Raw genomic sequence first — 134498 nt, forward strand, 5'->3', positions numbered from 1 at the left:
ATGCTAGGCCCAACAATGAACGCAAAAGTAGCCTTCGAACTATCCGAGCGCCTCCCCCACCTTGCCCTCCGCATGAAAGAGCACTGCGCGCGTGCAATGCTCTACGCGTCACGAATGGAGCAGCTGGGCCTCAAAGTCATCTACCCAGGCCTAGCCACTCACCCTCACCACCACCTCCTCCGCTCCCTCGCCAATCCCGGCTACGGCTTCGGCGGCATGCTCTGCCTCGACATGGGCGACGAAGAGCGCGCCAACCGCTTGCTTTACCATTTGCAGAACACCACTCAGTTCGGCCTTATCGCCGTCTCTCTCGGCTACTACGAAACCCTAATGTCATGCTCTGGAAGCAGCACGGCGAGTAAGCTCAGTGAGGAGGAGAAGCATTTCGCCGGAATCTCTCCTGGTCTTGTGCGGATGTCGGTGGGGTATAGTGGGTCGGTGGAGCAGCGGTGGGCGCAGTTTGAGAAGGCACTCGCTGCTTGCGCCAAGGATGATGCGGCAACCAATTGATGTTAGGGAGGAAAAAATTATCTGAAAAGTTTGCATTAGGTTGGCTAGGGCTTTGCTTGAGATGGCTTTTTTATTTCTTTCTAAAATAGAGTTTTAGTATAATTTTTTTTTATTAAAATTCCGTTTTAGAAAGCAAAAAAAAAATGCCGTCTTAAACGAAGTCTAAGACTTCGTTTTGGGACGACTTTTTCGTTGCTTTTTAAAGCATTTTTTTAATTTTCATATTAAAAAGTTATTTTAAAGAGCAGCAAAAAATTGTCCCAAATGAATCCTAAGTTGGAAACTTTTGAAATGTTTTATGTATGGGTGATATAATGTTTTTCTTGATGTTGGTACAGTATGGGCTTTTGCTAGTGGGTTCAGTATGGGCTTTCAAAGTGCATTAATTTCTCCAAAATGAGATATGCCACAGTGCACAGTGTAAGAAACTATGAAAATATTTAAAAAATCCTATAAAGTATATTGATTTTTCAAGAAATTGTAAATATATGAAAATAAATATATTCACCTATAGCTTGTATAAAATGTACTATCTAATCACATAAAATAGTAAAAGTATAATTTTATCCTTGGGTTCGAGCGATGAAGATGATTGATAACTTAAACCAATAATTCACTTCATGTTAGCTAATTAGAAGTTAATTTTTATAAAATTAATCGATTTGAATAATATTCATTTTAATTTAGTCCTCGAGCATCTTTGGGCTTAGATTTTTTTAAAGTTTTAATGTACATTAATACACCCCACACTATCTCTTAGATACCTCAGGTACGAAACACACACAAAGCAAATTCCGCCCTCACCCTAACTCCATCTACCTTCATTATCAAGAAACCCCCAACCTCGACCTTCAAACTTTAGTTCTATGCCCTAAATAAAAAAATAATGAAAAAAAAAATCTTTAAAATTTCTCCTGCATACATATCTTTAATGATTTGAATATAAGCATTATTCAAATAAAAAAATAATGGAAAAAAAAATCTTTAAAATTTTAATTTATTTCACAACAATTCAAGCACCAAAAATTATAATTTGAATTTCTTTAATAAAAACTAAATAAAAATGATTTCAAATACCTTAAAATTATTTTATAATACATTTAACAGTCACTTAAATTTGATGAAAAATTCATAAATACCTCAATAACTAAAATGGTTAATATATTCTCCTCCTCGCACCGCCTGGGGTTCCTTGGTAGGCTTACTTACCCAGCCAGATCATGATTAGGAGGACAAAACAATCACACTTATAAATCTTATTTTAAGTATTAACACGTATAAGTAAATAAATAAAAAATGAGCCGAACTAAATAAGAAAATTGATTTAAACCACCACAAAAAAATCAAAATAATATTGTTGCGGACTAGAATATACCCGGCGATAGAATTAGAAAATTTTCGTCTCAGCATTGTGCAAATATTCAGTGCACAAACACAAGATGAAAGAACACTATGATTTTTACGTGGAAAACCCTGGAGGGGGAAAACCACGGGGCCACACCCAGTTAAAAGAATTTCAATAATGTTTTGCTTGTGGTACAAGAGACTGACTTCGATGTAAGAAGGCACAACAATTCAAGCACCGAAAATTATAATTTGATTTTTTTTAATAAAAACTAAATAAAAATGATTTCAAATACCTTAGAATTATTTTATAATACATTTAACAGTCACTTAAATTTGATGAAAAATTCATAAATACCTCAATAACTAAAAAGGTTAATATATTCTCCTCCTCGCACCGCCTGTAGGCTTACTTACCCAGCCAGATCATGATTAAGCGGACAAAATAATCACACTTATTGATGCGTCATGGAGTATTCGCGGCAGTAGAGAAATATAAAGTTTAACGCCTTAGCTTTGTACGAAAATCCAGCACGCAATTAGATAAGAGAGAGGGCATGTGTAACATTTATAAGACACCAAGATTTTTACATGGAAAACCCCCGAAAAGAGGAAAAAATCATAGGGCCTGGCCTTGTATGAATGAATCCAGTATTATTGTAATTGATTACATAGGAGGTCCTTCCTCAGGGGAAGGCCTTAACTTGATGTACATCTTATAGAGTACATTACATGGTAAGAATAGATAACATCATTGTTGATGTGTTTGTTTGGTCTGAAAGACCATAGTCAGTAGTGGACAACATAATTCGGAAAGATCGTAGTCGACGAGCGACAGAGGTCAGAAGGACTGCAGTCGGTGGGCAACATAAGTCAGAAGGATCGTAGTCGGCAGACGACGGAGGTCGAAAGTACTGTAGTTGACGAGCGACGTAAGTTAGAAGGACCATAGTTGGCTGGCGACGAAGGCCAGAATGATGGCGTCAGGTAGAAATCCATCAACGGACAGAAATCTAGCATCAGATATATATCCGGCAAAAGTCTGACACCATGCAGAAGTCCGGCGTCGAGTAGAAACTTAGCGATGAGTGGACTTCCGGCGTTGGGTAGAAGTCCGACGGCAGTTAGCGGCCGGGGAGAACTCCGGCGTTGGATATATGGTATTATGGCAAAATTCCAGAGTCACTTGGAAATCAGATAGAACTCTGGCGTCACTTGGAGGTCAAGCTGAATTCTGGCGTCACATGGAGGTCGGGCGGAATTCCGGCGTCACTTGGAGTTCAGGTGGAACTTCAACATCACTTGAAGGTCGTGCGGAATTTTGGCATCACTTGGAAGTCAGGCAGAATTTTGGTGTCACTTGGAAGTCGGATGGAATTCCGGCGTCATTTGAAAGTCGAGCGGAATTCCGGCAGTGGTCGAGGAGGAGTTTCTTCCTTCCAATTCTTCTCTTCTCCTCCTCTTCCTTCCTTCTTGCTTGGGTCACCTCTTAAGATCAATGAGGGGTCTATTTATAGTTTTCTGATAGTGGTATGACCTGTAAATAGGAGGAGGATCAAGGGCAAAGGTGGAGTGGAATGGATGGACGGCCAATATTGAATCTCTTGATTGTGGATCGTTCATCAGACATTTGAAGGTCTTAATGATATCGAAATTCGGTGATCTTGGGCTCGTTGGATTCATCTCGTCGAGCGCTCGATTCGATTATAAACATGTCATATTTGGAAACTGTTTGTAATCCAAATTATGGATTGAACCTTCCGAATGTGCTTCGGGTTTTCGATTTGGACCCATTTGGGTTCGGATCGAGTTGAATTTGGTGTCATCGGGTTTGTATTTTCGAGATGATTAGTTCGACTGTAAGTTTGTTGAAATCGGAGTTCAGATGATCCCATATTTAATTTTTAAAGTTTCCAACTTGATTTTTGCCTCGAGATTTATGCTCGATCAAGATAATTTTTTGATGACATATCAATATATATGATTTTTTTATTTGATTTTCCTATACCAGTGCCAATTAATGATCCCTTATTAATACGTCAAAATTAAAATTGATATTATAAAACCTTTTATATATTACTGCATTGTAAAATATTTACAATGATAAAGTGAGATAGAGAGTTTAATATCTTAACATTTTAATGAAAACTCAACACTTCCAAAGATTAAAGGGAGAGACACAAATTTTTATGAGAAAAAATAAGAGAAAAACCATAGTATTCGACCAAGTTGAAATGATTTCACAACTCTTTGTCATCAGTTACAAATCCCCTTGAATGTCGGGCATAATTCCAGCGGCGGTGGTCGAGGAGGAGTTTCTTTCCTCCTATACTTCTCTTCTTCTTCTTCTTCTCTTCTTGCTTGAGCCCCCCTCACAAGAGAAATGAGAGGTCTATTTATAGATTTTTGGAGTGGCATGTCCTGCAAATATGTGAGAGATCAGGGGCGAATCGGGAGTGGTTTGAATGGACGGCCGATATTGGATCTCTTGATCATGGAACGTTTGTCAGATATTTGAAGATCTTAATGATGTCAAAATTTGACGATCTTGGGCTCGTTAGATTTGTCTCGTCTAGCCGCTCGATTCGACTATAAGCACGTCCTTTTTGAAAACCGTTTGGTAACTCAAATTGTGGTTGGAACTTAATTTCTAACAGTACTTTAGGTCCTTGATTTGGACTCATTTGAGCTCAGATTGAGTCGAATTTGGTGTCATTGGGTTCGTATTTTTGAGACGCTCAGTTTGCATGTAAGTTTGCTGATATCGGAGTTCAGATGATCCCAAATTTAATTTTTGAAGTTTCCGACTTGATTTTGCCTCGAGATTCGCGCCCGGTCAAGATAATTAACTGATAACATATCACTTATAAATCTTATTTAAAGTATTAACACGTATAAGTAAATAAATAAAAAATGAGCCGAACTAAATAAGAAAATTGATTTAAGCGACTACAAAAAAATCAAAATTGTATATAATACTATATTATATTATTAATTATATAATTACAGGGGCGCGGAACCACCTAAATTTCTTAGGGACAAATTTATTTTAAGGCATTTAGTCAGGCGGTATTCAAAAATAGGGTGCGACAGTACCCTGCGGGGGTTTTCGGGAGCAACGCCCCCGGAACAAAATTTTGGTTTGAATGATTATTTTTGGAATTCAATTGATGAAATTCTCTTTACTATTTGTAGGTGGCAAATTACCTAAAGACCATAGTATTTTCAATTTGTTACGGAGGGCAATTGCCAAAAATCTTTGCTAATAAGGATTGAAAAAAAATAGATCAAAGGAATAAATTACCTAAAAAAACTATAATATAATAATAATTAATAATAATCTCTTTATTTTTAGGCCTCCTCGTTCCTAAACTAAAAAAAGAACCGAAAACAGAATCACGGTTGAGTTTAATTTTATCGGGTCGGTTTGACGTCAAATTGAACCGTCCCCATCCTTATAAATAAAGAGAGCACACAATTCTAACAAGCAATCTTCATTTTGGTCCCCAGTCTACAGATACTTTAGGCTCTCAGTCTCGAGAAAATAAATAAAATAAAAAACTGAACGGTACGATCTGAAGTTTGGGTCCTCCGCAGAACTGTAGGCTGGTCCTTCACTATTTTTCTTCTTCCAAGGCTATAATGCGAGGCATTCGAAATCAATTAATTTACATCCGAATCGTCTTTCAGACTAGTTTAGAAGTCATGGGGGATGGGCACATGGCGACTACGTGTTTCAAGAGCCATCTTTCCTCTTGTTGCCCATGAGGTCATGATTGCCATCTTCTTGCTTTTGACAGTGCTGTTATTTTTTTTTTATCTGGTTATATTATTTTAAGAAATTATAATGATAAAAATAACATTTGCACACCACACAGCTCATCTTATTTGTTGATTGGGAGTTTAGGCTATTAATTAAGAGGTTTTAAATTTGAATCTTATTTATATGAATCTGTCTTAATTAACTTAATTGTAACAAAAAAAAAAGGCACACGCACAAGCAAAGCTCACGTTATATGCATGATAAGTGTAAGAAATTAATGATTGTTTTGTGAAAGAAATGGAGTTCATCATATTGTTTTTTGCGAATGTTAGGGGCCTCAAATGTGAGCCACCAAGGGGGAATTGCTTTGCATCTACCAATGAGCTGCATGCCCGAGCTCAATACAGTTCATCTTAGGGTTTTTTTCTGAGATAATTTTAAATTCTTTTTAAAATATTTTTTTAGTATAAATATTTTTTGAACTTGGAATTTTTATTTTGAAAAGTTGTTTTAGAAAAACAAAAAGAAAGTTGTTCAAAATAAAGCCTTAGTATCTTCTTCACCTCTTTTGTCCGACAGAGTCGCTGAAATTTCTTTCAGCTCCTCAGTGCAACGGAGTAGTTGAAATCCCTTTTACCACTTTGATGCAACGGAGTAGTTAAAATTCCTTTCATGTCCTCAGTGCGGCTGAGTTGCCAAAATCCCTTTCACCCCTTCGATGCGGTAGAGTAGCAGAAATCACTTTCACCTCCTTGATGCGGTGGAGTAGCCTACGACCTTTGACACCATAGGTTTCTTGACAAAGCTTCCCTTAAGACAAACACAAATACACCCAGAAGAACTCAGGTGCAAGTTGACAGGAACAACCATTTGAAAATCTCTCTCACACTCCCTTCAATACATAAGGCTCTTCTCCTTCTCACACAACCTCATCCTTTCTCGCCTTTGCTCAATGCTCTATCTTCTTACACTCTCACAAAAAGAAACAAACCTCTGACTTCTTAAAAACTCCTCCAAAGTCATAACAAGTGTATATAGAGTACATAAAAAAAATTATAACCTTTTAATTCTCTTTTGTTTGTATAGTACAATGGACATATCATATAACACGATTAGTTCATTCTCACTTGTATGATCAATGATTGTCCAGTACAATTAGTTTAATCGATTGCAGTTCATGCAAGATAAATCCTGAGATCATTAATTATCATCCAAAAGGTCGCTATGTCAATCGTCTATTATGATCTTGATCATACTGTATGATCATCAATCTTAATTAATCCTAATTTGATTACTTAATTTAAATTAGGCAATTTTTCAAAACTTTAAACAATACGAACAAATTCATATACTACGATTAGAACAAAGTTGTAAAATTTAAATTATTATCAAATTTAAATGATGGTAAGGTTACAAGATATATCAAATTATCGTCTTGTACGATATGGTGGTCGTACAATACGATTAGTTATAACCAATTATAAATTTATCTCATTTAATTAAATATTTTTACATTGTTTTAAAAATCAGATCGGGCTAATCGGTTAGTCCCGTTCAAACTTGAATCAAAATATAACTAGTTCGATCCTCATGAAAAGTCGATTCAACATCAAACCGGTGGGAGCCCGTTTAAATCGCAGGTTCAACTACTTACTTGTTGAACTAATCCCGATTTTAAGAAGAAGTCGGTTCAATGCATAATCTATTTAAATAATTTAATTTTATATAAATTATTTTATTAAATATTAAATTAATTTAAATACAACACAATTTAGTTAATAATATCCAAATTTTAAATTATTATGTATTAAGCATTAACCAATCATACGACATTGTTCCACCACCCTATGTAGGCTCTTTACTCATGTAAATAAGGAAAGCTATATAAACAACATAAGAAAAACATCCTAAGTGACGTGAGAACAAATAACAAGTTGAAATTTCTATAATGTGTGCATGGTGGATTACTTTCAAGAGAATTTTTTTGGAAACAAATTGTTTACAATATTCATTAAAATTTGATATTTAAAATATAAATATAAATTATATATAAATATATAACATAAATTAATAATAATTGATATTAAATTTATAAATTTATATGTGAATTATATTTATATTAAATGCTCAAAATAAAATTAAAAAATTGTTTTTAAATTTAAAATTATAGAAAATATTATTTTTATTTTTTTAGTAATAAATTTATAATTTTTGCATGATAATTATACCATCATTAGTCTTTTAGAAAATATTTAAATTTAAATTATATGCATAAAATAGTTTATGATTTATATGTATAAATTATACAAATATTTAACATAGATTAGTAATAATTTATATATAAATTAAATAGTTACATGTAAATTAAATTTAGATTAAATAAAATTAAAAAAATTGAAAAATATTTAAATTTAAAATTATGTAAAAATATTATGCATGAATTTTCTTTTATTTTTAATCACATTTATGTGGATTATATCTTTATAAATATATATAGGCATGGGATTTTTCTTTATTTTTATATTTATTAATTATAAAACTTAAAGTTTTGAACTCCGAATTGCAACAAAAAACACTGTTGTTCATGTTCAATACTAATGGACAGTAACTTCATTCGTATTGCAAGAGAGAATTCACTAAGGGTAAAGGCTCTATTTATGGCCACACAAACACAGGAGAATAGCGAGTATGTTCTTCTGAGCTGTCACTGTATCTAACTCTTTGCCGTTGAAAATTAAAATAAACATTGGAGAGGCTGATAGGAACTCATTACAAATGGCAATTATTACAAACCTATCCATAAAATTGACAGAAATCTACCTTGATAGTTGATAGCTTTAATGAACTGACAGCATTATTTCTTCATACATTCCTTTTGGCAGGTATACTGTACCCCTATCCACACGATCATGAGATCATCATAAGGTAAGAGATATTATGAGGAAGTGAATTGAATATGTTATCAGCATTTTATTTTATTTATTTTTTTAAATTCTATCCATTCATAGCTATCATTTATCCCCATTGTGTAAATTTCTATTGCTCATAGTGGTTTGAGTAACCTTCTATCACTCAGTGTTTATCACGACAATGATCGACTGATATAAGCTATCAGACATGAGCCAGGCTAATAGTGAGTTTAGTAGATTATGCACCAAGTCGTTTAACGGCGTTAGGCTTAGAGGATACTTTGGCCTGAGTGACTATGAATTGTGATGAACGCTTAGGGATCAATTTTAGAATATAGCGTGAACTTGAGGTCAAGCAATGAATCCTACCAAGGGGTCATTATGTGTGATAAATGCTTTCAATAAAGGCTAAATAGCTATTATGGTCCTTTCTCTATAACCTAATTGAGCAAGATTTGTAGCTAGTTAGTAGGGTGGTTTTCATTAAGATTTTTCTATATGTAAAGTGTTTGGTGGAATGATGTAGCTGATTTCCAACCATAAGAGGCTACACATGTTGTAATTAGTTAACAAGAAAGATAATAATAACAATTTCCTCAAAACTAACTATTCTTCATATGGTCAACTCACTGTAGTGATTGCTGGAAAATACGTTAGAGTTTTTTTAACTCTCTCATCTCTTGAACCTTTCTCATATAGAAATGATCATATGCTTTTCATAGATTTCTTGAGTGGTGCATTTTAGCCATTTTTGCCAAAATACTAAATTGAATGTTCGTATTAATCTACTTAATTATAGACCATTTATTAAGCATTTCAATACCTTAAAGATATCTAAATTGAATGATCTTTGAACTCATTAGATTTGTCTCATCTATAAGCTCGGTTTGACTATAAGCTTGTAAAATTTGAAAATCGATTGTTCCTTTAATTAATGTCTCGAAGTTTCTAAATATATTTCAAGTGTTTGATTTAGGTTTATTTATACTCAGATCTAATTATACTCAGATCGGATTGCTTATTGTTTTGATGAGTTTGTTACATCAAGACATTCATTTCAACAATAAATTTGGTTGAAATTGGCGTACGGATGACCTTGAATTTAATTCTGTTAAATTTCCATTCAAATATTACCTTAATAGTTAATTTATATTGATTAAGTGAATTATATGTAAATGTATCACCTATAATTTATTGCTCTTCGAATGAGCACACTTAGGATAGGCAGAGTAAATGTGAGTAGTCCAATCCGAGTCACAACTCAAATTTGGGTGGCTAAACTTAGGACCAAATTTTGGATTATGCTTCTCCTTATGCAATGCTTACATCATAATTCTAGCAAGCCAAGGCCTTCAAAAGAAAAAAAAAATCCAAGACAAATATTTATTTTGATACTTTAGCTTAATTCAAAAAGACTTTGCAAGACATTGTGGTCACCGTGCGCTTGAATTTTTACATTATATGGTAAGTATCCTTAAAAGCAAATGATTAGGTGGGTCAATTACATGTGGTTGGGTCTTTCTAGTTCTTGTGGTGGGGGATCCTCTATGTTGCAACTTGGGTTCTCATCACCCATATGCAATAAGTAGAGAAGCTTTATCTCCTTGTCAGAATAATTGATACAGATTTCAGTATCTCATATTGCACTGTCATGGATCCCCTTTACCCTTTACATTCAATTCTCTGACAAAAAAATAATTGTGCGCCCAGGCTGCAAACTAAATTTAGCCACTTTAGTCGCAGAAATCTCCCTTGATTCCAGCTTACTATTTTTTTTGATAACGGGTATCCATCAGCTGCCGCCCCAAAACGTTTGGCGGCGTGACTAATTATCGACTGACCTAAAAGAGGCACCCACCCCGAAAACCTCTTGACCCGCACTTAATTGGACCCGCCTTAAGAAGCGCTGCCGCTCAAGGGAAATCGAGCACGGATTGGGGGTTCCCAACCGTACTCGCCCACCAATCAAACTAAGCATCGGTGAGTGATTCAAGCTTACTTAACATGTCCTGTATGAATTAAAGAAGCATAACAGTCCTTGGATTCCATTCTGAAGCAAAAGTTGGGGACAGAGGAATGTAGCAGTACTGACTATTGAAGCGATAGTAGTAGGAAAACAGCCTTTTTTCCATTGAATTGAAATGGAATAAAATGTAGTACAAAAGTTACCAAAAGTGAATAAAGCTCCATAAGCATCAAAATTGGTTCCTTTGAGTGAGAATCCTATTGCTTAATTTACACAATCACACAATCAGTTTCTTAACAAAAGAATGGTTCAGGTAGGAAGTTAGTAAGTATAAGAAATCAAAAGCTTAAAGCTGTGAGAAGCATCTCCGATGGTATGCTCCTTGCCTCTTCTGCTGTCTTATTTCCTCTTTCCACACTTTGCCAATTTCCCCTGCAACTCTTACTGCATCAAAAGATGCACCTAGAAGCCCCTTCTTTGTGAAGCCAACAGCGTAGAACCCTGATTCTCCTTTCCAACTGTTGGGAAATGGCTTCTTTGGGAATCCATCGTTTGCGAAGAAATCACTCCCCTGTAAATTTAAATCATGAAACAGCTCAGTCCAATGATTTGTTAGCGCACGGTAACTCAATAAGAGGGCAAATTATTAGGTGCGGACATCAGCCATAGAGAATCATCCGGATTTCTCTCTGTCTATAGTAAAAGTACAGTCAAAACGTAGTTGCTACAATAACTGCGCTTTTTCTGTAGACAGAGAAATTTGGATATATCTCTCGGTCCGGTTTCTGAACCTAATAGTTTTCCTAATAAGAGCAAGAACATGAAGATTTTAACTTTTTAACATTAAGAAAGTTTACCTGCAGCCATGAAGGAACATTGCTGTTGTATCCAGTGGCGAAGATAACGGAGTCGATATCAAGTATCGTGCCATCAACAAGCTGAACTTTTCCAGGCAAAAACCTCCTCACCCCAGGAACAATCTTTATTTCACCTGCCTTGATCTTTCCGAGTGCACCAATGTCCAAAACTGGCGTTTTTCCATGAGTGTTTTTGAGCTCCAAGGGACCAGTACATGGCCTCTTCAAGCCATATTTCTCTACGTTACCAAGAACTAGATATGATAAGATCAACACAATTCTGTCAACCAGCCACAGAGGTAGCCATTTCATCAAATAAACCGCCACCTCAAAAGTTGATCTCCCAAATATCTCACATGGTAAAACATGAACCTGCAAAATGAAGAAAGCAAGAAACTCCTTCAGAAAAAACACTTTTTTGCTGGAAAAAACACTTCTTTCATGGTGTGCTAGTAGTAATTTTTTGATGAATTGCAAGGCAGACCCTTTTATTTTACAAGAGAATCTTCAGGAAAAATATTTTTCTTGCAAAAAATAGTGATAAATTGCCTTGCAAGGTCAAGAATATCTCTCGTATCTTAAAAGTGAATTTATGTAGTTTTTCTCTTCAATATGCTCAACATGCAAGACAAATCTTAATACTTCACCAAAAAAAACTTTCTTTTTTAAATTTACAAAACAACAACCATAAAATATAAAAAAAATTAATGAAAATTCTAAATTATGGAATCTAATGATCACTCACCGAGTCACGAACCACCATCGACGGGAATGCATTGTGGTCACAGAGGTCTAAAGAAACCTCCATGCCGGAATTTCCGCATCCAACAACAAGCACGCGCTTTCCGGCATACTCCTTCCCTGACTTATAATCACAAACATGCGAAACTCCATCACCGAACTCCAAAATCCCTTCTATTTCTGGAATCATCCTCTCTGCATTCTCACCGGTAGCCGCCACCAGCCACCGCCCCATATACTCCACCTCGCCATTCACACAAGTGGTTCTCACTCGCCACAAACCGCAGGCTTCGTCGTACCTGGAAGACTTAACATTTTCATTAAACCGCGGGCGGATACCGAATTGCTTGGCGTAGGATTCCAAGTATTCGATGAACTGTTTCTTGTTGGGGTACTCTGGGTAGTCTTTGGGGAAGGGGAAGAGTGGGAGCTCGCAGAATTTTTTTGGGAGGTGAAGTTTCAGGCGGTCGTAGGTGCGGCGTTGCCATAAGGAGGCAATGCAGTCAGCGCGTTCGAGGATGACAAAGGGAACGCCTTGGTCTTTAAGGCAGGCGGCAGTGGCAAGGCCCGATGGGCCGGCGCCGACGATGATGGGTCCGTTGACCAAAACGCAGCGGCGGGAGAAGAAGGTGGAGCTGTTGGTGGATCGAGGCATGGTGGGAGTGGAGGATATGGGGGAGGAGCAGCGTGGAAGAGAGATACAAAGGTAGAAAGAGACGGGGAAGAACGGATTAAGAGGAATTTGCGGTGCTTGGTGTATAGTTGGGGAAGGAAGGGAGGTTGAAAGCCAGGGCTAAATAGGCGGGAGTTGCATGTGATCGGTTTGGAAGGTGGCGCATCTGGGTCCTCAAATGATAAGCCTCACATAACTCGGCGCCACCTCCCTTATATATATATATATATATATTTGGTCCTGAAATATTCGCGGCGGTAGAGAAATATAAAGTTTAACTTCTTAGCTTTGTACGAAGATCCAACAAACAAAGATAGAGAGAGAGAGGGTGTAACATTTATGATACACAAAAATTTTTACGTGAAAAACCTCTATAAATGGGAAAAAATCACGGGGCATAGCCCAGTTTGAATGAATCCACTAATATTGCAGTTGATTACAAATGAGGCCCTTCCTTGGGGGAATGCCTTAGCTTGATGTACATCTTATAGAGTACTTTACATGATAATACAAAGAATCACTGCTGATGTGTTTGTTTGATCTGAAGGACTGTAGTTGGTGGGCGACGTAAGTCAAAAGGAACGTAGTCGGCGGGCGATGGAGACCAGAAGGACTGTAGTCGGTGGGCGATGTAAGTCAGAGGGACCGTAGTCGGCGGGCGACAGAGGTCGAAAGGACTGTAGTCAGTGGGCGACGTAAGTTAGAGGAACCGTACTCGGCAGGCGACGGAGGCCAGTCGGAAGGACTGTAATCGGATGGAGACGTAAGTCAGAGGGACCGTAGTCGGTGGGCAACGGAGGTCAGAAGATGGCGTCAGGTTGAAATCCAGCTATGGACAGAATCCAGCATCGGATATAGATGTCCGACGAAAGTCCAACAACAGGCAGAAGTCCGTCGGGTAGAAACTTGGCGACGAGCAGAGGTCCGACGTTAGGTAGAAGTCCGATGTCAGTTGGCGACCGATGAGAACTCTGGCGTTAGATGGTATTCGGGCAGAACTCCGGAGTCACTTGAAGTTCGGGTGAAACTTCGGCATCACTTGGAGGTCGGGTGGAATTACAGTGTCACGTGGAGGTCGGGCGAAATTCCAGCATCACTTGGAGTTCGGGTGGAACTTCAACATCACTTAAAGGTCGTGCGGAATTTCGGCATCACATGGAAATCAGGCGGAATTCTTGATGTCACTTGGAAGTCGGATGGAATTCCGGCGTCATTTGAAAGTCGGGCGGAATTCCGGCGGTGGTCGAGGAGGAGTTTCTTCCTTCTAATTCTTCTCTTCTCCTCCTATTCCTTCCTTCTTGCTTGGGTCCCCTCTTAAGAGAAATGAGGAGTCTATTTATAGTTTTATGATAGTGGCATGATCCGTAAATAGGAGGAGGATCAAGGGCAAAGGTGGAGTGGAATGGATGGATGGCCGATATTGAATCTCTTGATTGTGGACCATTCATCAGACATTTGAAGGTCTTAATGATATCGAAATTCGGCGATCTTGGGCTCTTTGGATTCGTCTCGTCGAGCTGCTCGATTCGACTATAAACATGTCATATTTGGAAACTGTTTGTAATCCAAATTATGGATTGAACCTTCCGAATGTGCTTCGGGTTTTCGATTTGGACCCATTTGGGTTCGGATCGAGTTGAATTTGGTGTCATCGGGTTTGTATTTTCGAGATGATTAGTTCGACTGTAAGTTTGTTGAAAACGGAGTTCAAATGACCCCAGATTTAATTTTTAAAGTTTCCAACTTGATTTTTAACTCGAGATTTGTGCCCGATCAAGATAATTTTTTGATGACATATCAATATATATGATTTTTTTTATTTGATTTTCCTATACCAGTGCCAATTAATGATCCTATATTAATACGTCAAAATTAAGATTGATATTATAAAACCTTTTATATATTACTATGGTGTAAAATATTTACAATGATAAAGTGAGAGAGAGAGTTTAATATCTTAACATTTTAATGAAAACTCAACACTTCCAAAGAATAAAGGCAGAGAGACATATATTTTTATGAGAAAAACGACCAAGTTGAAAAGATTTCAGAACTCTTTGTCATCAGTTACAAATCCCCTTTCTCACAATTAAAATTATATTGATATAATATAGTATATGTAGAATGTACATGATAAATTTCAAGGTAGAAATTGAAAGAGCACTACGACAAAAAAATTGTCTTCAAAAGATTGTTTGCTGTTTATTTGAACAAACTTCTTTGAGGAGGGATAATCATAGACAAAGAAGTCCAACTTAAATATTAATGGTGATGTTGACAGTAATAATTAGTATTGATGACATGCATCAACTTTATGGATGACGATGTGTATTCTTAGTGATAGCAGGTGATGAAATCAACAAGTGTCGATGTAGCTAGACATTATTGGCTAGATGGTTATGATTCAACGACGGTGGTCAAATGATATGATCATATTTGGGTGATTAGGATCTTAGCCAGGTGATGATAATCAGAGGACAATAATAGGGTTATGGTGGTAGGAGAATAGTAGTTAGACGATGCTTAGAGGACCGCAGTATGTTGACGGTGGTTGGAGGACTAAAATCAAGCGACAATGGTTGGAAGATGTTATGGGAAATGGTAGTCGAATGATCATAATCAAGCAACAATAGTGGAAAGGATGTAGCTAAAAAATAAGTAATTATGAGGACTGTAGTCAAACAGTGGTGGTTTAAGGACTATAGTTAGACGATGACAGTGAGAAAATTATAATCAATCAACAAAAGGCTGGAGGATTGTGTAATAACCCTTGCTATAACAATGAGCTTTCTTGTTATGATTTAGATAAATACTAGGTAAGGTTTGTGAGCCTAATACATCTTTATTAAATCTTTGTGCATTGTCTTAATTTATTTTATATTAAGACCTTTATAGAAAGTTATAAATCAAATTTAGAAGCTTAAAACTAAGTTAAGAAATTTATTGCTTTGCAGTACTGTGGTATTGGGGAAAGTGGCAATGTGGTACAAAACTCTCTATTTTAGTATTAGAAAATCATACTTGAGAGTATCTTGGTGTTGAAGGGAGGAACATTGTGGTGCTGAACTCTCTGGGTATGAACAAATTAAGAATCAGCTTGGAGCACAACTACACTGTAAAGTGCAGCGCTATGACGTTGTAGGGTACTTTTGTAACATTAAGGATTTTTTTCATTAGAAAATTCCATAATTAAAATTTTTCTTAGGAGCTTCACAGCACTATGAATGTTAGAGTTGTGGCACTACGTCAATTTCAGTTTTGTTATAAATATCTTAAAACATCAAACAAAAACCAATTTTCATTTTCTAAGCTAAAGAGAGTAAACAGAAGAAGGGAGAAAAGAGGAGAAATAGGAGAGAGAAAGATAAACAGCTTGAGTTTGGAGGTCGTGGAGTCTAATTCGTTTGTCGGGTCAATTGAGAAAATTTTTCATCTTAAGATAAGTTATCGATGCCCTACTTTAGATTTCAATTTCGACGTTTGTGTGAGTATTTTGGGGTTATATTTGATTTTGGTTGGTTTAAATGAGATTTTACTAAGACATAGAAAGTTTAATCATCATGTAACCTTTGGTATGCTGTACAAATAGAATATCATGATCATATTGACAAGAAAAATATAAATTTTCTTTGGGTGGTTTGGTTTGTTTATTTTCATATGTTATCATTTATGATAATTATTATAACTCAATATATGCTTCAAAATGATATTGTGAATGTTCCTCATTGATACGTCATGCGAAAATTAACTTGATCGGGCACGAATCTCGAGGCAAAAATCAAGTTGGAAACTTCAAAAATTAAATCCGGGAGCACCTGAACTCCGATTTCAGCGAGCTTACAGTCAAACTGAGCGTGTTAAACTAAACATTTCTCTACCGTCGCGAATATTCCAGGACGCAACACTCATAAATAATTTTTTTGATTTATCACTACTATTATGTGTACAAGTTTTTCCAAATGTGCGCTATTGATATAATCATATACGTGCAAATTTCATGTATTAATGTATTAAGTTAAATGTGGCTTATCCTCAAATGATAAGCCTCACATGACTCGGAGCCACCTCCCTTAAATAAGCCTGATTATTATTATTATTATTATTTGGAAAATTTTGGTATGTCATTTTATTAATAAAAAATATAATACAAACATAGAAATACTGAGAAAGCAAAAAAAAAAAGAAGAAGAAAAAGATACATAACAACAAATCAAATAATAAAAAGAGAAAAAATTAAAATCAAATCACGAAAAGAAGCATAATCAAAATGAATCTGCACTGAACTCAGATAGTCGAAGAGAAAATCAGAGAATACTTACACTAGGTATTCTGGTTGCCCGAATACCTTCCAAGAGGATTCGTAGTCAGGCTATCATCATCATTCAGACAACACAAGCATCACTAGTATTCATATCATATTTACGCAATCAATAAGTATTCTTTTCAAAAACTTGTAAATTTTCTAAGATATTTTCTAAATATAACATATTCTTGACATTAGGAAGTACTCGCTATTATATAAAATTGCAAGCATTTCAAAATAATTTAATTAATTATCTTCGTTGAATTTCTCTAAACATTCATGTAAAATTCAACAATTCATACTTCAAAAAAATATGGGCAAATATTTAATAATTTTATGATAACATCTCTAATTTTTTTCATTATAACAATTTGAAAACTTGTAAAAATTTAATTTGTTTTCCGACTATTCTTTTTCATATTACCAAATAAATAGTCCAGTCAACGATAATAACTAATAATCTTATTATTATGTCAAGTGGTAAGACTTTAATTCTTATATGCCATGAATATGACCCAAATAAAACCACAATAATTTTATGATTATCGACCTCTGTACTCCATCATTTATAATGATTAGCATAATGATTAGTACAAAAGCTGAAGATATCCAATTATGCTTACAACAACAACAATATCAACAACAATTCTTTGTCCTATTATATGGAGAAATTATTCTGTGCGGACACCGGATAGTCCGGAGACCAACTAGAACCTGCCACCTCATGCACCCAGTACCGGGCGGTACCGAGCACCGGTACGGAGCAAAAAAGTGACGTAGCACATTCTAGTTGGTCTCCGAATGACGTCCGGTTTCCGCACATAATAATTTTTCCACTGTGGGGTCCGCTAAATGAAACCTTTTTCTCGATTGTGTTCTCTTAAGAGTCAAATTCTCATTTAAATCTAATAAAAAAAATGTCATTTCTAATATTTTATGACCAAGTCTTTTTAGGTCTACACACCTCAACCTTTCTTAACATAAGTCAAATCTAGTATATCTATTTTTCTAATCTAGTCATTAGAAGGCCGCCATTTTATGTGACCAAACCAACTAAGGCGACTCTCTAATCTTATCTTCCATTGGAGCTACTCAAACCTTTTCAAGTATATGTTCATTTCAATTATGCTTACTGCAATTAAATTTATATATATTGCCTAGCTAATTAAACATTACTTTCATATAAATTTTAACATACAAGATAAATAATAGCAACATGAGTTTTTATTCAGATTATTAACAAGTAGTTAGCATTAAGAGAATTTCTAATTATTAATGACCTAGAGATTCTATAAAAAATAATATTAATTAGGCTTATTTAGATTCCAATTCATTTTTTTTAAACAAAACCAAAATTTATTAGATAAAAAGCCAGATACAACAAACGACCAAAGATCAAAACGGTCAGTGAAGAAAAAAATACAACCATAGAACACAATTCACTAAAGGGTAAAAAGTCATTAGACTCAGACCCCTACCTGGTTGCCAGACATGGGCCATCCAAGGAGGACAAAGAATCCAAAAAACATACAACCAGCAAAACCTCCACCAAGGTTGCCCAGCAAGCCCAGGCCATCCAAAGCGCATGTAGGATACCTGCTTCATCATTGTTTGGACCCCAAATCTGTGTCGCACTAAAAGCAATTCCAAAATATCCAACAATTAAAGCCAAAACCAATTAAAGAGCAAAAGGAACCATCATTATTTTTTGACTTTACGATGTCTAGACTTATCATTCTTTTTAAGAAAATCATCATCTGCAATTAGAATAGCACCCATAGTTAACTCTTTCGGCTCTTCCCCACCATCTGAATAAAAACATTCTTTAAGATCCAGTCAATCACATTGATCCAAAACACTACCACCTGCAAGATGGGCCAACAAGCCAGTACTAGAGACAACCGTTAATGAAACATCCACCAATTGCCCCCTAACACCATCAGACTCCACCTAATACACACATCATAAGAAGTAACCAACCTCTTCGAAAAACTATTGCCCCTTGACTCAATACCCGTAAGAGAGTCTTCCCCAGAATCAGACAGAGGAATCACAACCTCATTAACGTCATCAATAGGAACATGAATGTCACTCGGACAACCAACCCAATTACTTAAGCAATTATGAGGTGCATCAGTCTCGCCAGCCTTAGGATCAGGCATCACAATCTCGTTACCCAACAAAGGAGAAACCAAAACCAACACAACATTATAATCCACCTTCTTCTCTAAATCAATGGCCTCAACAGACACAACATTATCCAACTCTACAGCTAAATCCTGCACACCAGAGTCCTCACAAACAGTGCCAACATGGGGCACAACCACAGGATAAGACAGAACCTCTGCAGGGCAAGGAAGTACATGAACAACTTCCCCACCCTCACACAACATAGTATCAACTTTAATAGTAGGTGTAGGCAAAGCAAACGAGTCAAGGTCAGGATGCAAAATTCGACAATCAGTATTCGAATGAACCAAAGAATAGCAGTGTGTACAATACTCAGGGAAATCTTTAATAACCACATACTGCACATATCCTATGTTATCCGACCCAATCCAAATTTTATCAGGATATTGTTTGATCACATCTAGTTCAACCAAAACCCGAGCAACAACCGGACGCGAACCAGAAGAAGTCGCATTATCAATCTTTAAGGGTTTACAAAAAATGGAGCCTAAGTTATGAATAATACGCGGAGCAAACATATGGGGCCGAAGATTAGGAAAAGATAACCAAATAGGGATAACATGTGATTCAATCTTGATGTTTAAAGTATGAGTCAATTCAATCAATTTTATATAGCAATTACTCACAAAATAAGATCTATGAGCAAAAACCCTACATTAATCCAAATCGTTAAAGAGTTTAATCAACACATTCCGATGGTTAAGAACAGTAATAGAACAATCACCATTAAGCTTTAGGTTGAAAAAAAAAAATTCATAATAGCATCAAGCGATGACCTTCGACCAGAGAATTTTCCAACTATTGTAAAAAAATATTAGCCAAGCACAACTAAATCAACATGATATGTAATAAATAGAATAAATGGCCACATCAACAAAAATGGAAAACACCCTTTACTATAAAAAATGATAATACTTTCGCTTTTGAATTAGAGTTTTGAGATGCCATAATCTCTTCCAAATACAAGGGTAGCTAGCCAATTGGGAGACAATCATGTACACATGGCACGAGTACCGCAACACTCAAGCAAATCATGCGAAAAATAGAATTAGGCTCCACTTCATTATGGTGGAAAAATCAAGGCAAAAGATGATTACAAATTATTTTGCTTGAAAGTGTGTTGATTGGTCTTTCTAAACAAAGTGGAAGACAATCTTATCTTTCTATGAATTTGTTTGGAGGGCATCTTCACTCAAATGGCAATCATTAAATTTATGAGCAAAAGTTTGAGACCTATGCAACACCCCGTGCAATTATCACAACACTCCATCTAACTTTTGGACCATCAACCCAAAAAAAAAAAAAAAACTGAAAAAAAAGTCTTCCCATGGCACAAAGAAATGAATTTTCATGTAGGGTTGAGATTGTAAAACACTCATATAATAAAGTACACAAAACAAAAAGCAACTCATGAAGAATAACCAACATCTAATTTTTCCCAAAAATATATATTCATGGATCAAAACATTCAAAAGAGTGCAAAATTATTGCCAAAATGACCATCTTGTTGCAAGAAATCCAACAAAATAAAAATAATATTGAATTTGAACTTGTGCAAGGCAACCACCCAACCTAGCCAATGTGTAGGCCAAATGGGGCCCAACTAGATTGGTCAGCTTGATCAACAATTCCTCTTCGATAACACAACTTGCAAGTAAAAGTCAGAAAATAAGAGTGAACTTTGCCACGATGGCAGTCACCATATAGGGTATGTCCTAGGATGCCACCAAACCAGTCATTACCTCTTTTTACTATAAGCAAGATTCTAGAGCTATCAGATCACACCAATGCATGCTCGTTATTGTGAAAATCATCTGATAACTCTCCAACTTTATATAACAATTGAAACCTCAATAGACATTTGTTTCGTAAGCAATTTACAATAAATGTTTGTTCCTGAAATTGTAAACATTAAAATAGCAATGTATCATCACCATTTCAAGTAATGTCAAATTTAAAATATAAATCTTTTAAGAAATTCCCTTATTAAAATCTACAAATATACCTCAAATGTTTCTCTGCACAAAAAGACTCTTTCAGATTTGCTTTTTTAAATCAATTTATGTTACATATAGCATACAAACAGTAGACTTTTATAGAAAATTTAAAAATCTGCATCTCCATCTGTTCAATAACTTTATGAAATGAACAAAACACAATCCAGGATCATTTGGTTGTTTGCTGCTAATAAATGTATCGATAAAAATAATAAATGTATTAGAAACCATATGCCTAAAGCGAGTTAACAAAGAAAAATTAATCCTACAGCTACATCATTCCATGGCATAGTCCGTAACTTTCAGTATATTCCAAAAACACATTCAAGAACTTGCATAAGTCTAAATTGAACAGAATAGACAAATATTTCTGTAAGAATTTAAGAAAATAAACTTTACAAGATGAATCGAACAAGGAACTAAAAATAATTAAGAAACTCAAAAGAATTAAAAAAAAAAAAATAAACTCAAAAGATCTGAAAGAAGCGAATCGAACCGCACCATCACCTTCATAAATGAAACCGGAGAAGAGGAAAATAATAGAAAAGTTGCATTTGGTTGCAGAAGATGATGATGTGTTAGTCGGCACGTATCGCTCAAGAAAATAAGAAACCAAAAAGAAATTTATGAATCTACAGTAGAGAAGATGAAATGAGATTCGTGGAGAGGCACGACACAACTTTACAAATTGCTAAGGAAAATGAGAAGTCCTAGGATTTCGCAATCAGCGAAAGAGATAACCTTAGGGAGAAACTGACAGAGAGGAGAGTTTGCGGGGTTGCCAAATAATTTTGAGGGACGAAACAAATCAGTGCGCGCGAAGTAGAGATGTAGAGTCGTGGTCGTGGTCGCGGTCGAGCGATTGGAGCCTGGAGGTCGTTGCTAAAGAGAAAAAACTAGGGCAAGTAGAGAAATGCCGAAATGGAGAGCATTAGATCGCAAAAGTTGAGTATACATGTTCTTCTAACGTGTAGTTTTAATTAAACAAATAATCAATTTTAAAATAATTTATATTGTAAATAATTTAATTATTAGATATCTTTTCTTAAAAATGTGAATATTAATTTCAATTTATCATTTTATTTATTAAATTTAATTTTGAAAATATCCATATAACCAGAATTTGTATCGAGGGCGCTACCCCGGAAACCCCTACGGGGGTGTGCACCTTAACCCCGCGACCTGACAGGAAAGGCGAACCTTGCCAGGGGGTGTTGCCCCCTTGGACCTCCAGCATATATGTGAAGCGTAGGACGGTCAATAATATGAACAAATATGAGTCAAGCCAAATTCAAGGCAACTACAACATATATTTTATAGAAATTGAATGATTAATCAATTAAATCATTTTTTTTGCAAACAAATCATCCCTACTTCAACCTAAATTTTGTTTACAAATAATTATCATTATATATAATGTTAATGATTTTTTTAAAATGCATTATGTACAATAGTAAAATAATAATAATAATAATAATAATAATAATAATAATAATAATAATAATGCAAACCTACAGATACGGTTTGATCGGACTCAGACGCCAGTTTCGCATAGGAGTGAGGGCGAGATCTTCGGTCGTGCTTTGATGCTGGAGTGGGGGCGATATCTTTGACCAAAGTGAGCTTATTGGTGGCTTAAGGGAGTGTCTCAATCGAGAAAGGGTGGAGAAGACGGCTGTGTCTATCTGTAGGGAGAGAGAGGAGGATGCAAGTAAATAAAATGGAAGGCTGGGGATGGCTAAATTTAGGGCAGTTTTCGGTAGCTTTCCAACGATTCTGACTGCCAAAAAAACTTTACTTATCACCGATGGTTTTAACCTCCGGTAACATGCCAGTAAGAAATAATACCGGCAGACTAACCTATAGTTATTTAACCACTGCTAATTCTGGCGGCGGTAAATTAAATAATCACAGGTTAAACTGCCCAAATTTTATTAGATAAAAAGTCAGATACAACAAACAACCAAAGAACATACATGCTAGTGAAGAAAAAAATATAGCCATAGAACACAATTCTCTAAAGGGTCAAAAGTCATTAGACTCAGACCGCCACCTGGTTCTCAGGCATGGGCCATCCAAGGAGGACAAAGCATCAAAAAAATGACAACTAGCAAAACCTCCACCAAGGTTGCCCAGCAAGCCCAGGCCATCCAAGGCGCATGCAGGATACATGCTTCATCATTGTTTGGACCCCAAATCTGTGTCGCACTGAAAGCAATTCCAAAATATCAAACAATTAAAGCCAAAACCAATTAAAGACCAAAAGGAACCATCATTACTTTTTGACTTTATGATGTCTTGACTTATCATTCTTTTTAAGAAAACAATCATCTGTAATTAGAATAACACCCATAGTTAACTCATTCGACTCTTCCCCACCATATGAATAAAAACCTTCTTTAAGATCCAACCAATCACATTGATCCAAAACGCTACCACCTGCAAGATGGGCCAACAAGGCAGTACTAGAGACAACAGTCAACGAAACATCCACCAAATGTCCCCTAACACCATTAGACTCCACCTAATACACACATCATTAGAAGTAACCAACCCCTTCGAAAAACTATCGCCCCCTGACTCAATACCCGTAAGAGAGTCTTCCCCAGAATCAGACAGGGGAATCACATCCTCATTAACGTCATCAATAGGAACAAGAATGTCACTCGGACAACTAACCCGATTAATTAAGCAATTCTGAGGTTCATCAGACTCGCCAACCATAGGATCGGGCGTCACAATCTCGTTACCCAACAAAGGATAAACTGAAACCAACGCAATATTATAATCCACCTTCATCTCTAAATCAATGGCCTCAACAGACACAACATTATCCAACTCTACAGTTAAATCCTGCACACCAGAGTCCTCACAAACAATGCCAATAGGGGGGCACAACCACATAATCAGACAGAACCTCCACAGGGCCAGGAAGTACACGAACAACTTCCCCACCCTCACACGACATATTATTAGCTTTAATTGTAGCGTAGGCAAAGCAGACGAATCAATGTCAGAATGCAAAATCCGACAATCAGCATTCGAATGAACCAAAGAATAGTAGCGTGTACAATACTGAGGGAAATCTTCAATAACTAAAGACTGCACATATCCTATGTTATCCGACAATCCAAATTTTATCAGGATATTATTTGATCACATCTAGTTCAACCAAAACCTGAGCAACAGATGGACGCGAATCAGAAGAAGTCGCATTATCAATCTTTAAGGGTTTACAAAAAAATGGAGCCTAATCTATGAATAATACGCGGAGCAAACATATGACACCGAAGATTAGGAAAAGATAACCAAATAAGGATAATAGGTAATTCAACCTTAATGTCCAAAGTATGAGTCCATTAATCAATTTTATATAACAATTACTCACAAAATAAGACATATGAGCAAAAACCCTACTGTAATCCAAATCGTTAAACAGTTTAATTAACACATTCCGATGCTTAAGAACAGTAACAGAATAATCACCATTAAGCTTTAGGTTGAAAAAAAAAATCATAATAGCATCAAGCGATGACCTTTGACCAGGGAATTTTCCAACTAGAGCGAATTCCAGAACAACAAGAGACAAGATTTCCGCTTCCGAAATCTACAAGGCCGGCATACCCCGATGAGAAGAAACTTTAAGGTCGGGAAAAGAGACGGAAGAAGGTGACACACCAGATAAAGCATCTTTAAAAGAGAGAGAGGATGATCCATCTAAAAAACCAGAATCCCTAAAACGAGGAGGCGCCATAAAAACAAAACAGACCGCAAACTACAGCAAAAATGAAAAAGAAGAGAAGAATGAACTTCCCTGAAGCGCACGAGGAGCATTGGCCAACGAAAAAGGCGGAGAGAGCGCCGTAAGGGGCGGCTAGGGTGAAGCCCTAGCACAACCCAGAGAAAACAAGAGAGAAACCATCGATAGATTCAAATTCCGGCTTGATTTTGGAAGAAAGAAATAACTTGATTTTATATTAGAGAAGTTAGAAAATATATGTCATTATGAAGCTCTCTAAGCATCCTACCTGACTTATGAGTTAAATCTCTCTTAGAATTCCTTCGTCTTCCTTATGCTCTTCTGATTTTCACTTCCTCTACTTGGCCAAATCAAAAACTACAACAGTCAACTACATCATTGGAAATCAAATAATAGAATGGGAAGAAGGGGTGTGGTGCGGTGTTTAGTTCTTAGGAATGCTTTGGTGTTAAATAAAATTAGCCAGGTGTTAATTAAATGGCTAGGTGTTAACCTCAATTAGCTTAGGAAATAATTTTATTAAATAAATTAGCTTTGTTTCAAGAAAATAGATAAATTTATAGTTAAGGAAAAAAGTTAGTATAAATATATCCTAACTAAAAAGTTATCAGTATAAATCTCAAAGCTCTTAGATTTAGTTTAAGATGAATATGACATCGACATAATGTACTTATCTTAAAGAAATTTGTTGGTGAAGCTCGTTATGTTTAAAATTTTAATCAGGATATACATCCTAATAGGATTTTTTTTTTCATTTTTTTGTTGGGATAATTTTTCATGAACACTTGAATGATTAGATAAATATTCATTCCATTAAAACTTGTGAAATGAATTTCATGAAGAAATATAATAATACTTAATCATAAATTGAACATAAAAAAAAACCATCAATCTTCAAATCTTACATAAAATACATAACATCTTCTATTAAAATTCCTTTAGAATCATCATTTATGTTATTTTAAAACTAATTCTCTACCCATTTATAAAACAAGATTTTCTCTATGAACTTAACCAGAGATAAAAAACAAGCATTCACGAGTTTCATAAATTCATATCAGAGTGAAGTTTTGTTTGTTATTTATATACATGAAGAGATAAGGTTGAGTGGTATGGTGATATGTTACTCTCTTTCCTTAACCAAGCTCCATAGAGAAGTGGTTTTTCTCAAGGTGTGAAAATTGTCCAAGATATCTATATATATGTTGAATACAAATAGGAAAGGATTAAATCATAAATAAAAGGGATCTTAACTTGCCTGATCAATTGTAATTATGGATAGAGAAGAAGTTAATTTATTCTTGAATTAACGAGATATTTGAAATTGGATCAAATTGATACTTGATTGATTGTAGCTAGGTTTAAATTTAGCATAGATAATTTCCTTTTTCTCCTAAGTGGGCACACTTAGGGGTGTCAATTTCGGGTCACGATCGGGTTCGGGTCGAATTCGGAAATGACCCGGGTTCAAACAGGTTGACCCTAACCCAACTCGGGTAGGTAAACGTGTCGAATATCCGAACTCAGACCCGACCCGACAGGTTGCCGGGTTGACCTGACCCAATGTAATATCAGTTTTTGCTCCAGGTTCGTCCGGACGAAGTCGGATCGTCCGGGACGATCGGTACAGGTTGTGCAGAGAAAATCATGTTTGGTTGTATGGTTCGTCTGGACGAAATCAGGATCGTCTGGACGAAAAAATCGGGTCGGGTCAAACCCGAAATTTCTGGGGCGGGTTCGAGTCGGGTTTTCGTGTCGTGTCAAATATTGACACCCCTAGGCACACTATCATGTGAACCTAACAATTCTATTCAAGCGTCTCTAGACACCATTAAGTGACCCTTCAATAGCAATAATGTAAGGTAGAGTCACTCTAAAAATTCTTATGAGAGTTTGTTGATGCATGAGCCCTAAAAGGGAGTAGATATGGTCTTTGCTTAGTCTAAGGCTCTGCTTGAGACAATTTTATTACTATTTTTTAAATCAACTTTTTTGTGCAAAAAATTTTAAGAGCGAGGATCATCAATAAATAAGCTTTGAAAGTCGTTTAGTGATGAATGTAATTCTCACTAAAAATTATTAAGAGGGTTCATCCAAATAAGAATGCTACTAATTAAGAAAAAAATATCATTAAAGACCGAGGAACATATATATAAAGACCGAGGAATAATTGCATCAATGATATAGTCATGCTCTTTGAATGAATATTATTAATGTAAATATATTTCTCTTTGATTTATTTCTTAATTATTAGATATATATGATGATTCCACATATGATTGGGCGGAAATAATGTCAATAAGGTGAGCATAAAGTTCAACAAGTCTTAATTAGAAACCTACAAGAGAACTTAATACACATTAAATGAGAATATATATGGGGCCATGTCACTAATCATATCGTCCTAATTATATAACTTTAATTATTCATCTACTCATTCCAAAACCAAATATTTCATTCCATATAATCTTGATGATGTAGACTTTATTATTGCATGTGTGAAGGTCATCCTCCAAAGGAATCAACACATATTTGCCGTAATTCGAACTATAAATAGGTTATGGTAATTTGAACTATAAATAGGTTTCTCTTTTACCTGTAGAACCCACTTACTAAGTCGGTATCACAGGTTACTATTCTCTAAGAAAGAGATAAGACGAGTTGCTCCTATTTCCATTTAATTAGCTCTCTTCAACCTGAACTGTACATTTTTTTTTGGGTAAAGAACTGTACACTTTTGATAGCCAAAAATAATCGTCCACCTAAGAATATCTGAGGTTGCCTGATTTCTGACCACCAGTGAGTAATAATTTTAACGTGAAAATATTAAATTTCTAAGCAAGGATGAACTGACTCAATATAATTTTTTTTTTTAAGAAAACATTAATCTTATCAAATAAAAACTTGATTATAGGATGTTTGATTTAAAATAAAATAGATGTAAAATATTTCAAATATAAAAATTTATAAAATATTAATATTTGATTTGAAATAAAATAAATACTGTGTAAATTTTTTGGATCATTTGAAATTCATCCTCTAGTTCAATTTTGATGATTTTCAAATACATCATAAATTTATCTTATTATAATTGTACCCCCCGGATTGTCGCCCCTCACCAACCGCGCTTGCCTCTATCACCACCAATGACCACCTCTGCAGGCCACCCATTATTGTCTGCTATCACCGTTAGTCACTGCCACCGATTATATTTGTCAATCTTGGCCGCCAACCACCTTCCTCTTTAGACTTTTCACGGCATTTATTTTATTTCAAGCAAAAAAAAAAAAAAAACTTATACATTAATTTATTTTACACTCATTCACATAATCCTATATAACTAAATAAAAGATTTTTTGAAAAAAACCTCAGAAATTTGCATAGCCATTGAATTGATAGATTAAATTCCTCATGCCAAAAGTGGAAGGAATGACTGAAATTAGAGTTAGACGGTGCAATTATTCTTTGAATGTACCTTTGTAAGTGAGGTGAGTACTGGAGAGGCATGTGCTTGAATTATTTTCCTTACATTCTCTCGTTTTCTGATCTAAATGAAGAGAGATGATACAGCCCTTCGACATTAACAGGCTTATTTATGTGTGTTGGAAGGACGAAGACGTCAGCTGCCTCTCAGCTCAAATCTCAATGGGCCATGCCTATATATATACTCTGCACATAATAATTTCTCATCAAAAGAAGTCTAAGAATATATTTTTTACAGCTTTATTCATGGTTTACTTTTTCAGATGGGCAAATCACAACCCAAAATCTGTTTGGCTACTACTCTCTATAAATTTTTATATTAGAAAGCTACTTTTTATAAGTGATTTCCAAAAAAAAATCTCATAACAGCTTCGTAATCACCTTTATAAGAAGCTATAAACATCTCAAACAAAGAATGAAAAGTACTAATGATTTCAAGGTTATTAATAGTTGAACCTGATTGCTTGAGCTTCACCAGTCATTTCGATAAGCAAGACAAGCATAGGAAGAGGAGTGATCATAGAGATGAGAAAGTAAAGTCATTTGTATTAAGTTTTACTGTAGCATAATTAGATGTATATAAACACAGGTGCAAGTGGAAAATATAATGACTAAAATATCCTAGATAGTTGCATAAAGTAAAAAAGGATTGCTTGAGTGCAGAGGAAGTATGTGGCGGTAAGTTCTATCGACCAATAGAGCATAGGTCGATGATCGGTCAACTAGAATGCAGTGGTAGTGGAGCTGAAATACTCTTTGCACCGTCCCTCAAGTTGATGGGTGGAATGACCATTAACTTGCTGCGAAGACTATCAAGTCTTGTTGGGAAGTGACTTTGTAAATATGTCTGCAACTTGATCCACTATGGAGATGTGATGAATGACAACTGTGAGTCACCTGGAGGAGTAGTGGACAAGGAGAGCTCCTTAATGGGATCAATAGTTTGGTTTACCTCTTCATGACAGAGAAGCGAGTATAAGTCATCCAAGCTAATTGGGTGAAGCGAGGTCCTGATGGTTGTTTTAAAGACTGATAAGAGGGAGGAAAACCATTTAGGATATAAAGCAGGGTGTCTTCGTTGTCTACGGAGCCTCTGGCAATAGAGATATTATCCACAAGGCTTTTAACTGAAGCAAGTTAGTCATTCATGTAATTATTTTGCATGGAGAGAGAGGGGAGTTCATTCTTAAGTTGGATAACTCATGAATTGTTTGTAGAGAAAAATCTGAGTCTGAGAGTTTTAATTAATTCCAAATCGACGCAAAGGTGTTGAGGTTTAGTATGGAAGAAAAGGTGGAGAAGAGTGCAACATAGAGGTTTTGATCTACTAAGGTCCAAGAAGAAAATTAGGGGTTGAGGGAAACCTGGCTAGTGGTAGTAAGAAGGTGTTTGGGAGGGAAAGGTTGGCTTCCTTTGAGATAGCTGGAGAAGTGATTAGTGGGGATGAGCTCCTGAATAGTAGATTGCCATGTGGGATAATTCTCAGGGAGGAATTGAATGTTGATAACCTTCATGATGTTGGAGAGAAGAAACTTAAGAGTGGGGAGAATTTAAGACATCAATTGCCGCTGGTGGATCTGACGTTAGAGCCTTAGGTGTGGATGGCGCGGACATAGATGAATCTCCCATTGGTGTTGAAGGAAAGTGTTGTTACGCACATAGCTCTAATATCATGTTGAACCCAATTGATCGAGCTTTACCAGTCATTCCAATAAACAAGACAAGCAGTTGAAGAATAGTAATCATAGAGAGGAGAAGGTAAGTCGTTTGTATTGAATTTTACTATAGCACAATAAGATGTAAATATACGTAGGTGCAAGTGGAAAATGCAATGAAAAAAATACCCTAGCTAATTACATAAAGTAAAAAAGGTTGCTAGAGTGCAGAGGAAGTGGCAGCAAGCTCTGTCAAGCAGCATAACAGAGGTCAGTGATCGATTGCTAGAATATAGTGGTAGTGAAGCTGAAATACTCTTATCATTATTGTGGTTGTTTATTGGCCTCCTACCACCAAAGTAAGTGGACACCCTTTCTAATGCAACAAGCTTTAGTCTCTAATTAACTAATGACTTACTAATTAAGTTCAAGAAGAGATCTGAAGAACATATGATGAAAATATGGGAAGAATGAACTCCTTGGATCCCTCCTTATAAGAGGGACAAAAAGCCTATAAACAGTTCATTTTATAAATTATTATAATGTGAATAATTTTGAATAAATCTTAGTCTATTCAATGCATATTGTAAAGTTCAAGATTAATTAGTTGCATTCAAAGAAAAGATTACTGATTATGAAAAAGATTATCTGAGCCCTGAAAAAAATGCGTGAATGAATGGTAATACAATTTTACTCTACTCAGTTAAATACTTGCCAATAAAAGTATAATTAATTATCATTTACTATATAAAACTGTAAAGCTTAATTACTTCTTACATGACCATAAATTTACTTTAAGGAAATAAATGATGCTCCTATAATCATATTTAACATCAATAAATGATCCGATCAGACAATCCGATTCGGACTTAACTTTAAAAATCTATTTTCAAATTAACATATTTAATAAGCAAGTCTGGTTCGGGTCTAAATTGGGGTCAAATTTAGATTGACCCAAAAACCATTTAATGATCCTATATTGATTTTGATAGTGATTCATTTATTATTATTTTCCTTAAATTCTCTTGCCTGTTGGTATATGCACTTTTTTATTTTGATCAATTAATATAAATTCTATCGTTGTTAAGATGCAAATTTTTTTTTTTTAAATCAAAATGGGTTATCAGGTCGGGTTCGGGCCATCAAGTTAGGATCATTTAGGTTGCTAGACATATTTATTAAAAGATTGATTAGCTTCACAATTCTATAAATTAGTTCAACTATATATATGATATTTCTTCCCCAATTAGTACGTATTATGCTTTTATATTAGAAATAAAACTATCATACATACAATCTATTTTCTTTAATCAATTCATATGTAGTTCATAAATTAAGCCATCGCTTGGAATGACTTTCTTACTGCTTCTTAAAGCAGCTTTCTAGTATAAAAAAAAAAGTAATCCCAAACGAAACCTAAGTGATGAATTGGTGGATGTATAAAATTATGAATTTTAATCATAATTTCATGCAAACTAAATTTATTTAGTTTTTTTTTCCCTTAAAGAACTAAAGGAGTCCTTTAATTCTGCATGACTTCTGAGCATTGGATATGATTAGCCTTTTGATAAAGTAGCTCAAAAGTTGGTTAAAGGGTGGTTTTGGCCATTTTTAAGAGCTATAGTATGGTCCCAAATCTGAGAAGCAGGATCCTCATATCTTCGTTAGTTCTCGAGTTCCCATTGCATGATATCTCTCTTCTCTTTACCAAAAAATAAATAAATAAAGTGCCAAAGGAGTAAAAGAAGTTCCTTTAAGAACTTTAATTATCAGTATTAGATTAGTTGATGATTAAAGAGGTCATCAATTAAGAGAGGTAGGTTTATTACTTTATTTATTTATTTATATTTATAGTTCATAATCCTTCTTCACTTTGGTATTTGTCCACTTAATTGTTGCTTCCTAATGAAGTTTGGCGGCGCCATGTGATGCTTATTGTTTAAATACCTCTCATAATTGCATTTGCAAAATTAGATATATTGCAATCATATTGCGCAGTGGCTACAACAATATTAGTAAGTTTAAAATTATGGCTTCATTTTGAACGGCTTTTTTATTGCTTCTTAAAATAGCTTTTTAGTTAAAAAATAAAAAAGTTTGTACTAGAAAGCTACTTTAAGAATCAGTAATAAAGCTGTCTCAAACGAAGCCTATATCCATGTTTAAAAAAAATTATTGGTAATTAAAAAATATTTTATAAAATTAATTAGCTTGACTTGCTTGATCCAAAAGTAATTTTAAAATTGATTACTTTTAGGTTTCGTTTAGGACAGCTTTCTTACTATTTTCTTGTTAAAAGTTTGTCGATTCAAAAATTTTCTGTACTAAAAAATTGTTTTATAAAACAATAATAAAGCTATCCCAAATGAAGCATAATTGAAGTCAATTATTTTGAGTGGAGTGGTTGCTTCAAATATTTTTGTACTAGATTACCACAATTTTATCAGGATATTCTGATATAAAATGAATCATAATGAGTTTAAAAGTAATTTAATTTTTACTAATATTACTACAAATCAAAGCATCATAAACATCATTAATCTTAGCATAAATTAGATGATTTTGAAACCCATCTAGAAGCTTTTTATAGCAATATTAAATAAAAACTTTTTCTTTTCTTATTTGTTTCGTCATGTGATTTACTTAAAAAAAAATTATCATAATGAGTTAAAAAGTTATCTGATTTATACTAAAATTACATTTTAATATAAATCAAAATATCATAAAACTCACTAATTTTAATATAAATTAAATGATTTTGAAGCCTATCTTAAAGTATATTATAGCAATATATTTTATCATGAAATGATGGAAAGGAAATTAGTATTAAGTGCATGAAACATGAGGATGCATGATTTGCTTTGAAAAATAATGTTAAATAATCTCATTGGAGCTATTTAAATTTACATAATATCTTTTCAATTAAGGACCACTGGAAAAAAATAAATAATCTATTAATTCCATTTGCCAAAGTAATGGAAAGTTAGGAACAAAAGTGAACGCGCTTCAGTCAAAGTAGAATCAAAATGGTGGGGCACATCGCGTTGAGTTTCATTAAGAATCGAATCATTTGGTGGCACGTTGCCTCTCTGATAATTCGAAAGGTCAAATAGAGATTCCATATGCTCATTCCCTACTATTTCCACTCAAAAGGGGGAAAAAAGAAGACTGAGAATATTTTGATTTGATTAGAAAAAAAAATATTATCATTTAGTTTATTTTATTTAAGATGAATTTAATATAATTTTTATTGATGAATAAAATATTATATTTATTTTAAATAAATTTAATAACATTAAAATTTATTCAAGTCTAAAAGTAAAAATCTTGATGAGATGAATCCAATGACGAAAAACTTGTTCTGATCTGAGTTTAAATGAGCCCAGGTCAAGCACTTCAAACTTAGTTCAAAATTTATTAATATTAATTGAAAGATTAAACAATTTCTGAATTTTTCATACTTATAATTATAACAATTGCCTTGGCTAGATGAATAAATGAGTCTAATATCACTTGATTATGTTATTATTAAGACAATGATCTAGAGAATCAATGAAGTCCATCTAATGAAATGTTTTAGGGCGTTGGCAAAAATAACCAAAACATCACTCTAAAAAATTATAACTAGATTTGAAGTGCTTGACCTGGGCTCATTTGAAGAATCTTGGAGATCAAATGTTTGAAGAATCTTGGGGCTCTACCTAACCACCACTGTTAGACTACCAACACCCGATCACTGGTTTGCCACCATCGACCACCATCACTGTTAGATTGTATTCACCTGACCTCCTTTGATAGATCAATGATGCTCGACCTCTACTATCGAACCGTCATGACCTAACAACCACTTTTAAATTGATATCACTAAACCACCACAATCAGACCTGCACCACCCAACCAATGACATCGAATTATCATCGCCTGACCATCACCATCAGACTGTTGCAACATGGTCATCACCATCGGACCACTCTAACCCGACCTCCATCATCAAACCACCGTTACATGGTCACTACCTTTGGACTACCACTACTACACCAATAGTGCCAAATCACCCCCACCTAATCGTTATCACAAACTACAACAACCTCACTATTGTTATCAAACCATAGAAGCCTAGCCATTGTATTTAAACTACCATCACTTGAGTGAAACTACTCAACCACCATTATTTGATTATCATCACCATCACACCACTGTAACATGATCACATTTCTTAACAAACATTATTATACTATTGTCACCAAAAAATGATCTTTCAATACCTGTTTACCAACTATAATCTCCCATCCACTATTGTTTAACTACAATATCCATACCACCACACCATCATATTATGGTTTCTAGACCACAATTTCTAGGCTATGATCTCCCACCTATAATCGCTAAACTAAAGCCTCTTGAAAACTATCACCCGACTACATTTGACTTAGGTATCCTGACCATAGTCACCTAATTATAATTTTTTTTGCCACTATTGCATAATTGAAATTTTCTAAGATCCATATCCATACTGTTATCACCAAAATTTAATATCCTAACCATCATTATCGCTCGATCACAATCTCATAACCATAATAACTTATCATGGCTTCCTGATCACCCTTGCTTGATTGTGGTCTCTTGACAAGCATCACCTAACTACAATTTCTAGGCCACCTTTGCTAGACTATTGATGCCTAACCAAGGTCTTCTAACTAGTGTTGCTCGATTATGGTATCTTAATCATTATTGCATAACTACAATCTCCCAACCATCGTTACCCAATCACAATCTCACAACTAACATCACCCAATTACAACCTTCTGACCACCATCTCTCGACTATAATCTCTATACCACAATCGTCTTACTACGAGTTTCTTATTCATTGACATGAACTTAAGAGTGACTTCTATTGAGAGAGATCTAAAAAGGTATTTATTTTAAATAAATTTAATAAGATTAAAATTTATTCAAGTCTAAAAGTAAAAATCTTGATGAGACGGACCAAATGACGGAAAACTTGTTCTGATTTGAGTCTAAATGAGCACAAGTCAAGCACTTCAACCCTAGTTCAAAATTTATTAATATTAATTGAATGATCAAACAATTTCTGAATTTTTCATACTTATAATTAAAACAATTGCCTTGGCTAGATGAATCCAATGAGTCTAATATCATTTGATTATGTTATTATTAAGACAATGATCTAGAGAATCAATGCAGACCATCTAATGAAATGTTTTAGGGCATTGGCAAAAATAATCAAAACATCACTCTAAAAAATAATAACTAGATTCTCATTCTACGCATGAGGATGTGAGAGGTGGAAATAGCTCAAATGTTTGAAGAATCTTGGAGCTCTACCTAACCACCATTGTTAGACTACCAACACCTGATCACTGGTCTGCCACCATTAACCACCACCACTGTTAGATTGTATTCACCTGACCTCCCTTGATAGATCAATGATGCCTGGCCTCTACTATCGAGCTGTCATGACCTAAAAACCACTTTTGAATTGATATCACCAAACCACCACAATCAAACCTGCACCACCCAACCAACAACATTGAATTATCATCGCCTGACCATCACCATCAGACTATTACAACATGGTCACCACCATCGGACCACTCTCACCTGACTTCCATCATCAAACCACCGTTGCATGGTCACTACCTTTGGACTAACACTACTAGATCAATAGTGCCAAATCACCACCACCTAACCATTATCATCAAACTACAACAACCTAACTATTATTATCAAATCATAGAAGCCTGGCCATTGTATTTAAACTACCATCACGTGAGTGAAACTACACAACCACCATTATTGGATTATCATCACCATCACACCACTATAACATGATCACATTTCTTAACAAATATTATTATACTATTGTCACCAAAAAATGATCTTTCGATAGCTGTTTACCAACTATAATCTCTCATCCACTATTGTTTAACTACGATATCCATACCACCACACCATCATATTATGGTTTCTAGACCACAATTGCTAGGCTATGATCTCCCACCTATAACCGCTAAACTAAAGCCTCCTAAAAACTATCACTCGATTACATTTGACTTAGGTCTCCTGACCATAGTCACCTAATTATAATTTTTTTGCTACTATTGCATAACTGAAATTTTCTAAGAACCATCTCCATACTGTTATCACAAAAATTTAATATCCTAACCATCATTATCGCTCGATCACAATCTCATAACCATAATAACTTATCATGGCTTCCTGAACACCCTTGCTTGATTGTGGTCTCTTGACAAGCGTCACCTAACTACAATTTCTAGGCCACCTTTGCTAGACTATTGATGCCTAACTAAGGTTTTCTAACTAGTGTTGCTCGATTATGATATCCTAATCATTATTGCATAACTACAATCTCCCAAACATCATTACCCAATCACAATCTCACAACTAACATCACCCGATTACAACATTATGACCACCATCTCTCGACTATAATCTCTATACCACAATCATCTTACTACAAGTTTCTTATTCATTGACATGAACTTAAGAGTGACTTCTATTGAGAGAGATCTAAAAAGGAAGGTTCATTGACATGACCTTCACCTCTTTAAAGCCCGGGAGAGATGTTCCTTAATGACTTAGCCCTAGAAGACTTTTTTTTGGATCGAACAAGGTCCTCACTAGTATAAATCTAAGGCCTTTTAAAGGAGAAATTATTAGGTACGGAGTGCGGACGGGAGAACCGTCTGCACACTAGTATAAAACAGTGTTCGGTACCGTTCGGTACCACTCGGTACCGCTGGGTACCGCTCGGTACTCTGTGTCTGTGCAGACGGTTCTCACCCCGTCTGCACTCCGCACCTAATAATTTTTCCTTTTAAAGACTATAAAAAGTGCGCAAAAATATGATAGCCTAAACTTACCTTACTCTACATTTTTGAAGATTTTGATTGCAAGTACAACAATACAGTATCCGAACCTATAGATGTCTAATTTTCAGAGCGAGAACATATGAAATAATTTAGATTCTATTTGGGACGACTTTCTTGTCGCTTCTTAAGGCAATTTTTTAGTACACAAATTAAAAATTTTATACTAAAAAAATAATTTAAGTAGTAAAAAAATCATCCCAAATAAAGCCTAAATAAACAACCTAATTAACAAGCAAATCAAACCCTATATATATACTCTTATTTTGAAGTTGAACTAAAAGTTCTTAGAGAGAATAAAAAGAGTATATTTTTGTTGGCAGAATTGAACTTGATTTGAAACTTAAAAAGTTAGCTGAATTGAGTTAGGTTTGAATCAAGTTAATCTATAATTAGACTCGACTCAGCTCAAAATAAAATTGAATGATTTTGAGCAGATCTTAAACCAATCCTATTTCAGTCCAAAATTGAATCATTCACAGAACCACAGCCCTACAAAGTAGCAATTCTTTCCCACAGAGATTGGGCCAAAGTCTCCTTATGAAAGAGAGTGATCGACAAAAAATGTTCACCAGCGCCAACAAACACATAAGCAGAACGATATTCAAATGATCAGATATTATCAATCTTAAGCAGTATAAATGAAGAACATGGATTCAGCTACCATTTCATCAAAAACCAAGCAAGAACAAATCATAACTGAGTACTTCACGCAAAACTTGATTATTTGCTCAAGGTGATCATTAAACAGAAAAAAAAGATCATTCCCCACCAAAAAATCAGCTTTAAGGTTTCGTTTGGGATTCTTTTTTACTGATTCTTAAAGTAACTTCTTAGTACACAAATTTTATTTTTGTACCAAAAAAATTGATTTAAGAAGCAGAAAAAAAGCCGCCCCAAACGAGGCCTAAGTGTATTTATTAATTACATACACAAAAAATATTGCTTCTAAAAAGGACCTATAACTTGTAATCATGGCCATCCCCTTCTAAAACAATGGGATGGTTCTCACTTTGATATTTCATGTTATAATCATTGCAATATGTTACAATTCCGCCGGAGGATTTTCTTCCAAATGCAAGTGTGCCTGCACTGTGAGCTCAAGCACTGTGGAAGTGGAGCAATGGAGGCGGAGCCCCATCTTCTGGCTCATGGTTAATAGTGTGCAGCTTGTATATTCACAGTAATGGCTTTTCATTCTCAAAACTGGACATTCGAGAGTCTGAAAGAACAGAAAACAGCTGTGTGTCCACAAAAAGCTGCAACAATCATCGAGAAATGCTTAAATGATAGTAGGCTTAGAATTGGTAGAACAAAAATTGAATATATTATACATAATTTTAGTAAATATGATAGTACCAATTATCAATAAAAAATATTAGAATAATACCTAGGTATGATAAGTTTAAACATCATAAGATTGTTATACAAAGTAATATGGAAAAAATGAGGATATGACTTCTAAGTTATATCCTGGTGGTTAAATTGGAGAAAGGGATTAGATTAATAAGAGGATATTATAGAAACTTAAAAGATAAATTATAGTAACTACAATTAGGTTGGATATGTTGTATTGAGCAATAAAAAATCATTGATAGCCAAATTCTGCATGACAATATGAGGAAGATTAAATTAAAAAATGATTATTTTCAGCAGTTAGAATGCTAAGGGTAGGAAATACACCACCATTAGATTGAACGCCGAAGGATTTGAAAATTAAATATATAGATCTAAGGTAATATGGATAGAAATTATTCAAAAATGATTTAAGAATATGTTTAATACATCAAGCATCATTCAATAGGATTGAAAGAAAAATATGATTAATAGGTGACCCAAAATAGTTGGGATAAGGCTAATGATGATTATGATGATATTGTACAAACCCTTTTTTTACAGTAAAACAGGAACAAAATATTTAAATATCAAACCAGCTAACAATTTGGAGTAAAAACAAAAAAAATTGAGATACAAAAAGTTTAGACTCAGTAAGTAGATGCTAATTTAAGAAGCAAAAGTTAAAACATTTGTTATAAGGATTTATAGTTATGCCAGTTCAAGTGAAATAACTTTATAACACCCAGGAAAAATGGGGCTACTTTGCTAAGGGAAAATATGTACAGCGAGATAACATCACAGGTTGATATAAGGGAAGGTAACCTGCCCCATAGCAAAGCAACCTTTTCCAAACCAATTTTTTTTAATATTGACTAATTAATAATGATTCTAATAATTAAATATGAATTACAAATTAAATAAAGGTAACTTAATAAAAAAATCATACTTAATTAATTAATGCATGATCATTTTACATCAATTAATCAATTAATTAATTCATTTAATTAATTAAATAATAATAAAACTAACCTAATGTTTTAATATGTAAGATTAAATTTAATCAAACAAATTTAACTGATCATCATTAACCTTATCCCAACTATGTGTAATCAAGTTTTATGAATGTTTAAATTCCAACATTCTTATCAAATGATGCTTTAGGAGTTAAACCTACTCTTTGCAATTATTTCTCAAACAACTCAAATCCGTGTTATCTAAGCCAAACCATTTTTACTTCTTAATACTCTAAAATTCATTTTATTACTCATTGATAATGTATTTGTTATCTATTTTTAATCAATTTCTATCTCAACTGTTTTGTCTCCTTACCTATTCAGCACTCCCAACACCTCTCCCTTAGGAAAGCTGCCAACAATGCATTAACCAGCAGATAATCCTATCATTTCTCATCACCAAAACAAACGAGATCCAAAATGTCTAGACCTCTGTTGGAAGCTACTCATCAAGCTTGGTCTCCTTAGTGGTGATAATATCTTTTAAAGCTAATGGACTCCCCACTCTTAAAAAATTGCGTAGCCTTTAATTAATCTCATAACACAATTATCCGCATCCACATACTAGATGGATCAAGTAATCCCTGTCGCGAAGCTTGAGCAAATCTGCTCCAAGGCACCATCTCAAGGATACTTCAGTTCCATGACTGATAATGTGAAACTATTGTACAGACAAAATCCAAAACAATCCATCAAGGGGCAAAAAAAACAACTCGAGAAGCAAATGTAGGAATATAAGGTCTTTTGAAACAAAAGTACCTGATTAATCTTATTCTTGGAATAAGATATCTCAAAAGGAATAGCATTAAAAATAGCCATGCAATTAAGAATGAGATGATATTAGGAAATAGAAAACCTTCATGAATGGTTGATCCTTGGTGGGGAATGATTCGATAAAGCTTTCTTTAAGAAGAAGAGAAACCTGACAAAGTAATACAAAGTCCTATTAGATACAAAAAGTTAAGGTATTCATCTGAAAGGAAGTAATTCTTGTATAGCAGAAGATAACAAACTTCAAAAACAAAGGAGAGACAGGTCTCAACCTTGTCATTGTTGGCCAGTATATTAGTGATTGTATGAGATCGCAAATTCAAACAAAGAGATTCCATAAAGCGTCTCAAAATGCGCAAGAAGTTTCCAGCAGCCTCTGCCTGTAATTCTCAACATTTAGCATACATGCATCATCAGAAAGGCCATTACAAACAAAAGGAAATAATAGACAAAGACAAAACGATTGCTACATCTAATTCATCATTAACTAAACTGATAGCACAGTAGCATATTTTTCCAGACAAGAAATATCCAGAGACTTTGATCAGCTTATCCAAACAAGGTAAGTATGGAGCAAAAATGTATTTACAAATAAAATTCTAACTTATGTAAAGCCTGATAAAAATATATGTAGATATGAGGAATGCATTGATGCACAAAGCAAACGAGTCTGCAGGATATCAACGGGATCGAGTTTAGATTTGCGTTCATGGAGATGACACAATTAAATTACAAGCCCTCACCTGATTTCATTTTATATAGCATATACGCACAAGATTAAGATTCCTTCACCACAGAAGAGTATTAGAGCAAAGGGATGAATCTTGCCCTTATTAAGACAATCATTAATTGTGCATTTGTATGAAAATTGAAATATCTTTTTCTTTGGGCTAATCAAGAATTGTGGGTGTATGATTCTTCAGACCATATTGCACTAGTAATACCCATATGACTCCAGAAAAGCAAAACCCATAGTATAACCCATATTTCACAGAAACGATTCAAATTTCAAACGTAGGACCTTCCATTTTTTTCTTTTAAGGATTTACTAAAAACAAAAAGAAAGTCAGTTAACGGGATCGTGGCATCTTTTAATACTGCATCACTGGAAATCATTAATAGATCAGCTAAAGGTCACTTAGAGGCAAATTTTTAATATCATCAAACAAGTTATAAAACCTACCATCATAACTACAAAGACATCTGCCATCACTGTATTTTTTCATCATCATCAACATCATATTCATAATGCTGAAGTAGCTCCTAGCCATCAATAAACCCCATACACTATGACACCTAAAATTTCAAAAAGATAAATTGAAAACTTCTCCTAAAAATTATACCCTGTTTTTCACACATCTCAAAAATCATAAAAACTATTTTTTTATAAAATTCTACATTCTATTTATAAATTAATTTAGTTATTAAATGATTTACCTTATGTTACTATAGCAAATAACTATACTGTAGCAAAAGTTGAGTTTTTCCAAAATTTCATACCATGCAAGTATAAATTGATAATGGGCATAGCCAATAGGATAGTTTAGATAAATTGCTAATAACTTAAGCTTATTTCATCATATTTCTCTGTTATATGAATCCATCTTTTTTATTTCTCCATGATTCATATTCATCATTGTCCTTCCAAAGCAGAACCAGATAAGAATGGAGCTCGAGTATGCTCGACAAAGGAAATACAAAAGAAGGAAGCAAAAAGAAAAGGAAAAAAAGAAGGGAAGAAGGAGAAGGAGAGAAGAAGTGAAGAAAAAAAAATGTGTGTGTGTTGGGGAGGGGGGGGGGGGGGGGGGGCCAAGATAAATAAAGAAAAGAAGAGGAGGAGGACACAAAGGAAGAGAAATATAGAACAAAAGCAAAGCAAGATAAATAAAGAAAAGAAGAGGAGGAGGACACAAAGGAAGAGAAATATAGAACAAAAGAGGAAAAGAAAATGAAGTGTGGAAATGCTTAGGAGATAAAGGAATTTCGTGGCTTACTAAACTTTTTAATATTATTTTGAAGACTAAAAAGATGACATGTGAGTGGAGAATGAGTGTGTTGATTCTTATTTTTAAGAATAAAGGTGATGCACAAGATTGTGCGAATTATAGAAAAATTAAGTTAATATGCTATACTTTAAAAATATGGGAGAGAGAGATGGAGCATAGATTGCGGCGTGACATTAATGTTTCTCAAAATCAATTTGGATTTATGCCAGGTAGGTCTACTATGGAAGCTATACAATTATTAAGAGATTTAATGGAGAAGTATAGAGAGAATGAGGAGGATCTATATATGATTTTTATTGATTTAGAGAAAGCATATGATAAAGTTCCAAGAGAAGTGCTATGGAGAGTTCTACATAAGAAAGAGGTTAATAATGCTTATATTCAAGTCATTAAGGATATGTATGCAAGAGCTATTATTTGTGTTCAAACACAAGGTGGTTTGACCAAGTATTTTCCTATTTCAGTTGGATTACATCAAGAATCAAACTTAAGCCCATATCCTTTTGCTTTATTCATGGATGTTCTAACTAGATATTTGCAAGCGGTTGTGCCCTAGTGTATGATATTTTATGATGATATTCTTCTTGTTGATAAGACTAGAGAGGGAGTTGAAGGTAAACTTGAATTATGGAGGTCAACCTTAGAGTCTAAACACTTTCGTATGAGTAGATCTAAAACTGAGTATATGGAGTGTAATCTTAATAATAATAGATCTAGTGGGGGATTATGACTTTGGATGATCAAGTCATTAATAAGAGTACACATTTTAAATATCTTGGGTCTATTGTTCAAAATGATGGTGAAATAGATGGGGATATTATTAGTAGAATTCAAGTTGGATGGTTGAAGTGGAGGAATGCATCAACCATGTTGTGTGAAAGAAAAGTCCCTCTCAAACTTAAGGGAATACTCTATAAGATGGTAGTGAGACCTGCGATGCTTTATGGTGCAGAGTGTTGGCCATTAAAAGAGAAGCATAATATTAAGTTAAGTATTACAGAGATGAGGATGGTCAGGTGGATAAGTAGCTTTACTCTCAAAGACAGGATACAAAATGAGCATATATGTGAAAAGGTTGGAGTAGCTCCAGTGTAAGATAAGATTAGATAGAGTCGCCTTAGATGGTTTGGTCATATAAAAGGGCAACCTTCAGATGACCCGATTAGAAAAATAGATGTATTAGATTTGACTTATGTTAAGAAAGTCAGAGGTAGACATAACAAGACTTAGTTAGAAAATATTAGAAATGACATTTCTTTATTAGATTTAGACGAGAATTTGACTCAACGGGGCACAATGGAGAAAAATGATTCATGCAGCCGATCCCACATAGTGGGATAAAAACTTGCTATTGTTGTCGTCGTCGTCAAGTTAGACTATTTTTCACTTATTCAATCCTAATTCGTAAATACATTCCAAAATCAATTATCATTATAAAAAGGAAAATAGATAGCTAATAATGTTCTAGGAGATCTTTGTAACAGGTAAGATATCTCCAATCCATTGTAACTTATCGACCTTATTAGTTTTCATTGGAAAGACTCTTCATAATAAATAAAACAAAAAAAAAAAAAAAAACACAACACAAAACAACCTAGTGCTCCTACTCACCATGAAAGTACATAAGCAGTAAAGTAAACAATCAACACATTCATGTGGCTCACATGCAGACTAATTTTCATTGGGAAAGAGGTGGTTAATGAAGGTCAAGAAGATCACTGTAACTTCCAGGGAAATCTTAAGTTCACAACTCAAATGTCACTTATTGACCTTGTTAGCGACAATGTCAAAGATATAGACCTTCCACTAGCAATATTGATGCAACCAAAAGCTCCCAAAACAAGTAGGAGACCCTTGGTCACAAAAAAGAAACAAATACTTTCCTTATAACTTGAAATAAAAAGGACAAATAACACTTTAAACACTTTTAAACATAACATGACATTACAAACTTAAATAAGACATGAAAATATGTAAAGAAGCTTTTCCTGATCGAGAAGAAAGATACAGATGTGGTGGTCACTTGCAGAGAGAAGAAAGAGGTAAGAAGCCCGAGACGAAAGAGAGGACAAGCTCGCAAGCCTTCCCAAGAAGAAGAGAAAAGAAGTGGAGAAAGCTCTCAAGCTTTTCCAAGAAATACCCTTAGGTTTTTGGCTTCAAAAAATTAGTCTATAAACTTCTTTTTTTGCTTACAAAATATCACATATATAGAAGAAAAGGAGCAGCCAAACAACCCAAATTTCCTCCAACCGAACCATCAAAACAGGGGAAAATAGAAGGCCAAGGGGCTGTCCAGGAGCAGCAGCCGAAGGGTCACATAGGGAACTGGAAAGGAAGCCACGGGAGACAGGAACGGGCACCAAAGGGAACCTGAATAGGCAGCCAAGGGGTGAAGAACCAACCACGGGAAGGAGCCGGAGAGGAAAACCGAAGGGTCACAGGCAAAGGGGAAAGAACCAAATCCACAGCTCTTAATGAGCTAAAAAGAAGTAGAGCTCAACATTAATGAGCTGATTTTAGAAGAGGACATAGCAGCTCACCAAAATTACAACCCAAAATAATTTGCCCCGCCTTCCCCCCCTGCCTACATCAAATATTAAAATAAATAAATAAATGATGCACAAGAACTTCATGGAGAAGCTATATGACTATTTCACATCTCCCAATTACAAAAAATTTAAAGCCAACTAGAAAGATTGTTAGTATTGAAAAATATTCTACTATGAATATCGTGAATATTGGAAAACATGAAACAGAAATCAAAGGCAAAATTTCTATAATTTAACATTCATAATTAAATCCAAAATCGACCATGGTTTCCCTAAAAAAAGGATGAATATTATCTTTTGGATACTAAATAAATCAGAAAATGAGTCTGGAAGCGCATTAATGATCAAATGACCATATAAATATATAATTCAGTTCCAAAAAAACTCGATCAATTATTTAAGATCAAACTCATTATAAGTTGGTAATTTAATTAAAAAACAATACATCAACATCCCACTGTAGTAGATATAAAATAAGGGGAAATGATTCAGTATCTAACAATCCTGTCTAAGCTTAAAAATACTAGGCTTAAAAAATTCTGCATTTCATTCCATTCTAAAATTACTTCGTTACTTGATGAATTAGGTATTGTACATGGTACCAAACCATTAAAGAAATCAAGATAAGGAGTTTTATCTGGAATCATTTATTTGTAACTGTTAGAATTCACTGAATTGGAGAGGGAAAAATGATTCAATTATTATTACACAAATTTATCCCTATTTATAGATCTATGCAGGATATCTTAATAAAGAAACAAATAAATACAAAATTATTCATAATTGCGCTAATATAACCCTTCCTAAATCAGCCACCCGAATATGAAAGGAGATTGGCATAATCCAAGTGAGCCTCCCACGGATCTCCATCCTTGGTCGTGGGATCAAGGGCCTAAGGGATGGTTGGGATTTTAACACTCCCCCTCAAGCTGGGGAATACAGATCAGTCATTCATAGCTTGGTAATTAGTCCAGTAGAATTATCAAGTCCCTTAGTGTACCATAGTCTTCAATTTGGTCAAAATTGTGGGAGAATTAGCTTTAACGATAAATGATAGTGATGAAGGCTATATCAGTCAAGCCTATAAGGGTAGCAATGAAGGTTGCGTTGAAGAATAGGCTTCTAGATATCGGAAATGGCAATAAAGGCCGGTGGTGGGGCAGTAGAGAAGGTGGATTAATTATCTTTAGGTTTGTCTCCTTCTCGGTTCTCAAGGGAAGGTCGGCAATGAAGGCACGACAATATATGGAAAAATTTTGGCAATGAAGGCCGGAGGTGGGAACCTGCATTCCTCATAATTCCAGCAATAAAGGCTGGTAGAATGACCAATATTTCTCATAATTCCAGCAATGAAGGCCAGTAGTGGGAACCTATATTCCTCAAAATTTTGGCTTTTTTTTTATAGTAACGAAGACTATCTGTTTGATTATGGACAACAATGAAGGCTTCCAAAAAATAAGATCCCTCCGATCTTTAGTTACGGCAATAAAGGCCCCCTTTTTTTTGAAATAAACTCTTAGTTTAGTAAACCGAACCGAACTGGACTGAGCTTTAAAGGACTCGAATCGAGAGAAGCTAGGGCATGAAGCCTTTCTTTCGCACTCGTGAGTCGGACGTGCTTCAATTCTTCGCAAGCTTCGTTCGCCTCCGTTTATGGCTTTGTTACATCATAGGAGGTGTAGGCACGCGTTGCTTCTTTGGCTCCTCAGTGGCTGTCCGAATACACTCCTTTGACGTCGTTGTTTTTCGGCTTCGGGTGCGTTGCAGGAGGTGCTTCTTCGGCTCCTTCGTGGCTGTTTGACTATGCTCCGTCGAAGACTTCTCCCTTCTGTCGAATCGGAAGTTATGATACTTCGATCGGTTCCTTCGTGGTTGTTCGACCGTTCGCAGATAGTGCGAGAGTCGGATAGAGCTCCGTAGCCCTGCTCCCGTTCCGCCTGGTGCTCCCTCCTTCTGGTGCCGATTCTGCCTGGATGTTCGACTCCGCCTAGTGCCGACTCTACTTGCTTGCATTCGTCCGAGTTGGAGGCAGCGTCGACGGCATCTGGAAGCTCCGATTTCTTCTTTTTTTTCTTTTCCTCATCCGACGATTCTACGATTGTTCTTCAATCGGCAATGAAGGCCCGTTGGCTCTGATACCATGTTAGAATTCACAGAATTGGAGAGGGAGAAATGATTCAATTATTATTACACAAATTTATCCCTATTTATAGATCCATGCAAGATATCTTAATAAAGAAACAAATAAATACAAAATTATTCATAATTGCGCTATTATAATCCTTCCTAAATCAACCACCTGAATATGGAAGGAGATTGGCATAATCCAAGTGAGCCTCCCACGGATCTCCATCCTTGGCCGTGGGATCAAGGGCCTAAGGGATAGTTGGGATTTTAACAGTAACATTTCATGACATTGTTAACCAGCTCCTCCATATCCTAGAAAAGATGTAGAAGAAATTAACAGTAGGTGCACAGTTGGAAAACACATAGCAGTTTATTGAAGGACCATGAGACCCACAAGTCAACCAATTTTAATAGGAATCCTTGAGAACACGGATTAAAGTTTCAAACCGTTGGTTCTATTCTATTATGTTTCGAAGATTGCTATCCATATGCCACCTTCCTACTCTAGCCACATGCCCCTCATGAATTTTTTTTCTTCTTTAAATATTTTTGAATTATTTTCATAATAAGCGTTTTGAAAAAGCTTATAAATACTTCCACACTTTGCACAAAATCAAGCCATAAAATTCAAAGTAGTTTTTTTTCTACTTTTTTTCATTTCTACACACTAGTTTCAGTCATTCTTTTAAGTTAGTGCATGAAAAAATTTTATTGAATATAAATTCAACATAAGAAAAAAAAAATCAAATTCTCTCCAAATAATATATCGGTACACCAAATACATCCATTATATGGAACGATTATAATTGATAAACAAAATATATTAGGAACATAAGCACAACAATATTAGTTCACCAAAGAGAATAAAAATAAACACAAAATCACCTGAACTTCACTGCATTTATATACAGGGTGCCTTTTAGCTATGGAATTTTCACATGCTAATCTAGCATGAACAGGAGTCAGTTCAGAGACAAGTTCCCTATAGCATGGAAGTTGAGGCAAAGAGCGCATATTAACCTGCAAAAATTAAAAAATTAGAGACCATAAACGTTATAGTATAGAAAGTTTCTATTATGCCAGCAAGTAACAAAGCTTTCCCAGGGCCAGTTGCACGAAGAATAAAAAGTAAAGGTAAACTAATATAATAAGAATCTAAAGCACCATTAATCCAATGAAACAGGAACAATTGATTAGAAAAAACATTAAACCTTAAATATATTGGAGTGATGTTTGGATGCACGTCTAAGAGTATTCGTAAAAAACGGTTCATAAATGAACTAATAGTGCCAAATCAATAGAACCGAAATTGAAATTCCATCTCTTAGAGAGAAGTGTAGGAAGGCTCAGGAAGCAAAAATTGAAGCGAGCAAGCCGCGAAGAGGGGGGTGCAGATGTGGGCCAACCAAGCGATCTAGGAGAGATAGAGACAATCCCACAAGACTTAGACTAGGGCACATGCAAAGAGCAACAAGTGGCATGCAGCGAGATTGAGAGAGAGAGCAAATGAGAGGAAGAAAAAGAGCTAGAAAGAAATAAAAAATCAAAGACGGACATAAAGGGAGAAGGGAAAGGAAAAGCTTACTTATTCTAGAGAAGCAAGCGAAACCACAAGCTACTACAAGAGGAAAAGAAGTCATTCAACCTATAGAAGAAACCAAGCCAAACACTTTTGAGTTTTGGCTAAGCCACGCATAACTGAGCTGAGCTTGAACGTGGTTAGGCTTTCTTCCTTATAATGAAATTTAATTGAGCCTCATTTGGTTATGTCATCAAATTAGGAAACCCTATATTTAGTTTTTAATTATCTAAAATAAGTTTAGGTTAGGATCCATGTGAGGAAAAGAAAATGCAAAGCTAGTGAAGAAATAGTGGAGGAATATTAATCAAGGTTTGAAATTCTCATTGGCTTAAAAACCTATAAGTTGAAAAAAAGTCCTATGATGGCCTCTCGGCAAGTTGATAGGGTCGACAAGGTTCAATCAACAAAGAGAAATAACCTCTTTCACCCCGATGATGACCTTGTTGAACGTATATTTCAACCGGAGGGGTGATTTCAATATTCAAAGCTCCACCCAAATATCCACGAAAATCCAAAATCCAAAAAAAAAACCCAAGATTAAGATATTTAAAATTAAAATTAAACCATCTAATCACTTGAAGAAAAATACATCCTCCATCCGCAACAATTTGCCGAGGTGGACAAATTAAAATTTACTTCAGCTCACATAGAGCTAATGCCTGGTCGAAAATATCACTAGGATTTATTCTCAAACAATCTCCTGCTAGTAAGGACGTGGTATGTGTCATCTAACCGGCGATTTTGCCGCTAAATGTTACCGCAAGATAAACGGTTATGACCCGGGGCCCTCTGAACAGAGTGGTTTTGCCGCCAAATGGAACCACGAAATACCGGTTATGGCCAGAGTCAACACGCTCCTTAATGGCATCAAATCCTTGAAATATGAATCAATAGGATATAATCGATAGGGCATAAAGCCCTCTGTTAGCTAAGGTGGATTCAAATTTGTCCCCTTAGACAAGCATTCACCCCAGGTCTATAAGGCACCCTTGGACGAAGCAACCCATGGCTGCCGACAAGGATCCTTCTGTTAGGTTGGGTCGACTATCTCTTCTGACTAAGTAGACTAGTGACCACGATGGCCCGAGACGACAGAACCATGGGATCTTAATCGGGCCCATCATCCATTCCCCCATCATCCGCTTTAAGTGCAAGATGGTGAAAATTTCAATTTTAGATATAAACTCTTCAAAATTCTCCAATACCTACGCCCATGCTACTATTATATGCTTGATACTATATATTCACAGATACAACATACCCTATCTGATTGACGACTAGCCTTAATCGAAAGTTCTCTCTCATTATCGTGGGGGTAATTAACTATAGGGGCTTGTGCCTATAGGAAGCCAGAACTCAGATCATAAAGTCATCGCAAAATGAGGGCGAAATCTCTGGGTAGTGTCTTATTATTTACAAACCCATCTGCCTTTCAAAATTTACCCCGGAACTTAATCCGTTAAAACTCCATCACCAAAGAAAAGCAAAAGGGGGCGGATGGATGATGTGGAATGATGAATGATGTGAAAGTTTGCCATTAGGGTAACATTTCTTAACTCATGTGAAAATATTGAGCTTAATCCCATATCAGTAAAAATATATTTAGATAGAAAAACTTATTACTTTTCCATCTCCTACCGGTTTAAGTTTTGCAATTCAAAATGGATTTACCTATTAATATATCAAGCCCAACTTTAAATCCCGAGTGTTTTACAATCCCCAATAAAGTCTTCAACTACTTCCAAATTTGATGCTTAAAGAAACCAGTGAAATAGCAGTCAGCATTATTTTCCCTTCGACTTTATCTAACTCCTTTCCTTACTCATTACATCTCGAAATATTTCAGGAAACCGATTTTTACATAATCTTTTCATAGCCATTCAACATGACGCTTCAAGTTAGTACTTTGCAGTTTGCACCATACAGGAATTAATCCCCTTGAATTTTGCTATCCACACAAAACTGGATAGCTTTGCTTTTTGCAGTGTTTTCAAAGGAGAAACTATCTGCTATGGGTAAATTATATTGGCAACACATTTCTAATACAGAAATAATAATAATATAAGTAATTTAGTTCACATAAAAACAAGAAAAAATAATAATATAAGTAATTCACTGCACATAAAAACAAGCAATCATCCATGATCAGATTGAATTTAATTTTCCAAAATTTATCTAATCAAATTATGGTAAGGGATTTAGCATTGACACACTTATTTTACTTTATATTTTTGCAAATATTTAGAAATGAACTCAAGAACTATAAGAAGAGAAACCATGAATTGTTTGTAATGGATGATTGTTTCTTTAATGTTAAATATGTTTTTTTACTTTCCAATTAATTATGTCACAACCTATCAAACACAGACACGAACATAGGGGCACAAACACGACACGATCGAACACGGCACCACAACAAAATGGAAAAACATAAGACATGTCATGGACTCGATGTTCAATTTAATAAATTTTTAATATTAAAAAGTTATATTACTAGCTCAATAACCAAGAAGATTTCACTTAACATAAATAATATTGAAAAATAAAAATATGATTTACTTGAGCTCAAACAATAAGAAAATGTCACAATAGTTAAACCCTAAATTTAGACAATGGATGCTACAAAAAAATCTTATAAAGAACTAATACTAAAAAGAAATTCATGGGATTTGAATTTGAAGTCAAAGCTGAAGTCAATGCAGGAAAAACCATTTAAGTTCGATGTTGTTGGAGCACAAGTGAGCCAAATCTCATAGAAGTTAAACTTAAAACCAAACCTCGCTTGAAGCTCGTTAAAGTCAAAGTCCTCCGTCGCAGTAGAACTCCCACGTAAGTAGGTAAGCCGACACTTGTCAAAGTCAAAGCCAAGCCTCTAAATGCATGAAGTTGAAGTCATGTCCGTGCTCACTCAAAGCCCATTGAAGTTATGCGTCGAAATGAGAAGGCATTGAGGGTAGAGTCGCTCAACTTCCTAAGCTAGGGCTAAGGGCATAAAATTTCTCTTGATGTCACTCATTATTATAGGAGAAAACACCGATGAGATAAAATTTACACAAGATAAATATTTTAATCCCGATATGTATGTCTTAGGGGCATGTACATCCTGAGTCCAAAGTAAATTTTACTCTTAATAAACCCGACACAATTTTGAACATCTCAGACACGTTTCGGGGCTTATCTGAGTTGCGTGTTGGTGCTTAAGAGGTGTTCATGCTTTAAAGGACACAAATCATTCAATTTTTGGAGAAATATAAAAAATTTTCACCAGGTATTTGTCTCCACAAGAAATTTATGAGAGGAGAAATTTTTTTGAAAGTAGTTGTGAGTAGAAGAATTCTAATTTTGGCTAACAAGTCAGCTGTGTCTGAGAGACGAACCTTGTTCTTGCAGACATTAACCCAAATAAGATTGCCTGCTTTCAGCTTTTTGTCAGATGGCTTAAACTGTATACCCACCTGCAAAACCAAATAAAGATAGCATCCTTCAAATAGTAATTTCTCAAAACTATCATGAATAACACAGTACTAAGTTATATAATAAAACATCCAAGCAGCCTAAGCATGTTGGTTCAACGCGTCCAAGCTTTTAAAAGCTATAAAGAGATTCTCTAAATGATAAATGAAAGCATGACCCTTTCCGTAAAAAAAAGGGAAAAACAAAACACATCAACAAGATAATAATCTAAGATGGTCCCGTTATGAAACTTGAGCAGTGCCACATTGCCTCAAATCGTTCATGAAACTGATCAAACTTCAGGACTAAGATGGTCCCGTTATGAAATACATTTGAGGACACAAAATAAAGATATAGGCGACAAACACAGATACACACGGCCATAGAAAAAATCCTATATTTTACTTTGTAATTCCCAAGCCAATAAATAATTAATCAATGCTTTCAAAAACTGAAGTGTGAAACAAAGTGCTTGACAATTATTTAAAATGAAACGCAACCTTCAACATTTTAATTTTATATTTTAAAAAATATTCAACTATATAATGATAATATAAATTAAAGAATAATTAAAAATAAGAATTTTGTACTTAATAAAATGCTAGTATTTATCATTTTTAATTAGTATCATTAATGTAACACACCAAAATATGATCATATTACCATGAAGTTAATTATGCAGTATATATTTATCTTGAAATAATATTACTATAAAAATTAGTATGGAGCAGGTTTTAAATGAAATAAAGTTATAAATATATAATATATGATGGTAGTTAAACTTAAAACAATCAAATTGTAGGTGTGATCCAAATAGAGGAGAAAAAAAAAGGTGTTGAACTTGTATGAATGAAGAAGAAACCAGAGTAAATTGCCCGAGAAAAATAAACAAATATGTAAGAGAAGTATAAAATTAAGTTAAGTGCTGCAGAGATGAGAATATACTTAGGAGGAGGATTGGCTTTACACTTAGAGAAGGAATGCAAAACGAGTATACAAGCGAAAAAGGTTTGAGTAGCTCTAGTGGAAGATAATCTAATAAAGAATCGCCTTATATGGTTTGGTCACATAAAACGGCAGCCTTCCAATGACCCTGTTAGGATATTAGATGTATTAGATTTAGCTTATGGTAAAAAAATGTAGAGATAGACCTAAAAAGTCTTGGTTTAAAAAATTGGAAATGACCTTTCTTTATTAGTTTCAAATGAGAATTTGACTCGTAATAGAACACAATGGAGAAAAAAAAAATCATGTAGTTGATCCCACATAGTGGGATAAAGGCTTGATGTTGTTGTTGAAATAATATTAAATATCACACCAAATCAAATTGCAGATTATATATTTAATATTCATTCTATTAATCTTAATCCATTTTAAGCTCTAAATATTTTCTCCATTATTTTAACTTTTCACTTATTCCTGCGGATGTTTTACCAATTAAAATAATGTCATAAGAAAATTACAGACAGAGGCTTAGAACATCTTTTCTAAGCATCTCCATAACTATTATGAAGTATGCGAACTTAATGTTTATACTTAATTTAATCCTATTGTAAATGAGAATTCTTTGGTCAGTGCATAACTATTAATACAAGTCAAAACTCCATCAAATAATTCTTTAATAATTTCAACATACCTTTAACACACTTTCTTTCCTTAACACCAAAGAATATCACATTACTCGATCATAAGCTTTTCAAGGTCGATAATAATCATATAAAAATCCTTCCAAGCATCATTTGGTGAGAAATTAGCCTTAATAAAACAAAGATCAAAATTTCATGGCACTATAGAAAACATAAAAGTATAATAATAATTTAAGCTAATAAACATACAGTTTCAAAATTATTAAATTTAATGTATTAAAATATTCAGTTTCTAAAAACTGTATGAGCCATGGGTGTAATCTCTGAGCGAATTAATCTAACAATACATGATTTAATGGTAACACTGAAAAGTGTAAAATGCTTATAGCAAGCAATTTTTACTCAGATTAACATGATATGCATGATGCTGAAGCAACAATTAGCAAATAATCTGTCCTGCATATCCTGAACATTAGATAAAAAAAAAAAAAAGTTAATATCCAAATTTTGGAAGCGAGCATTACAATAGATCATACTTCAAAATACAGAATTAATGATTTCACAAGAGAATAAGAGGACAGATACCAACTCAAGCTAAATAAAGAAATGCTTGGCCGAATAACATTATGTCAAAAATAAATCTTCAAAGATCCGAACAAATTTCAATTAAAATTGAATTATAAACACAAGACTATACAAAATTAAAAAAATAAAAATTAAAAAAGGATTATTGGAACTCACAATAAATGGAACTGGAGCATCAAGGAAATCAAGCATTTTTCTCGGTAGCACCTGAAATATTGCAAACAACATTTTTAGACGGATAATATCAATCAGATAATAGAATTTACAAAACATAGAAACAAAGAATAACAAATAATAAACCTTAGCAAACGAAATGTGCCAGCTGTGTTGCAAAAAAAACATGTTGATAAAGAAAACCAGAGCAGATGAAAAAAGGTGTTACTGCCTCAACCTAAATCAATGCAGGCATTTGTCTTCATGAGCTCCAAAATGGATGCTTTCAGTTTCCAGCATCAAAGATATGACTACAACCCCATATCACCAAAAATATACCACATGCCATCACGCGTAAGAATATTCATGAAATACAAAGGAGCAGGTAAACCTAAAAAAAATTAGCATTATATTCGTGCCAATAAGAAGTAATTTTATGACTTCGAGGAAAATTCCTTGTCTTCATTTATCTTTTAAATGTCTTCAGCAATTCATAGCAGGCAATATCTATGTTGCGAAAATTTGGAAGAGTGGAGTATCATCAGGAGTGAATTTAGATCTCATCGGGATGTTAAAAATATCCCACTACCCAAGTGCTTTACCCTGCCGTCAAAAGTAACTAGCAGCAGATAAGCCAAAATGCTATGACATAAGCAGCTTATTAAGAAGGCTTGATTAGGCTGCATTACAGAAACTTACTATGCCAACATGAAACACATAATTATCCACAAACGTAATAGAAAGGCAGTTCATCCTTTATGATCGATTGGGAAGAGATTTAGTGATTTTCACTACAATTAGTTTCCACGGGACTTGGAGTTTAATAGATGGACGATTTGTGTTATTTTGAGTAGATTTGATGTTTTAATTGATGAACAAAAGGATTAAAAAGTGATTTGGAGTAATCATTTTTTATAGAAAATAATATCATTATGAAAATTACAGACTTGATCCGTAGTTACTTCTACAACATAGATTATAATGAATAAAGTGATACTTGAAAAGCATATTTGTGTCTTCCTAGGGCAAGCCTTCCCGGTGATGAAGAAGAAGGTGAAGGAAGCAAGGGTCAGCTGTGTGATAAGGCAATTGAGTAGGACATTGCCATTATGAAGAAGAAGCTTGTGATGGCAATAATTCCAGATTCACTAGCATAGTTGATGACAAGGGTGCCGGGTATGCTTGATCTGAAATAGATAGAGATAGTCGAAGTGGCCATGCTAACAAGTGAGAGGAGAGATAAATAGGAGATAGAGGGAGTGATGAGGGTCTCACTAGCTTAAGCCAAACTAAGTGTATCACAATCATGATCAACAAGCCCAGGCCTACAAAAAAAGGGGGGTGAAATTTTGGTTCTAAGTATGCAATAAACTGAATACTACCCACAAGATGCTAAAAACTGATTCAACTCTGAAGGGTTTCCAAAATTTTGAGGATTTTTTAAGGCCCCTAATCCTTACAATCACATGGACAATGCATTATTTGGCAGCAGGAGACGTCATGCTGGACAAAAGCAGTTGCAAGCTGCTGAGTCAATGATTTGAAGATCTTTCATCTGTCCACCTTCATCTCTCCCCATTAGAGATTCTTCTTCCTCTTGCATTATATCACTTTTTTTATTCCTTAAAACAATGTCAATAGCTTAATAGCTTATATTAAAGTAAGCTTCAACCGATACTGATTAATTATAGTGACCAACGAAACTCAAAACATTAACTCAATTTGAGTTGTACCAAAAACAAATCAAAGTGACAAATCATATGTACTGCAGGATGTCTAATTTTCAAGTTTGAACACCTGAAGAATGTTATCATAACTAATTCCATTTTATGGGAAATTATATTAAAAGTATAAGAAATTTTGCTGATTAAGATGGAGCAGTTAAGTTCATAAGTGGTGGGTAAATCTAATATCCATAGGTGATATATGATAGTTAAAGTACTTGCCGGAAGAAACAAGCTCTGCCACTCAAAAGGTCGAATCATGGGAATAATTGAGAAAACAATGGCTGATAAAATTCCCTGTACAGAAAAGCAAAGCAATGAATCAATTAAAAAAGAATAGCCATACACCAAAAATATAACGGAAATTTGCTTAGCAACCTACGTGTCATTCTTTTTAAATCTAGGCACAAAAAGAGTTCAAGACTATCATTTGCACCAATAGTTACAGCTGGATTGTTGAAAGCACATAATTTTGTTAAAAAACAATCGAACTCATAAAAATTCCTTAGTAAAACATTAAGAGTTATGAATGCATATATACCTGCAACTGCACACAGAATTAAATGAAATCACTTGCAACGGACAATTTTATAAAATGCACACCGAGACTCAAAAAAAAAAAAGAGAGAACAAAATTTCCCGATATTATCACCATCATCATTAATTTTTATCAAATTTATTTGTGATTAGATTAATGAATAGTCCTCATTCATTCCCATGGAGAGCTACATTAGTTCTCAAATAAGGTAATAACTTAAACTATAGGAATTTAGCAGATGGACCTTAACCGGATTATTGATATTTTGAAGTACTTAATAGTAAAACTCAGGGATTAATTTAACGCTGAAGTTTTAACCTTAACAGCTGCTTCATCCTTTTAATGATAGAAGAAACATCAAAACCAAGCTTAGGCTAACCATCACGCTCATATGGCTGATATTATAGCCAACACGTGACCAGAAAGAACTTCAAATTTGGAACTGACATGCTGCCAAATTTCTTATCCTAAATGGGGCTCTAAATGTGGTGAAATTATTCTGTGTGGATACGGACATCATCCCAAGATGAATCTGTAACACCCCAATTTACCCCCTAACGGTAAAAGGAGTATTACTAGCATAAACCTTTCATTAGTTGATCATATGATACTTTTGCACATTTGATGACATAAAACATCCAACAATTCAGCTCTCATACATCACATCAAATGGAAGCAACTAATAACTTTAAATTTTGACATAAGATATTTATAGAGTCATTACAAAAATTCAAAGTAATTTATCACAGGAAAGTTTACATACCTCAAGTTTAGACTTCAAACAAAGATAAAATACTAACATTATATAACATAACATATATAATACTTGTCAAATTAGTCTGATATGATCTTCTCCTTTCCCTTTCTTGTAACAACAGCCAGTAAGAAAACACTGGTGAACTGTGAGGCTCAATAAGAATTTCACAATTAAATTTCATAAAAATATGGAACCATTAAATAATAAGTGAAACCAATTTTAGAAAACATCATAAGTTAAACTATAATAAGAAAATCTCATATAAGGCCATGTAGCAATAATCTTTTCCTTCCACTATTGACTATACTGAATATCAACTTTAGACTTTTAAAAGATTGGTTTACATTTAGAAATCCATTCAATAGAGCCCAGGTAAACCTGGCATTATCGCCATTGAATTACACAGATGTCCCTTTTGCCTCTTTAGGGGTCCCTTTTTCCCCACCTGCTATGCAGGTATCATATTCTCTGGGGTCCCTTTTGCCCCATATACAATACAGGTTTCATAATGGGTCCCTTTTGCCCACCTGATATTGCATACATCATATCATAACCAACCAATCTTTATTAATTTGATATTCAGCATAATTCATACATGTTCTGATAAATATAAATGCATCTAACAGTTACATCATATAAATATCAGAATGCCATCATGATTATGTTAATTATAACATTCATAAATTTCATCTATCCGTTTCGTGTATAGAATTTTCATGCATGAAATTTACAATTTGATTTTATAATCAATGAATCATCAACTAAAATACTAACATTTTCATACCTGTTCATACTTCATATTTTTCTTTGATCATATGAATCTGATTTACTACTGCATGGCTAATTGAATATCATATGCATAAGATAAAATCGTATGTTTTAATTAGAACTTTGCATTCTTACCTCCTTGTTGAGGAGTCTCCCCCAATCCTCCACTACGAACTCTTCTATGATTGTAAGTCACTACGAAACCTTCTCTTTGCATGTATGTATTTGATAAATCCTAACTTCTCTCTTAACCTTCATTCACTTCACTGATCTCTCAATTAGTTTGCACCTTGCATCACTGTTAATTCTTACCCCCTTGATTTCCTCCAAGTGCTTCTCCTACAGCAACTTACTGTTTCTATCAACAATGTTCTAAAACACTACAGATTTATCACAGAAATCTTCCTTACCGATGCCTGAAACAGTGATTTCTGCAACTCCCTACAGTCCCGCCCTCAGCATTGTTCCGCCTAAGAAAGCACTCTCAATATGCTGACTGAATAACAGTAATACATGCACTATAATGTTTCGAACCAAGCCACATTGAATGCATACATTGTGCCGAAGATAGCTACAGCAATTCCTGTATTCCTTCTCTGCTTTGCATACGGAATCTATCTCAGCCTTCCGGTTCCACCATTACACGTGAATAACACTAATAAATTTGTCCCACTCCAATAACTGCCTTAGATACTTATCCGAATTCCTTTGGCTTCATTGAAAAACGAATTGAATAAGGATTATAACTGCCCTTTTCCAACCAAAGCATCTATTCAGTCATTAGGGATTTATCTAATTATCTATTTAACTTATATTACTAGATTCTTTTATCTGTTAATATTAATATAATAAACATTTAGTATTAAGCTTATATATTTAATATTAATCTATTTAACAGTAACTAAAAAATCATTATTCATCCATTTAAATTTCTACAAAGATGCAGACATTTAATAAACCATTTTATTTATTAATTTAAGCGTACATGTTTGGGTCTTACAGAATCAGAGTGAGCCATGTAACCCCTTTGTTGTGTCCCGCGACTATGTACTTGCTGTGTACCAGGTGACATGGCGCACTCTGATTCACCTCCGGACGATCCGGTGTCCGCACAAAATAATTTCACCTGACTGTGAAGGCAGATGGGTTTGTAGATAAGACACTACCCAGAGATTTCGCCCTCATTTTTTGAGGACTTTATGATCTGAGTTCTGGTTTCCTATAGGCGCAAGCCCCTATAGTTAATTACCCCTCCCGATAACGAGCTTGACTGTGAAGGAAGATGGGTTTGTAGATAAGACACTACCCAGCGCCCAGAGATTTCGCCTTCATTTTTTGAGGACTTTATGATCTGAGTTCTGGTTTCCTATAGGCGCAAGCCCCTATAGTTAATTACCCCTCCCGATAACGAGAGAGAACTATCGATTAAGGCTAGTCGTCAATCAGATACGTAGAATATACGTGCTATCTGGCATATAGTAGCAGCATGGGTATTGAGATTTGGAAATAGTTGAAAGTTTGGAAATTTGAAAGGGTTTGGTATTTAAAATTGAGATTTCACCATCTTGAACTTAAAGCGGATGGTGGGGGAATGGATGATAGACTCGATCAAGATCCCATGGTTCCGTCATCCCGGGCCATCGTGGTCCCTGGTCTACTTAGTCAGAGGAGGTAGTCGACCCAACCTGACAGAAGGATCCTTGTCGGCAGCCATGGGTTGCTTCATCCAAGGGGACCTTGTAGACCTGGGGTGGCTATTTGCTTAAAGGGACAAATTTGAATCCACCTTAGCTTACAGAGGGCTTTGTGCCCTATCGATCATATCCTATTGATTCATATCTCAAGGATTTAACGCCATTAAGGAGCGTATTGGCTCTGGCCATAACCGCTATCCGTGGTGCCATTTGGCGGCAAAACCACTCGGTTCAGAGGGCCCCGGGTCATAACCGTTTACCTGCAGTGCCATTTGGCGGCGAAACTGCCGGTTAGAGGACACGTACCACGTCCTTACTGGCAAGAGATTGTTTGAGAATGGATCCTAGTGATATTTTCGACTAGGCATTAGCTCTTTGTGAGCTAGAGTTTATTTAAATTTGTCCGCCTCGACAAACTGTTGCGGAGGGCGGATGGATTTTGCTTCAAGTGTTGAATTTGCATGAGAGAGATTGAAATGACTCTTCCTTCTAACTAACATGTTGGATGCACAACCGTTTATGGCTTGCATGATATTCATTATCTTCCATGATCATCCACAAATATTCATAAGATTCCTATAGCTTCTTGTGAATGAATTGTTGTATGTGTAATAGGTTCACATTCTCATTTGTAGGTGCATTATTCTTTCTACCATAAGTCTTCAGCATATGTTTGCATGTGAATGGTCACAGTCATTTGTATGTGACCATTAGTAAGCCATCAAGCTCATTAAGAGCTTACATTGCCCTTATGAATGAATCAACAATTCATCCCTTTTTAAAATATAAGTCTTTTATTCATCCATAGATTTCTACTTGCATGATCAAATTCATCATATGTTCAAAGTCATTTGATTAGAATCTATTTGAGTCTAAGATGATTTCTTTATCATCCAAAAATTAGTGTTTGAACCAAGTTTAAGCTTGAGCTCATTTTTATTTAGATTCAAGTATCTTATTAATCATTTAAGTTTGGAATATGTTTCATGCAGTCCAAAATCAAGTCCCCTGTTGTCCAAATAATGTCCAATATTTGTTCAGATATGAGCATGAGTTCAAGTCCAAGCTCCAAGTCTGAGTTCAAGTTAAGTTCTGAGTCTGAGTTCAAGTCCAAGTTCAAGTCCAAGTTCTTGTCCACCTTGCAAGTTCAAGTCAAGCTCAAGTTCATCATTTTTTTTAAAGTCCTTGTCTTATTTCAGACAAAATTTCGGCAGCCTCCCGACGTCTCCCCCGTTAAGGGGAAAAAACCAAGAGGTCGCCTACCCGCCATGTCACTAAAGACGTGCACGGTTGGTGTTGATGAGACACTGCGGCGGTTGTATTTGTTTTTCTCCCACCACGCGCAACAAAGGCGTGCATGGGATTTTTTTAAAAAGGATTTTTTTTTTTTGAAAAGCATTTTTAATTTCCCCCCGCCCGGGGGTACTTATGAGCGACCCCGCCTCGCCATAGGTGTCGCACCGGGGTCCCATCCCACCACGCGCACTAAAGGCGTGCTTGGGGCGGTTTTCCGGTTCGCCACGAACATTGAAGTAGAGTTTCAGGTGCTTACCCGCCTCGTCGTAGGTGCCGCACCGGGGTCCCATCCCACCACGCGCACTAAAGGTGTGCTTGGGGCAGTTTTCCCGTCCGCCGCCAACTCCGAGGAAGAGAATCTGAGTTTAGGAAATCCGTACCTTCGCGGGGTTGGTGAAGTCGGCGAGATGCACAAAACACAACAAATTTCCCTTCTCCTTTTTTTTTCTCTCTTTTTCTCTTTTCTTTTTATCTCTTTTCTCTTCTTTTTTTTTTACGCACACATATATACATAGGTAAACTCAACAATTAACAGTAATAAAGTAATTAAATAGCACTATTGACGGATTAACAAAAATTGATAAAACCAGTTACAACAGTTGGCTTTGATAACTAACATCAATAATAATAATACTGATAAAGCCGAGTAGAGTCAAAACATACTAAAAGAAAGTAATTAACTCCACTGTATGGACCTCTATCAAAGAGATTTACTTGAGACATTAAGTGGGGACTTTGGGCTTGGCTTGGAACGAGTACAGAAAAGAAGAAAAAGATTAGTGGTGTGGGCTGATTTGAGGTGGTTTTGGATAGTTGTTTGGGCTGTTTTGAATAGGCATTGTGGGCTTTTGAGCTTAAAGTGGACTGCATGATGCCATGTTACATCAATACATTTATCTGATTAAAAAAAAAACTAATCCTCAATTAAAGCATAAGCCAGCCATCACATTATTAATTTGTTTTACTTAGTTTTGACTTAAACCTCAAATTAACAAGTCTCAAAAGCTCACTGCTAGCTTGCTAAGATGGCATTGAAATACTCATTTTGCCGTCAATTATCCTTGGCTTACTCCTAATAAATGTGAGAATGAACAAAAGAAACAGAAAACAACAAAAGATAAAATCTCCCTTTTTCTGTTATGAAATTTTCTTTTCACATGGAGTGTCAGGACTCTTCTTTTTTTTTTTAACCTTAAAGCAAGGAGGAGATCGTTCACGGTTAAGAAATCTGAGAGCTTCCACTAGTGCGGATTTGGTCTGGTAGCAAGTGTCGTGGCTTACAGGCAATGCATAGCAGACATAGTTCATTTGTACCAAGTTGAAATTTGTTCTTCTGTGAGTGAAGTTCTCCATTTAAAGGACAACATGAGATCAGTTTGAAGCCACTTGGATTCTTCCTAGATACGTCCTTGGTGCATCTTTCAATTGAATGATCATTGATGGAAGGAGAGGCTCGGCCTTTGATTGCTTGGCGAAGGATCGCCCACTGCAAGCAACTTCGGGATAGAGGAGTAGCGGCTTGAGACCTCTCCATTCTAGGGTAGTCCTCTCTGTAACCTTGTAAACGGTTTGGGTCAGAGGAGCTCGGAGTGTGTTTTCACCCGAGAAAGTTGAAGCTTGGAGGGCTTGAGCTGGTTGCGGCAAGGAGGAGACGGACAGAAGTTTCAGGTGGGGATTTCAGCATTTGGAGCTTGCCAACGGTTGGAGAGGAACAAACAAGAAGCTACAGGGATTTGACAAGAGGAAGCTTACGGTTTGGTGTGGAGTGGACCTTGCTAGAGGCTTGCAGGTGTTTGGAGCTCAGGAGATGGAAGCTGCTGCTAAGGGAACAACAGGTAGAACCCTGGCATCGGTTTACTGAGCTGGACGTGAAGAAGAACAGGTTGGTTGTGAGGTGGAGAAAGAACAAAGAACCAGAGCTTGAGCTTGAGTGTGGGATTTTCTGAAAACCGAGCCAATAAAAGCTCCTCCTTTTTGTTGTTTTAACGACGAGGTTTGATTTACTACCCAAGGCAAGGGCAAATTATTGGGTCAGGTTACCGGAGGCGAAAAATAAGTTCGGACATCCAATAAAAATTTGCAGTGTCATCTTGCGCTTTAGTTGTGCTTTTTGACTTGCGCTTTAGTTGCACTTTACCTGCGCTTTAGTTGCGCTTTTTGACTTGCGCTTTACCTGCGCTTTAGTTGCGCTAATTTTAAAATAATATTTTATTAATAATTGGACCTATCTCTGCGTTCGATCACCTGACCCAATAATTTGCCCAAGGCAAGAGCAGCGTCCAAGGCTTGTTCCCTCAGCGGGATATCAGGGATTTAGAGCAGATTTGAGGAATGCATTAATTCAGATTTGAGATTTACTCTGACTTTCCTCTTTTGATTAGATTCATGGATAACAGTAATAATGATTTTCCTTAATTGATAATTGCATTAATTAAGGAAGACAATGATGTCTCAATCACTGAAATAATCTTGATTTATGCGATTTCCTCGAAAGTCGTGTGTATTTCACCTCGTTTTATGTGTCAATTTGCCGAATATTAGAATTAGACAAATTAATAGTGGATTTGGGGTATTGTTGATGTCCCGGTCGCAACGACACAGTCCGTTTCGCAATCGGACGTCGTTTGGGCGACGACGAGGCCCAATTTCCATCGAAATGCGAGCCTTCGCATCATATTTGAATAGCTTCAAAATTTGCGACAACACCTTAAACGATCCAATTGGATCAAATAAAATGTAGACTCTTAATGCCAACGACATTCCGGACGCAACGACGCCATCCGTTTCTCGATCCAATGTCATTTAAGTATCGTTGAGACCTCATTTCCGTCGCAACGCAGGCCTTAATATCATATTTACATCGCCTAGAAATTCACCATCATCTCAAATGATCCAATTTGATTAAATAAAATGTAGACTCAGAATGTCGACGATGTTCCGGACGCAATGACATTGTCCGTTTGTCAATCGGACGTCGTTCTAGTATCGTCGAGGCCTCATTTCCGCCGTAACGCAGGCCTTAATATCATATTTGCATCGCCTAGAAATTCACCACCACCTCAGATGATCCAAATTTATTAAACAAAATGTATATTCTGAATTTCGACGACGTTCCAGACACAATGGCGCTGTCCATTTGTCAATCGGACGTCGTCCGAGCATCTTCGAGGCCTCGTTTCCATCGTAACGCAGGCCTTTATATCATATTTGAATTGCATAGAAATTCGTCACCATCTCAGACGATCCAAATTCATTAAATAAAATATATATTCTAAATGTAGACGACGTTCCGGACACAATGACACTGTCCGTTTGTCGATCTGAAATCGTTTGGGCGACATCGAGGGCCAAATTCCTCAATATGCAAGTTATTATCTTGGGATCCGTGTCACCATTACGATTGATCCCAATTAATCACAAAAGATGTATATTTTGAATGTCGAGGACGTTCCGGACGCAATGGCATAGTCCGTTTCATGATCGGACGTTATCTGAGCGACGTCGAGGCCTGATTTCCTCAAAATACGCGTTGCCTCGAAATTCATGTCACTCATTAGGATGATTCAAATTAAACAAATAAAATACAGTTTTTGAGTATTTGTAATGTTCTGAACACAATGACGAAGTCCGTTTGTTGATCCGACATCGTTTGATCAGCCTCGTGCTTTAATTTTGAGTGTCGGTCATCTCTTTTGACCAATCTCATCCGATTCAATTACGAGGGGCCTCGACCTAGCAGAATTCAGTGTCATGATTGCAACGATACCATCAGTTTGGCATTTGGAGGTCATTTGACCCCTTAAGTGACGTTTTTCATCAATACACATATTGTTTTATTTACCAGTTTGAGTCATTTCTCGTGTGGTCTGATGTATAGGGGTCAACACTCAAACCTTGCAATCGCGGTACACATGAGACTCATCTTTTCATGACCTCATATCAACACGTCCTTGCGGTCATGCACAGCACAGGATATCATTGTTGCATCTCCCACAATTTCTTCATGACGTCAAACCTGACACCGCCATAAAACAGCTACTCGGAGATCTTGTTTTCTGACCCTATTTATTATTAACAAATAACTAAGTATACGGATTTGTACGTTGTTGATCTCCATAATTTCTCCATAAACAATCTATTAAAATGCGATGAAAATAACGTACAATGGTTGTCACGACACAAATCCATCAAAAATACCCTGATTGCTATCAAAATCATTTATCATCCCCCGATTTACAAAATAGATTGCACCAACACATCCAAAGCGTTGAATTTACCAAAAAAAACTTCTCTCGCATGCAATTCAATTGGATACATCAACAACAACGAACTGACTCAATGTCACACAGATTGGCGCCTATTTGTAAAAAGTATTGTATCAACACGTCCAAAATGTCAAAATTACATAGAAAAGAGGCTCATATTTTTTGTGTTGTCACACGATGAAAATTCAAACTTTCAGCCAGAGGCGATGCAAAATTTGATATGCATGAGGAACAAGAAATTTGTGTTAAAACATCGATGTATCAATCAATTTCACTTCCTTCTAACTAAACAAAAAAAATACGATCCTTCGCCTACCGCTCTCTATCCAAAAACACCACAAAACTTGGGTTATCTGTACCCCCATCTCATTGTCACAGGCAATGTCCCATATGCAAGTTTGAGAAGGAATAAAATTCAAAAACCAATCAATCCCAAGATCCCATCTAACGAACCCAAACTCCAGCTCCCTCCCTTTTCACCACTTTCTCACAACCAACCTTGCAGCCTGCCACTCTACCATAACATATTTCTCAATCCCAACCAAAATGAGCCCCATCTCCTCTACACCCCTGTCTTAAAAACCTGCATACCTATGCCCAAGACTCCTGCTCTAGTCGAAAGTCCAAAAACCCTCGACACCTATGCTATAAGGAAGTCGCAATAAGGGCTCGTCAGATAAGGCATTGATGAGACTACGGCATGTGAATGCCATGCTATTGACCTACCTTCTCCTCATTCAACTAGTACTTTGTTATAAACTCAATCTTGTAAGGCCAACAAACTCTATCTCCACCACAACATGCACGTCAACCAACCACAACTTTCGATCTTCCTCAACTTCAACAACTGTCAAATACTCCCTCTATCTCTTCTACACTCTCCCTCTACATCTCCTAATATTCTTTCTATTTATATCTCTTCCCTATCACTCTTGTTTTCTCTCCTCTCTTTCTCACTCTAATTTTCAATCTCGTCTACAATCCCCCTCTCCCTCTCCTCTCTCCCTCTTTTTTCTCTCTCTTTCCCTCACTATCTTTATCTTTCTAACTCTCTCCCCTTTTTTCAAAAAACAAAGAGAAATGGAAAAGGAAAAGTAGAAACATGAAATTTAACAAAAAAAAATGTATCTTCTCACTGCAAATCTTGTCACCTCAAATTCATTTTCGTTATCGCTTGCATAAGTTTTGTTATGAAAGCTCAAAATGAAGTACCAATGTGAATTGTTTCGTTGCAATACAAAAATTTGCAAATTCAATGCTCATGTGAATTATTCCCACATAGTAAAAAAAATTTGTGCACTTTCCTGCAGGTTTTGAAGATCTATGCACATTTTTTAAGCATGGTGGGTATGAAAGCCCCCCAATTGTGTGTCTCACAATACCAACAACAACATCATCCCACTATGTCAGGTCGGCTACATGAAGCTTTTTTCTCCATTGTGTCATATTAAGAGTTAAATTCTCATTTAAATCTAATAAAGAAATGTCATTTCTAATAGTTTCTAACCAAGAATTTTTAGGTCTGCCTCTACATTTCTTAACATAAGTCAAATCTAATACATCTACTTTCCTAATCGCGTCATTGGAAGGCTGACGTTTTATGTGACTAAACCATCTAAGGAGACTCTCTAATCTCATCTTCCATTGGAGCTACTCCAACCTTTTCACGTATATGCTCATTTCGTATCCTATCTCTAAGAGTAAAGCCACTCATCCACCTAAGCATCCTCATCTCTGCAATACTTAACTTAATATTATGCTTCTCTTTTAATGGCCAACATTCTATACCATAAAGCATTGCAGGTCTAACCACCATCTTATAGAATTTTCCCTTAAGTTTGAGGGGGGCTTTTCTATCACACAACCCCGATGCATTCCTTCACTTCAACCATCCAACTTGAATTATACTAATAATATCCTCATCTATTTCACCATCACTCTGAATAATAAACCCAAGATATCGAAAATGTACTCTTATTAATGACTTGATCACCCAAGTCATGACTCCCCCACTAGATCTATTATTACTAAAATTACACTCCATGTATCCAATTTTAGATCCACTCAAACGAAAGCCTTTAGACTCTAAGTTTGACCTCCATAATTCACGTTTTTTTTCCAACTCCGTCTCTAGTATTATCAACAAGAAGAATATCATCAGAAAAAAGCATACAACAGGATAAAACCTCTTGCAAATGTCTAATGAGAACATCCATGACTAAAGCAAAAATATATGAGCTTAAGGCTAATCCTTGATGTAATTCAACTAAATAGGAAAAATACTTGGTCAAACCACATTGTGATTGAACACAAGTAATAGCTCTTGCATACATATACTTAATAGCTTGAATATAAGCATTATTAACCCATTTCTTTTCTAGAACACTCCATAGCGCTTTTCTTGGAACTTTATCATATGCTTTCTCTAAAACATTAAATATCACATGCTTTCTTCATAGCACTTCTCACGATACCAATCATACATATTTATTAACCATGGGGGGGAAATCTAGAAATATATATACAAATAGAGAGAGAATGTATATATATATATATATATATATATATATATATATATATATATATATGTTAAATGCAATGCTTGGCATTTTGAACAAATGAAATTAAACACAAACAGAGGACATACAAAAGACTTTACAACTCACCAAAGAACACAAGCAAAACCACCTCACCACCTATAGAATTTTATCTACGATTCAAAGCACTCAAATTGCACAATGAACAAAACGAAATTAAGTGAATTGAACTGAACAACTCTCCTATTTATAGGAGAAAACTGATTCCTTCCATGACATAGATAAAATACAAAAGAATAAAGACAAAAGTATTATTTTTCATATACCTAAAAGATTCTATCTCGCCTTCTATGCCACTGAATCAACAACACATACATGTAAGTGGGCAAAAAGTGTTTTTTTTTTTTTTTATGAAATTTCGTGTACCATTCAATGACGAATACTAAAGCAAACAATCAAAACTCAAATATTTTAAATCATGCATTCATCCCATCAAATTCAAATGCAACAAATCATATAGCGTGCCACCACCTTGAGAATCATGCTACTATCTCAAAAAACATACCACAATCTCAAGAAATGTGTCACTCCATCAAAAAGCATGTAACTACTCTGAGAGGTATGCCATAATTCTAAAAACATGGAAATGAAACATGATAACACATCAACAAAATTTATAAATGTACCACACAAATGCATAAAAAATGTATAGATGTACTACACAAATGTATCAAAAAATATAAAAGTACATCGTGCAAGCATAACAAAGAAAATGTAAAATGCAATGAAAAGTACGCTAATGCATCATGCAAGAATATCGAAGAACGTGCAAGCACACTTTGTAAGCATATCAAAAATCATATAATTGTGCAAATGTGTCACACAAATGCATAAAAAAAGTAAGTACGTTATACAAATGCAATAAAAAATAAATGACAAGGTGCATCATGCAAATGTATTGAAAAATAAGCAAGCACACTAAAATCACAATGCCCATATGTGTTATTATAAATATGTTAATATCAAAACTTAAATATCAAAATATCACACAGGCTAAAAATAAAATGAACCACACAAATGAAAAAGAAGTTCACAATACAAATTCAATAAAATGTGCAAGTGTCTCATGTATGTGCATTAAAAAATATGTAAGTGTGCTAAAATCAAAATGACCATATGTAATATTATAAATGACATAATATCCAAAATTGAAAATCAAAATATCAGGCAGGATAAAAATGAAATAAACTCAAATTCCTCTCTATTAGAAAAATGTGCAATTTCTATACAAAGTCTGTAATCATTTTAAATTTATAAACTTATAATTGTTTGCAAGTGCTCCGACGATCATGCTAAATATTCAAGCTTAATATTTGAAAATGCCACGCAAAATAAAACTAGAATGAATTCAAATTTATCATATATCAAAAATCTTGTAATCAATTTTGAAAAGTGAGTGATCATTTTGAAGTTCCACAAAATTTCTCTTTTAAAATTAAATTTGTCAGCATAAATGAACAATGTTATCGAGTAGCCTGCAATGTCTACAAGGTCGAGTCATAAGTTTCACATTTAGAGTCTAATCCCCTTCATAAGGATTGGAGCCGATAAAATTTATGCAATCCTGACAAGCATTTAAATAAAATTATGTGAATAACCAAATCCTTTATTAACAAGTGAACAAAGTTGATAAGGTTTAAAATAACTAAATGCAATCACCAAAATACACCCATTATTGGTACTATAAATAATCATAACTAGAGAGATCAACTTTCAAAGATTAAGTTCACATTTCTAGGTACAAATGATTAAAACAATAATTTTACTCTGATAATGACCGTGTTAAAAGAAAATCTCAACCAAAAGTGAATATAAATTTCAAAAAGCTCCCAAATTTCAATACTAATCATTCGAGGCTTAAATTCTAATAAACTTTTAAAAAAGTAATATTTGTGAAATGAAAAACCTAAAACACTTTAGTTCAACTGCAAAATGACACTATTAAAATATAGTTACACCAAAAACATGTAAGTTCGCAAACAGCTTTAAACTTTTGAATAACAAATCATAGGGAGCCCTTGATAGGGCACAGAGTCCCCTGTTAGCTAGTGTTGACTTAAAATTTCCCACTTATATAAACATCTGCTCTAGGATTAGAAGGTCTCCAAGACAACACAACCCGTTATTCCCAACAAAAAATCATTTGGTCATGTTAGGTCAACTATTTTCGCTGACTAAATAAACTAAGGTTCATATCCTGAGATGATAGAACACAAAAATCTTGATCAAATTCATCATTATTTCTCCTACATTCATTTCAAGCTAAAGGTGGTGAAATTCTCTCAATCATAGGCCAAATTTGCTACTACTATACATCAGCACTTGCTATCTTATTACTAGTCTAAATCAAAAGTTCATTCTCATCATCAGGAGTGGCATTTAACCATAAGATCTTACACCTATGAAAAATATGAAATCAAATTTTAAAGTTCTCGTAAAACGAGAGTGAATTTTCTAAATATTGTCTTATCTGCAATCTAATATGCTTCAAAAAATAAGTCAAACACAAGCTTTCTCATCAAAGCCAAGTAGGATGTTTCGGAGCCTACATATGTTAATGGAGGAAAAAAGATAAGTATAGTTGATGTAGAACTATATGCGTAATTGGAGATTTGCATAAAGATTTTAAGAGCAACTTTAGATTCTCGTTAAAGCGATTAAAACAACAACGTAAAACAATTAAGTAGTTACTTTCGCGGGAAAATTCGGGAGGTAAGTTAGGAGGCGACGATTTGTGGTAGTGGAGGAATAACCTGTGGTGAAAACGGAAGGTAAACGTAGAGGGAAGATGGGAAAAACCAAGAACCACCGGTGGTGGTTGTTGGGTACGACGGGTGGCCTCTCCTAGGCTCCACCTAGCTATCAACCTCTCTCTCTCAAGCTTCTACAAAGAAAGCTCCAAGAAGACTCATGTAAGAAGAAATTGTAATATCATTCATTAACCATGAAAATACAAGAAGGAGGCTATATATAGCCCATTACAAAGTCATGAAAAATAAAAGACTAAAATACCCTCGGGGGGCTACAAAACTCAATCCCTCAAACAAGGGCAAAAAGGGAAAAGTGCAGAAATAAAAATACATCAAAATAAAATGACCAATCTAATAATCAGAAATACATCGGGCAGATCGTGGCCGTCAATCTACGACCACGTCGACGGTAGACTTTCCAACCGATGTCCCCATCAATAGTAATAACTTTAAATGATTTGAAAATAAATAAATAGATTTTTTCTTTAAATAAGGATTGACTATGTTCATTCCTGAGATAAATTTAATATTCTGTCTTCAAATTATTATATATATTTTTTCTTAAGCTATTTAAATTATCTTAAAAACTTATGCATTTACATTTCTTAAAATTATAACTATATTAAAAATATTTCATAAGATTATGCACATTAAACAAGATTACAAGATAAATATGTGATATCTTAAATTGATCTTTACGGAAAAAAAAAATATTTATTTATAATACTAATGTTTGACTAATATGGACTTCAAAACTTGTCACTTTATATTTGGCAAGAAAGTTACTCTTCATTTATTGCGAAGTTACAGGTTTTATATTCATATAAAGAATGTAAAGAGTGGCAAGGTAGTTGTGGACTTCGAAAATCTCTAATCGGCTCAGTGATATTCAAGCGATTCCAAGTTTAATTTTTAGAAAAATAATCGGTTCACTAGCTTAGTGTCAAGAAGGCTGATAAGGGTTAGGCTTTCAAATTTGCTAGCTAATAGTCTTCCTCACAAAATGTCAAAATAAGGTTATGTAGATCCTCACTCAAAACGCCTAATGGTTGAGTAAAACTTCCAAAACTTCTCCAGCTTAATACACCACAATAATGCAAACCAAAAAAAACTTACAAGAAATTCAAGAAACTTATGAACGGACCAAAGATATTAGCTTAAAAGAGTCTAAACTCCAAGTCCAAAATCCATAAATCCTTTCATAGGCACACTCATTGCAAAACCATAATCGAAGTGTTTTCCAATAAATACATGCTTTCAACAATGAATCAAGTAAAATGAATTAAAGTATTCCCAATTGACAAATTCAGTTAACAAAATATCATAACCAAAATGGTTAATATTCACGATTAAATTGTTTTAAAATTCAAGAAAATATATTATGGGCTTTTCTTTCATTAATTATGTAATTAAAATGTAATCACAACTAAAGGAACTCAACTCAAATCATTCCCCCAATAGACATACATGAAAACTAAAAAGTTAAACAATAATCAATCATTTGACGGTCAGACTAGACACTCATTACTCAAATCATTCCCCCAAACAATAATCAATCATTTGACGGTCAGACTAGGACACTCATTCATCCCTCGAACCAATTTGTCATAACTCGAGAGGATAATTCTCATAATAAAAAAGCCCATAAATTCGGAGAAAATACATAATAAGCTATTCTCATAATGAAAGTACAATCAAACTAATATATATATATATATATAAACACTTAAAAGTTAAACAATAATCAGCCTATTTACACTCAGAGCAGCCAACCATCTATCATTTTGCACCAATTTGTCAAGAGTGACATATTTAAGTTTTCCTAAAGCCCACAAAAGTCCAATATCATATCAAATTTATTCATATTATTACACTTAAAAATCCAAAGCCAATAAGGATGTTTTCAGTGCTCTCTGACGAAGTGCATAGTTTAATGGGCATCAATATATTAAAATTATAACCTAAGCCCAAATATTCCACAATAGTTAAATATATGATTCATTGTTGATGTTCATATATGTCACACAATCAACACAACCGAATATAATGAAAACTGTTAAAAATCCCAACTGTCCCTTGACACTTAATCCCACGGCCAATATGGGAATTCGTGGGAGGCTCACTTGGATCACGCCAATCTTTGTTAAATATTAGTCGTCCCTTGACACTTGATCTCACGGCCAAGATAGGAATCCGTGAGAGGCTTACCTAGATCATGCCAATTCCTTTCTATATTTGGGCGATTGATTTAGGAAAGATTATATTAAGGCAAATATGCATGATTTTGTAGTTATTTATTTCTTTATTAAGACATCTTGTATAGATCTATAAATAGTGATAATTTTGTATAATAAAATTAAGTTTTTTCCCTCTCAAATTCTCTAAATTTAACATGGTATCAGAGCATTCATTGCATTGGCCAGAATTCTGAGTTTTTTAACTACCGGACTTTCTGAAGGGAAGGTCGGGCCTTCCCTTCAAAAATGAAAGGGAGTGAGTTATTGTTTGTTCGTTCATACATACGTCGAACCGAGAGGAGGGAGAGTGCTTCATCCCGCGGTCACTGCGTTCGATCGAGAAAGAAAAACATTTTGTGAACCCCTCTTTTGTGCGTGAGACCGAATGGGACGAGAGAGGTGTTGGGCCAAACCAAGCGGGATCGTGTGTCCTTGAAGCTTGCCGCATGAGGAAGCCTTCTCTCGCATGCGTTTGGGGCGGAACCGAGAGGAGCCAAGAAAAAGCTTGTGTCTGGATGAGAGACCATGCGACTACATGGGATGAGAGACCATGCATCTGGACAGTTTTTGTCTCGCCCACTAAATTTCTCATGTCCTCATCTGCTTCAAATCCTGTCGACATTCATGATGCCACAGGTTCCCACCATCGACCTTCATTGTTGGAATTATGAGGAATAAAAATTCCCACCACCAGCCTTAATTGTCGAAATTCTGAGGAATATTGTTCTTTCCATCGGCCTTCATTGTCAGAATTCTAAGGAATACAAGTTCCCACCACCAGCCTTCATTACTAGAATTCTGAAGAGAACAGGTTCCCACCACCGACATTCATTGCCAAAATTTTGAGGATAACAGTTCCCACCACCAGCCTTCATTGCTGGAATTCTGAGAAATACAAATTCCCACCACCAGCCTTCATTGCTAGAATTTTGAGGAATATTGATCCTTCCACCAACCTTCATTATTGGAATTCTAAGGAATACTAGTCTGCTTTCTTTCTGCATCGAAGACCGAGGAGAGATCGAGCAGAAGGGCTCCTCTTATTTGGGAAGGATTATCTTAAGGCAATTATGGATGATTCTGTAGTTATTTGTTTCTTTATTAAGACTTCTTGTATAAATCTATAAATAGGGATAATTTTGTATAATAAAATTAAGCATTTTCCCTCTCCAATTCTCTGAATTTAACAAAAATGACAGCCAATTGATGTGATGCATGCAAAACTACTTCAAAACACATCAACCTCAATCAAATAAGCTTAAATGTTGCACACTCCTGAAGTGGATTGTGCTAACACATCCAAAATATCAAGATTATCTAAGAAAGACCCTCGCAATAGATTCAATCGAATGCGAAGAGAATGACAAACAACGAGCAAGCATCACGCTAAAGTTATTTGAACATTGCCTATTCACAAAAATGATTATGCTGACACCCCTAGAATATTGAAATCATCAAAGAAACACTCACACTCAACTCGACCAAGCACGATCAAAATGGCAAATGACGGATGCGAATTCGCGAATAACCAATCAATCATCAACCATTTTTCAAAATGGATCGCATCAACATCTATGAAATTATGAAAATACCTATAAATAATACTTCATAATGCCAAACAATCACATGATGAAAAAAATATACTACAGGGGCGACATTGTGCAAATGTCGCTCGAATACTACCCATTCACAAAACAAACTATGCCGACACATTTGGAATTTTAGAATTATCTAGAAAGGGCACCAATATTACCTTGGTTGTCACTCAAGTGGAAAACACAAAATTCTCTAATGCACGAGGTAACAACAAAAATTTTGAGACACGCAAATATGAGAAATTGCACGAAAGAGACAATTTTTTTACTTTATTTTTTATTATTTTAAATTTATTTTAAATCAAAATAAAAAATTTAAATCACATGTTGCAAATTTTGGTGTTGATTGGGCCTTGTACACATCATCCCATCGCACCTCTGCCTTATACTCAGCCATGTCGCCATCCCTTCGTTCTCTAATATATATACATGCCCACAAATTCCCCAATGACTAAAAAAAGCCCTTCAATAATAAATCATATGATGCACTTGATAGAACATAAAATCTTCTATTAACTAAGATCAACTTAAATTGCATACCCTTCAGACAAGCATCCATAGTAAATATATATAATTCTCTTGGATAATGTAACTCACAACTCTCAACAAGGATCCTTCGATTAAGTTAGGTCAACTACATCCTCTGATTAAGTAGACTTGAGACCATAACAATCTATGATAATTGAACTATGAGATCTTGATCGAGTTCATCATTATTCCACCCATCATCAAATTTAGGTTTAAGTGATACTTTATAATAATATAATCCTATATAAAAGTGCTTCTATTATATGTTAAACATCTAGCTTCTAACATTTAGCCTTAATTGAAGTTTTCTCTCATCGACGGGAGGGATAATTAATTATAGGTGCAAGTGATTATGAGAAATCTAGAACCATGTCTTAAAGCCATCACAAAAAGAGGTGAAATCTCTAATGGATATCAACTGCAATCTAATATGACTTTTAAAATTTTAACCTGAAATATCATAATTCTCTCAATAGAGCCAAGGCACGAATTTTTGGATCCCACAACCAAGAGCCATAAGGTACACTTAAAAGGTCATGAAACCCTTTGTTAACTAAAATCAACTTAAAATTGGTCCCTTCCACAAGCTTTAACCAAAGCTTACAAGGTCTCATTAGATGATGCAACTCATGGTTGCTCATAATGATCCTTTGGTCAGATTGGGTCAATTATGTTTGCTACTTTGGTCAAGTAAAGTCCATGAGAACTTGAGAGGATAGAATCATGTAATCTTGATTAGGTTCATCGTCATTCCCCCCACCATCTACTCTAAGCATATAGTGGTATGTCTTTTCCCTAATCAAATTGCTGCTGCTACAACAATGCTTTGTAAAGCCTCTTGACTACCCTTAATCAAAATTTTTTTCTCTCATAATTGCACATATTAAAAACTTTCGAGCATATTATGAAGTTCTCGTAAGAAAGTGGAATCTCCAAGTAGTGTTTTATTTAAAAAACAATTTATTTTCTAAAATGTTTATCCAAGAACCAATCAAGTATCATAAATTTAAATGGGAATTTTTTGAGTCCATAGAACCTTCCAAGGGAAGATTCTCCTTGCACCGGTATGATGCTTAAATCTTCATTTTAGTCACTCCCATCTTTCATTCTTTTATCTAAACTATTTTGTGATTGGTTTGTTAACATAATTGAGATCATGTCAAGTTTGTTGTATAATCATTTTTTATTTTTTTATAGTGTGGAACTTAATTGTTGTAGAATTTTATCTTTTGCTCTAAGAGTTCTTATGAAATTTCAATTTTTCGCACCTCCTATTATATGGCTTAGTGAGAATTCAATGTGCTTCTAAATTTGCATCAAATGAGACTAATCCTTGTAAAAATAAAAAATTGGAAAATTATGATTTTTTTTATGAATCACATCCTAGGTTTACATCAGTGACCCCTAGAGCTTAAGATATTCTGCATCACTTGATTCCCTATCCATGATCTTCTCCATATTCTCTTCAGCAGTAAATTCGGAAAAAGGGATGCAAATGTTCAGTCTAAGGAACTTAGCTAACTTTCACGGCTTTTCCTAAAAGTTAATAAAAATGATAAAGGTAAGAAAACATGTTATGCAGGCTGGGAGTGATGGATGAGGTTTTCCTAAGGTGTGGTAATTACACTCGTGAGAGGGAATTCTATGTAAACAAAAAAGAAGTGATACAAAAAGGCCCTACTCAGATTGAGCACGCATGGTGTTTTGCTTAAATTATATCATGATCCTTCCAAGGATAGACATGGTGAGAAAATTACTAGCGTTGCACGGTTAAACATAACGAGAATAAATTTAATGGGTCAAAAAATCAAAAATCAAAATAAAATTAAATTGCAAGATTTTGAAACTTAAATTTTACAATTTGAACTTACCAAATTTGGACATCTGACTACAACTTGCTTTTCCAATAATGCTGCAGTGACAAGTGCCAAAACCTAAAATATAGAAGTCTTGTTTACCTTCAGATAGAAAGTTGAATTAACATGAACAACACAATGTCAACTGCTAAAGAATAACTATGATGTTTTTAAAATGAAACAGTACAAACTTGAACAAACCAAGTCTCCATTAAAAATTAATTTCAGAGTCTAAAAATGTAACCTAAAACCATAATAATACAGAGAAAATTCTTGACAAAGGAAATTTGATAGATTTTCACTATCATGAAATAATGAGAATCTAACGCAAGATAGTCAGGGGAGGCATTACACTTTCAAGAGATAGAGCTCGACAAACTGCTGCAACGGTCCAAATTGAGAAGGCAAAAGGTTCTTCAGCAGCTGCTAATCTCGAGCTGAGCTGGTTGGAGGATTTCATATTATGAATTAAATGCTCTGCAGAAATGCATAGTATAAAAAATAGGCAATATGAAATGAAGCATCTTACCTCATTAAATTCAGGATGACCAGGTTTATCAAAGTCATAATTGCTATCCAATTCCAAAGAAGATGCATCTGGACGACTATACTTAATTGGTTGCAAATGCTCCAACGGGTGAAAAATTATTTCCTTGCCACGGGCGGGTATTGGAAGGGCATGATAACCACATACAATTTGCAGGGGTTCATTATTATTTGCCTGGTACCCAAAAAAAAAAAGAGCACTGACATATACGGTAAAAAAATGACAAAGGAACTAGCAAAACCAGAAAATCATACATAGAAAGTAAGGGTACCTTAGCCCATTGAATTACTTTCATATCAGCAGCATTCGCTTCAAGCTTTGAGCTAAATTCGTCCTCATCATCTTCTGATCCCACACCTCTAACTGAACTGTCCAAAAGAATTTAAGTGTATTCAAATAAGCAATTAATGACACAAAATTCACACAAGAAAAGTAATAAGATGTGTGTATCCATAAGGAACACAAACAAACTTGCACGAAGAAGTTCTAATGTTATCAGACCACACAAGAAATATCTGACGTCATTTTAATGAATTATAATACTGCTCTCCTACACGACGGCTGCATTCTGTCTCTCCTAATTTTGTTAAATCAAATATGAAAATTTTCAAACATTTTTACAATATGCTTTCTCAACCAACTATGTCTAGTCATGTTACATCCGTGCCCTGTGCTTAGCTAAGCTTTCATGATGTAGGATCAAGGTAGAAGCACAAGCAGAACAGAGAAAATCAATGGAACAGTGCAAGCTTCGCAAGCTGCAGAGCTTAATTCGTATATTTGGGAATATCAAGCATGTCCAAAACTTACAACCAAAACAATTATAAGGTCACACGCCTCTTACTAAAACTGTAATAACAACTAAAAAGCGATACCATGTACTAAGGTGTAAAAAGTAGTACTATCAGAGTAAGTGGAGAAATAACTGATGGGGACATCAGATTTCGACACGTGTACCATCGTCGACGGCGCAGATCGACGGCTTCGATCCAGAGCCTCTACTTTTGAGTTTATAGCTTATGTCATTTTGTTTTATTAGTTTTTTCGAGTTTGCCCCTGAGGGCATTGTTTGACTTATGTAGCCCCGAGGGCATTATTGTCTTTTCTTTTTTTTTTCATTTGGAGCCTCCATATATGAGGCATGATGCATTGTAATTTTTAGTTTTTGATGAAATGAAATTTATCCCCCTTTGTTCTCTTTGTGAGTGCATTTCCCTTTGATCTCTTAGTGAGTTCAAAGGGAGAACTAGATCTCTCCGTAAGTTCTAGACTTAATTCATGCTCGTAGTGTGAAGGTGAGAAGCGCAGAAATTTAAGGCGAGGAAATTCTCAGGTTTCTTCAAACAGGCCTTCCCCTTCATCCATTGCCGCCTCCATTGAGCCCAGCCAAGCCGACGGCCTCTCTGGCCATCCCGTCCTGGCCAAGCCGCTGGCCTCACTGGCCATCCCGACCCAGCAAAAGCCCTCCCGGCCGGCCCCAGCCAATTCTCCCTCCCGCCGGCCCAAAACCCCATCCAGCCACCGCCGGCCAATCCAGTTCACCGGCCCCTCCATCCCTGCCGCCGCCCCTATTTTTTTTTTCTTTCTTTTCTGTTTTCAAATTCTGAAACGTTTGGGTTTCAATAGCCTTTAATGTTACCTAAATTACCTCCTTAACTTAAGCTACCAAATAAATTGGTTGGATTTGAAATTCAAATTCAAATTCAACCCAATTAAGTGCTTAAGTTAGGAAACCTTTCTTTTATCCAAAACTGAATTGCTAATTTCAGATCTTAATAAAATCTGAGATTAATTTCGTGGACCCCACTTGCTTAATCCCCTCTTTCCCCCTTTCTCTCTCTTGGCCGGCCCCTCCTTGAGCTCTTCCCTCTCTCCTAATCACCCCATAAATTCCACAAATTCAGCCCCTAAATCCTCCCTATTAACCGCCCCCTCCTCCTCATGGATTTAATTTGATTTTCAAATTAAATCCCTCCAATTAAACCTTCCACAACTGAAATTCCTGCAGAAATTTTCCTGCAGCCTCTCTTTTCTTCCCTCTCTTGGCCTTTTCTCCTCCAATGCCCGAGCCACCATTCTCCGGCAACCTATCCAAGAACGACGATCCAAGGCTCCCCCTTCCTCGGAGCGACCTCGATTCTAAGGTGGAGACGTTTCTTCCGCTAAAGACTAGACTAGTTGAGTGTATGGTCTCCAAAGGTGAAAGTTCTTATTATTAAATTGTGGATTTTTGTTCACCGTCGTAGTTTTTAGTGACAAGCTTGATTCAATATATTATTTAATTTCAAGTGCAATTCTCACGACATTTCATGATAGTTTCACATCAATAACTATAACGAACTAAAGCAATAAGATAACTTATCCTGCATGAGCAAGATAAAGGCTCGGTACTATAGTGCTCCGCATCATTCGCCACGGCTACGAAAATCATTGATTACTCCTGAATCAATGGTATCATCGTTGTCATCTGGTAGTGAGTACGGGTAAAGATCTGCCACATTAAAAGTATGTGAAGTGTTGAACTCTGATGGTAGATCAATAACGTATGCATTGTTATTGATCTGGTGCTTAACTGTAAAAGGTCCAAACTTGCGGCGTCCAAGTTTAGAGTAGGTTCCCGGAGGTAACCGCTCCTTACTCAAGCGCACCAAAACTAAATCTCCCGTGTTAAAAACCTTCTCTCGGCGATGAAGATCGGCACTCCGTTTATAAGCCATATTGGACTCCTGCAGTTTAATACGCACCTTGGCCAGCATTTCGGAAAATTGCTCAGCCATTGTCGCCGCCGCCTTGTTAGTGCACTTAGGAATCACTGCAACATCAACAATAGTATTGGGAGACTTAGTATAAACAATACTAAAAGGACATCTACCCGTCGAACGGTTCGGCATCGAGTTGAATGCAAACTCCGCTTGCCCCAAGACGTCGTCCCAAAGTTTAGGATTATCCTGTACCAAGCACCGCAGCAAATTGCCCAATGTACGATTCACCACCTCCGTTTGGCCATCAGTCTGCGGGTGATAAGAAGAGCTAAGTTGGATATTAGTGTTCATACGTTTCCATAGCTCTCGCCAGAAGTGACTTATAAATTTGACATCACGATCGGAAGTAAGTGATCGTGGAACACCATGCAACCGAACAATCTCTCTAAAAAATAGCTTAGCAATGTTGAGGGCGTCGAATGTCTTCTTGCATGGTATGAAATGAGCCATCTTCGAAAAACGGTCAACTACGACCATAATAGAGTCGTTACCTCGACGAGTACGAGGCAAGCCCAGGACAAAATCAACACTGAGATCCTCCCAGATGGAGTTGGGCATGGGTAGAGGAGTATAAAGGCCGGTGTTTTGCCCCCCACCCTTATAATTTTGACATACGGAGCAGCGCTCGACAAATCGAGCTACATCACAGCGTAAATGCGGCCAAAAAAATTTAGTTTGCAGTTGACTTACAGTGCTATCCCTCCCAGCATGAGCTCCGAGTATGCCTCCATGTACTTCTTTAATCACTTGTTGCCGCCAAGATGAATTAGGTATGCATAAAAGATTACCTTTAAAAAGAAATCCATGCCGAATGGAGAAGTCTTTCATCGGTTCTGCCTTCAAGCATTGTTGCCATGCTTCACCAAAATCGGTATCTCCTGCATATAAATCCTTCAGTGACTCAAGACCCACAAAATCTGTCTGCAATTGCGTAATTAACGCTGCCCGTCTGCTTAAGGCGTCCGCCACCCTATTTTGCGCTCCACTTTTATGCTTGAGTACAAATGTGAACTTTTGAAGGAACATTAGCCACCGAGCATGCATCCGGTTGATATCTTTTTGTGTGTTAATGTATTGCAAGGCCTTGTGATCGCTGCATAGAACGAAATCTTGTTGAAGCAGATACGGCTCCCATTGCTTCAAAGCTCTTACGACAGCATATAATTCTTGTTGGTATACAGACCATCTTTGGCGGGCAGAACTGAGTTTTTCGCTAAAAAACTCTATGGGTCTATTTTCTTGTGACAATACTACACCAATACCAATTGCCGATGCATCGGTTTCCACTGCGAATGGTTTGCCGAAGTCTGGTAAAGCAAGTACAGGAGCTGAGGTTAGGGCCTCTTTAATTTTCTCAAAGCTGCTAGTCTGCTCGTCACCCCAGTGAAAGGAACGGGATTTTAAAACCTCAGTTATAGGAGCGGTGATGCAGCTGAACCCTCGTATGAATCTCCTGTAAAAATTTTCCAAGCCGTGAAAGCTCCTAATATCTGTGAGTGATGCAGGAGTTGGCCATTCCCGAATCGCAGCAACTTTGCGGGGGTCGGCACTCATTCCTTCACCCGAAATGATGAATCCCAGAAAAGAAACATAAGCAACTGCGAAATCACACTTAGCCATATTTAAGAACAATTTGTGTTGTCTCAGATTTGTAAGGATGCTTTCTATGTGGCTCAAGTGGTCTTCCATGGTACGACTTTAAACCAATATGTCGTCGAAGTACGCCACACAACAGTATTTAAGAAACGGTTTCAACACTTCATTCATCAACCTCATGAAGGTGGATGGGGCGTTGCAAAGACCAAAAGGCATAACTCTCCACTCGTACAGGCCTTCACGCGTCTTAAACGCTGTCTTCCACTCGTCGCCGGGACGTAGTCGGATCTGGTGATACTCGTTGCGTAAGTCCAGTTTAGAAAATATTTTTGCGCCCGCTAATTTCTCTACCATTTCTTCCATCCGAGGCATAGGAAAACGAAATTTCACCATGATTTTATTGATCTCCCTGCTGTCTACGCACATACGCCACGTGCCATCTTTCTTTGGAACCAATAGTGCCGGCACTGCACATGGGCTCAAACTGTGTTGTATCAATTGCTTGTCCAACAGCTCCTCGACGATTTGTTGTAGAACTGAGTGTTCCCCTGGACTGAGCCGATAATGTGGCAAATTAGGCAGTGTCGCACCCGGTATAAAATCAATCTGATGCTGGATTTTCCTCAAGGGCAGTAACTCAGCAGGCAAACTATCAGTGCAAATATCAGTAAATCTGTTTAGCAAATCCTTCACCTCAGCTGGCCAGTCCTTGTTACTGATATTAGATGTAACTTCTTTCACTATAAGGGCCATCATACTAGTAGTTTCCCTCCAAGCATTCAGCAATGCCTTAGACGAAACAGCAAACAATGCATTGTTCTTCTTGAGTGTTGTACTCTCAGAACACGGGTTATGTGGTACCAGGCGTAGCCGTCTCCCTTTCCAATCCAGTGAGTACGTGTTAGCTCGGCAATCATATATAGCTCCCATATCATATTGCCATGGCCTGCCCAAAATAATATGGCACACATCCATATCCAGGACATCACATAAAACTTCGCTAACATAATGTTTCCCGATTGAGAAAGAAACTTTGCACAATTCGGTCACCGCCATGTCAACCCCTTTCTTGACCCAGCTGATTTTATAGGGGTTAGGATTTTTTGTAGTTTTGAGTTTCAAAGCTTGTACCACAGCACTTGAAACTACATTCTCGGTGCAGCCACTATCTATCAATAGGTCGCAGACTTTTCCACCGATTGTGCATTTAGTTTTAAATAAGGCATTCCGCTGTGAAGTACAAGGCTGCTTAGGAGCTAGCAGCAATTTTTCCAATACACAAATTAGAGACTCGCCTACATCAGCTTCCACATTCTCTTGGTGTTGTTCTTGCTCTGGATTATAATCACTTCCTTCCTCTTCCCCTTCACCATCAATCAACTGCAATTGCGGGCGTGAGGGGCACTCGTTGGACTTGTGTCCCATTTGGAAACATCGGAAGCACTTAACGCTAATGTTTTTTGCGTATGGATTATCCTTGACGATGGTCTTACCACGACCCACTGATCTGTCATCTGTACCACGCCCAAGTGCATTCGGAACCCCCGCGGTGCCAGGGGAAGTCGCCTGCAATTTTCCACCTGTAATCCATGCAGGTTCTGTAACTCTGTTATTACTATTAGACTGTTCCATCACTGGTGAATTCCTTTTGAAAGAATAACCCTTGTTATGTCTGAGCAACTGCATATCAATCTTTAGAGCATAATTAACAGCTTGTGATAGTGATCATATAGAATTCAGTTCCAATTTATCTTGGATGGCCTCCTTCAATCCTCCGATGTACCGTGCGACCAACTAGTTGGCTGTCTCGTTCAAGTTGTTCCTAGCACTCAAACGATAAAATTCTTCAGTATAATCATTGACAGAGCGGTTACCTTGGCGGCAATGTTGATACTGTTGATACAACATTTGTTTGTAATCGGTAGGAAGATAATGCCCGCGTAACATCTGCTTCATTCGCCGTCAACTCTTCACTGGTCCGCGCCCTTCCCTTCGCCTTGACTGTAAAACCTGCTGCCACCACGCACTGGCCCCGGCCTTGAGTCGACACGCCACATATTGCACTTGCTTGATTGGCTCAATCTCCATATATTCGAAGGTCTCAACTGACCTCTCCCAATCTAAATAATCTTCTATATGTAATTTTCCGTCAAAAAAGGGTATGTCCAGCTTGACCCGGAACTCACCGTGTGGACGAGTCATCACCCTGGGATGCCTCCGACGGTGGTTTGGTAATTCTTCACCCGAATCAGAGACGTCTGAATGTTGCGCTTCCATGGTCTCTGCATCCGAATCAGATGACTCCACCGCCGCCATCACACGCCGTGGACCGTGAATGTTCCTCTGCCACAATCGATCAGCCTCGTCACCACGCCGTGCCGCCGGAGCGTCTCTATTGGGAATCATCCGATCTAAGCAGATAGTGATCTCCCTGAGCTCTTGGCGAATCTCCTCATAAAATCGATTTACCTCCATTTCCAACTCTTCTGTCCGACGACCCAATCCTCGGTGCGCCGCCCATAGAGCTTCCAGGCTGTTGTCGCCGCCGGGAGCCACCCGCCTGTTGCCTTCGGCCATCTAGCTCTGATACCAATACTGATGTAGGATCAAGGTAGAAGCACAAGCAGAACAGAGAAAATCAATGGAACAGTGCAAGCTTCGCAAGCTGCAGAGCTTAATTCGTATATTTGGGAATATCAAGCGTGTCCAAAACTTATAGCCAAAACAACTATAAGGCCACACGCCTCTTACTAAAACTGCAATAACAACTAAAAAGCGATACTATGTACTAAGGTATAAAAAGTAGTACTATCAGAGTAAGTGGAGAAATAACTATAACGAACTAAAGCAATAAGATAACTTATCCTGCATGAGCAAGATAAAGGCTCGGTACTATAGTGCTCCGCATCATTTCATCATTGATATTTTAGACTATTTACTTAATAGTATTGCAACATATCATCTACTATATAGAAATTTATTGTCCCCACAAAATAAACATCAGCCTTGGAAATATGAACTTCAACTTGTCATAACCGAAAATTTTTATCAAGGCAATTTGACATCAAACCATTTAATTATAGATTATGACTTATTTTAACTTTCACCAAATTTATTTCACTTGCAAATAAAAATAACCCACCGATTACGGGCTCGATCGGGGTCGAGTCGGTGCGAAAATATTCGTCAACACTTACAAATAAAAATAACCCACCGATTAACCCACCATTTAAGTCTTCGTTACTTATGTCCAAAACAATATCCTGAATACTGGTTGAACTTCATCCAATCGCTCAAAAGATTAATGTTGCAACTTGCTTTATAATATTTTCACATTAAACCGTTGTAAGGATACTATGCTCTAAATAATAAGCTCTATTAATGAAACTCATCCCTGCACAACGATGAAGTGATGACTAGACATCACAGAGAAACCCAACCATGATTTTACATTGATCCTACAATAACTGAATGGAAAACTGGAGACTGGATACAAAAAAAGAACAGCACAACACCTCCATGAATTTCAGTTAGAGCACCTATAATTATCGGTATGTCCATAGAGTTACTTGTTTCAAAAAATAAAAAAGGTATACACCAAATGGAACTTCAGATATAATCATCCTTTCCACTCTGGACACCAGGTGAAAAGTGTCAGACAAGATCATCAAAGCCCTCTAAAAGCGTTTGTTGACGAATATTTTTGCATCGAATCAACCCCGATCGAGCCCGACTAGACTTGATTGTACTCGATCAACCCAATCGATCGTTGTCGAGGCGAAATTGATCCAAATTAAGCCTCAATTTAATTAAATTCAATTCAATTTAATTAAATTAAATTCAGTTTGATTAAAATTAAATCAAATCAATTCGAACCGAACCATTTCGAGCGTCGTCGAGCCCAATTCGATGCAATTCGACGCGATTCGGCGCCGATCTGAGTTCAATTTCACAAAATTAACTCGATCGGACCCAAATCGATCCTAGTCGAGTTCAATTTGAACTCAATTTCAGCCCAAATCAGTCAATTTAGGCTAGATTGAGTCTCAAAATCAAAAATTGATACTTAGTGATCAAATTTTATCTCAGTTACCACCCAAATTTGTGTCCGATCATATAGGGAATGTACTCAAGTGCAAATTCCCTCATTTATCACATAGAGAAAGCTGGATTGGGCGTTAAGGGCGGTGGACTTGCTTAGTGCATGCGCCCCTAAGAGCACGAAAGGTAGTGGGGAGCCTCATTCGGCTCCCCTGGTCTCGTCCGTCCCGAGCAAACGAGAAAGCAAAGAGCGAGAGAGGGCAATTTCCACGCCCAGGCCTCCGTTCCGCCCCTCCTCGCATGTGAAGCCTTCGTCCGACCCCATCCAAGGCTTCGGCCAAGTCATATATGGGGGTAGGCCCGCACAAGTAAAGGAGAAAAACCTGATGAGGTAAGCATATACTCTTAATTCTAGAAATTGGGAATTTGAACCCAACCTTGAATGAAAGAACAGCTTTAATTTTAAAAATTGGGAATCTGGATCCAACCTTAAATTGGAAAGCTGAAATGGTGCAAAAGCTTATAGTCATCATATGACTTGTTTAAAAATGTTGAACAGTTGGAAAGATGGAAAGTAATGTTATGCACTTCTTATGTTCAGTATGGCATTTCAATGTGTGTTATAACCATGTTAGTAATATTAAGCATTTCTTGATTTTTAACAATATTATTATTATTTCTTATACATTGCTGGTGTATTTCATTGAGTCATAACTCATTAATAATGGTTGTACAACAGGTAAGCTATGATGCACCGACACTTCTCCTTAAAGAGGCGTGCAGTGTCCGACATGACACACCGAAAACGTGTCCGATTAAAAAATATTAAATACAAATTGGACACGCGTGTCCGACACGTGTATCTTAAATATTTTATAAATTTTTTTAAATATAATTTCTTGTATTTTGTGGGATTTAAACTAAATTCCTTATTTCCTATCCACAACACCAAATCAACATCCGCACTTAATTCTCAATCATCGAATATTCTCATTTTCATTTCTTTTTGGCTGTGGAGATATTTTCATCTCCTCTCTCGGTGACTGATAAATGGCATCGACGTCTGACTCTCAACGCCTAAAATATTAATTGTTGCTTTTTGAAACTTACCAAAAAATAGCTAATATACATGCTCGGTACCGCTAGGTATCGCTAGGTACATGCTCGGTACCGCTAGATATCGCTAGGTACCGCTCAGTACATGCTCGGTACTGCTCAGTACATGCTCAGTATCTTTTCATACAAATAACTTACGAACTTTAAAAACAAGCAGAACTTCAAGTATCATCATCTTCCTGTTGTGAGAGAAATTAGAGCACATACTCATTTATTCACTCAATGAAGAGGAATAAAATAACTCCACAAAGAGCTGAAGATTTAGTTTATGTGCATACAAGTCTTCGTCTTCTATCAAGTAAAACCCCACTTTATATGACATGTGATAACAAGATGTGGGATGTTGCTAGAGATGAGTTCGAGTGCCTTGATGATATGGGATTATTGGAGGTCGCAAATCTTTCTCTAAATGAACCAGAGTTGGAAGCAATGATATTCAATGATGATGATATTGAAGGCCAAAGATCAACCTCTGAATCTAATTCTATCATTCCGTCTATTGAGTAGTTGAACCTTCATATTGTACTAAATAGTTTTTTGCTTATATTTTTGTGGTTGTACTAGACATTTTGTACTAAACATCTTTGTGTTATAAGCTAAATAAATTATCATGAAATTGATTTATTATTGCTTGTCATTTTTAATATATTGTCACCTTAATTTCTATATATTATATTAAAAAATTATTATGTCGTGTCCACGCCACACCCGTGTCCTATATTTTAAAAAATTGTTGTGTCCCGTGTCCGTGTCGTGTCTATGTCGACGTGTCCGTGTCGGTGCATCATAGAAGGTAAGTGAAAGGAGTCTGTAAGGCATTAAAAGGGTGACTATTCTTTTTGGGTGTACATATGTTTTGGGTGTACAAAGAAATCTAAAAGAAGATCTGAATGATAACTATGCAGACTTTTGGGTATGTAAGAAAATTTTAAAGGTTTTTAGTAAAGCTCTATATTTCATTTGAAATGTACATTTCTGTTAAGATATAATATTTATGCTTCCTATTATGAACATTTTGAAGTGTTATGATTAGTGAGATTAGGATAGTTTTGACTACTTTTTACTTATCCAATTCTATTATCAGCATTTCAGAATGGGGTAAGGAGACGGTCTATTTAAATTCTCCTTCTCTGTTACACTCTAGACTATTGTAGGGGTTAAAATGGGGTGTGACATAATTTAGCATCACTAGTACAAAATATATCACCTGTAGATGGACTCCAAACTTTGTACACGTTCTAATTGGCATCTGATAGAATGATAAATTGTTGAATTCGCCTCTGGTGAAGCTTGTCCATTTTCGAAAGCTCCATTCACTATTTCAAAACTGTCAGAACGATATCCAGAATTTTCTGAGGTCAAGTCATCCAAACATTGCCAAGACCTTCTGGACTCCTTATCCAACTCCCTTGCATGACTTGTGTCCGAAACTTCACTAAAGGAAGCACTTGCTGGAGAATGGAAACCTGATTGACAGAATAACATTGGTGCAGCCTCCCTCTCAGATATTATAGAAGCTGAAGATGAGGTAAGCCCTGCTACACTGTCAACTGGTATTGCAAATCCCGTCAAACCGTTCAAGGATTCCCTGCCAAGGTAATCACAATCCTCATCAACACTTTCATGCTCTGCAATTACTGGAGGAACAGGTTCAATAAGATTCATGTCGCTGACATATTGAGTTATCCTGTCCAAGCGCTCTTGTGAAACTATGCTGCACATAACAGAAACCTGCTATCAATATAAGGTCACAAATTATAAGCATTGAAATGGAACATGTTAAAACTCTGTCAGAACTAACACATTACAACATTTATTTATTTAAAAAAAAAAAGAAGAAGAAACAAGTGTTTAACGACAAAAGAAGCAAACCTGTTTAACATCTCATAGTGCAGTTCAAAAAATGGAACTCGCGTAAGTATGCAATAACAACGTGGTGCAGCTACCAAAAAGCGGCTTGGCTTGTAAGAAGCGATAACTGGTGAGACAGCACCTAAAATACCTGGGGCCCTCTGAACTATCTCTTGAACATGTAGGCATACACCATATAATGTTGAATTATCTGAAACCTGGTTAAACATGAAAAATATTTAGTAAAGATGTACCATAATAAGCATATCCTGATTACCACAGAAACATCTAACAAACGCAAAGACTTCTTAATGATCAATTTATTGATGTTAATATCAGTGATGAAAGCACCAGTAGTCAGAATTCTGGCAACAGGTGTTTATCCTGAAACAAACTTCATAAACACTCAAATTTCAAGATTTTATCCGCAATTAAAAAAGAAGAATGGATTACGCCTTAGAGCAAGTCAGTTAACTCGACAGAGTTAAGAATACCAAAACTTTAAGTTGGATTATAGTATGGTGAGATAAAAACATTGCAAAAGATCCCCTGGAAAGAAAATAATATTAATAAATAAGCTTATCCTTAGTCCAATGAGCAGTAAACAAAATTAATAGAAATTACTTAGTAGTTTGTGACGAGTGGAAAATGATACCAGGAGATCAAGGCATTCATGGTTTAAAAGGTATAAGAAAAATGGTATAACCATAGATGCATGAGAAATTAATGTGTAAATAATCATTTATTAAACAAGGAAAATTCCTAAACCAGAACTTCATATCGTAGTACAATCACGGCTAGGCACAAGAAAAAATCACATTAAAAAGAAGAATGATAGAAAAAGAATGCTTAGTGCATATGTATCATTTGATAGAAATTTTGATATTATATGGCTTTATATAAGTTTTTTGGTTTGAGATGTTAGCATCCCGATCACAACAAAGAATAATTATTAAGTTTTATATAATAAACAAAAAAGTGAAGTGCCTCTGATGGAAACGTGCACAATTCTTTTACATGGTTCTCTGAAGAAGGTGCTGGAAGTTCTCCAAATAAAATAAGCATAAGCCAAACAACGGAAAAATTAAAACAAAATGAAGATGATGCTTAATGTGACGAGAAGAGACCAAGGATCTAAACCAGTAATAAATAATCTAATGTTCAAAAGGTGCAAAAGAACTGTATATTTCCAGAAAAGAGTAAGTTTTATGGTATTTTGGAATAAGTGTCCAACAGAAATGCATGATATAGAAATTCTTAGCTACATAAACACATTCAATGATGCTAGGTAAAAGGTACAAAGGAAAGCCTGAAGTAAAGTGAATTCATGCATGAAAAATTAATTGGGAGCATTTCCAGCTCAATTATGCACTAGTTATGGCAATGAAAATATTATATGTGATAATGTCAATATCTGGTTCCACCAAATTGGTAAGGCTTCGTTTTCCAAAGGTTACATCCCAAATTGAAACAACTGTCGGGATTGGAATGTTAATTGAAACCTGAAACTTCATGTGCTTACGTGAGGATATACAACAAAGAATAAAGCTAAGAAATAACTCACAGACCTTAAGGCAGAAAATAAAAGATAAATCATCTCTTGCCAGATGCTCCTGCAAAAGAGATTAAATAACACAATTTAGGCTACATCGTTGGAAAACTAAAAGCATGAACAGGAGTATTACTACAAAAGCAATATTTTCACAAGCCTAACGACTACTGCCAGAAGAAAAGAAAAATCATAATCTTGTTACATCAATAGAAATGACCTTGATGAGAAAAAAAAATCAATTTCGATTATATGCAGTTTCTAGAATAATAATCTCAATTTTGATAAGAAAAAAAAGTACAATATAGTGAGATATACAAAAGAAAATAATGAATATTGGGGTTTGTAGAGAATACTTAGCATATCTATAATTGCAAGTTTGAGTGCTTCGAGCTGTGGTTAGATTATCTCCATTATGGTAGGAACAAGTTGAGCCATTGAAACAGCTTCTCCACAAAATAACGTTGAGCTTGTGTACATCAACCATTCCCTACACCCTGGATTGGTGAAAGATTGATGCATTGCGCATGCAATTATATTTATTTTGGTATTCTACATGAAACTCAAAAGAAATAAAATACCTAAGGTCCCCCCGCCGCCCCCCCCCCCCCACACACCCCCCCCCCCCCCCAACGCATACCCACAGAAATCAGGGAAGTGATTAAAAATCAGGTGTAAGAGTGGGAAAATTATATAGGAAAGGGTATAATTACCCTTTTACCTTGCATTTTTTTCCTAGTAAGAATGATATTGAACCCATTTTGAGTGAGTTAGCCCTTAACAAAAAATCAGATATTTCAATGTTGGCTCGATTAAAGTTTGACTTGGTTGATAGGTTTAAGTTTCAAGTTGTAGAGACAAAATAATTAATTTAAAATATTTTTTTAATTACTAATTATTATTATTAGGAGTGCATATATGTTATTAATATTTTCTAAAAAAACATATATAATCTAGGATGTATTATAAATATAACACACACATACAAATATGTATTTGAATTCAACTTCAAAATTGTGCCACCTGGTTGCCATATAAAGCACCAAGTGTCACCTCCTAATTTTATGCACCCTAATTTAGTACATTTGAATTCAAATCAAAAGGTGACACTTGGTACAGAAAATTAGAAACTAACACTCAATACATTATATGGAAACCACATGTGTTGAACCCTACACATCAAACCACGCGGCAAAATCGGTGATTTAAGCAATACGCGCATTGACGAAACGTGTCACTTGAAGGGTCAAACCGATTGCGCCGTGGCAATCAGGACATCGAGTTCACCTAAGAGGAGACCCCTCGCAGTCAACTTGGATGATATCGTTGTAGCTCCAACCTTACGACCAAACCCATGCTAGATCCACTTAGATCCCATCAACCCCACCTCCTCTGTTCGTCGCTCTTCACTACCAGACCCGACGCACAGCCAAGCCAACACCTCCAAGCCCTCTTTTCCCCTCTTGCCGAACTCCAACAACCAGACCTCCATCCCCAAGCCCTCCTAGCACCCGTCGAACTCCACCATGCCTGAACCGCCGCCACTCGCTAGCTGAAAACAGAGCCACATATTCAAACAGTCTGCCAATTTTGCCAAGCTATTGTAGTAGGTGCCGCATACAACCTCACTCATGAGCCTCTCTATTAGCCTGAACAGATCTTCCCTCCACACCAAGCTTTTTCCTATTTATTGTCGTGGAAGTCCCATGGAAGTCCTTTGTTTTGAACAGCAAGAAAGATTCTTCAGTGCCAGCAAGTGACTACCTTTTATTTTCCTTTTTTCACTTTACTACAATAGCTTTCATACAACCCCACTCACCTCCTTACTATTCAAGCCTACTCAATCATTTCAAAAGCCCACCACTTGAAAGCCTACATCCCCCTCTCCACTCAATAGCAAACAAAACAGCACCCTATTCCACCTTAAAAATCAGCCCCAACCATTTCATCCAACCCAAATCTACCCTACAAACTTCAACATTGGCCCAAACTAATTTAAACCAGCCACTTAAAAATAACCCACAAACTCACAATTCTCTCACGTTTGAGTCACCCAAAATATTAGGTATATCTCCATAAATTTTGTATGACTTCTCTTATTGCAATATTAGTTGATTAGTGTTAATTAATTTTACTAATAATGGAAATTATTATTATTGATTATTATTATTATCATTAACTACAACAATGATAATAATAATGATAACAATGGCTTTTAATATTATCATTATCGTCAGTTGAAGTTAAACAAAAAGAGAGTGGAAATTTAAAAAAAAAAGAAATATAAATAAGAGAAATTTATTTGCCTTGACCTACGTGCCGACACTGCCAACGTCCCCCACCAAGGTAAAAAGTTCTAAACCCAAAAATCCTACTCTCAAAGTTTGAAGCGTTGTGAGCAACCACCCATACACGCCTTTCTTAACACGGTAGGAGGAAGCGCATCGCGGTGCTTGCAACGAGGCAGGTAATCCTCGTGTGCGCTTTTCTTAGCACGGCAGAGCAAAATTTAAGTACTCGTACGCGCCTCAGTGCCACGGGAAAAGAATTGCGAGTCTTCAATCAGGTACCCTCGAAGACTGATGCACGTCTTTTCTAGCATGGTGAGATTGAAGATTACGGCCATGGTGTCATCTAACACCGACCATGCACGTCTTTCTTAACATGACGGGTAAACTATGACTCTTGGAATTTCTCCTAAGCGAGGGAGACACCGGAAGGCTGCCGAATTTTATAATGATAGGGGACCAGATTTAAATGATTGACAGAGGACTTGAACTAGCAAATTGAATGATATGAGACATGAGCTTGGACCTAATTAAACATCAGGGAATGTAATTAAATATCTAAAATGGAACTTGTAATTTGGCGAAATAACAAAATTAATCATACAAGCAACGATCAACTGGGGAATGTAATGACATGCTTAAAATTAACAACACAAAATTTTCAATGGAATATCAAGGGACTATCACTTCAATTGGAATGCAAATATAAATAAGCAAACTAACTATGTAAGACACAAGTCATCTTCACATGACAGCGAAGGACTTATAACAGTTGGTATGGCTCATCTACAAGTAATAATCGACAAAGATTGTATGAAGTATGGTGAACTGCTTGCAGACAACAACTGGAGGCAAGATGAGTGCAATGCATGTCACGATTCTTTTCAAGAATAGAATGTACAAGATGTATAACAGACGAAACAACTTGCATTAACATATGACCAAGCATATCATGCCCCGCAAGCAGTGAAGGTCAACATACAAGTGAATACACCAGACTTCTATGACGTAGGACTGATGTACAGTGAATGCATTCAAACAATAAAATTGAAGTTGATGATAGTCTTCATAGCAGTCATGTAAGAATATACAGTAATCCCTACTACATCCACTTGCAAACACCACAAAGGGGAAATGTCCTGTAGGGTTTAAGCAGGGTCTGGATGATTATAAAAAGATTGTTGATAAATATAGCTTAGCCGGCAGTCAACATCAAGATACAAACAAGCACATTGATCTACATGCAAGTAAGGATAGAAGATCATAGTGAATGCAAATACCCACTAGAAGTGATGGAAAATTTGTCGCAAGCGCGATAAACTACCCACGAATACTAAAAGTCAACATATAGTGGGCATAGTAAATTGCTGATGAATTATGTGGGGAAGTTAATAGTGAATGCAACTCAACTAACAGTTGATATTCATACACAATGTCGACATCCACGTAAGCAAAACAAGGAACTTACAAAGAGGTTAATTTATTTGTCATCGACTCCAATTAATTTGCAAACAAGAACATATCAGATTCTTGCAAATGACGATGGCTAATACATCAAGAAAATACGCCGCTCTCAAGTAAAGACATACGACGTGCAACAAATGCAAGCACCTACGGGCTGCCGTAGGAGACTAGCTATACATACTACATGTCATGCACAAGTAAATATGAAAAACCTCCAGCAGGTGCTAGTATTTGTAGCAGCGTAGAATGTTCGTTAGTGCGCAACAATCTACCTGCTTAAAGCAGCAAATGAAACTCAACCCACAATGCCGCACCACCGGATCTGCAACATCCATGTAAGCTGATAGAATGCGTTTACAAATTCCCAAATGAGACCCAGCGCACAACGACGTTGCGCCACTGGATCTGCAATATCCATGCAAGCGAATAGAAGGCGTTTAAAAATTCTCAAATGAGACCCAGCGCACAACGACACTACGCCACCAGATCTGCAGCACCCATTCAAGCGGACAGAAGGTGTCTACGAACTTTCAAATGGCGTGTCGCACACATTCAAATGATAGTTGCCCGCACAACTGATCAACATTAAACATTTTAAAATGCCCCCACACATGCATCACAACATGTATAAATATAAATACAAAAATGCCCTTTAAACATCTGCATAGGCCCCAGCGAGAGTATTGTATTTACACATGTGATTGTCAGAGGACGTGCGAGTCAAGAAATAAATTTAAGTTCAAACATGATCCTCTTAAGCAAGTGGATAGGAGTTAACACAGCTCGAACAATCAAACAAATATACGATCACGATATCGACTAACATACCTGTTTTAATATGCTCATATTAGACCCTGAGGCCTATAAACAATGAAAATCAATTAATAAAAGCATACAGCCGGCAACGAACCCAATCCTTTGTCAGCAATTAGATAGAGTCAACAAGGTTCAATAAGTAATTACAAAATGCCCCCTAAATACCCTTATGGGCCCCGACAAGTGTATTATGGGTATACACGTAACATCTAAAGATGTTGGGTGGGTCAAATAATGAACTCCAAGTTCTTGCTCAATCCTTCTACGCGAGAATATAGGAGTCGACACGGCTCGAGCTATCAAGCAAATGTACGATCGCGATGCCAACCGAGACATTTGTTTATATGTTCATATTAGATCTTCAAGGTCTATAATAAGAAAAATTCACTAATAAAGATATAAAGCCAACGACGAACCCGATCATTTGTCGGCAAGTTAACAAAATTCCAAATAATTTCTATGCTTCGCAAATGCCCAAACATTCAAAACTTAAAAAATATTGAAATTCAAAATATTTAAAAATTGAAATCAATCACCAAAACACTTAAAGCAAATCCATCATCTGCAATAGTTTGTATAGGTGAACAAATTCAAATATCACTTTAGCTTACAAAGAGCTAATGTTTGGTCCAGAATATTACTAGGATTCATTCTCAAACAGCCTCTTGCCAGCAAAGACATGGCATGTGTCCTCTAATCGGCGATTTTGCCGCCAAATGGCCCCACAGATAAATGGTTATGACCGGGGCCCTCTGAATCGGGTGGTTTGTCGCTAAATGGCACCACTAAATTGCGGCCATGGTCAAAGCCCGTATGCTCTCCAATGACACTAAATCTTTGAGATATGAATCAATAGGATATAATCGATAGGGCACAAAGCTCTCTATTAGCTATGGTGGATTCAAACTTGTCCCCTTAGGCAAATATCCCCCCAATTCTACCCTTGGACAAAGCAACCCATGACTGCCGATAAGAATCCTTCTGTCAGGTCGGGTCAACTACCTCCTTTGATTAAGTAGACTAGGGACCGTAATGACTCGGGACGACAGAACCATAGGATCTTGATCAGGTTCATCATCATTCCCCCAACATACGATTTAAGTGTAAGATGGTGAAATTTTCAAATTTTAAATATCATATTTTTCAAATACCAACCAATGCTACTATTATATATCGGATATCACGTATATATGGGTACAATGTATTCACTTTGATGACTAGTCTTAATCGAAAGTTCTCTCTCATTATCAGGAGTAATTAACTAAAGGGGCTTAAGCCTATAGGAAACTAGAACTCAGATCATAAAGTCCTCGCAAAATGAGGGTGAAATCTCTGAGTAGTGTCTTATCTACAAACCCAATCTGCCTTCTGAAATTTTACCCCGGCATCCAACTCGTTAAAACTCCCCCGAAAGCGAGGGGAGGTCGGGACGAGAATTTTCAGAGTCCATAATATGGCACAATTTTAAAGTTGAATTCAAAAACATTGCAAAGCAAGCTACAAATCATGCACATCATTCTTTTTAAATTTGAATATAACACATCATGTAATTCATGTTTTGAAGTTTGACATTTGAATTCAAACACATTTAAAACCTAACACACATCTTGATGTGATTTTAATTTTAACTATCACACCATGCAAATCATTATTTTTCAATTTGAATTGAAATTGAAAACTCAAAACTATAACCATTTACATATCAATTATTATTATTATTATTATTATTATTATTATTATTATTATATATATATATATATAATTCAGTATCATAATCATAAGCCCTATTTTTTAGGGTGGTGATTTGAATAAGAAGCATAAGTGGTGACATGTTTTAGGTTTTGGATATTGGATTTAGGACTAATTTTGCGAATTAGGGATCAAGGTGGAAGAGACAACATTTATAAAGAGTGTGGTTGGATTAAATGAAATTAAGAAGAATTAAGGATGGTAGGAACTTTTGCGATTTTCCAAGATGATGGAAGTCAAGATAAAGCTTGGTTATGAATATCAATTGTCTATACTTGTGCAATATCATGTTCAAAAAAATAAGCTAGATAAAAAATGAAGCTTCTAACTTATCTAATCTTTTCAAGATATTTCTTTAAATAAAAATTAGTATGATCAAATGCAATTTTCACAAGAATATTTAGCCTTACGGGGTTTTTAAAAGCGTGAGGAATAGGGTGAAATGCAATTGCAAGGCGACTTAGTGCTCCAACTATGTAAATGCCACCAAGTTTTTTTATCTTTTATACATGTGCAATGAAACAGCAGTTTTATGTTTGATTTTCCAAATAATGCATATCAGCTTGCATCATTAAGCTAAATCAAGAAAACTTAGAAACATTAATGAAGCGGAATGTAAAATAAGATAATATTTCTAAAAAAATGATAAACAAAGGTTTTTCAACCTATATCAAAGATTGAAAGGAAAGGAGCTAAAATCTAATTAATTCCTCATCGCAATAATTTCAAAAAAATCATGAAAAGTGATCAAACGTGCATGATGAAAACTAGGCTCATCATAAGTCTATCAGAAGAATCACTAACAAAAGGAGGCTTAGATCACCGCCAATAGGGTCATCCTATCCCTTTCATTTTTCTCCATCTCCCTCTTGATATTCTCGTATCCCTTATCCATCCAACTATTTTTCCACCATCCACATGTCCACTCTATTCCTTAATTTAACCCAACTTAATTGTGTTTGAATGTGCATGTGAGAGAGAGAAATACAAACGGAAAGATGGCAAGCATCTGATAACCAAAATAACTTTCAATGTTCAAGGCATGCATTTCGCCATCACCAATCACCAAATCTCAATGTAATTCCATTATTACTAACAAAAATTAGGAATGGAAAATAAAGGAGGTGGGGGAGGGGATCCAATAGCCAACAACAGCTCCTGTAGCTATGGGGGTCATTAAGATTATCATTAACCTTATTCTAACTATGTGTTGGTTTTAAGAATCCTCCTCCATATCACAGTTCCATCTTGCATGAATTTACTTCACACAACATCAAGCAAATATGCCTTTGATCTTAATCTTTCCTTCTCAATCATTTCATGTAAATTTGTCGTATTATCTTTGTTAATTCTTATACTCACCATTATACATTTCCAAATCACCACAACATATTTATTTAATATCTTATTTTCAAAAGATGCTAGTCCCATCAACTTATCTAACATAATCAATCTCACTCTATCATTCCTTGTTTTATATTACTACAGTTTTCCTCTTATAATTATAAGTACATTGCTCTATAATTCACAAAAAAAGTAAATCAAAGAAAAATTGAAAATTAAGTAACATAATTTATTCCAAAGAATCATAGAAAAATTCGCTACCAACAGAGACCTCTAATCCATGGTTAATCTCTAAATTTCTTTGAGTTTGAGTGATCATAGCAGCAAAACTAATTCAAATTCCTGTCCCAAAAGGGGAACAATTATGTCACCCTTGCAAAAGTAAGTGATAAGGAAAGGTTCCAGTATGCGCAATGGAACATGTCCTAACTCCAACCATTTAAGAAACTCAACAAAACATCCTCATCAAGACAATCGACTTCAAATTCAACCTGATCAATCCTATTAAATCAATGTTGATCTAGTTATGGTTAAACTGAAACAGATCAATTCTCAAATGCCAATTTCACCATAATTCATGTGTAAACTCTAAAAATGGTACCTCCTATTAAATCAATATTGTATCGTTGTTGTTTCTCCTGCATTTACAAGTGAATTCCTTCATTTTATCTCAGTTTTTTCTCTTGTTTTCTCCATTATCCTTGCTGTTTTCTGCGGCGGACAGTAGATTTCTGCTGTAATTCTCTTGATCGGATTGCTTACAAACTCAAGTATTACCTTAGGCTTACTTGCGAACTCAAGTATTTCCTATCAAATTGGTATCGGAGCATCGATTTGGGACCATCGGCGGCTGAAATTCTTAAATTTCAGCGGATTTTTGACATCCGAAAGAAGAGCTCTTGTGATTCTTGGGAAGAGAGATGGGCCGGGAAGAAGTTGAAAGTCTTGGAAGGTGAGATCGGTCAATTAAAATCAAATTTGGAGGGAAAATTCTTTGATTTTCAAAATCAAATCACCTCCAACAATGAAAGGATGGAAGGAAAATGCACGGTGATGGAAAAGATGTTGAAGAAATTGTTGGAGATGAAGACCAATCCTACAACATCGGAAGCAAGAGAGACGATCGGAGGCCATGGCATAGGAGGGAATCCGAACTCGTTTAGGGGGAGGAAAAATCCGGAAGTGGAGATAATTGAGGGAGAAGATGACATGCCACCTCTAGAGCCACTTTCTAGAGAGAAGATGAGTTTGGGATATGACCTAAGGGGTGCCGATTTCGTCAAGAGAAGGGAAGAATTTCATCGCCGATGTGCTGATTTTGAAGGGAGAAGAGGGGAATACGATGAAGGGTTCAGGTATAATCGCTGGAGGAAAGATCGTGATAGTTGGGGAGCACCTCCTTTTCAAGGAATGGGAGGTTATGGAGGATTCAGAGAAAACGGGGGAAACCTATGGGTGAGGAAGCTGAAGATACCCGTCTTTGAGGGTGAAGACAGCCAGGGTTGGATCTACAAGGCGGAACGATACTTTGCTGTTAACGGGCTGACAGAGGAGAAGAAGTTGATTGCAGCAGGATTGTGTTTGGAAGGGAAAGCACTTGCATGGTACCAATGACGTGAAAGGAGGGAACCCATCCGCTCTTGGAGGGAGTTCAAAGAAAGCTTACTAGAATGTTTCCGAGCCGATAGAGGAGGAGACTTCTATGAGCAATTCTTTGACTTAACTCAGGAGGGGACCGTGGCCAACTACTGCGACCGGTTCGAGTACTTGGCCAGCATATTAGATCACATCCCAAAGACAGCTTTGGAAGGAAACTTTATGAAATGGCTCAAACAGGAGATACGGGCAGCAGTTAGAGTTTCGGAGCCAAGGAACCTGGGGAAAGCCATGAAGCTGGCACAGTTGGTGGAAGAACAGAGGAAGATGGAGAGAGTGGCTCGAAGCAGCCATTCAGGGGGCTCACATCGAATGACTACCACCATTTTACCTTCCAGGGGATCAGTACCGGGGAGTCAAAAGGAAGTGCCTAAGGCGAAAATTGGAGGGGGAAACAGGGGAAACTTCAAAAGGCTAACTGAGAATGAGATACATGAAAAGAAGGTCAAGGGGTTGTGTTTTAGGTGTGATGAGAAGTACATGCCAGGGCATAGGTGCAAGGACCGAACTCTTCATGTTCTCACCATCTGTGATGACGAGGAAACTGAAGAGGGAGATGGAAGTGGGTTAGAGACGGAGGAAGAAGAGAAGATGCATATGGATGTTGCAAAAGTTTCCCTGAACTCAGTAGTGGGATTCACTCTTAATCACACTATGAAAGTGAAGGGAGATATAGCTGATAAGGAGGTAGTGGTGCTGATAGATAGTGGGGCAACCCATAATTTCACTCCGATTTGAGTCACATGATAGATAGCAGGGCTAACTAAGATTGGGGTATCTCTCAAGTCTATGATTAGAACCATAGAAGAAGTGGGAGGAGGATACTTGGTGGAGATGCATCGCCTGGAAGGGGTCAGACTGGAGGAAGAGAGGAACATTCCCTCTTCAGTGCAGCCACTCATACAACAGTTCACTGAGATTTTTCAACCTCCTCAGGGCTTGCCACCACATAGAGAGTTGGAGCATTCCATCACTTTAAAGGAAGGGGAGACACCCATCAGCGTTCGTCCCTATCACTACCCTCAGATTCATAAAGATGAGATTGAAAAGTTAATCCTAGAGATGTTGGAAGCTGGGATCATCAAACTAAGTGTGAGTCATTTCTCCAGCCCAGTTCTCCTTGTCAAAAAGAAGGATGGGAGTTGGCATTTCTGTGTGGACTACAGAGCTCTGAACAAGGGGACAGTGCCCGATAAGTTTCCAATTCCAGTGATTGATGAGCTCTTGGACGAGCTTTATGGGGCAGTGATGTTTTCTAAGTTGGACTTCAAATCCGGATACCACCAGATCTGAATGAGGGAGGCAGATGTTCCAAAGACAGCTTTCAGGACACATGAAGGGCATTATGAGTTTCTGGTAATGCCATTTGGATTGACTAACGCTCCTGCTACTTTTCAGTCTTTGATGAATATAGTATTCAAGCATTACCTCAAGAAGTTTGTCCTGGTATTCTTTAATGACATTCTGGTATACAGCAATACTATGGAGGAGCATTTGGAGCACCTGAGGGTGGCCTTGGAAGTACTTCAGAAGAATCAGTTGAGAGCCAACTTGAAGAAATGCAGCTTTTCTCCAGCGTGGAGTACTTGGGAGACGTGGTATCCCAAGGAGTGGCGGCAGACCAAACCAAAATTGAAGCAATACAGAAATGGTCGATGCCTCGGAACATAAGGGAGTTGAGGGGTTTCCTAGGATTCATGGTTTAAAATTGCCCAATATGAGGCTCGCCTTGATGCCCGCCTTTGCGCAATTCCGGTAAAAAACTTCTAGATGCTTACGCCTTAATTTTTTTTATGAGGCTTGTGCCTCAACTTGGTTGAGGCCTGCCTCACCTCACTGGCATGAGGCTTATGCCTCACGCTATATATATTCAAAATTATATAAATCTTGAAGTAAATGCCCGACATTGGACTCTATAGGAGAGGAGGAAGGGGAGAGAGCAGTCCACCATAATGATGATTCAAATGAAGAACCTATTAGTGATGATAGTGTTGATGACTTATGAGTTCTTATGAGATATGTCATTGCTATTTATTTTTGAAAATTGGAATTATATGTTAATGAAAAAAAATACTGGGATTTGGGAAAGATATAATTTTGAGTTGAACTATATTTCATGTTGTCTAATTATTGAGATATTTTGATTTCACTTCATATCTTATGTTTTTAATGTTTTATATTATTCACTCATTAATATATAAAAAATTTATCATTTTATGTTTACACAATCTTTTGATTTTGAGGCTTATGTCTCGCCTCACAAATGAAAAACGCCTCAATACCCGAATATGCAATTTTAAACATTGCTAGGATTGACTGGCTACCTATGTTGCACCGACACACCTATTTATGAAGGTGTGTTGTATCCGATACATCGATACACCGATACGGCATCGATACTTGTAGGATACGACTTTGCCGTATCCAATTAAAATACTATTTAATTTCAAAAGGATATGCATGTCCGTTGAAAAGCCAAAAAAAATTCGAAAAAAGACATTTCGTATTTACTTCCGCGGCTGCGAGCGAGGTTCTCTCATTTTCGAGATGGATTTGAATCACTTGATGATATAGGAATATTAGAAATTGCTAATCTTTTACTTGATGAGCCTAAATTAGAAGCTATGATATTTATTAAAGATTATATAAAAGTTCAAAGATAAACCACTGAAGAAGCTAATCATATCATTCCTTCTATTGAATATTTGAAACTTCATGTGCTAGACATTTAATGTTTTTGATATTATTAGCTACAAAGCTACAAATGTTGTTGCTTTCATTTTTTTGTAATTTCAAATATTAAGCTTTGATTGCCTTCTTATTTTTTATGTATGTTTTATAAATTATAATGATGTGTCCGTGTCATACCCGTATCCTGTATTTTTAAGAATTGACGTGTTCTATCTCCGTATCGTGTCGCATCTGTGTCGCCGTATCCGTCTCGGTGCAACATAGTTGGCTACTACAGGAGGTTTGTGAAGGGGTACGGTACCATCACGTGGCCATTGACTGAGCAGCTAAAGAAGGACAATTTCTCCTGGGGATAGGCAGCAACTCAGACCTTCGAGAGGTTGAAGAAAGCCATGACCACAGTTCTTGTTTTAGCTCTTCCAGACTTCAACCAGGACTTTATAGTAGAGACCGACGCATCAGGATATGGGTTGGGGGCAGTGTTAATGCAAAACCACAGGCCGATAGCATACTTCAGTCAAGTGATATCAACAAGGGCAAGATTGAAGTCAGTGTACGAGAAGGAGATGATGGCTATTGTCTTGGCGATTCATAAGTGGCACCCCTATCTTTTGGGTCGACATTTCGTCGTCCGAATGGATCAGAGGAGTTTGAAGTACCTTTTGGAGCAAAGGATGGCGACTGAGGAGCATCAACGATGGCTATCCAAACTATTAGGCTATGATTTTGAGATTCAGTATTGGCCTGGGTTTGAAAATAAAGCAGCTGACGTTTTATCCAGATGTGTGGAGGAGCTCCAGGGGTTAGCGGTGTCAATACCATTGATGGTAGACTGGGGGGTATAAAAGAAGAAAATATGTTGAACGAAGAGTTGAAAAAGATCAGAGAGGATCTGGTGACAGACAAGAGTAGCTACCCAGGTTACTATATAGAAATGGGGAGACTGTTATACCAAGGGAGGTTTGTGATGCCTCGAACCTCCATACATATTCCTCACTTGCTACAGGAGTTCCACGATAGCACAGTGGAAGGTCATTCAAGGGTTCAGAAGATATATAGAAGGCTGGCATTTGAGCTTTATTGGAAAGGGATGCATAAAGATGTTGAGGAGAAGGTGGCAAGGTGTGAAGTGTGCCGGAGGAACAAATATATGGCCATGGCTCCTAGAGGACTACTACAACCATTGGCACTTCCAAACAAAGTTTGGGAGGAAGTGTCCATGAATTTCATAGATGGTCTTCCACGATCGGAAGGATTCACGGTCATCATGGTGGTGGTTGACAGACTTAGTAAGTATGCTCCTTCACCCTCTTACAACCCCTACACCGTGGTGTTAGTAGCAGCAATATTTATCAAGGAGGTTGTTAGACTGTATGGGATCCCTGAGTCAATTGTGTTTGATTGAGACAAGGTGTTTCTCAGCCAGTTTTGGATGGAGCTGTTCAGGTTGCAGGGCACGACTCTCAAAAGGAGCACCGCCTACCATCCTCAGACAGACAGGCAAACAGAGGTGGTGAACCGAAGTTTGGAGACCTATTTGCGGTGTTTTGCTTCTGAAACACCAAGGATGTGGGTCAAGTGGTTACCGTGGGCCGAATATTGGTACAATATATCGTACCATTCAGCTTCGCAGATGACTCCTTTCAAAATGATGTATGGAAGGGATCCCCCGCACCTAGTACATTATTGGAAGGGAAGCACACCAGTTTCTTCAGTTGAGCAGTACTTGGATGAAAGGGACAAGGTGTTGGAGGAGTTAAAGAAACATCTGTTGAGGACACAACAAATCATGAAAAGGCAAGCGTACTCACATAGGAGGGACATGCAATTTGAGGTAAGAGAGAAGGTGTTCCTAAAACTACACCCTTACAGACAAAGGACGGTTGCTAGAAGGAACGAGAAATTGGCATCGAGATACTTCGGCCATATGAGGTTCTGGACAGGATTGGGGCAGTGGCATACCGACTGAAGTAACCTCCATCAGCTACCATACACCCGGTCTTCCATGTGTCTCAATTGAGGAGAGCTCTAGGAGAGCATGTCGTTAGTGCAGAGTTACCGTCTACATTAATGGAGGATTTGGAAGTAATGTTAGAACCACTGGAGCTGGCGGGAGTCAGATCAGACAAGGAGGGCAACAAAGAAGTGCTGATTAGATGGAGAAGCCTCTCCGATTTCGATGCTACTTGAGAGTCATTTGAAAGAATGAAAGATCAATTCTCTTCATTTCACCTTGAAAATAAGGTGAGTCTTTGGGAGGAGAGTAATGTTAGGCCGGCCTAGGAGGGGTCGACTGGAACGGTCCAGCCTGGATCGGTCCTCTTCTACTCCAAACGGAATCGTAAAATTTCCAAACTTTCTCCAGCAAACAAAAAAATATATGATTAATATGAAGAAAAGTGCAGTGAAAATGCAATCAAAATGCAACTAAAACGCAGTGATAGCGCAGCTAAAAAGCAATGAAAGCGCAATACCAAAAGCGCAGTGAAAGAGCAGTGAAAAGCGCCATTAAAAAATGAAGTCATATATTTTGAAGCTATGCAACCAACTTTTGAAAACTGAAGAAGTCTTTATACGAACTAATGCCATAAAAGCAAATGCACATCAAAATCACACTTAAATCACAGTTAAAACGAGACTAAAATGAACAAAAATAACTTAAAAATTTTAAAGCAAATAAAAACAACTTAGTTTTTAAAATAGAAGAACTTGTTACGCTATCGATACCCGTGAATATTTAGCAAAACCGCATCAAAGGCGCAACAAGTTCTTACACTTGTTTGCATGTGGAGATGAACTTTTGCACCGACTGAAATGTCAAAGGAATGGAGTGAAGCATCTGGAATACCGAAGGAATGGAGTGAAGCATCTGGAATACCGAACGAGAGAGAAAGTGAGCAGTGAAATGCCATGATAAAAAGTAAAATGACCTAGCTCCGAGCTTTTGGGTCGGTCGGACTAACAAGACATAAATAAAAAATGAAATCCAATTGAATATCCACGTGTCAAAATTTAATTGGAGTCCAGACGTAGAGCTAAGTCCGAACTCCGCACAAAATAATTTCTCTACTTGTTGTTGGTCCTAAAGGCCTCTTCAGCGAGCTCCTTGCGCAATTTCCTCGATTCTACACACTGCAAGTCCTGTTAATGCCTTCTTCCCGCTAGCTCCCATGCAACTTCCTCATTTCCCATCATTGAGGGATTTAAGAATTCAGGTAGGAATGGTGGGCCCAAAGAGAGAGAGAGAGAGAGAGCAAAAGGGAGAAGTTCGGTCAAGTGAGTAAAGAACGAGCGAGAGGGAGTGGGCAGCATTTTTGTCCTTATATAGATATGAGGATCGAATGGCCCTCATGCCTTCGAGCAAGGCATGCCTACGAGAGCGGGCCGCATTTTTGTCCTTTTATATATATAGAAATGAGGGTCGAATGGCCCTCATGCCTCAGAGCAAGGCATGCGTACGAGTCGAAAGGTAAGGAGGCAGATTGACCTTTTTTATTTTAATTTAATCTCATTATTCCCAAAATAAATAAATAATAATAAAAAATTCAACAATAATAAAGCATACAGTATTTTTTTTTTTTAACTCTCAAGTCTCATCCCTAGCATACATCAAAATGGCAGCATCACTTCATATGCGATTGAATTTCCGTTTCCATGCGGTGATCCAAGCAACAAGAATGCCTATGTTAGCTATTTCTAATATCTTGAACATACCGACGCAATTCATTTCACTAACAAACACTATTTGGGTAAACTTGATTTTGGTCAATGCATTTAACATCATGTTCGTCGCTATCCATTTTGATTTAGCTTCATTGGATCGTCTTCAAAATAGTTGTTAATGCCAACATTTAATCTTAAACATGTATAAAATTGAATTTCACACGAAAAGCCAATCTATAAGTCAGTAAACCAGTAAAATGCTCTTGAATATTGGAAAATCCTAAAAAAAAGCTAATCAAACAGAAGAGCCTATTTAGAACGGTAAATTACTGGATCTTAATAAGGTAAAAAATAGAAAAAGAAAACTGAACAAAAAAGGCTATCAGCAAAAAAAAATTTCAAGATCATGCAAAAGCAATTGGGCAAAAGTGGTTTTGCCGTGATAAGCTCGTACCATACTACAATTATTTTTGTAACAGATCAGTAGATAAGAAATGGTGATGGAACGGAAACTCAAAAGGAATGAAAAAATCCAACGATTACAAAACTCTATTAGCTCAGTTATTCTACGTGGTGTATACATGTTTAATAAATTTTAGATCACTATTCAATAAGATGTAACAAACAAAATTGGAAGCAAAAAAAGGGGTTGAAATGTAAGAAATTGCTGCACCTGTCCAAAAACTAGCTCATTAAGATCACTCATTGATGGTGTTTTCTCCACTAAACGAGCCTGCATCATGTATGTCACCAAAACGTTGTTATCTCAAAAAATAAAATCACAGGAAATGAAATGGTTGCAAGAGAGTAAATATTGCTCCTTCAAATATATTTAGGTAGATTACTGCGGATTTTTATGTTTTTGAAAGCTGAAGATGAACCCCTCATCATGAATTGACGCATCAATTGGACATTATAAAAGGCCATATAGACTAATCTCATCTTAAAAAAAATCGGAGTATAAACTCTAGCGAACATAAGATAGCCAAACCTTAACACCTTCAGGAAAACAAAAGGCCGGTATATCACTTTCCATCATTGCTGCTCTCTTCACAGGAGGATACTTGTAAAGAACCTGCGCAATAAACATATAAAAATAAAAATAGTCTTATAAAGAAGCAGCACGGTGGCACGCTGAGTTTCCATTAAAAAAAAGTAATTAAATAATAAGCAAAAATCTGGAAAGCAATTGATACAGCTTACAAGTTCGTAGACACACAATGCACAGGCAATAACTATAAACATAGTTGGTATAAACAATAAAGTAATGTTACAAAGCAACAGAAAATTTTAGGGAATGATAACATGGATAACAGTATACTCCAAGTTCAAATACTAGACAATTAAGATCAAAACATATCGAATGATTATTTACATCATCCTGTAGCTTAAAAGACCATGAAATGCCAAGGAATTTTTACATATATATATATACTACTGTTGATTTATAAAATTATATAACTTTCAATTAAATGCTTTAACATGTCGGCGCACATCCAATTTGCTCATAATGATTAACAGATTTATGTTAGCATGGAATATGTAGAAGCAATTTGCATCATTCTAAAGAAAAGTGTATAATCCAATTTCATTCAAAAAAGAATAGGTTACCCAAAGGTAAGGACCCAACTTACATAGCTAATTCAAATATCCTATGGCACCAAAACTTCTTATAGATTTAAGTACATATGCATTTCAGAAGCAATGTATTCAAGATATAATACAACCAAGGTGAGGTACTGAATTCATATTAACAGCTTTTTCTTGAGGTTGAAGGGTTTGTTTGCAGAATTTGCGAACACCAAAGCTTCTGACAGACAGGTTCAATTTTCTAGCTTAGTTTGAAGGCTTTGTTTGCTGAATTTGCAAACACCAAAACTTCTTATAGATTTAAGTACATATGCTTTTCATAAGCAATGTAGTATTCAAGATATAATACAACCAAGGTGACGTAGTGAATTCACATTAACAGCTTTTTCTTGAGGTTGAAGGCTTTGTTTGCAGAATTTGCGAAGACCAAAGCTTCTGACAGACAGGTTCAATTTCCTAGTTTAGATTTCAGGTAATAGTCCAATAACTTGTGCAGCTAAAGATTATGTTGGATAACCTTAAATAGCCTCACCATGCAGTTTTGGACGTTTATCCATATTATTAAACATAAAGATAATCTATTTTTAATATAAAGTCAGAGGTTATGAATATTTTAATTGTTGAGGCATGGGTCTCTGCTTTTTCCAAACTGAAGCTGCATTGTTGTTCCCTTCCTTTACTTTAAGAAAATAGAAAATGGAAAAAAAAAAAAGATTTTTTGCCAGCATGGTCATCGAGAAGGATGAAGATTAAGGAATGTTAGTTATGTGTGGAATCTGATTGTGTTGATCAATTGGGTCGTATTGTTGTCTTGGATCTCAGTTCAATTTTTCGTGCTTGTTGGGGGGTGCAATGAGTACTCCCCTTGCTTGGGTTCGGGTGCTTTGTATCTGGAAAAAAAAAAATTCGTACAATGCCCCGGCGTTGTGTACCCCAACTTCCTAATACTACAGAGTTTGCTGGGAGAAACGAAAGATAACGAAGCCTCTTAGCGCCATAGTGTTGTGTGATGCCACAACGCTGCAAGTTGGAGTGCCGCAGCATCATCAGATGGATCGATGGCAGAGGCTTGAGTACCGCAACGCTTTGAGGTAAACTAAACAGTTTTCTTTCTCATTTTTCTGAAGGATGACGTCCATTGGTGTTATTTACTTGACTTTCTCATGTGTTATATGTCAGAATGATGTAAGAGAGGAGAAATAATGAGAGAGTGAGAGAGAAGAGAGAGATATACTTATTTCTCCCAATTTTCATAGTGAGTTTCTTGGTGTGGTGTGACTCCATATTTTTTTTCCTAATTTTGAGTTTTTCCATATTAAATTCAGGTGTCCTTTACTTTCCTCTACATTTACTTTTTGTTTGTTTCATGGTGGTGTTTACTTCCATCCCGAACAAGGACTTCCAAAAGTTCTCACATATGTTGAGTCCTAAGAGGTTTGACACAGGTCAAGCAGATTCAAAAGTTCAAAAACAGGACTCAAGTTTAACTAAAAAAACATGTGAAAATTGCCGAATACAACAACAACAACAACAACATCAAGCCTTTATCCCACTACGTGGGGTCGGCTACATGAATCCTTTTTCTCCATTGTGTCAAAAATATTGTGAGGGGGGATTCTCCGTCCCTATGAAAATTGCCGAATACTGATGTAAAAAACAACAAATCTGGGCCAGGAAAATATCATTGAATTCAGCAGTTGCTAAATATTGTCAAAAAACCAAACCCCATAGCCCCACCTATTTGAGAAATAAATAAACTGACCTGAGGTTCAAGAGTAGGGATTTGTCCATTATACTGAAGCTTCCTAAGATCTAAAATATCTGATTTTGCCACTTCAGATTCCCATGTCTTTCTTCTAGCGAACGAATGCTCAATGACTTCAACATTTGCATGTGAGTGGAGCCCAACAATGAAGAATTGTTCAAAAAGCAATGTTGGGTCCTTATATAGTTTAATATCCTGCACATTAACATCCCAGTTAACCATTATCAAAGAACTTGAGGGGAAATATGCAAGTGATCATTCAAACAAAGCAAAATGGCAATCTTGCCGATAACCTATTTTGTATAAACATATCAATATGATGGTTGGCAATTGAATACTTAACTAATAATATTCATGCGATAGCTTACCACTGACCGGTTGCCAAAATTCTCTATATCACACCAAAAATTTACTAATTGTTCACATGTATTCAGAGCAAACCAAATAGATCAAAAGTATTATCATGAACTATTCGAATAGAGATATAAAAAAGCCATTTTATATCCATCGAGAATAATATTATTCTAAATGGAAGAGACAAACGCTTGGCTCAAATCACGATAAATTCACAGCCACCCAAGAGTTTGGAATTGAGGTTATGTTATAGGCCAAATCAAGCTGAATTTTGCTTAGCATAAGCTGCAAGCAGGAAACCACTCTTCTACTATGAATGAGGCTTAATCCAAGCTTTAAATGAATCAACCTTGAGAACAAATTCTAAGATCCATACACAATATCAGTTAACACCAAAGGAAATAACTGGTCATGATAAATAAGCCACCGTCTCCTGCTTCATATTCACTTCTCTGCAGCCACTCCTTCCTCTTTCTGCAGAATTCATCTCAGCCATCTCTGCCTAACTGCAAAACTAATGTGAACCACTAGATGGCTGCAGCCCTCTCAACTCTAGCAAGACACCTGTAGCTCTTTTCTTATATATACCCTGTATTACATACACAATAATCAAATAATAAACTTTTCCTTTCCTCGCTACAGCTTCTTCTTCTAGCTCTCGTTAGTTCAACAGTGCTACAGCTGATATTTTTTCAATATCAAAATGACTTCATAGCATTGATTGCCAGACTATCAAACTACCATCAATACTTAACAAACCCCCCATAAGAACCTAATTCTTCTTCTAAATGGCATACTGAACAGCAAAATAAATTGGTCCAGAACTACCAATGCACCTAATCATTTCACCTAGCAATTTGATTAGGAGGTAAAAGACATTTAAAAGCATTGGCGGTGCTGAACCAATTGACTTTAAAGTTGAACCGCGTTTTTAATATGGTAAGGGTGTGCTTATTTGGCGAACCGCGTTTTATCCCCGAATGATTGATAGCTAATGCTCATTTCAACAATGTCGTCAACTACCAAGGCATCCACTTCGGTACAAAAAATAAAACAGAAAAAAAAGGCAGACAACGTTACCCGGTTTTTCCATTGGGTTCGATACCAGAGCCTCTTCTGTTTGGCCATAATCTCCAGATTCAACGTCGCCATCAAACTCTGCTCCCTCTTCTCGCCGTAAACGTTGCTCCCAGCTGTTCCCCATCCCCAAGCCCGCTGGATCTGTCGCTTCCATCGCTGGAAGCTATTGCTCTGAAAATGTCCCACTTGCCTCAGGCTCGCCAGCGGAGACGAAAAACTAGACGTCGTCGCGGACGACGGGGACTCCAAAATCGCAGCAGAAGAACCCGTATCATCTAACGAACCTTCCGGCGTCCGAACCCCTGCCAACGCGTTCTCTGGTGAATACGACGTTGACGCCAGCGAATCCTCCCCCTCTTCAGGCTTCTCCGGCGAAGCTTCTCCATTCATTCCAACCTCTTCTGCTCCCATCCCAGGGCTTAATGTAGAGTATTCAAGCAGAAACGAAAGCACATTATATCCAATCCTCTGAACCTATAAACGCTGAAAGAAATCGTAAAGAACTAAACTCCTTTGGAATCCCTCTATCTTATTTTTCTGACTTGGAGAAAATCGTCTGACCGGGGATGAAGAGGAGCAACGTTGAACCGACCGGTGAGAAGGCGAGCGCAGATCGGACATTAACCGCCAATTACGAACAATTTTGGCCGCAGCGCGAATTGCAAAGAAAAAGGGTGGAAAGGAGTTGAGGCCACGCACGTGGTTTCGTGCGTTTTTCCCGGATATTCTGTCGAAAGATGGAAAGATGATATAAAAATAGTTTTACCCCGGATACGTAAAATAGATCACGTAACTAGGCAAGGATGAATTATCATGTGTCTGTTTGATTGTCTCAAAAAGTAATAAATAGTAAGAAAATATAATATAAAAAATATTTCAGAGTTATTTTATTGAGGATAAAGGAATACATGATTTTATTTTTTTATTTAATTTGAAGTAAAATAAAGATAATATAAAATGTAAAAAAATTGTAATTAGGAGTGACTAGCAACAGCGTCAATGGTGGGCGGTGTCTGGCAGTAGGCGGGGCGGTAGCGACGGCAGGCGACGACCGGCAGCAGGGTGGAAGTGGAGATGATGGGTATTGGCATTGTTCAAGCAAACTTTGGAGTTGTGTAAATGTTTCTCCTCAAAATTGGGTGAAAACGGTTTATCTCAAAAATAAATTGGAATTTAATACAATGCATTTAATTTACTTTACCTTGGATTTATTTTTCATCCAACTAAACACCAAATTTTTCAAAACTCCTGCATTCACTTTACTTTACGCTCACTTTACTTCTAACCAAACAACCTCTAACCAAATCGTTATTGTAACAACACAAACTCTTCATTATCGAGATATTGTCCACTTTGGCCTAAGGGCCTCATAATTTTGTCCCATTTGTATAACTTTCCAAGAGGCCAGGTCACGTATCTCATAATTTTCTCTAGGATGAGCACGCTTAATTGTGGAGTTTCTTAATGAAATTCCAATCATTTGACCAAAAGGTGCATCGAAGTTTAAGAGTTTAACTTTTTTTACTTAAAGAGTTTCAAAGTCTCCCCCATTTAAGTAGTTGATGTCCTCGTTAGTATTTTTATATCAAAATCATCCACAAGATAGATATGATTATATATGTTACCCTTATAAGTGAAGTGATGACTCCTACCAAATAGCACTTTGTTCCATACATGTTTCAAGAGATGGCTCTCATGACTTAGCATTTTGTCTTGTATAACACTTAGTTCTCATCTTCTAGCTAGTGTATTGTTTTGATATCAATTATAATAATCCAAACTCTTTACTATTGGGATATTATCCGCTTTGACTTAAGGGGCTCACGTTTTTGTCATGTTTGTGTAACTTCCTAGGATTTCACTCATTTCAGGATTTCTTCGGGATAAGCATGTTTCATTGTTGAGTTTCTTAATAAAATTCTGACAATTATACCAAAAAGTATCCCAATGTTTAAGAGTTTAGCTTCTTTACTTAAGGGGTTTCACAATTACACTCATAAAGTGCATGATAGTTATGGGATATATTAGTTCATGTTTTACTTTTTCATATATTTTAGTATGAAATGCACAAAAATAATATTTAGCAATTTTAAATATATTATTTTTGTTGAATATTAAATATTGTATAAATATATTTATACAATTAGAGGAGGCAACCGGGATGGCGATGCTGACACTAACATTGTGGTGGTAGCAATGCGTGGTGGATGAGATAAAAGAAACAATAACGATGGTGGCAAGGCATTAGCAACATCAAAGGGGTGAGGCGATGCGCCAAGGTGGCAAGTATAATAGCATCAGCATGACTGCGGTGATGGAAATTATGTGACAACGCTTAAGTTCCAAAGTAAATCTTTATAAGTCATATTGGGTTTTAGATCAGACACTATCTAGAGAATTCGCCCTTATTTACGAGGGCTTTACAATCTGAGTTCAGGTTTTTTACAGGCGCAAGCCTCTATAGTTAACTATCTCTCCCGATAGCGAGAGACAGTGGTGGAGCCAAAAGTTTTGTTTAAGGGGGGCCTAACGAAATCCATTCTCGAGGTCGTGAGTCATGAGTCGTGAGAGATGAGAAAGGGAAAAACGAACCATTTCTGCTTTTCATATGTCCAAAAAAATGTTGGTGGCTTCTCTAGACTAATAAATAGCTTTAAAAGAAAGAACTACACTAATTAGAGCATGATTTTTTGTTGGCAAAAGTGTTGTTCTATTAAGCCACTAAAACAATCAGCTTTAAGCTCCTTTAGGATTTCAGTTTTAGCTTTAGCATGAAAGTAGAGAGATGAGCTGAATATACATAGTATGGATTTAGTTTGGTGCATTCGGCTGCAGCATTTTCATTGCGCAAAAAAAGCTAGAAAAAGCAAAATCATTCACAGTAATTAATTATATTATTAGCAGTGCAAAAATAATTAAATAATTGGATGATAATTTAATATTTAATAATTAATATTAGGTAATAAATAATTAGTTAACGATAAAAGTTTTAATAAAATCACATTTAAATAGTTAAATATTTTAAATAATAATTAATCAAACAGCCCTATAACTCTACGTCAAAATATCATTTCATCATTCTTTCCACAATGGAAGTCATTCCTCCCTCTCCCTTTCAATATTTTACCCCACTAGTCTTTCTCTCTCTACAGCTTTAAGCATTGCATGGTTTGAGCAGAAAGTGGATTGAAGACTTGAAATGGAAAAAACTTGTAATAAATAAAATGAAAGTTAACAATTTTTTACAGGAGCTGCAATTAGGATTTATTACTTGGGAATGAAACTGGTATCACAGAGCTAGAAAGCTGCTATAACTAGTGTTGAAATCTATCAGCTCAAAAAAGAGCTCGGAACAACAAAAGAGTGGCTCTATATTCTGACAAAAGGTTGAAGTGCATTTATCAATTTTTTACTTCTCTCCTTTTTTGGGGGGGAAATTTTGGGGTTAATGTCCCATATATTGAAGATAAAAAATTACATGTAAAGTTAGGAAGTTTTCAACCAGATACGTAGTGTCCCTCATATAGTAGCAATAGAATTTGATATTTGAAAATTAAAATTTTACATCAATATGCACTTAAAGCATATGGTGGGGGGAATGATAATGAACCCGATGATCAAGATCATATGGTTTCGTCGCCCCGAGCCATCATGATCCCTATTCGAGTTAGTCAAAGGAGGTAGTCGACCCAACTTGATTGAAGGATCCTTATCGGTAGTCATAGGTTGAGTCATCCAAGGGTGCTCTAAGTTGTGATGGATATTCACCTAAAGGGGCATATTTGAGCCCACCTTAGCTAATAAAAGGCTTTATGCCCTATTATTTATATCATATTGATTAATTACTCAATAATTTAGAGCCATTGGCTCTAACCATGATCATAAGTTAGTTTTACCATTTAGCAAGAAAATTATCGGATTAGAGGGACCCAGATATAATCGTTTATATGGATGTCATTTGGCAGTGAAACTATCGATTAAAGGACATGTGCCACATCCTTACTAGCAAGAGATGATTTGAGAGTGAATCTTAGTTATATTCTCGACTGAACATTCACTCTTTGTGAGCTGAAATGATTTTCAAACTTGTCCACCCTGACAAACATTAAAAAACGAGAATTAAGAGAAAAAGAGAAAACGTCAGAGAAAAGTTAGGATTTGATGATCATACAGTCATTTTTGTTAGTCAACCCAGTTGAAAAATTTGCTCTTCTTGAAGTAGGTTATGTTTTGCCTATTTCACTTTTCAATAGTTTGATGTTTTTTATATTTTTCTTATCAAATTTATATTTTTATTACTAAAAAATGAGGATAATTTTATTTTGGTGAAACTTTTATTGTGTAAATTTTTATATGTTATAGAGAGTGAAATTATATATATTTTGAGTATATTCTTAAAATTTTTTGCTTGGTGATTTTGAAAAAGCACCAATTTTTACCTACTCAAAAAATTATTTTGACATCTTAAAATAGTGCTTCAGTGCAATTAAATATTCAAAATGATATTTTACACAATCCCTGGTAATTTGATTATGTTTTGAATTTGTGAATTTTTACTTAGAAGTATTCTTGTTATTTACGATTAGGACACTTTGGCAATTTTTGAATTCATTCTAATTATGCTTTAATTAATTAAATTCATTGAAAATATGAAAGAAATGTGTTGTGATGACAGCACTAGTGGGAAACCGATGTGGTTTTATTTTCAGGCCTATAAAAGGGTAAGAAGCAAGATGAGTAGTTTGGATAGCAAGCTTTGATCTGTGTTATAGGTATATTTTGGTTAGTTTTATTTTTATAGGCTTGACTTTTATTTTGTTATGCTCACTGTTATCAAGTGCTTTTATAGATAAATTTTAAATTGTATATATTTTGGATTATATATAGAAAATCATTTTGAGATTCAATTGACTTCCGCTTATACTGTATTTAGCAAAGCCTCTGTGTAGTATATAAATTGAAATTGTTGTTTCAGTACTTCTCCAACAAGAACTTGGGGTCAGTCTTGCCATAATCAGACACAGCATGACCTGTGTGGTATTGGGTCATATTGAGTCAGGTTATGACAGGATATTCTAGGTTCTATTATTTACTCTCTTTTTTTTTTAATTTCCACTTGCATGATGAATCAAGCGGCTGTAGCAAGCATGGGGAAGACATGGGATGCGGCAATAGGCTATGCAAGTTTTGAGTAAGATCTGAGTGGGAGTTTGGTAGAGATATAATATAATAGGCATTTATTATATATATTATTGCGTCTTGGACTATTCGCGATGATTGAGAAATATAAAATTTAACGTCTTAACTTTGTACTAAAATCCAGCACACAATCAGAAAAGAGAGTGGGTGCAACATTTATGAAACACCAAAATTTTTAAGTGGAAAACTCTTGAAAAAGGGGAAAAATCATGGGACCTAGCCTAGTTTCAATGAATCTACTAGTATATGCAGTTGATTACAAATGAAACCCTTCCTTTAATTTAGGGGAAGGGCTTAGCTCTATGTACATCATATGCAGTACATTACATAGTGGGAATACAAAGAGTTACTGTTGAAGTGTTCATTTGATCAGAAGGAGGGTAGTCGATGGGCGACGTAAGTCGGAAGAACCGTAGTCGATGGGCGATTGAGGTCATAAAGACAGTTGTCTGGCAACGGAGGTGTAAATGAGTCAAGCCAACCTATAAGTCGTCTCAAGCTCAACTTTATAAATGTACGTCTCATGAGCCAAGCTTGATGAGCTAACAAAACAAGCTTGAGCTAGCCCCAAATCAGCTCATCAGTTCTTGAACCAGCTCTTTTAAAAACTGCTAATATTAAATACACTTAAAATTCAGTAAGTTTTAAATTTGTTAAAAAAAGGTTTAAAATTTATAACTCTCTTCCTTCTTTGAGTAGATTTATTATCATTTCTTTTTTTTTTCTTTTTTAGCATTTTATTATAAAAGTAGCTTAAATAAGAATAATTTTCTCTCTTTAATGATATATGACCATACTTGTAAGCCAACTCGAACTTATATAATTAAGCTCAAGCTTGAGGGTGAACTCAGTTAATTTATCAAGCTCATCCTCAAGTTGTGACTGACTTAAGCTCAGCTCGACTTTTTTACACCCGTTGATTTCTCTAATAATAAAGCATTTTCTTTCTTTCAAAGAAATTAATATTTCAAAAGTGATATATTAGGGAAATATGAATTTCTATGACTCAATATTGGATGTTTATCAAATATTTTCATAAGATTTAATATATTTAAATAAGATTTGAAAAGTAATACGAACGAATTTCAATAGAAGATTTGAATATAGTTTGAGTAAAGTACAACTAAGATTCAAATATACTTTAAAAAAAAAAGATCGAATATGATTCAAACAAGGTTAAGACATAGGGGTCGAATAAGATTACGATAGGGTCAAACAAAGTTCAAAGATGGCTTGAACCAGTTATAGCATAATATAATATATATTTGATACATTATATTGCAAATTCGCAATCACAACAAACATAACATAACATAATATAAGTTTCATATGATAAAGTGCAATCAAAATAACAATAAAAAAACAAAATTGAGTGTGCATCTTTTAGAAAACTGAAGAAATAGAAAAGAGTTTAAATGTACGTCATTTTATTGTTATGTGCCTATGGATCTATGTATCTACATTATTGAAAAACAAATACACATATAGGAAATTTATATGCATAGTATATGATTGTGTATAGCTTCCGAAAATCTTTAAAGATAGGTAGATGATGTGTTATATCACATGCAATCTTTGGTCTCAACTGCAAATAAGACATATTATTCACCAATCTCTTTGTATAAGTACTACATAAATTCTTATTATAATTTTAAATGGCTTAGATGATGACAGTTTTATGAATATCATATGTGTTAGCTCTTCTCCATTTCCAATTAGCCTAAGATGAGAATATTTCTAATCTATGGTTAAATAACCACAACAACTCAAGTTATACTATGAAGCACTTACAAAATGAATTCATGATCACCTAAAGTATGCATTGTAATGCTAAAGGGGTTGTTGTCATATAACATTATGATCTTTCTAGTAAATGTGATATCACATATCATTCATTAAACTTTAACCTAGTTCACTGAATAATATATGAGATATGAGTTGGCCTAAGATTTTTGAAACTTCTCACAATCTCTTATAACATATATGACCGTAGTATCAAACCACTTAAATGAGTGTTTCCTCTTCAATTTATTCTACGTAGAGATTATTGGTTACATTACTGATCAAACAATTCATCCCAAGAAACAATGCATAATCTATAGGTCTTTGGATAGAATCATATATTCTCCCTTATTAGATTATGTGAAGCATATATGTGCTTCAAAATAAAATAAAATTATAGCGAACAACATAATATAATTACATGGTTAATTATTACTAGAATCAACAGCCTAATCGACTACTTAACGTACTATTTAGCTAAATCGTTGCTGTATTTTAGAAATTACACTATGCTCCACTACCTGTTCGTATCTTCTCTCTTTCTTGTTCTTCAAATCCAACTAACAAAGCATTGAAGAAAGAGAAATGCTCCTCAATGATTATATGTCATTTAATTCATGACACTCATGTATGTGAGTAGGACGATCCAAATCACCACTAATATATGGTTCTAGTGAAAAAAAATTCACCCTCATCATAGGTTACATGTCATTTAGTCCACATCCCATCATTTAAGTTGGCTATTTTGATCAAGTCCACTTAACTATCATCGCTTGATTTTTTTGACTTCCATTCTATTAGGAGAGAGCATCATCATTGTTTCCATATTTCTTCAACATCTTTTTCAAACCCCTTCTATTAGGAGAGGAATTTTTCGAACCTTCAAAAGTCAATTGAATATGAGCTATTCAACCCCCTTTTCTCAAGGAAAATATTTGCCCCTAATCGCCTCTTCATTATTTATTATAACACTTTTAGAGTTGCTTAACCTTGATATCCAAAGAAGGATTATTACAACTATATTCAATAGCCTCCATAACATACCTATACTAACTCGAAAAAAATTTGATTTTAAGCAAACTCAAAATTATTCTAAAGTTACCTTGAAAATACACAACATATTATAATTTGACAAAAAATTGATCAATATGAGTTTGAATTTGAATTCATCAAACTAAGGGCAATAATGTTTCTTAATCATCATTATCATGACCCTTAAAACTATAAAAAATAAAAAATAAAAACATACAATCAATTTTCAAAAGTTAATATTTAATTGGAAAGGAATTCCCTCGGAATGTTCTAAGGATGAGAGGAGACAAACCATTAGATTTGTGTTGGGATGATTTTATACATAAATTTTGGTTATCCATTAATAAATCATTTATCATAATATAAATACAATACTATTTTATCTCTCATCATTCATCTTTTTATGAGGACATCTTTATGTGATTTTTTTTGTGTTTCGTTAGCCTAAACTCTTTATTTGCTTTGCAAAAAAAAAAAAAAATCAAAGAAATGTGTTGCACTCTACTCATAAGCATAAAGTCAAAGGAGATGATAAGAAATGTATATATCAAAGTTAAAAAAAAAACACTAAAAAAATGTGGCATTCATCGACCATAATAAGAAATCTAACTTTCTTATAGAAAATTATTATTGAATTTTAAATTATATATCGTATGCTCATGATAACCTTAAGTAATCTCCATTATTATTCTCGTATTCCCTCCCAAGATAACATCAATAAAATTTATAATCATTAGTGCAACAAGCTAAATGAGCTGATGATGTCGTAGAATATGATTTTATGTCAAAACAATCAAGATAGCTATTCATCTTTTCAAAATACTTTACTTTCCCATTCATCTTTTCGCTCTTCTATAGGGGAACTATAAAGATTATCAAAGAATTGAAATATCAAATTTGAACGAAGAGCAGCAAGAAAAAAAATGAGTGAACGGAAAGATTTTCATCGTCTCACCATAAGGGGAATAAAGGGAGAGAATGTCAATCAACTCCTCTTGGTTTGAAGCTTCAAATAGTTGAAATAGTGAATCTCGAGTTAACTACAATTTTTATCAGATCACAAATAATTATAGATAATCTAGTATGGACAGAAAAAAGTATGCAAAAGGGTGAAGAAGATTAGAAAAAAAATTATCAAGAATTTGTTTGGGACAGCTTTTAACTATTTATTTATTTATTTTACTTTCAAGAAATATTTGTACTAAAAAATTATTTTAAAAAACAGTAAAAAAATTATTTCAAATAAAAAATAAATCTACATCGGGCTAATGCAAAAAAAAAAAACGGTTGAGAAATTAACTCTTTATTTTGGTAAAAACAAAACTCTTTATTTAGCTCAAAATTATTCTGCCTATTTTGAATTAATATTTCCAACGAGGTGAAACGGAATTGCCAGCCCACAAAGGAAGGGAATCGCGACCGATAGATCACCGCAAATCGAAACTTTTTAAGCCTGGCATCACCAAGCCGTCAAGCCCTAATTATTGGTGTTAAAAAATCGCGATACTCAAATCCCGGTGCGTCACTACTCCGATAAATACCCCGACAGCGACAATTTCGGACCCAGCCTCTACCGACACCTCTGAGAATAATATCTCTATCCAAATACCCCATCCAGTATTCACTCCCATCCAACGGCTCAAACACGTCCGATCAAATCCACACCCGGGCCCCGCTCTTCCCTCTCCCAGATCTAAATCCAGCTCTCGCCATTACCTCTTCCAGATCCGGAAGTGGGAGAGTCGGCGGCGGTGGCGGTGGCGGTGGAGCGGCGGTGACGATGGTGGAGCCGCACGGTAAAACCTGGACAACGCGTCGGGGTAGCAATCCTCGCCTCGAGTCTGATCCGGTTATAGACATTCCCCCGACTCCTCCCGGCGATGCTCGCCCCGGAAATAAACTCCCCGCTACCACCCCATTCCTCTCCCTTTTTTTACCCTTTTCATCATCCGGCTCCGACGGCTTGGGATACGCCAGCCTCACGACCGCCTTCACCATCGGCGCCTGGTACTTCTCCAACATCGGCGTCCTCCTCCTAAACAAGTACCTCCTCAGTATCTACGGGTACCGCTACCCGATCTTCCTCACCATGATCCACATGGTTTCCTGCTCTCTCTATAGCCTCGCAGCAATTCGCTGGCTCCGCCTCGTTCCTCTCCAATCCGTCTCCTCTCGGAAACAGCTCTTCAAGATCGCTGCCCTCAGCGGTATTTTCTGCTTTTCCGTTGTCTGCGGCAACATATCGCTTCGTTACCTCCCCATCTCATTCAACCAGGCTGTCGGAGCCACCACGCCCTTCTTCACAGCTATTTTCTCTCTCCTCATTACCTGTCACCGCGAGTCCGGCGCCGTGTACCTTGCTCTCCTCCCGGTCGTGCTAGGCATCGTCGTGGCAAGCAACAGCGAGCCACTCTTTCACCTTTTCGGCTTTCTCGTCTGCATCGGCTCCACGGCGGGCCGCGCCCTCAAATCGGTAGTGCAGGGCATTCTACTCACTTCCGAGGGAGAGAAGCTTAATTCGATGAACTTGCTTATGTACATGTCTCCCATCGCCGCCGTGATGCTTCTTCCGGTTACTCTATGGATGGAGGGGAACATTGCGGGGACCACAGCGGCGAAGGCCGCGGAAGATCCGCGGCTGCTATTCTTCCTCTTCGTCAACGCGACGGTTGCTTACCTCGTGAATCTGACCAATTTTTTGGTGACAAAGCACACCAGCGCGCTCACTCTCCAGGTTCTGGGGAATGCTAAGGCCGCCGTGGCCGCCGTTGTCTCTGTTCTTATTTTCCGGAATCCTGTTACTGTGATGGGGATGACGGGGTTCGGGATAACGATTTTTGGCGTGGTTCTATACAGCGAGGCTAAGAAGAGGTCAAAATCTTCCTCCTCTGCCTCATCATCCTCCCCCAATTCTTCTTCTTCTTGAATTTTTCTCATGAATTCGATCAAATTTACCTTCGAAAATACTCTTTTGCCTGTTCAGAACACGCTGCTGCTATAATTGTTATTTGGAAGGGTTAATTTTATCATCAATTGTAATATTTTCCGTTTATGCGCTCTTCTAGTTTGCCTTATATATATATTTGCACTATTATACGAGCTTTATAGTTAGAGAGAGCTTGTTCCAGCCTCAATTATTCTGTGAGGAGTTCAGATAGTAGCTATGTGTTCAGATTCCAATAAAAGCTAAATATTTGAATTTTACTCGTGAATATTATTTTTTATTTACATTTAATTTTTTTCTTGTTAGCCGGATCGACATGACCTAGAAATTTCCTGTTCAAGTATTAAGGTTTAGAATTGGTGTTCTTTTTTAAATGAAATACTGCGAAAGTTTCGTATTTTTTAAAATTCTAGCTCAATAAACTTTTTATAGTTATTGAGAAAGAAGAAACGAGGAACAACCGATGAAGATAAAGAATGATTCGGATGAGGAAAAATCGATGAAGATTGAGATTGATTTGGAAGAAAAAAAATGATGGAAATGAAGACAGGTTTGAAATAGGGAAATCTGATGAAAAGAAAGACTTGTTTGGAGGAGGAAAATCAGATGAAGAAACAAGCAATGGTTGTTTTTTCTATGCATTTAGGGAATATGTAATATTGAAGTTATGTTTGTATTTTGTAGATCTTGTTTTATTTTCTTTGTGTTTGATTCATTTTCGATAATATAATATTGCTTTCTTAAATACGTAGTCGACGAAGATGAAGACTGATTGGTTTTTCTCTTTTTGTTTGGTTCATTTCGATAATATAATACCGTATTCTTGAATAAAGTTCGATGTGTACCGCCGTGTACTTGTTATATTGTCTGGGATATTAAAATTTTGGCTTGCATTAGTGGACATTTAATTAAAACTGAAAATGTGTTGATGTAACATTATGGTTTATGTGTTTTTGGTGATGTTTCACACAATCATCTATGTATCGTCGAATCCTGTGCGCCCCTCGGACTCCGGACATATTCCCGAAGTGTACAGAAATCATTCTTCATCTTCATCGGCTTTTCCTCCTTCAAACTAGTCTTCATCTTCCACGATTTTTCCTCGTTCGAACTAGTCTTTATCTTCATATTCCTCGTTTCTTTTTTCTCAACAGTTATAAAAAATTTATTGAGCTAAAATCCTAAAAATACATAACTTTCGCGGTATTTCATTTAAAAAAAAGAGCACAAATCCTAAACTCTAATATTTGAAGATGAAATTTTTGGGCCTGGTTGGTTGGGTTGGCAAGAAAAAAATTAAATGTGAAATAGGAATGAATATCCACTTGTACAATTTGTACAATCCAGGTGTCGCAATTTTATTGGAGTCTAGACATATGCTACGTTCTGACTCCGCATAGAATAATTTCTCCTTGCAGGGATCATATCTCTTCACTATGATACGAACAATTTCATCTTTTTATAATCTATGATTATCTTGAAAAACATTCTAATTTAAATTTAGGATTAATAATTTTGCGAAAAATGTAATGTCCAATTAACTAATTAAAATTTTTATTATGTTCATCATAAAATAAATTTAACAATTTAAAATTCATCATAAGTAAAATTTATTTAGTATTATTTCCTATATCTTTGTAATTTATAATATTATATTTTGCCAACGTCGAGTACTCTTTGAATAAATAAGGTACCTATGTATTATTGCTGGAATTTGGGACGTGTGGAAACCTTAATTGTTTATTTATAGTAAAAGAAATAATGTGCATTAACGAAGTACGCTAGAATACGAGAGTGAAAATTTAATTCCTAGAGTTTTCTTCTTTGTAGCCCTTATATACTTATATTCAAAAAAGGAAAATTTAATATACAAAATAATACAAACTAAACATATAACAGTAAACAAAATAAATCAAACTAAGATTTCATTTCATTGATATAAGTCATAAGGAGAATACTAGACCCGTCAACATTGGACCCGACCCAAAAATCCGTCCCGAAAATTTCGGGTTTGGGTTGATCCGAACTAGGTCGGGTTCAGGTTGATCCGGGAACCCGGAAATGACCCGGAAACTCAGCTGCCCCGCTGCCCCACCCCCGCTGCCCCACTCCCGCTACCCTTCCGCCGCTGCACCCTTCCGGAACTCAAAAAAATCAACCCAAAGCAGGTCGGGTCAGGTTGACCTGAATCCGACCCGTGACCTAAAATTGACAGGTCTAGAGAATACATTAATGAAGCAGGAACAACAATAGATGAACGAAAAAATTGAAAGTAACAGCTATAAAAGTAAAAATTACCTAATCCCAAAAACATAAAAGGACAACTTCAGAAATTTAAATATCAAATAAAATCATATTGGCGATAAATCAGCTCATGAGATGTACCCTTATTGTGATTCAAATTAATGAAATGAAATCTTAATTTATTTTTTGTTGCTTGCTCTTTATATTATTTGCATATAAAATTTCCTTTTACAAGTACAAAATAAATTTCATATCCAATTACATTCAGTGTTGTCAAGGTGTATCATCTTTCGAAACTATAGGGTGTGACAGTTATTCATTTAGTTACAACCATTGTTTTGGGAGTCTAATAATTGTATGGCATTCAAGATAACTTCTTTTTATGTTTAAGTTTAGTGTTATGCGTGTGTATATATTAGGGGTATAAGCGAGTCGAGTCGAGTATCTGTCTAATCGAGCTAAGCTTGTTTAGTTTTTACTGAGCTCTAGCTCGAGCTCATTTACTAAGCTAGAGCTCGGCTCTTTAAAAAAAATTATAGGCTCGAGCTCCTTTGAAAAGGTTGAGCTTGACTCGATTGTTAAAGTTGATTTCTTAGTTTTATATTCAAATTTTAAGTTTTTTATTTATTTATTTTTAATATAGAATTAATTTAAAAAGATTACAAATATATTATATAATGTATATTTAAATTAATTTTAAAATATATATTTTATGTTAATCGAGTGGCTCGACGAGCTTTTGAGCCGAGTTAGGCTGAGCTTGAGCTTGGGCTCACTTAATATAAGCTCGAGTATAGGCTCGAACTCAAACTCATGACTTAATAAGCTTGAACTCATGGCTTAATAAGCTCTACTTGTGAGCTCGTTAACGAGTCGAGCTATAGCCGACTCGACTCATTTACTCCCCTAGTCTATATATATATATATATACACACACACACGGGTGTACACACACATACATACATTCCTCTAGGTCTTAGATGTGGGTGAGTGTGTTAGGTTTCAAAAATTTATTCTTGAAAGTGATGGCACAGGGTTTTAAGTAGAAATAGTGAAAGAAAAAAAAAAAAACTGCCTATCTTTTGTATAAAATGTTCTTTCCTTATAGTAAACTCTCTCATATACTCTTCAATATGAGGAACTAACTCTCCTTGCCATGCTATTTTTTTAAGCATATGATTGTCATGACAAAGGAACCCGATGCTCGACATAAGGGTCATAGATAAACCCAACCCATTCTTCCATAAGGGTCATAGACAAACCCAATGCTCTACATTGGGAAATACATACTTTATTTCCTCGCCCAACCCATTCCCTATATCTGATATAAAAGACAAAGGATCTTACTCACTTTCAAGTTTTAAACTAAAATCTGAAATAATCTTTACTAAGTTTTCTTTGATAATGTTTCTAATAAGCAAAAGCTATGGTAAAAAAAAAAAAATCAAATTTCCTTAGGTAAAAAGATCATTATGCTGTTAAAAGAACTTGTTGATAACAATATCCCCAAATACTTCGATTTCAAGTGGCAACCATCAGGCCCTACTGAAGGTTTACAATTGATGATAAAACCATTAATGTAAGCATTGAAGCGAATATAGAATCTTTTGAAAGAACTATCAACAGTTCAACGCTATTGTAAATGTATGCAATATGAGAACCTAGATTTTTATTAATAAGTGCTACTCCAAGTATAGATACCCACCTATAATTATCATCTTATGATTTAAGAGGGATATCTCAAGTTTTTCTCTTGAGCATTATAATTTCATATAGGGTAGTGATATTATGTATAGTGTATATGCGCTATTATTAATATACTTTGGAGGGAAGTTCAAATGTGTTTTCATAAATTCTATATCTAATTAGTTATCAAAATGGATTTAGCCTATTTATTTGTCAGCTCAATTAACACCCTTGCATAGATGTGTCATTTCTAATTTTCTCACATAAAAATTTTTTCCCAAATACACATAGTGATGCTAATATTCTACATAATCATCCTTGGTGCAAGCAAGTAGCCATGACTTGAGTTCTATCAATTCCAAAATCATTCACAGTGACTTTGGATCGAATGACTTCCTTAAAACTCGTATAAACATGGAAGAGTGGACTGACTAATAAAACTTTATCATCATCACCTCAACAACATAAATACCAATCATTGTAAGGTTCAATATCAATATTATTATATTCAATATTGTCAGAACTTGAATGATAGCGCGCCAATATGTGACTATCATCCTTGAACTCTATACCTTGTGAAAACATGCTTTTTTTTGTCTTGTACTATAAGCACTATCGCAAACCAAACTACTCCCATTGGACTGCTCGATCATCTCTATCACATCAACATCACTTTTAATAATCTTTTATTCTTTGGGCTATGTTCTAAAGACATGATGGTTGTGATAGCTCTCATTTGTATTAGATTAGTAACATGTAAATGATTCATAATAAAATTCTTGAAAGCATAAAAATCTAGGTGGGAGTATCACCGTGTTGTGCTGGAGAGCACAATGGTTCTGGCTTGTACATGTGGAAGTTCTAATTGTGCGACCGGAGGGCTCTATTTCCTATATTCTATAGTGATTTGGGGAGCACTATGGTGATGGGCCGGGGTTTTGTGCTTTAGTCACTATGTCAAAAAATAAATTTTTTTAACTTTCCAAATCCACTGCCCTATTAAATACACAAAGCCATTTCCCCCACCCCTTCATTTGGTTTCTTGGCCGGGAAGGAGAAGGAGAGAAGAGGGAAGAGGAGAGAGAAGCTTACTATGGGACATTTCCATCATTCCTCCAATTAGCAAAGTTTCTCTAATCATGGTAGGCACCCCGAATACCACTTTTGTTTCTAATAATTTTCATTTATGTGGCTTTCTCTCTCCTAAATTTGATTAAAGTGCATTATCTTCTTATTTAGTAAACTTTTATTATGTAACTTTTGGTATGCGGTAGATATCATCATTCTGAGTATTTTGATATAATCATATTAAAATTTAACCATTTATTTTCATATGTATGTCATTTTAATCAAGATAAGGGCATGTAAAGAATAAGTAGTGTTGAGATAGTTGCAACTTAGTTCTTCATTGTTGATATTCTTTCAACATGTATGTTTTTTATGATTCCAAATATTATTGCTTTGATTATTATTTCTCCTAACATATTTTGGATGCATTGTTTTGTTGTTTGTGTGTACTAACATTTCAGGAAAATCATACTCCAGATTGTTGAAGACTTCAAATCAGACCAGTTTAGAGTTTATTATAAATGAAGTATGTAATTTTCATTTTATTGAGACCGAGAGAGTGTAATTATAATTGAGTAACTGTGCACACACACACACACCGGGAGAGAGTTTAAAAAATTTCAAATTTTAAACTGATCGTACTGTACGAATGAACTTCGTACAAAACAATTTGTTCAGTTATTTTTCCAAACGAGCAGTCAAACGAATAGAAAGATGAAAATTTTTCTAAGTATTAATCAGACTGTATGATCACCATTCCTACATACCTTCCAGAGTATGAAATGGACGAGTCCCTTTTTGTTCAAAAAGATTTTTTAAGTATGGATCGTACTGTACGATCACCATTTATGCATACCTTCCATAGTACGAAATGGACGGGTCCCTTTTTGTTCAAAAAATATTTTTTCTAAGTATGGATCATACTATACGATCACCATTCGTACATACCTTCTAGAGTACGAAATTGTGAGGTCCCTTTTCGTCCCGACAAACTTGAAAATTTTCTGAATGGTTCGTACCGTACGATGCCGTCATCATACGTACGTCGTCTGGGGTATGAAATGGATGGGTCCCTTTTTGACGAACTTGAAATTTTTTGTAACTAATCATACAGTACGATGTCGTCATCATACGTACACCATCCAGAATACAAAATTGTGGGGTCCCTCTTCGTCCCGACAAACGTGAAAATTTTTCTAACTATTCGTACCGAACAAACTTGATTCATACATGACAATCAGCATGTATGAAATGATTTTATATAAATTCACAACAGGTTCGTACACAATAATTTTTGAATTGTTCATACGTACGAATATACGATCGAATTGTATGATCGTGTACGCTCAAAATTAAAAATTTCAGTTTTTTGGATGATTTTTCATGTCTTTGATATAAAAGGTCCACTAAAATTAATGTGAAAATGTCTTGTCTTCGTAATTTTTCAAGGGCAATTAAAAGAGAGAGTGTGAGAGAGTGTTTAAGAGAGATTTCTTGCAAGTGGAGTGTGAAGGGTTCACAAGATTACTCAAAGGTAAGAATCTTTTTGTGATTTTGGTTATCACTCTTCTTCTTGTCTTTCTAGTTGCTTGTGAAAAGATCTTTGATGAAGATTCGGTACTCTGCCGACACTTGGAGGGTGTGAAAGGGCGACGGTTCTCTGCCGACACTTGGAGGGTGTGAAAGGACGACAGTTCTCTACCGACACTTGGAGGGTGTGAAAGGACGATGGATCTCTGCCGCACTGGGGATTGGTAGAAGAGAGGTTTTGTAAAGGCTTCACCGCCTTACTGTGGGGACAAAAAGAGAGACACTTTGGTAATAGTGCAATACCTGAAGAGGGAGTCTTCAGGGAGTGGATGTAGGTCGTGTTTAATCGAACCATTATAAATCTTTGTATTTTTTAATTTTCACATTTATTTACTGCAAGTTATTTTTCTGTGGTTGAAAAGTTATTTTAAAACTTTAATTAACTTGCTACGAGAATCAACGGTTTTCAAATTTAAAAATCCAAGAAATTTTTTAAATTACCAATTCACACCCCCTCTTGGTTAGTCTTGGGACATTAGTTTAGGTTTAATAACCTAATCAATATTCAACAAGTAGAAATGATTATATATTATTTGGATATGAAATACATGACGTACATTAATGTAATATATTTGACATAACACTTATCCAGTATAATGTACATGACATGCATGCATACTGACGTGATCACACTACTGATAAGATAAGTATATTGATATCATAGTACAATGCTCTACATGTTAATTGCATTGGATGCTGACACATAATGCATATTATGACATAAGATGTATATTATTATACATAATGCATATTTTATTATTATTAAATGGCATGCGTATACTTCCAAGAAATGCTAGCAAGTTATTAATTAATTCATCTTGTTTGAAGCAAAATAACATTATAAGATGTTGAACTGATGGATTTTTCTTTAAATAATGGGTTTGTGGTGCAATCTCAATTCCAGCAACATGATACAAGATTGAGAGTTATATATGGATAAGATACGCCAATGGGTAGGAGTGACGACTCTTATAAGAAGCCACCTAACTATGACTAAGATATGATAAGATACAAGAAAACGTCATATTATTAATCAGATGCATTGACTTGCTCTTTTTATAAGTTTGGTACTATATGCATACATGATATGCTATAAAAATATGATATAATACATGCATATGATATACTGATATGGCATGATACATGGACATGATATATAATGACACTAATACATGAACATAACACATGATATTATAACATGATATAGAATATGATATACGATACATGACACCACTATATGATACATACTACTGATATATAATAAACATACTTCATGGAACTAATATAAGATATGTAAGATACACGATAGCCCGACACCAACTTGCCATGAAGTGCATATAAATGGATATATTAATAAACATGATAAAATATAAAAAAGACATTTATGATGTTAACTTGCATTGGTAACTTAAAGAACCAATATATAATTGCATTAATTCATTGATTCATATACTAGTCCTCTTGCAACATCTTCCATGATATATCAAGATAAGATTGAGAAATGATTACTAATCCATCACATGATTTTGATTCATATTGATTGATGCTATTCATACTAATCACTCTTGTTCATATTGATATTTTCCTATTCACTTGAATTGATAGACATGTTATCTCAATATGATTTGAATAAGTCTTCCTTTAGCATCTTTCATGATATATCAAGATTAGATTGAGTCAATGATTACTAATCCATCGCATGATTATGATTCATATTGACTACTATTAGTCAACTAATCACTATTGATCATACTGATATGTTCCTATTCACCAAAATAAATAGACATGTTATGTTAATATGATTTGAAGGATTAGATACATATTATTATATTTTTCTTTTATTTGGTGCAATGGTAGGTTCAAGTAACCTGTTGAGTTTCTGCTCATTATGTGGTTTACATACTTTTAGAGAAGGGTTAGGACCCCATTGAGTGAGGTTGATCATTTTTTTAGTAATAGGTATTTCTTTTAATTTTTTTTATTTATTTTGTAGCATGAATGTGTAAAGGTTACACTGATTTGAAATATGTATTTGTGATTAGTGAATAAGACTCTTTTGGAAATATAAATGTAAATGTACATACTTTGATGATGAAATAAAAAATATTACTTTCATTGCATTTGTTTATTTATCAATGAATGTTTGTTAGTGCTTTGTTAGATGATTAGAAGATTTAAAAGAGTTAATTATTCCCAATTAAATCTTTAGGCATGACAAAAGTTCATCTGAAACCCATGGCCTCTTAGTCAATGGCAAGTTGCTTCAACCTCTTCTTTGAGCAATACAAATTTTATTCAATCCTTCTTAAACTTAATAGTTTTCTATTTCCCAACTTCATATTTTTTTTCTCTCTTATTATCCACCAAATTTCAATGTTACAACATGAAATGGTTCTAGAAGATCTACATATGTAAGAAAGAGAGTCAAGTAATATAAATTCAAGCAAAATAACATAGGCTACATAATACATAATACATTACAAAGTCTCTGCTTTGTGCGTTTTTATTATAAAAATAATAAAGAAACTTATTTCAAAGGGCGAGAATTGATAGAGATGAATTTTGGGGATAATTATTAGATCTTTTATAATATAAAAGTATAATTAAAGCTATTTTTAGCTTTCAAAATTAGCAGGTCTGGGGTAATCCATAACTAACTAAAAAAAGTTAACAGACAATGGTGGAGGCTATAGCAATAACTAAATGTGAAAGGTAGAATGTAGCCTAAATTGTCAAACAAGGATTATGTGGCATCATGAAGGTTCTAAAATTGAAGGCTATGCATTCAAGTATTCTAAGGATGGAGTGGTTTCACATATCATAACACAACCCAATATAACCCACACATTGAGAAGGTCATATCATATTGAATGGTGAAAACCAAATTCAATATCTAATTTGGAGGATTTTTCATTTTTCTTTAATTATTAACAGACAATAGAGCCTTTCTTTAGCTGTTAATAAACAAAAAATACTCATACACAATTTTTTCATTCATTCATCTTCAAAATTTAAATACAACAAAAATTCTACAATATAATACATAAGTACAAACTTACGTGAAATAAAATAGAAAATGGTTATGACTATATAAAAAAATACCTATACATAATCATATTAATAGATCCTACAATCTCAACTACTTAACTTGCTCCTTATCCTTACCCTGACATGAATAGTATGCATAATAGGTGTGAGCCAACACATCTTGAAAGGTTACACCCACAAACCTTTTTTTTTACATTAAATCCACGTTTAAATGTATAATTAAGCTAAACACCAACAAAAGTATGGATGTATTACTCTTTTAAATAGAATGATGCTAACAAATAACCAAAATCAAAGAGAGATTGCTCAAAACACAGGTAAACAAACACTTTTTATATCATTAAAGAATTAAATAGATTTTTTTAAGGCTCTTATTCCTCTGAATATAAATAGATATAAAAATCCAAGTCCTTATGACTCTCTATGCTAGCATATCAGAAAATTGACACTTATAGCTCTCAATCCCAATATTTTCAACATATCAAAACTTTCTCCCAATAGCATAACTCCTTATAAATCATACACTTCAGGCAAGTTTGCACATGTATAATCATAATTTAAATAAAATTGATCATAACACATAATATCACATAACACTATAAAGGAAGCTAAAATACTTAATAGATTGGGTAGAAATTTACAATTTTTAAATTTTACCAAATTATCAGGGATTATTTAGAACACTATTTAGAAGCATTTATCATACAACATTAATATTTTTTGAGGTTTGAATTATTTTCTTAGATTGCTAAAAATGGCATTTTTTTTTAATTTACATGGTGAAAATTTTAAAGAAAATACTGAAATATCTAAAAAATTTATACATACAATATATCAAAAGTTATACGATAAAATTCCAACGGATGTGAAATTATTCTCGTTTCTATATTACCAATTTATAATTTAATCAAAAATTTCCAAAATTCTCACAATATTAAAAATTAAGATAGGAAGAATATAACCTCTCTCAATCCAAAGAACTTCTCAAACTAGACCGATAGTAGAGAAAGGATCGAAGTAGCTCGAATATGACTTTTTCTCTCAAGAAATTATCCTCTCTCTCTTTAACCAGTAAACTAAAATGGAGGGATTGCACGAAAATTTTAAAATTTAAGTGGAAATTGATATTTATTAAAAAAAATTTAACCTAGCATCGCGACCCTCCAGACGGTAGTGTCGATGCGCTAGCACAAATCATAATAAATGACCTAAATCTGAGAGCTTGGTGTTGCGATGCCCCCCAACCGAGTGTCATAGAGCTCCTAAACAAAAAATTTCAAATTTAATTTCTTGCATTTTGAACCCTTTGGGCTGCTTTAGAACATATGATCACATGCACACCAAAACCTTCAAAGCGCATACATAACATGTCTAGAATAGATAACATGTATACAAATTCATGCAACTCACCGTAATCGATTAGATGAGCCAAAATTCTATAAGTGTGGGTATTATATTACATATGTGGAGGCATTACTCTCCATGTGGTGACCACAAGAGAAACAATTTAGGAGATATGGATGGAAAAATACCACACATGTCATGTGATCCTATATGTGGTTAGGGGTGTTAGAGCAAGTTAATGGGTTGGGTTCAAGTTTAACCCAATATAAACCGTCAGCGTAAACTTGATCCATTTAATTGAGTTAAAAAGATGGACTTGGACCCATCTTGCTAGCAACTTTAGACCCTGGCAAGATAACCTATTTTAATTAAAAATATGATAATTTATCAACTATATAGTTATATTAATTAATAAAAAATAAGAAGAGCATACCAACAAGCAAAATAATTTAAGAAAAAATATACGGTTTTTTTTTGAGTTAAAATTGGGTTTGCGAGTCAACTCTGTCATGCTCCAGAGTCTTATGGAAGAATTTTACTTCACCTTAGTTATCTCATCATCAAAGATACTAAATATCTAAAAAACTTAGAAATCAGAATATAATTAACATTCACATTTCATATCAAAAGAATTATATATATTAATCTAGTACATTTCAGTGCACCCAAAACATACAAGCAAATAAATGAATTAACAAAATACATACCTTTAAATTGAACTTGCCCTATGATGGTTCCTGGCTTTAATAACACTTAAGCTACTTAGCCTTTGCATTTCCTTTTTTCCTTTTCTAAAATAACATATAAATAAAAGATTGAGTATACCATTTTCTTAGTAGGCTGCTCAAGTCCTATTAAAGAAATCAAACTCTACATTTGTAATATCATAAATACACAAAATAATAGAAGGTTTGATCATTTAATTACATAACATTTATGGGTGTAAGGGGGAAAACTTTAAACTTCATAGAATATTAACATGAACTTTGCTTGTACTTATATATTTAACTTTATAAGAAAGGACACTACCTGAACATGAATATGGATATAAAATGCATTAATTGGAACATTTCTTGAACTTAAATATTACTTAAAATTGAATATTAACATTAGAAGCATTAACTTAATGTGACTTGACTTTGAACATGAGTATCAATATACATTACTTGATGAACTTGCAATGCAACCTATTAAATATGGCATGCACATGTCCCGATGCCTATTTATAACTTCACTTCTATTTATATCTCTACTTGATTATTTTTGCACCTGTAAAAGACATACGAAGATTTACCCAATTCTCCTTATAACTTCACTTCCTCTTATATTTCCACTTGATCATCTCACATTTGTACATGACAAATGAAGGAAATGTAAACATGCATGTACATGTAAGGTGTCACAACATGACCCAATATATATAACCTACATACATAACATGTCATATCGTGTTGGATTGTAATAAGATAGATTCTCATGATTTATTTGGAAGGAATTTCTTTAATCTTTTTTTTTTATTAAAATAGACTATAGAGACACTAAATAACTTCAAATGAATCTAAAAAATATACTCATTAAATTTATTTTCATTTAGCTTAGAAGTTTATACAATCAAAATCATTATTTACAAATAATACATGGCAAAGAGAAGGCTATATAGAACTAGTCAACCATGACTGCTAAAAATCTAAATAGAACATACATGTATAGTCTTAGAGATCAAAACTTGAAACTTTTTACTTAATATGCCCCTTTTTCTTTCCCCTAACTTGAAATGAATGTAGAAATAACAGGCATGAGCAAACCA

General features: G+C 35.7%; 4 protein-coding genes across 6 annotated transcripts in view; 2 read left to right on the forward strand and 2 right to left on the reverse strand.

The window, feature by feature from the left end:
- Positions 1–586, forward strand: part of LOC110106092 (methionine gamma-lyase) — a 12675-nt gene extending 12089 nt beyond the window's left edge. The window contains exon 2 of the mRNA XM_020835843.2: positions 1–586. This exon is cut by the window's left edge and continues 65 nt beyond it. Coding sequence (XP_020691502.2) covers positions 1–510 — 510 coding nt within the window. The 3' untranslated portion in view covers positions 511–586.
- Positions 587–10595: 10009 nt separating this feature from the next.
- On the reverse strand, positions 10596–12869 carry LOC110106097 (probable indole-3-pyruvate monooxygenase YUCCA9). Its single transcript, XM_020835849.2, has 3 exons — positions 12095–12869; positions 11350–11721; positions 10596–11063 (listed from the first exon to the last, which is right to left on the reverse strand). Exons 1-3 carry the CDS (start codon positions 12743–12745, stop codon positions 10839–10841), a joined length of 1248 nt encoding a protein of 415 aa, XP_020691508.2. The 5' UTR covers positions 12746–12869; the 3' UTR covers positions 10596–10838.
- A 24837-nt stretch (positions 12870–37706) lies between these two features.
- On the reverse strand, positions 37707–111484 carry LOC110106099. Of its 3 annotated transcripts, XR_003701520.1 has the most exons (20): positions 111316–111484; positions 110755–111228; positions 109318–109515; positions 106957–107040; positions 106639–106698; positions 90314–90358; positions 88767–88963; positions 88102–88608; positions 77651–77747; positions 77362–77553; positions 77185–77274; positions 76848–76910; positions 56174–56248; positions 54231–54281; positions 51828–51905; positions 47754–47888; positions 40459–40566; positions 40175–40337; positions 39732–40076; positions 37707–38323 (listed from the first exon to the last, which is right to left on the reverse strand). XR_003701520.1 is itself a non-coding variant. In XM_020835852.2 (19 exons), the coding sequence occupies exons 1-19, from the start codon at positions 111373–111375 to the stop codon at positions 38243–38245; spliced, it is 2661 nt and encodes an 886-aa protein (XP_020691511.1). In that variant the 5' UTR covers positions 111376–111483; the 3' UTR covers positions 37750–38242. The 3 variants fall into 3 exon arrangements, 2 of the variants coding, with proteins under 2 accessions (XP_020691511.1, XP_020691514.1); XM_020835852.2 differs by lacking the exon at positions 39732–40076 and having other exon boundaries at positions 37750–38323; positions 40272–40337; positions 111316–111483; XM_020835855.2 differs by lacking the exon at positions 39732–40076 and having other exon boundaries at positions 37750–38323; positions 40272–40337; positions 111297–111458.
- Positions 111485–120414: 8930 nt separating this feature from the next.
- LOC110106121 (probable sugar phosphate/phosphate translocator At3g11320) lies at positions 120415–121971 on the forward strand. Its single transcript, XM_020835884.2, has one exon. The coding sequence runs from the start codon at positions 120548–120550 to the stop codon at positions 121691–121693; it is 1146 nt and encodes a 381-aa protein (XP_020691543.1). The 5' UTR covers positions 120415–120547; the 3' UTR covers positions 121694–121971.
- Positions 121972–134498: the final 12527 nt, after the last annotated feature.

This window comes from Dendrobium catenatum, unplaced genomic scaffold (genome assembly GCF_001605985.2).
Source record: "Dendrobium catenatum unplaced genomic scaffold, ASM160598v2 fragScaff_scaffold_853, whole genome shotgun sequence".
In the NCBI taxonomy this organism is placed as follows: domain Eukaryota; kingdom Viridiplantae; phylum Streptophyta; class Magnoliopsida; order Asparagales; family Orchidaceae; genus Dendrobium; species Dendrobium catenatum.

Excerpts from the sequence above, each read along its gene's own strand:
- LOC110106121 (XM_020835884.2), top strand. The coding sequence starts at position 120,548 with ATGGTGGAGCCGCACGGTAAAACCTGGACAACGCGTCGGGGTAGCAAT.
- LOC110106099 (XM_020835852.2), bottom strand. The coding sequence starts at position 111,375 with ATGTCCGATCTGCGCTCGCCTTCTCACCGGTCGGTTCAACGTTGCTCC. Across the intron at positions 111,229-111,315 it reads GTTGCTCCTCTTCATCCCCG|GTTCAGAGGATTGGATATAA; the intron begins GTCAGACGATTT and ends CAGCGTTTATAG. Across the intron at positions 47,889-51,827 it reads TTAATGTCTGCAAGAACAAG|GTTAATATGCGCTCTTTGCC; the intron begins GTTCGTCTCTCA and ends TAATTTTTGCAG.
- LOC110106097 (XM_020835849.2), bottom strand. The coding sequence starts at position 12,745 with ATGCCTCGATCCACCAACAGCTCCACCTTCTTCTCCCGCCGCTGCGTT. Across the intron at positions 11,722-12,094 it reads CGATGGTGGTTCGTGACTCG|GTTCATGTTTTACCATGTGA; the intron begins GTGAGTGATCAT and ends TTCATTTTGCAG. Across the intron at positions 11,064-11,349 it reads ATGTTCCTTCATGGCTGCAG|GGGAGTGATTTCTTCGCAAA; the intron begins GTAAACTTTCTT and ends TTAAATTTACAG.